The 144179-nt window shown below is 42.2% G+C and overlaps 2 protein-coding genes and 1 long non-coding RNA gene across 7 annotated transcripts; 1 reads left to right on the plus strand and 2 right to left on the minus strand.

The window, feature by feature from the left end:
- Window positions 1-4708: 4708 nt before the first annotated feature.
- On the minus strand, window positions 4709-14150 carry TRIM45 (tripartite motif containing 45). The gene is made up of 6 exons (XM_068540585.1): window positions 13353-14150; window positions 10975-11699; window positions 9608-9737; window positions 8644-8758; window positions 6436-6562; window positions 4709-5545 (listed from the first exon to the last, which is right to left on the minus strand). Exons 1-6 carry the CDS (start codon window positions 13838-13840, stop codon window positions 5397-5399), a joined length of 1734 nt encoding a protein of 577 aa, XP_068396686.1. The 5' UTR covers window positions 13841-14150; the 3' UTR covers window positions 4709-5396.
- Window positions 14151-14613: 463 nt separating this feature from the next.
- Window positions 14614-69820, plus strand: LOC137762539 (uncharacterized). 5 transcript variants are annotated; one of them, XR_011073581.1, is made up of 9 exons: window positions 14616-15258; window positions 23847-23980; window positions 25163-25228; window positions 26781-26870; window positions 30437-30534; window positions 30661-30768; window positions 68463-68513; window positions 69159-69221; window positions 69566-69820. It is a non-coding gene; the product is annotated as an uncharacterized lncRNA (long non-coding RNA). The 5 variants fall into 5 exon arrangements; XR_011073579.1 differs by lacking the exons at window positions 68463-68513; window positions 69159-69221; window positions 69566-69820 and adding exons at window positions 35153-35391; window positions 35897-37292 and having other exon boundaries at window positions 14614-15258; XR_011073578.1 differs by lacking the exons at window positions 68463-68513; window positions 69159-69221; window positions 69566-69820 and adding an exon at window positions 35897-37292 and having other exon boundaries at window positions 14786-15258.
- On the minus strand, window positions 47214-62099 carry VTCN1 (V-set domain containing T cell activation inhibitor 1). The gene is given in 5 exon segments (XM_068538601.1): window positions 47214-47335; window positions 52392-52670; window positions 55558-55735; window positions 55737-55904; window positions 62058-62099. Coding segments are annotated over 5 exon segments (789 nt in total).
- Window positions 69821-144179: the final 74359 nt, after the last annotated feature.

The following is a 144179-nucleotide window of genomic DNA, read 5'->3' on the forward strand; positions in this document are numbered from 1 at the left end:
ACTATGTGCCAGGAACTGTCTTCCATGGGGATAGTATAGTGGTCAATAAATGTCAAATCCCTGCCTTCATAGACCTTACGGTCTAGGGTAAGAGGACAGACAATAAAGAAATAGAATATATATGTTAGATGGTGATGAAGCGGAGTAAGGATGCTACAGAGTCTTGGGCTGGGGAGTTGCTATTTTATACAGGGTAGTTAGGGACCTCTCCAATAAGATGGTGTTTGACAAAGGAGCAGAAACCTGAGGAAAATGAGAGAGTGAATCATGTAGGTATCCGTGAGAAGGGCATTCCAGGTGGAGGGGCAGTGATTGTAAAGGCTTCAAGACAGAGTTTGAGGGGCCCCAGGCAGGCCAGTTTGGCTGGAATAGAGTGATGGGGGTGGGGGGGGATGGGTAGGAAAGAGAGAAGAGCGAGGATCCAGGTCCTGCAGGGTCTTACATGCTGATGTAAAGGCTGTTCTGAGTAAGATGGGAGGCCTTTGCAGGTTGTCGAGCAAGACGAGTGACACGATCTGATGTATTTTAAAAGGACTGTTGGGTGGAGAACAGACTGTAGACAGTTGAGAGTGAAAGCAGAGAGACTACTTAGAAGGCCATTGCAAAAGTCCAGGTGAGAAATCATGGCATCTCAGACCAGTGTGGTTAGCAGTGTAGGCAGAGAGCAGTGCTCAGCAGATGTATTTTGAAGGGATGGCAGATAGGATTTGCCAGTGGATTGGACGTAATGCCTGAGAGGGGAGGCAAGGATGTTTCCAAGGTGACTGGCTCCACGCCCTGTAGGAGTGGATTTGGACTTTCCTTTCAAAGAGCTGGAGAAGACTGCAGGAAAAACACTTTGGTGCTGGTGGTCAGTTGGGCAGTGAGAATTGGAAATTGAGAGTTCTGTTTTGGACATCTTAAAGATGCGGTGCGTATGATACATCCAAGTGGAGGTGTTAAGTAAGCTCTTGGATATAATCATATGGAGTTTGGAGCTGGAGATAAATTTAGGAGTCATCAGTGTATAAAAGGTACTTAAACTCATGAGAGGATGAAATCACCTAGGAAGTGGGGGGAAGATAAAAATGCAGGAACTAATCCTTGGAGCTCTTAAATGTGTAGAGATTGGAGAGATGAGGAACTAGAGAAAGGAAGTCAATGAGATAAGTGATTAAGAAGAGTGATGCAGGACTTCCCTGGTGGCTCAGTGGATAAGAATCCGCCTGCCAGTGCAGGGGACACGGGTTCAATCCCTGGTCTGGGAAGATCCCACGTGTCGCGGAGCAACTAAGCCCGTGCACCACAACTACTGAGCCTGTGCTCTAGAGCCCATGAGCCACAACTACTGAGCCCTCGTGCCACAACTACTGAAGCCCACGCACCTAGAACCTGTGCTCCACAACCACAACAAGAGAAGCCACCGCAATGAGAAGCCCGCGCACTGCAACAAAGAGTAGCCCCCGCTTGCCGCAACTAGAGAAAGCCCGTGCACAGCAACGAAGACCCAACACAGCCAAAAATAAATAAATGAATGAATGAATAAATAAATAAAGAAGAAGAGTGATGCCAGATAAACCAAGTGAAGAAGATCTTTCTTGGAGGGGAAAGTGATCAGCTGTGTTAAATGCTGTTGATAGGTCAAAGAGGATAAAGATCAAGAACTGACCACTGGATTCCATAACATGGATATTACAGGTGACCTTAACAAGAGCTGTTTCAGTGGAGTGGTGAGGATTAAAGACTGGATTAGATCCAAGAGAGAATTCAAGGAGGGGAAGTAGAGATAGCAAACAATTTTTTTGTGAGGTCTTTTTAAAGGGAAGCAGAAAAACGGAGCAGCTGTCAGAGGGGGATGAAAATATTGTTATGGACTGATCTGTGTTCCCCGCAAATTCATAGGTTAAAGTCCTAGCCCCCAATGTGACTGTATTTGGAGACAGGGCCTTTAAGGAGATAATTAAGGTTAAATGAGATCATATGGGTGTACCCTAATTCAGTAGGACTGGTGTCTTAATAAGAAGAGAGAGACATCAGGGATGCATGTGCAGAAAAAGGCCACGTGATGACACAGGAGAAGGTGGCCATCTGCAAGCCAGGGAGAGGCCTCAGGAGAAACCAACCCCGCTGGCACCTTGGACTTCCAGCCTCCAGAACTGTGAGAAAAGAAATTTCTGTTGTTTAAACCACCCAGTCTGTGGTATTCTATATGGCAGCCCCAGAAGTCTCATACAAAAATCAAGGGAAATTTGTTTTTTAAGATAGGGAATATTGTAGCATGTTTATTTTCTGAACTTAGCCATCCAGTAGAGGGGGAAATTACTGGAGCAACGTTCCTGGGTTGTAGAGATGGAATGAGAGCTCATATAAAAGTTTGCTTTTGATAGGCATATAGGTAGATTTGTAGACATGGTGGGAAGGTCAGGAAATTCTCTTCTGAATTCTTTTGTTTTCTTGGTGAAATAGGAAGCAAGATCATAAGTGGAGAGGGGAAGTGGAGTACAAATTGCAATTTGAGGAGAAGAAAGTAGGAAATATAATTGTCTAGGAGAGTGGAGAATAAATGGACTAGAGAGATGTCAGACTACTACTGGGCAATGCTAAGAGCCCATCAAGATCGGTGGTCATAGATTTAAAGGGAGACTACTCATCATACCTTCGTGTTTTTCTCCAGGATCATTCAGCTGGGTTAGATGGAGATCTGGATCTAATCTGGGGTTTTGCCAGGCAAAGAGGACAGAGGGAGACTACATGCAGGAGCGTGATGATGCTCTGTAGAGTCCAAACTGAGTGAGGATGAAGGAAAGGACACGAGGCGGGGGAAGGGAATAGTGGGAAGGTGGTCACTGCACTGGGGATTCCAGGGAGGCAGAAGAATTAGTAGAGTCAGGTGGGTGAGCTGGAAAGATGGGAGGTCGTGGTTGCAGGATGCTTGAAATTGAGATTATGCAGAGGGAGCAGCTGGGATCAAGGTCTAGGGTATGACTGACTGCTGGGTGAGGGAAACAAGAACATTAGAGTCATGGAGTTAAGATGTCTTCGTGGATATTGAATTATTCTGACTGATGAGGAGTAGTACTGGAGTAGCAGCAAGTTTGGTGCTAAAATCTTCAAGGAAAAGGGGGGAATGAGGAGGGCTGAACCACGTAGGGGGAACAGCTTGCATAAAGGCCTCAAGGCTGGCCGTTTTTAAAGGAGGAGGAATAATGGTCTAGAACGGGATTTCTCGACAGCAGCGCTATTAACACTTTGGACGGAATAATTCTTCATTGTGGGAAGCTGGCGCGAACTGGGCATAAGCAGCATTTCTGACTTCTACCCAAGAGATGCTAGTGGCACCCTGCCCCCAGCTGTGGCAAGGAAAAATGTCTGAGACTTTCCTGAACATCCTTGGGGGACAAATTCACATCAGTTGATAACCACTGATCTCAAAGCAGCAGTGCTGAGCTAAAGGACTCCTACCTGACCTCTGGGCCCAGTGATTATAAGGAGTGAGGAAGAGCAAATAATAATTTCAGAGGGTTACAGGGCCATCAGGGAGTTCTGGGAATATCAGATTTTGGTCAGAGAGGAGGCTGAAGGGAATCTTTCCAGAAAAGGGAGAAAATATAGTAAATATCTTCGTATTTACAGCTACAATGTAGCTCACGTCTATCAGCCTTAAGGAGGAAATTTTTCCAGGATGACCTGACAGTGTGTTTTGTCTAATTATTTCACTTCCTTTGCCTGACCCAATTCACCATTCCAATGAGTCACTTCTTAATGGATCTTACATTGCAGATTTCAATAATTATATTTAATACATGCTGAGTTTTTGCTATATAAGAAATCAAGTGTCCCAGAAGAACACACAAACTATATACAGTGAAGACCACGGCAGGGCTGGGGCACCAGTGCTGTGTACCTCCTCTCCCAAGAATTCTCTTCAGTTAAGCAGGCATGCTCTAGGAGTCAAAGCTTCTAGTTAACTTCCTAGGTATACAGACAAAACTGAAGACGGTTCTTTAAAAGACAAAGAGGGTGAGAGATGTGCGGAGGATGAAGGTATCTGGATCACCTGGCATGAGTACATCTGCAAGGAATTTATGAGGTTCTATTTCAACAGCATTCCCCTTTATTTACTGACTACGTGTCTGCCCCTGACCAAACAGTAATCTTCTAGGCTCTAGGGTTATGAGATGAACGTGGTGTAGAGGGGAAGTGGCGGACCTCCACCTAAACAGCAATGTCACATTATAATCCACTTAAAGTGTGCTAGCAACAAGTGGATATGAGGAAATGAGGTTTTTATTCTCTGAGGGAAATATCTAAATAACACATAGCTCAGGGAGAAATAAGAAAGTTATACATCAAAAAGTGAGGAACTAGGGGCTTCCCTGGTGGCGCAGTGGTTGAGAATCTGCCTGCCAATGCAGGGGACACGGGTTCGAGCCCTGGTCTGGGAAGATCCCACATGCCGCGGAGCAACTAGGCCTGTGAGCCACAGCTACTGAGCCTGCGCGTCTGGAGCCTGTGCTCCGCAACAAGAGAGGCCGCGATAGTGAGAGGCCCGCGCACCGCGATGAAGAGCGGCGCTCGCTCGCCGCAACTAGAGAAAACCCTCGCACAGAAACGAAGACCCAACACAGCAAAAATAAATAAATAAATTTTTTTTTTAAAAAGCGAGGAACTAAATTACCCCCGCGAGTGCTAAATTCCAATGGCATGGGTACCTCCATGTCTGTACAAAACAAAAGGGAGCCTCCTTGGTACAGAAAGGACATTTTTTTTTTTGAGGGGGTGATACAGAGTTTATTCAATTAGATTTTTTTGTTTACAACTGAGATCACATCTACATACTATATTGCTAGTCTACACGAGTACATTATTTCTAACGAGTTTATTTATTAGACTTAGGATGAATGGGCTCAGTCATACAAAAACATGCACACACTGACACTGTTTTAAAACAGGAGTGCATACATTGTACTCCTCCTATAAAGCCAGCTTTGATTAACAACCGCTAGTTTCAAAGATCTGTCTGCTTTTGAAGATGAACTAAGATACACACTGTATGATTCTAAAATCTACTTTAGCCATTTTGTACAGTTGCTCTCCTACTGGACTACAGTATATATGTTTTAAAAGGACACTAATGAGGGGCACCATCTGGTATTAACTTTAACCAGACAGCTGACTGCCTCCCCTCCCCCCAAAGACCTTTGGCCAAGAAGAAGAGAAACGTAGTGTGGTCTCTGGTGCTCGACCACCTGCATGTACAATCAGTGAGTAACTCACAAAAAGGGACTTGGACTCCAGGGTATAACATAAGGCACTTTGTTTTTAATTCTGTCAGTTTCTTCAGAATTAAGGTCAGGGGTCCTCTGGTGATCTGAAGCCGTGCTGGCCGCAGCTGTGACCACAGACCCAGGAAGCTGTCAGAGGGCCACCGTCCTCAGTAGACTCCGTGCTGCGCTCTGCCCACCTGCCCACGTGCATTCCGACTTTTCGGTAAACTTCCCACAGCACGACCAGTGGGGGCGCCCTGGGTGGCCTTTGTGTCCGTGGCCACAGCCTAGGTACCCACCTGCATGGTTCAAAGAGGAGAGGGGAGAACCACCATTAGAGGAAAGTCCAGCGGTTACCACAGAAATTAATGCTCCTGGCGACATTCAGACTCATGGACGTGAAAATGTCTAATAAAAACCCGGCGAGAGGAACAAGCTATTCGACGCCTCTGTAGTCGGGAGAACTCTCAAGACTGATGACAGCAAATCAATTCAGGTTAGCTGAAGTTCTAAGAAGAGTGTTATTTTAACACTCTGCTAACTCAAGGAGAAGAACTGGTTTGGATTTTAACTGTAACATAATCTAGATAAAAGAGAAGGGCAGAGTGGTGGAAATAAACAAAATAGATCCTGAAGTGTTTATATGAAAGTTTACAAGAGCCTATCTTAAGGCCCACCATTAGAGTAAGGACACCACAGAATACTGAAAATAATTAGATCTCTTGCCTGAGCTGACCCTCTTGCCCAGCCTCCCTTCCCCCAAGAAAAGAGCCAGACCTGGTTCAGTTAATTTATTCATCTGTTCTCCCATCCCTGCCTTGTTTGGAATTTCTGTAAGGTTTTAAAAGGAACGGAGCGGTTTTACATCTTTGATACTGCTCAGGCTGTTGGAAAGGGTACAGGCTGAAATCGAGCATTCTAGGAGAAGCACAGGGCTCCTAGGATTGGTGAAGTGTATCAAAACTAAAAAACTCAGAACTTTGCAGCTTGCTATTTCAGTTTCCAGAACGAAGAAGCTTTAAATGAAACTTTCAGAACTGTGATATATTTATATGCACAGACTACCTTCCTGGAAACAAAGCCTAAGTCTGAACACCCCGAAGCTGGTCGCTGTGGTAGTTGATCCCGCCGCCGGGAGACAGCAGCAGAGGGAGAGCGAGGGCTTTCAGGAGCGACTGGTTCCCCTTACCCGGCATGGTGCCTCCACACGCGCAGCGAGCAGTCTTCTGGCCTCCGCTGGAGCAGAACGTGCAGCAGTGAAACACGCCTGGGTGTGAGCGGTGCCGTTTCCTCACGGTCACAGTGAATGGTGAGCCCTTCAGTGTTCAGACCAAGAGCAAAGAACAGCACCTTGTGAGTCAACAGGGGTGTGCTGAGCGTCACACATACTAAACGGAGTGCAAGCCGCAGGGCCTGTCCCCGGAGGGACGAGGACAGCAGGAGGGAGACAGCGACTGGGGGACAGCAACCAGCTGGGCGCTGAGCTGCACGGGGCCAGATACAAATGCAGTGAGCGGGGAGTCAAGGAATCCGTGCTGCTCTCCCAGCATGCAGACCACCTGACACACTAGGAAACCCAACTGTGCTTTCACGTCACTGACCTTGGTCTCTATCTCCTCCATTCCTGAGCAAGCTTGGGTAACTATAGAGCACACAACCACAAGGTGAGGACATCTGTGGTCCTTTCTCCAATTTCTCAGCCACACCCCCCCTCCCCTCACATACTGAGCCAGCTCCTCTCCTTCCATGCCTCCATCCTGGACACAACTGTTTACCCATCCCCTCACTCTGGGTTGGTGAAGATAGATGGAAGGGAGGAAGGTTAAGAGCCTGTGGTTAATAATTCTCAGATTAGAAACTCTCCTGCCTCTTTTTCTTCAAGGATAACTTCCATTCTCCAATTTCTACCCTATGTTAAACAGTAAATATTTAATAAGTGTTGCTATGTGCCTATCCCTGCATGAGAACCACACGTTCTGAAAAAGCACAAAGCAGAGAGGCTGGCACCTTAGAAGCCTTTCAAATGTTAAATCTCTCTGCCTTTAAAGAGTTTACAATCTATTTTAAAAACAACCTGGAGTTCAAAGCTATGGGTTCAAATTATGATTTTGCCACACAGGTACTGTGTATTGTGGCAAGTTTGTTTTCTCGGTCCAGTTGGATGATGATCCTTATGCCTCAGTGATTTGGAGGAAAAGTGAAATAATGTTTGTAAAAACACCTAACCCGGACTTCCCTGGTGTCGCAGTGGTTGGGAGTCCGCCTGCCAATGCGGGGGACACGGGTTCGAGCCCTGGTCCGGGAGGATCCCACATGCCGCGGAGCGGCTGGGCCCGTGTGCCGCAACTACTGAGTCCGTGCGCCACAACTACTGAGCCTGCGTGCCACGGCTACCAAAGCCCGCGTGCCTAGAGCCCGCGCTCTGCAATGGGAGAAGCCACTGCGATGAGAGGCCCGCGTACCACAATGAGGAGTAGCCCCCACTCGCCACAACTAGAGAAAGACCGTGCGCAGCAACGAGGACCCAATGCAGCCAAAATAAATAAAATAAATAAATTTATAAATAAATAATAAATAAATTTTTAAAATTAAAAAAAAAAAACAACACCTAACCCGTCTGACATCCTGTAATTAGGCAAGCAGCGAGTGGCTATTGAATATGAGTCTTCCTAGGGCACAGACCACAAGCCTAACACATCATGATGCTCTATGGTGCTTTATTGTCCCTGTCAGTGTTGATTTCTGGTTGGGGGAAACCTCTGACAGCTCGAATGTCAGCAGAGATTCTGCTGGACATGTTGAGTATTACCCAATTTTTAAAAATTCATAATCTCTAAACCAGAAAGCGTTACATGTATCTGTGGAGGTAACAGACAAGCATATACATATAAACAGAGTAGAGAGTTATCTGGGCAGATGGTTAGGCAGACAGATGACTGGTCAGTCAAGAAGAGAGGGTATAACTTTCCCAATGGTGTTCCAGTAAGTCCACGTCTGGTCATAGTCTTGAAAAAGCTGGAAAATCCTGAGCTAGATTATACTGCTCGAACGTGTGTATGCTTGTCCGCTGGTAGATTGGCCCCTCTGTGATCAAGGCATCTTTCCCAAATTAAGAATTCCAACAAACTAACTGGGAGAATGATAAAATACAAGCACAACTTCCAGGAGGTAAAGTAGGGATAGAGAGTTCTTATGGTCACCAGCATCCTCTCGTAAGAAAAAGAGCTGCAAAATCTGGGCCATTTCTAAAGTGAGGCAAAGTAAGAAAGAAGAGAATCCTGTTCAAGCCTTCTATACAGCTGATCCTGTGAGAAATGTCTCCACGTCCTAAGATGACAAAACCCAGGGGGGGCAGGGTGAAAGGAGGTCAGGGAAGCACAGGTAAGGTCTCACTCACCTGCACGTGTTGTTCCTTGACACAGACGAACACAGTGTAGATGCCAGGTTCCTTGGGGGTATAGGAAACGTAGTATGTCCCATCCTTGTTATCGTGGACCATCGTTTTGACTGGACTGGATGGAGGGGAGAGTTCAAAGATACCACTCATTCTCACAAGCCTGCTTCAGTTACCCACTATTTTAGGATGTAAACTCTACACCAGCGGTCCCCAACCTTTTTGGCACCAGGGACTAGTTTCGTGGAAGACAATTTTTCCACGGATGGGGTGGCGAGGGGAAGGGTTCAGGCGGTAATGCGAGCGATGGGGAGTGATGGGGAGCGGCAGATGAAGTTTCGCTCGCTTGCCTGCCGCTCACCTCCTGCTGTGCGGTCCGGTTCCTAACGGGGCTGGGGACCCCCGCTCTACACCATAAATCCACTATTAATTTTAAATGTCCCCCAAGCAGGATGTATCTTCTACTTGTCTCGGAAATTAATTTTACAACAGAAGGTAAGCAACATAAATGCTGATTTAATCGGATGTTCTGGTGAATTCCTTGAAAGCGTCACTGTGTTCTCTCCCGTCAGCTTCTGTTGTACCCTCCTGCTCTTCGTCCTCCCTCCTCCCTCCTCTAATTCCAGAGATGTATAACTTTGCTCCCAGCACAATTCAGTAGCAAAGTGAGGCTGAATTTTGAGAAGGGCGCCATTCAGTCTAACACGGAATATTTTTCAGTCTATTCGAAGCTTGGGATGAAGACAGTCTGAGGGGCAGATCAGACCTTTGGGAGAGAACTGAATACAGGCCTAAAACCCACACAAGGAAACACATCTGGTCCACTTGGTCCTATTGCACTTTTCAATGGCATCATGGGGAGGTAGGCTGGAACTACTGCCGTTACAGCCCCACTACTGCAAAGGACCTTGGGTTTCCAGTTGCATCACCGCTCATTATCTGTGACGCCTGAGTGTATAATACAAACCTGTCTTTCTTATCTTTAGGGACTACTGCGACTTGAATGTTCTCTCCTCCCCTGCCCATGCTCTCTCCTGCTGCGTCCTTACAAATGACGGTGAAAGAGGCTGTCTGTTTCTCGCGGGCTCTGTGGAGATCTGCGGAAAATAAACACTCCATCCTCACCTCAAAGGCCAACTTCGGTGACTGTATCCCCAGATCAGACACCATCTTGCTTTTTCTCTTTAGAACAAAAAGTTGTGTTTCCAGTTTCCTCCCTTTCTTTTCTCTCCCGGCATACCTCTTGGGAGTTGCTCCCGGTGAGCCTGCTTCTGTCTCAGCCAGCAGCTGCTCTTGGATCATATAGGATCCTGGACCTTAATTTCAGCCTTAAGGAAGCTTTGAAAATACTCAGGCTTGATGTATGTATTCAGAGAAAAAACCTCTGGACACTGTGAGAGAGGCTGGTAACCCCAAACTACCCTGAGCTGCAGATCCTGCTGGAAGAGGCAGGGGGTACAGGGTGACCACCTGGGACTCTTCATGCTGTGAAGTCCTCCACAGCGTGGTAGCTGTGCCATGGTGTTGGGGGCATATTCAATAGCTACAGCCTCTGGTCCAGAAGTCAGATGAAACAGGCTTCATAACCTGGGGTTCGTGAACTACTATGAGGCCTTATGAAGGGTCTAAGAATCTCCTGAAATTGTTGCCCAAATTAATGGGTGTTTCTTGGGGAGAGATCATTCTCAAAGGGATCTGTGACCTCCAAACAGGTAAGAATTCCTGTGCCAGTTAGGATGACTCTAGAATAGAGTCTTCCTGTGAGGACTGATCTGTGAAATATATGTTTGATCAATGTGCTTCCTTCAGGAAGAGAACAATGTGGTCAAAAGAAATTGTTTTTCCCCTCTACTGACTGAAATGCCTACCATATTCCTTCAAATGCCAACATGTGGCTTACATGAACCAAAGAGGGCATGGAAGAAAGCAAACCATAATCCTGTCATCCTCACTCCTCAGAAACTCTCTTCAGAACTAGGTCCAAGCCATCCTCTCTGAACAGGCAGGATTCTGCCCTGCCCTGAGGTCTATGCTGTTATCTCCTATGGGCACTGCCTCTGTCCTGTCATCTGAGAAACAGCATGATCCTTGAGTTCCTTGGTAGTTACTACTTTTCTCCACTGGAAAAGGGTCAGGCCTCACCCCTGTAGGGATCTTAACTGTACCCTGACCAGAACAAATCAGAAAGAAAAGGACAAGGGAGGGGTCACCATCCATTGGATCCATATGTCTCTCTCCCTAGCTAAATGAAGGCCATGGCTGAAAAAGCCACATGTCTTTAACACCATTTCCTGTCCACTGTCCTCTCAATGCCAGTGGGAAATGCCTTCCTACCTTCCCCTTGAAGGACACATTTGGCTGGATCGACCTCTTTGGTACTGATGGCCCCATAAACTTCATAGCCACGGCACAGGCCTGCTTTCTCCTTAGGAGAGAAGGTGATCTTCTCGTTCACTCCAGGACGGGCACTATATGCCACTTTGTTCAACTTCGTGAGCCGTTCCATGACCACCCCTTTGGTGATGAGGATCTCCAGGTCGGAGCCACTGGTCAGCAAGCACTCGGTGAATTCCACTCCGGTCCGCATGTCTGCCAGCAGCTGCTGCAGCTGTGCCTTCTGCAGCTGCAGGGAGTTTTCCTTCTGGATCCGGATGTCTTCCAGCTGCTTCAGCAGCTTGTCCCGATGCTCCTCGATGGCCCTGATATAGCCCTCGGAGAAGGTGCGGATGTCGGTGGCCACGGCCTCCACCCGTTCCTGCAGGGCGCCGTTGGTCCCTTCGATCTGTGCCAGGGCCTTCTCCAGGGCCTCCACGTGGGGCTGGGTGCCTTTGAGGAGCTCCCGCACGGAGTCCCCGTGCTTGTGGACAGCGCTGCTGGTGAGCTCGCAGGGGTGCTCCTGATGCTCCCCCACCACGCAGTCCCGGCACACGGGCTGGTCGCAGAGCTCGCAGAAGCCTCTCAGCTCCTCCGCGGGGTGGGCAGGACACGGAATGGGTTTCCCCATCTGGCTGTAGCCTTTCAGGTCCACCATGGTATGGTAAGTCGTCTTCTTCTGCCGCCTGGGGGCAAACAGAGTCGGGAACGGGAAGTGAGGGGACAACTCTACTTGGGAAACAGTCCGGCAGTTTTAAGAGCACGGGCTCTGAAGTCCAACAAATCTGGGTTCGGTTCCTCATTCTAACCTCTTACTAACCGCATGACCCTCTCGGATCCCAGTTCCTCTTCTGTACCGTGGGGATAATACCTACCTGAAAGGGCTGCTGTATAGGATTAAATGACAGTAGGCTAGGGCTCTCTGGCTCGGCACCTGACTTTGCCAGAGGTTGCAATGCTAAGGCTACATCCTGGAACTTTCCCCAAAGAATTAATTTGTCAAGTTTAGGCAAGAGCCACAGCCTACTCCTGCAGCAAGCTAGAGGGGAGAGCACAGTGGAGACCCAGCAGCAAGAGACCACACCTGTGCCAGATGGCACAGCAATAAACCTCAGGCAATTAAAAAGCAGCTAGCTGGCCACGACAGTCTCCCTCAGCTTCCACCTAACACTCTGGTAAAGCATTTCCTTTGACTAGTGCCTACGTCACCCAAAGCAGCAAGCTAGAATTTTCCTCAACAAGCGTCATCAACATTATTAGAGAGAGCAAAATCAGTGGTCAGTAAAATCAAACCTCTCTTTTAATTCCCCTTTTCTGTAGCCCTCTAGAGATTCAGGGAAATCCCTAGGAAACCATGGTAACTGTTCAGATTTTCCCCGTTAGCATTATAGCAACATCAAGCTTACATGCCTATTCCGGCACCAGAAGAGTGGCTGTAGACAAAATAGGGTCAGCTGTTTAGCTGGCAGTAAAGTAGTCCTAATTACAAGTTAAAAATAGACCGAAGACTACTAACTTATTCTGTTGGTAAGGCCAGAAAACACATGGAAGGCAGAACTTAAAACTACCGTAGGCTAATCCTAAAACCTTGGTCATCTTACATTGTGATGTTCTGGAATGGGGGAAGGGGGTGTGAAAGGGACAAAGTGATTTATGTGACAAACTGTTCACCAAACACCCTAAAAGACATAATCTGCACCCCAATACGCACCTACCAGCCCACCTCACCAAGTTCCAGAGTAACACTAGGGTACAAGGCAAAGGCTGAGGTTGGGCCCCACCAATCAGCACCTTATGCTGGGAAGGCAGCAGAGATTAGTAGCAAGAGCATAGAAGGCAGTCAGAAGATCTGGATTTTAAATTCAGTCTGTTGTACACTACTTACCAGCTATGGGACCTTGGCAAATCACATATTGCTGAGCTTCAGTTTCCTCAAGTAATAAATAGGGATGAAAACATTGCCTGCTTTTCTATGAGTTGCAAGGGTCAAATGAGATCGAGGGCACGGGCTTTGTTATTATACTCATTCACTTTCTCTAGCACCCAATACAATTATTCACAATACAAATGATTGATGATCCAAGGAAAGTGTAAAAGTGCTTTGTAAACTGAAAAGGACTCCGCAAACCTTTGATGCTATAATTATCATGGGTATTATATAAAGGCTGCAGGAGTTAACTACTGTTCTGGAATATCTGTAATCACATTGTATATTGCTCTCTGACCTTCCATGGAATTCAAGCTTTCCTTTCCATCTGCTCACCAAGGTTATTTCTCTGTCTTGACACCTCTTTGTACTCCGTTCTTAAGCCACACCAGGTGGGGTATCCCATCTTTACCTATGAGCCTGGCAGCAGAAGTGGCAGAGATTGGCTTTGCAGGTCTGACACCTCTTCTCCACTTCCCTGTCGCTGCACAGGTCACACACCAGGCCCTGGCCTTCCCCACGCAGACTCTCCAGCATCACATCATTCATGGCCAGGTGGTCTATGGTTAAAGCCTTCACTCCACCCATGGGCAGGTCCACCTGAGCATCACATACCGGACAGAGGATGCCAATCTGCGGCTGCAGAGTGCGTGGCTTGAGTTCCTGGAATACTGACCCCTCAGAGGTTGTGTCAGAGTCTCCCCCTCGGATGTCCACTACTGAGAAGGGTTCCAGCTGCTCCAGACAGGTGGTGCAAACTGTGTGCAAACAAGGCAAGAGCCTGGAGGCTTTGAAAAGCCCCATGCACAAAGGGCAGCGAGTCTTGCCTGAGTTTCCAGGTGTGGTCCCACTGGGGAGTTTGCCCACGAAGCCCAGCAGCGGCTTCCTCTTTTCTGCCATATTCCCTACGTTTGTGCTCAGTATGAGAAAAGGCCCTGGGCAGTTCTATAATGAAGTAGTATGTGATTAGGCCCACCCAAACAGAAAGTTTCCAAAACTTGAACAGAGACCATGGGAACTCTCCCTTTGGCAAATCAAAGGGCAAAAAGGAAGAAAAGGATTCCTCAAAGGAACCACCCACAGATCTCAGCCAGGCCCCCTCCTTTGCAAGGCATCCCATACCAGACACGCCCACGCCCTCCTCTGTCTCCCCCAAGTCCTCCTCCCCGGAAGCGCTTCCAGATTTAGGTCTCCAGCTAGTCCTGCTGTCGACTCCAGAACCCCTGCACCTCCATCACCCTCCACTACCAGCCCCCTCCCACCGCCCGCCCCACTGATCCCGCGGCCGACACACGACAAGTGCCACCCCCGCCCCCGCGTGATGAGGTAGGGGGCGCCTCCCACTCCTTCCCTTCACTGGGCCCTCCGCAGAAGGCACGCGGCGGACGAGGGACCTGTGAGACCCCGCCGGCTCCTCGGTTGCCACCGCCTCCCCACCCTTAGGTCCAAGGTGCCCGACGGCCCTGGCCCCTCCTCGCACCAATCCCAGCCCGGGGCTACTCAGGCGAGCCCAATCACCGTCCGAGAGGGGCGGCCCTCGCCGCTGCGGGCCCCGCCACCCTCCAGAGTGACACCATCTGCATCCAATAAGCTTTGGAAATTCCACATCTTTGCCTGTCCTCTCCGGGGAGGGGCGGGATCAAACTAAGGGCCTGAGGCGGGGCGGCCTGAGGGCTTGGGCCTCGGAGGAGAAAAAGAGTAAAGCTGGGAGTGAGCGGCATAGTATAGCCAGCGTCACCATTTCACGGCGACTGTCCCCCTCTCTACGGCTGTGGCGACCAGAGAGGCCAGAGTACCACTTAAAAAGCCGCGCTGATGTGCCACGGGGACGGCCTCCTTTGCGCCCTCGGATTGGTCCCACCAACCCAGCCTGCGCCCTCTCATTGGTGGGTGGCGCTGTCAGGTGGTCCCGAGCTCTGCCCAGGGCTTGCTGGGAGTTGAAGCAGGAGGAGTTTTCCTGGTTCCCGAGCTCTCGGACCTCGCGGCTGGCGTTTTTTCCTCGGCGCGGCCGAGAGCCTGCGAGTTCCTCTCTGGGCCTCCCAGCTTATTTTAGTTAAGGAGTCACCGAGGCCTAGCGTGCTGGTTACCAGAGCTTCTAGAAGCGGCTTGCCGGCTCCTGGCATTTTCCGGGCCAGACTGGTTATGAGGACGCGGCAGGGAGACCGTTGAACCCAGGTCTAGCGTTGCCTTCGTTCGGCCAGCGCCCGGGAGCTCGACTCCAGATTCCCTGGGGCTGGAGAAGCCGTTGTTTCGTCCGTCGGGGCCAGAGGTGCAGATGACTAAGGAGTTGTTTGTCATCCAGAATTCTACAGTTTTGTGTAAGAGAAGCAGGGCAAGTTTGTCCGCTGTTTTTATCAATCAGGGGCAGCCCGTGACCGGTCGCAATGGGATAGTGGAAGATATCAAAGAGGGATAAGTCCTTTGTGGGCTCACAAACTAATGGGAAGATGAACACATCAGGCACTCTTTCCTTCACAGTTTCTTTGTCTTCTTATAGTGTCCTTACGAGGAGTCTCCTGATTTGGCCTTATAGGGGATTTGCTACACCTGGGATCTAGGACCTGTATCTCTAGAATTACAGAAATGGTTACACTCTGGCTCCTTACCTTCCACTTGTTCTCCTTATCTTAAGCCGGTGTAGGATGTCTGATTATCTGTCTCACTGCTTGCTTTGTTAATGACTTTCCCTGGTTGATTTGGACCCAATGGGCAACTGTCTCATTGATGTCTTCATTATCCATTTCGTGCTGTAGGCACAGAGCCTGGAGCCTAAGCTTTACGAAATATGGAATCTGAAACGAACAAAAACTTGACTCTGAAATATGAAAAGAAACTATAAAATAAAAATTGAAATGTTTGGCCATATCCAAAATATAACATGTCAGTGAGTCAAATGCCACTTTTATATGTAAATTACATGTAATTTCCAAAAGTAAGCATGCCTACAAAGGTCTTAAAATAGTCCTTACCTGGGGCTTCCCTGGTGGCGCAGTGGTTGAGAATCTGCCTGCCAATGCAGGGGACACGGGTTCGAGCCCTGGTCTGGGAAGATCCCACATGCCGCGGAGCAACTGGGCCCGTGAGCCACAATTACTGAGCCTGCGCGTCTGGAGCCTGTGCTCCGCAACAAGAGAGGCCGCGACAGCGAGAGGCCCGCGCACTGCGATGAAGAGTGGCCCCCACTCGCCACAACTAGAGAAAGCACTCACACAGAAACGAAGACCCAATGCAGCCATAAATAAATTAAAAAAAAAAAAAAAAATAGTCCTTACCTAGATTTCTTCAGCTTCTTGCCCTTCTCCATACCTACTGGCTCGGAATCTGCTTTCTCCTCTCCAGTATGCTGGGGTGAGTCACAAAAACTCTGCAGACTTGGGTTTGCTATATATTCTTGCTCTGAACTTCACCTCAACCCTCCCTGATGCCCGGTCATGCTTTACTTCATCTCTTATTTATGCTCTATCATATTTCCCATGGTAGATGTTCCAAGCTTCTCTTGTTTAAGAAGTGCTTTATAATTTACATGTTTATTATCTTACTTAATCTTTTAACAACTCTCTGAGAAAAGTCTCAAGTTTGGTGGCCAGCCCAAGGTAACACATCTGAGACTTGAACTCTGTCTTACGACGCCATGTTTAAGATTCTAGCCCAACCACCTCTCTACCCTTTTCTTTCCCAGCTTCTTAAGCATTGAATCCTTCATATACTCAGCAGGTAACTGCCTTTAATTGAGTAAGAAAAGCAACTCCCTCACTTTTTACTAAAAATATCTATGATTCATCACACCTCCTTTCAGACCTCTCCTGACTGCTTTTCTTCTATTCCAAGTTTAACCCCACAGGACTTTTGCTCTTGATTCCAACCTTTCCTGCCTTCTCAAAACCTTGCTATTCCTACATTTTTAGTCAGTCCTTTACTAGCATGTTCTTCTACCAAATCCTCCCTTGACCAGGCTGCCTGCCAACTTACTGACCTTTGTGACTCACCACTACATTTCAGAAGAGTAATCTCACTTTCTGCTTTCATCATGGTCTTCTCATTATCACCATCGCCACCCATTTTTTTCCTCCCCCAAATAAACTAACTCCTCTTTCCTGTTGAGATTTCTCTTGTTGATCACAAGTGACCATGTCACTGGCCTTTTCTCACTACAGTCTCTTTAGTATTCACCACTGTTATGTACTTCTTCATCCTTAAAACTTGCTTTCCCCCTTGCCTTCTGAAATACCCTCCTGGCCTTCTGGTCTCCTGGACTGCTTCTCACGTTCTCCTTCCTCACTAGTTCCCCTTCCTCCACTTTACCTTTTCTTCTTATGCAGATGATCCTCAGATTCACACTTTCAGTACTGACCTCTCTCCTGAGCTTTGGTCACAGCCATCTGTTATAAACCTGTGCTCAAATGTGGCCCCATCACCTTAAGCCCTGCATATCCTAAACTTCATTGAGCTTCTTTATTCACCAAACTATGCTCTTCGAATTTTCCTATTTTATTCTCTCAAGGATATTCATCCTTCTCCCTTCTCTCCAGCTTGAAACCTTATAGTGCTCTTGGCCTCCTTTCTCTTTTTCCATATCCAGGCAGATACCAGTTTTTTTCCATGCCCACTGCCAATACCTTACTGTGTAGAATTTTCTGATAATAAGGATATTATCACCCTTAATTCAAGTATTAGACTAGCCTCTGAATTATTCCTGCCCTCCATTTTTTCTCAGTTGAATTTATACAGTTTTTCCAAATTAATTGTAAAAATATGATACAAATCAGTCTTCATTCTAAAAGCTTCAGTAGCTCCCAATCCCCATAGGATAAAATCTGGATTCCTTAATAGATCCATAAAACTTGCCTTTTAGTTTACCTAAACATTGCCAAGAACACTTCTTGGCCTTATCCAATTTTGTCTTCAGAATTCTTCCACCTTTATTATTTAAATGTACCTTCTCTTTTTCTTTTTTTTTTAATTAATTTTTATTGGAGTATAGTTGCTTTACAATGTTGTGTTAGTTTCTACTGTACAGCAAAGTGAATCAGCTATACGTATACGTATATCCCCTCTTTTTCGGCTTTCCCATTTAGGTCACCACAGAGCATCGAGTAGAGTTCCCTGTGCTATACAGTAGGTTCTCATTAGTTATCTATTTTATACATAGTATCATTAGTGTATATATGTCAATCCCAATCTCCCAATTCCTCCCACTTTTTTTTTAATTGACTTTTTCTTTTTTTTTTTTTTTTAATTGACGTATAGTTGTTTTACAACGTTGTGTTAAATTCTGCTGTAGAGCAAAGTGATTCAGTTATACATGTATATACATTCTTTTCCATTATGGTTTATCACAGGATATTGAATATAGTTCCCTGTGTTATACAGTAGGAACTGGTTGTTTATCCATTCTATATATAATAGCTTACATCTGCTAACTTCAACCTCCCACTCCATCCCTCCCCATCCCTCCCCAACCTATCCTCCCTCTTGGCAACCACAAGTCTGTTCTTTATGTCTGTGAGTCTGTTTGTGTTTCGTAGATAGGTTCATTTGTGTCATATTTTAGATTCCACATATAAGTGATATCATATGGTATTTGTCTTTCTCTGTCTGACTTACTTCACTTAGTATGATCATCTCTAGTTCCATCCATGTTGCTGCAAATGGCATTATTTCGTTCTTTTTTATGGCTGGGTAGTATTCCATTGCATTATATATATGTACTGCATCTTCTTTATCCATTCATCTGTCAGTGGACATTTAGGTTGTTTCCATGTCTTGGTTATTGTGAATAGTGCTGCTGTGAACATAGGGGTGCATGTATCTTTTTGCATTATAGTTTTGTCTGGATATATGCCCAGGAGTAGGATTACTGGATCATATGGTAATTCTATTTTTAGTTTTTTGAGGAACTTTCATTCTGTTTTTCCATAGTGGCTGCACCAACTTACATTTCCACCAACAGTATAAGAGCATTCTCTTTTCTCCACACCCTCTTCAGCATTTGTTATTTGTAGACTTTTTAACGATGGCCATTCTGACCAGTGTGAGGTGGTACCTCATTGTAGTTTTGATTTGCATTTATCTAATAATTAGCAGTGTTGAATATCTTTTCATGTGCCTATTGGCCATTTTCTTCTTTGGAGAAATGTTTATTTAGGTCTTCTGCCCATCTTTTGATTGGGTTGTTTGTTTTTTGTTGTTGTTGAGTTGTATGAGCTGTTTGTATACTTTGGAAATTACAGAGATTTGGAAATCTCTTGTCTGTTGCATCATTTGCAAATATTTTCTCCCATTCCGTAGGTTGTCTTTTCATTTTGTTGATGGTTTCCTTTGCTGTGCGAAAACTTGTAAGTTTGATTAGGTCCCATTTGTTTATTTTTGTTTTTATTTCTGTTGCCTTGGGAGACTGATCTAAGAAAACGTTGGTATGATTTATGTCAGAGAATGTTTTGCCTATGATCTCTTCTAGGAGTTTTAAGGTGTCATGTCTTATGTTTAAGTCTTTAAGCCATTTTGAGTTTATTTTGTATATGGTGTGAGGGTATGTTCTAACTTCATTGATTTTCATGTGTCTGTCCAACTTTCCCAACACCACTTGCTGAAGAGACTTTTTCCCATTGTGTATTCTTGCCTCCTTTGTTGAAGATTAATTGACTGTAGGTGTGTGGGTTTATTTCTGAGCTCTCTATTCTGTTCCATTGATCCATATGTCTGTTTTTGTGCCAATACCATGCTGGGGTTTTTCTTTTAACCATGCTGTTTTGATTATTGTAGCTTTGTAGTATGGTCTGAAGTCTGGGAGGGTTATGCCTCCAGCTTTGTTCTTTTTCCCTAGGATTGCTCTGGCAATTCTGGGTCTTTTATGGTTCCATATAAATTTTAGGATTATTTGTTCTAGTTCTGTGAAAAATGTCATGGGTAATTTGATAGGGATTGCATTATATCTGTAGATTGCTTTGGCTAGTATGGCCGTTTTAACAATATTAATTCTTCCCACCCAAGAGCATGGGATATCTTTCCATTTCTTTGAATCATTTTCAGTATCCTGTATTAATGTTTTATGGTTCTCAGCATATAAGTCTTTCACTTCCTTGGTCAGGTTTATTCCTAAGTATTTAATTTTTTTTTTTTTGGTGCCATTTTAAAAGATATTGTTTTTTTTACATTCCCTTTCTGATATTTCATTGTTAGTGTAAAGAAATGCAACCAATTTCTGAAACATACCCTTCCTTCTATGTTACGCTGCTTCACACTACTTCCGTGAAACTTTCCCTGTTATTTCAGAGCTCCAGATTTGACTCCAATAGCTCTTCTGCCTCTACTTTTCACTTTTCAGTTTGTGCTACATTCTGGTATTAAACGTTTTTATTTATTATGCATGTATTGATATATGTATATATGTATACATATATATACACATACACACATACGTTCTTTGTCTATTGAGATGAAAAACCCTTGGCAACCAATCCTGTGCCTACACAGTAGACATCTAAAAAAGACTTCTTAGTGATGAGGCAAATAAATGATCTCAAAGTAGAACAAATGGGATGACCTGCAACCAAGAGTTTTGTGGATAATGCAGACCATAAGTGAAATGGGGTGAGATTAAGGGAGAGGATTGTTTAAGGATTCTACTTTCCCAGAATTAGTTAGTGTTTTGTTCCATGCTCACATACTGCTTCATCTTTCTGGGGACCCCAGGCAGAAAATAGTTACAGGGAAGTGCAGAGTTATGGGATCAGAGGAACAGGACTGATGTAAGTGACCAGGTCCATTAAGGTGTCTAAGGAGTTTCAGCCCACTCCTGTAGCCCAAGACAGGGAATGTACCAAAGACAAGAAGACTAGGAAGGGAAGATGACCCATCAGGAAACCAGGCAGGTCTGGATTAGACAGTATGCCTGATCATCACCACCAGCCATGGAGTGAATGTATAGAAAGTGAACCAGAGAGCCATGTCAGACTTACCTTTCAACATTATAGCTGTTTCTGTCACTCACCATCCTTCCTCCTGCCTTATTTCAGAGCAAGGACAGTCCTTTCTCCTAAGATCTGTGCTCTGAAGCCCAGTCTCAACTGCCTCCTCCTCCTCTCTCTTCATACTTTTTTTTTTTAAATTAAATTTAATTTTCTAGCTTCATTGAGATATATTTGACATATAATATTGTATAAGTTTAAGGTGTACAACTTGTTGATTTGATACATTTATGTATTACAAAATGATTACCAACATAGCTTAGCTAACACCTGCATCATAACACATAATTACCATTTCTTTTTTGTGGTGAGAACATTTGAGATCCACTCTCTTAGCAACTTTCAAGTATACAACACACTACTGTTAACTGTAGTCACCATGCTGTACATTAGATCCCCAGAACTTATTCCTCTTATAACTGGAAGTTTGTACATTTGCTCACCATCTCCTATTTTCCCCTGCCACCTACCCCTAGTAACTACCATTCTAGTCTGTTTCTATGAGTTTGGCTTTTTCAGATTCCACATGTAAGTGATATCATACTTTCTGGTGGATTTTTCTTTCAGCTCATACCCATGCTTCACTCTGTTCTTCTACCCTACAACCTGTCTTGAGCTCCTGATTTTGCTCTGCCTCTTAAAAAGAATAGTCTACACTTGTTTCTCTAATTCTTCTCCTCACATTTTACTCCTAAACAGAGTACAGTCTGGCTTTTCCTCTCACCATTCCCTGAAATTGCTGTTGCCAAAGTCTCTCATAACTTCCCATTTGCTGTATCCAGTGGATACTTTTCAGTTATTATCTATAGAATTTGCTATAGCTTTTGACATTGACAATTTCTTCTTGAAACTTTCCCCTGTTTGGTTGCTATAACACTCTTCTTGATCTTCTCTCCTCTTCCTGCCCCTCTAATCACTCCTTTTCTTTCTCCCTGCGGTGTACTACTTCCTCTATGTGGCTTTTAAATGTTGTTATTTCCCAGGGCCCTTTAGCCCCCCTCCACCCTTTAAAAACAAAAACAAAAAAAACTTTTCATCCTCCCTTGGTTGTTGTGGGATTTGGAGGTGAAAGCACCACCCCACTGCAGGGAGCAGCTCCCTCCCTGCTCTTCCTGCTTTACTTTTACCATACTTTGTTTGGATTACGAATTAGTGTCCCTATTTCCAATCCATTCGCTATAATCCTGTTAGAGATCTTTCTGAAACTACATTTTGATCATGATCTTCAGTGGCTATTCAGTACCTTCATTTATTCATCAAATATCATTTAAGCACCTGGAATATGTTTTCCCCAAATGTCTTCGTGGCTTGCTTTCCACTAGGATAATCAATTCTGTGAAGGGAGGGACTTTTGACTCTGTGCCAGGATTTATCATTGTGTAGAACAAGCAAAAATCCCTGCTCTCATGCAGATTATCTTCTAGTAGGGGCTTGACTCTACGTCTGCCAGCCCAGCCAAGTTCATTTCTTGCACTGCCCAACCCTGACCCCAGCATGCACCCTGAGCTTCTGCCTCTTTTATGATTGTACAAGCTACTTGCTCTGCTTAGGACACCGTGATCATCCTCCTTGCCTAGTTAATTCCTACCCATTGGTCAAAGCTCAGTTTTCAGACATCAGCTTCTCTAGGAATCCTTCATTGATCAAGTCTTTATTACGTGCTGCTCTATGTGCTACCCGTGGTACTCTGTGATGACCTCTAATAAGTCTTTAACATTATGCATTTCAATTTTATACTTGCTTGTCTGTTTCTGCCCTCTGCCCTCACTACACCCCACCCCTCCCACACTAAGAGCAAGGAACAGTGTTTTATTTCTGCATTCCCAACATTGGGCACATGTCTCAAACATAGTTATGGTTTAATAAATGTTCCATACGTGAATAAATGGCCTAGATTCATGTTTATTTTCTAAGAAACTGATCATAATGATAGGATAGATCACTGGAGAAATTTATTGTTTATTTCAGTAGGTCATTTTTGCTTTCTGATTTTTTTTTTCCCAAGAGCCTGAGTCTTTAGTGCCATCTAGTGGAAGTAGCTGCAATAAAGAGCTATGCTATTGGTAAAGCTTGGACAGTGCACGCTGTTCTATCTTGTTTATTTTGAACAGAGACATAGAAGGTAGAACTTGGTCGCATTGCATTATTGGTGCTTTGATTTACATCTAGAAATTCACTGTACCCTGAGATGATTCTAATTGTGAGATCTAGCAAGTATAAATACTCCCTTATAATGGATATTTTCTGATAAATGGGAAACTCCTCGACTTTGAGGTGTACGATGCAATGGCTAGAATGATCTGAGCTTTGAGGCTCTCCTTGTGTAACTGCTTTTAGGTCAGACTGGAAGTAAACAAGAACTAAGTTCCATTATTACTTTACCTACCTTTTCAGAAAAAAAAATTTTCGCTGTCTTATCCAAGATCTTCTGGCTCTTCTCACTTGACTCCTAATCATTGACCAAATTCTCTGCCATGACCCCAGACATTCTATAGTTGTTGTAGTCAGGAAGCTGCACTCAGTCTTAATTGGTTTGGCATAAATATTAACTATTCTTAGACTATTTATACATTATTGCACACTCTATTTGTATCTTTGTGTAAATTCCTTTGCTATATTTATCATGTAATAAAACTCATTAACCTTTTAAAAAGCATCTGATACATTATATTAAACAAATTAATGTGGATAAATGCTTTGTGATCATATCTCATATAAATTTATCGTCTATATAAAATATACATGATTAAATTAAATCAGTAATAATATAAAGAAAATGGCACATTTGGAGATCGGTGATGATTCTCGTGATTCAAATTAGAGCAGCAGTTGTGGAGTGCTCAGTCTGTTATATTAGAGAATGGATCATAAAAGTCATGCTTTGCACTCTTTATAATGTTGCATTATAATTTAACATATGCTATTTTTTTTCCTCTTAGGATTCTTTTGTGATTTATATTTAATGAGCATGTCAACTTCCAAGATTAATCATGAAAATTTTGATTTGGAAGAGGCCCTTTGTTTGGAATATGTTTGCCCTAGATATCTTCATGGCTTATTCTCTACCAAAATGGTAAGTCTTTGAGGGCAAGGACTATTGTCTATTAAATTCTATGTCTATCCACAGTATCTAGATGCATGCCTGTCCCATAGTTGGACCCCAATAATTATTTATTGAATGGATGTATGAGAAAATTGAGGCATGGCTAGGTAAAGACATTGGCTTAAGGTCACACAAGAAGTTAGTGGTAGAACTGGGCAAGAATCCATGTTTTCTGACTCCTACTCTGTTGAGTGATTCAATACAACACCTCGTCTCTAATCGGTGCTGCATTTAAACCAGGCCCCTGGGTCCCCTGCCCTGGGTCCTTTGCTTTGAAAGGACCCCCTGTGGCCCTTCTCCAGTTACATCCCTTCCCAGGAGCCAAGATATTCTAAGAGTACGTCTCCCCACTACTCTCCACCCCACCCCACCCCCCATTGACACACACACATTCCAGAGGATACTCTAGCTACCAGGGATTCTTGAAATTCCCTGACAGATAGCTGGAAGCCCACTTCCAGGGCCTGTGCTGGCTCTTCTTCGGTTATAGACAGGATAAGTGTGCCTACACCTAGGCCTCAGGAGTGGTAAAGGCCAGCTGTTGTGGGTGGTGGAGCTTGATCAAGTTTGTTGGGATAGCCACACAAATGTGTGTGAGGCCCCTCTGTTGGGTGGAAGGAGAAGAACAGATCATGGGCTGTTTGCGCCTGTTTCTCCTCTTGCTCATGGTCCCTCAAATGTTAGGGGCAGGCCTACCTCCATAATAAATTTGGTTCTCCCCACATATTAAATGTCATTTAAACCAGCACGAAGTGAATACCTGTATTGTGCCAGACGCTGCGCTAGGCACTTTCAAATGTATTTTCTCATTTATGTGTTACCCTTAGGAAGACTCAGAAGTGACTTGCCTAAGGACCCACAGCTGACTAGGTGCAGAGCTAAATGCATAGCAGTATCTTCAGGAAGAGTTAAATGCTCTATACTTAACAAGACACACACATGCACAAAAAGTTGTATCAGTTCTCAGCAAGATTTTCAAGTAACGTATTTCATTAGTTGATCTAGCATGGTTACAAAAGCCATTTTCCTATTACTCTGTTTCTTGTCTTTCCCATTCTAACATCTTTCTCAGTTACATTGTCTGCATGTGTGTCATTTCTAGCCTTCAGAGAAACAAACAAAATCTAAAATGTATGTGATTTTTTTCCCCAGTATTTTGAAAGCAGAGCTCAGTAAACAGCTATATTAATCAGATTCTGTTAAAATGTTACCGAGTTGGTGAGTACCAAAATTGGTTTTTATCACAATTCCGTTAAGTAAAAATACTCATCAAGATTCTGGGCTTTAAAGTATTTCAAACAATTGGTTAATATTTTTAAAACTAGAAGGAGATTCTTTGATATGCAACAAAAATTTTACTGTTTATATATATTACTGTTAAATTTCCATTAAATTTGATATGTTTCCATGTCATTTTTTATACCCATATTTTGTGGAGAATACCTAATTTTTGTTATCTTTAGTTAATCATGGTTTTATATTAACCCATCTTTAAAATAACAATTTTTTATGTCAAATGCAATGTATGACTATTATATTTGGATAGAACATTAAAAAGTAGTTAACCTAACTCCTAAAAAAAAAAAAAAAAAGACACACACATGCATGTGTATATAATGTAATTATATACATAATTATATATTTTACATATAAATTATATAAAAATGTATATATATCATATATATGCACGTGTATGTACATGTCTGGGTGTGTGTGTGTGTTATATACATATATACGTTGTGTGTATATAGATTGTTTTTTCATTGATAAAATAATGTTTGATAAAGACACGTGAACAATTAAGAAAGTGTAAGTAAATAGTAAATCTCCCATGCCACACCTTGAGTCAGAGACAACCAATTAACTTTTCTGTTGTTGTTGTTAAAGATACTCATATATTTTAAAACTTACCACCAACAATTTTTGAACTTTTTTTATTTGGGCATCTTTAGATATAAGCTGTGTACAAGAGGAGAGAAAAGTATAACACAGCCCCAAGTACCCATCATTCAGCTTCACCAGTTAATGGCATTCTGTCATTCTTATACATTTCTCCAACTTTTATTATCATTTTTCTTTGTCGGAGTATTTTAAATCAAATCCCAGGTAATCGTGTCATTTTATTAAATTATATTAAGGTACTTATTTGAAAAGGTTTAGATATAAAGATGGAAAAATTTTGACTTTTCATGTAGACTTTTTAGTTTTAAAAATGCCACATAGGGCTTCCCTGGTGGCGCAGTGGTTAAGAATCTGCCTGCCAATGCAGGGGACACGGGTTCGAGCCCTGGTCCAGGAAGATTCCACGTGCCGCGGAGCAACTAAGCCCGTGCGCCACAACTACTGAGCCTGCGCTCTAGGGCCCGCGAGCCACAGCTACTGAGCCCACGTGCCACAACTACTGAAGCCCTCGCGCCTAGAGCCCGTGCTCCACAACAAGAGAAGCCACCGCAATGAGAAGCCTGCGCACTGTAACAAAGAGTAGCCCCCGCTCGCCACAACTAGAGAAAAGCCGCATACAGCAACGAAGACCCAACACAGCCAAAAATAAAATAAATAAATTTATTTAAAATAAAAAATAAAAATAAAAAAAATAAAAATGCCATATACAGTTAAATACCAGTTTTATATATTTATTTTTAAATTTCTTCCTTTATTTGAAAGAGGACTCAGATGGGAGTTAGACATTTAATAATGATTTTTGTAACTATAAATAAAGCTTACATGATATGTGTGCATTCTGCTTTATGTCATGCTCTTTTCTTTGCAGGATTCTGTGCGACTGCCCTTTTATTTTGTTATAATTGGTCCACTTTCTGGTTTTTTCCTTTCCCTTCATTTGGAAGAGCTGTTAGAAATGGTAAGCAAATAAATGCTTTTTTTCCTCATTCCTGTGAGTGATAGAACTTGAAAGTGATGAATATGAAAAGGCAGACTGATTTAACATAGTGCCTTTTCTAATTCGAATGACAGCTAACTTTTCTGAGCTAAAGTGCACCCACATCTTGGCAATAGCATTTAGAGCATGAGTAGATTATAATGTTTCATGGCATACAGAGAGGTCTGTACATTAGTTCCAGGAATGTTGCTAGGAAATATAAATAAATAATGTTTCTAGTCGCAAGGAAATATAAATAATCCCAACCAACTGAGGCAAAGCCTAGTTATTTATTTCCATAATGACAAACACTACTTTTATTTTAAGTACCTATTTTCTAGGTAGCATTTAAATCTGCTGTGCATTTTAATAAATTCTTCATTTTCTTGCACAGTGTACAGGACTTGAAAGCTTTTTCTCCTGTTATTAATGAGGAGTACACCTAATATTAATGAGGTATTTTCAGGAAACTCTGGTGTGATAAATTCCTTCTGTTCTTCAGTGTTCCATGCCTCTCTTTTAGACAGAGTCCCATAAAAAATAATCTTTGGAGTGATACTGTCTGGAGGGCTGGACTGGGGAGGGGACTCTCTGGCAAGATGCTCCTGAATATCTATGTGAGAGGAGCTGAGAGCCAGCAGTCTGGGTGGAAAGAAGATTCAAAGGGTTGTTTGGAAGCTGCAGTTGCAGAGCAAAACACTTTTTCCTTGTATATGTATCCAGTGTGGCTTGGTGCTGCCACTGCTTTAGACTTACGCTATCCAGTGTGGGAGCCACTAGCTATAAGTGGCTTTTGAGCACTTGAAATGTTATTAATATAAATTAGAAATGGTGTAAGTGTAAAGTACATGCTGGTTTTCAAAGATTTATTATGAAAAAAATGTAAAATATCTCATTTAATAATATTTTATCTTGATTGCACATTAAAATGTTATATAATATGTATTTTAAATATAGACTATTTTTTAGAGTAGTTTTAGATTCACAGCAAAATTGAGCAAAAACTGTGGAGAGTTCTGTATGTCCCCCCCACCGCCAGCCTCCCTCACCATCAACACCCTGCACTAGGGAGTTACACTTGTTATAACTGATTAGTCATAATTGATACAACTTATCACCCAAAGTCCATATTTACATTAGGGTTTACTCTTGGTGTTGTACATTCTATAGGTTTTGACAAATGTATAATGACATGTATCCACTATTACAGTATCATACAGAATAGTTTCACTGTGCCCTACTTGTTTATCTCTTCTCCCCAAACCGCTAACAACCCCTGATCTTTTTGTCTATAGTCTTGCCCTTTCCAGAAAGTCATACAGTGAGTAGCCTTTTCAGATTGGCTTCTTTCACTTAATAATATTCATTTAAGATTCTTCCATGTCTTCATGGCTTGATAGCTCGTTTCTTTTTAGCGCCGAATAACATTCCAATGTATGAAGGTACTACAGTTCATTTATCTAAAAGTGATAATATTTTAATTAAACTCTATTAAATAAAATCTATTATTAAATTTATTTTCACTTGTTTCTTTTTTACTTTTTAAGTGTGGCTTCTAAAATAAAATTACATAGACTGCTGACATTAAATTTCTACTGAACAGCACTGCTCTAGACTGTGGTAAAACAGTGTTACTGGTAGAGTTTTTCTTCAATACAACATTCTCATTCAAACACCTGTCTAAGTTTCTCTGCCTCCTACGAAGAGCATTCTCCTTCTCCAGCACTTGCCTTGATTAGGTCCCTCTGTTGTCCCCAAACTACTTGGGATTGCAATGCTCCTCCCCTAACCCCTCCCAACAGGGACTTATGTTATTTAATTCATTTTGTCAGGACCAGATGATAATTGACTTTTTAGGTCTTTTACCACCATACTAGGTTCTCTGGAGCATATAAATACGGGGTCTATGGCCAAGTGGCTTACAATAAAAAAACATTTTCTTAGAAGAACTGAAATAAAACATTAGGAGTTAACAACTTTTTTGTTAGAAATCTTAGAGTTTATCTTCATTTATATAAGTGATTCATATAATAATACTGTTTCTAAAAACTAATTGAAATAGGAGTTTATAATCTGATTTATTCCTCTCTTGTGTTCTCAGTGGTAGTGACATTGCCTGTAAGTGGGCAGTTTTTTCATTCTTGGGGTATAAAAAAATCTTACTCTTTAATGTATAAAGAGAGAGAGAGAGAGAGAGAGAGAGAGAGAGAGGGACCAGATATATAGTATATCTGTATATTAAAATTTCCTCAGGGAGGCAACTAGAAAATAAATGTCTGAAAATGTTCCTTAGGGGGTTGGTCACGAAAAACAGTTTGAGACACACTGGTTTACTGGACTAGGTATTCTTAGAGTATGCATACTCTAGAGTATGCATAAGAATGTTTTTATAACCAGTTAATCTCCAAAGTTTCCAAAGAGTGGAGAGGAGGAAAAAATAGAGGAAAGATAATTGAAAGATATACATTTATAGGTTGGGGGAAAAGGAGCATCTCAAGAATGTTAGAATTCTCTACCACTAACTGATTATTAACATTTTGCCAAATTAATTAGTTCATTCATTCATTCTCTCTTCCCCCACCCCAACCCATATCATCTAGGTGAACAGAATATAGACACTCATTGCACTATTTTCTCAAGTGTTTTCTAGGTGTGAACATTTTTGAAATAAAAGTTGGGGTTAAATGCTATCATCTCCACATCCTATCTCTATCACTCCTGTACCCTAATTCTACATTGGGGCCCTATTGAACCACAGTTTCTTGGTAACATGTTTTCTTTCACCTTTGGTCTTTTGCATGCATTGCTCCCTCTGCCTGGAGATATCATCTGGCCTCCCCATCTTCCTTCACACACAGCCTTTCCCTGGATAACTCCCAGAAGTCTTCTAAGGTTTAACTTCCTCCAGGAAGCCCTCCCTGACTACTCAAAACCACTCAAGCCTAGGTTAAGAGTCCTGCATTTATTCCCTTTGTTGTGATTGTCCTTATTATTGCCCTTGCCATGTAGTATTATACCTGTGCATTAAACTTAATCTGTCTTCATTGCACTGTGAGTTCCTTAAAAGCAAGAATTATGGCTTATTTTATTCATCTTTTTGTCCTCTGTGGTTATTATGGGGCCTCACACAATATTTATTAAATAAAGCAACAATTAATTTTTCTATGAGGTGCATACTTGTTTTATATAATTCCATTTAAAAGGAAAAAAAAACCAAGAAATAAAGTCTTGATGTTTCATTTATCTTATAAAGCTTTACTGCTGATAACAGTATAATTTCAGGTTAGATTTTTATAAGTATTAAACATAGCTCCCAGAGCCCCATTATTACCCCTGTAAAACTCTTGGTGAAATGTCCCTGACAATCCCAGGAGAAATTGGTTTGTTATTTCTCTCAGCTTCAACAGAACTGTCTTTCTGCCTCTGTATTATAACATTCCGGGGGTGGGGTGGGGTGGGGAGATACCAAGATAGGAAGTTTGGAGTTTGGTGAGAGACTTATGAGTGATACTAAGCATTTTTCCTTACATTTGTATCATTTTTTATAGTTTACAGTGCACTTATTCCTCACAAAAGCCCTGTGAAGTAGACATTATTAACTCCTTTTTAAGGATGCTGCTAATAAAAGCCAGAATGTGTTATGAAGGTAAGAGAGTCTCTTTTTTTATTTTCTAGACTTTAGGCATTTCCCCCAAATCTGGGGTCCACTAATTTTAAATCTACAGCACCTTACCAAATTCTGCCAACTTCTCTTTTGTATAATATTGTGTAGGTACAACCCAAGCTGCAACTTCACTCTTCAGCAGCAGGAACTACTCTCTAACGAATGATGTACTCCAGATTGAAAATTCCTCAAGTGAAATGCTTGAGATTAAGTAAGGTCAGTTGTTTTTCTAACTTATCAAATCTTTTGGTATATAATTCTATATATTTACCCAGGATGAAGGCTATGATTGCAGCTGTGTGTGTAGCGGACAGAGACTGGAAAGGGCATGCACAGACACAGTGATCATTATTAGGGTGGTGGATTTAGGAGTAATTTTTTCTCTATAAGTTAAAAATTGTATATAATTTTTAGAGTAGGTACATACCCAAGTTTTTTTGCACATTAATTAAGGGAAGCTAATAGCCACCCATTTTGAGTCTTATTAGATTCTTAGCTAATTTAACTCACTCGTTGAGCAGCCATTTTCCCTCTGTCTTTCCATCTCCCATCAAGAAATCTCCCTCCCTCTCCTCTCAGTAACACGCGTAGTACTCTGCCAGAATCATTGGATCAAACCACAGCATCATGCCACGTTGACCAGGAAAGACTTGTTCCTCTATTTCTTATTCTTAACTCTGTCGTTCCTCTGTTGTGAATTAGGCCTAATGAATTCTTGCTTTTCTCCTCCTGCAGCAAATTACTTTGTTCAGAAGAAGTCAGTCTTAAATTCTACCATGCCTCAAGGGGGTGGTTCTTGGATCAAAAATCAAAAATTAAAATGAAACTGGAGGCAAGAGGATTCGTTTAGAGGCTGGGCAATTGTTCACTTAAGAGAAGGTGCTGAATTAGGCAGGAACAATAAGGATGAAGAGGAGTAGATGGATTATAGAGGCATTTTGGGAGTGTAATTGACAAGAATTGATGACCAATTAATAAGGATGTGTTAGGGATCAAAGATGACTCTGAGACCTCTAGCTTGGATGACTTAAGTAGATACTGCAACTCACAAAAATGAGTTTGTTTTGGATATGTTTAGAATGAAATAACTTCAGATGGAGGTACTCAGTCAATAGTTGGGAACATGTCTGTATCAAGAGAAGGTGATGAAAACTGGAGATAAAAATTTGAGAATTACCAGATTTTTTTTGTAACTACCAAAAATATATGTGATCTTTCAGTTAAAATGACCCTCTTCCTTTGGTGTAAATTACATCTGCTCCATAATATATGTTTGAGACATCTTTACTATTTTCATACTGTTAATGATAGGATTCTGGACCATCGTTTGCCCAGAGAGCAATTGCGTATCTGAAGCAGAGAGGAAAGTCAAAGGGAAGGAATTGATCATTTAGTGAACTCAGAAGCTATCTATGTTCTGGGAATAAGAGACTGTGGGTGGTCTTCAAATGACAAGAGAACTTAGAGATCCGCTTTCATGGCCCTTTCTGGCAGTCTAACTCCAGAGGGGTTTTTTTGTTTTTGTTTTTAAATCACAGCTTGGGTCCTAATACAAATCTGAGCAGAGTCCTGTAGGCCTCTTCTTTCCACACCTGGCAGGGAGCTGGCTCAGTGTGGCCACACCGTGTGAAAGCTCTTAAACAAAGTTGGTCACTCTTTGTGCTGCCATTTCAGCTGACCAGTAGTCCAATGACATTTATACATACTGAGGATTGCCTGACCCTCCCTACAATGGCTGATAGATAGGTAATGTGATTATTCTTTTTCCTTGACTGAGCAGGCTGTACCTCTGGAGGGCCCTGGAAGCCCTTGACAGGAGAATGACCTAGTACAAGCTTCTGAGCTTTGGAGGATACCCTTTCTAACAAGGCCATTTCCTCAGGGGTCTTCCATAGCATCATAGTTGCCTGCTCTTTCTTTTCCTACAAATATATAGAGCATTAGTGTGCAGAAGGGTCACTCTGTACTGTAATGGGAGTTGGGTGACTACTCTGTACTTGAACGCTTGGCCCTGATGAGTCCAGTGCAGCTATGCCCAGCCTAAGCATTCCACTCTAACAACAGCTCAGAGGATTGCTCTGCTCCTTCAAATCTGCTTGGAAGTTTTTTCCCCAAATAAGCCCTCTTTTTTTTTTAATTCAAAAAATTTAAAAAAAATTTTAATACAATTTTTAAAGGTTACTTTGCATTTACAGTTATTGCAAAATATTGGCTACATTCCTCATGTACAATACATCCTTGAGCTTATCTTATACCCAGTTGTTTGTACCTCCCACTTCCCCACCCCTATATTGCCCCTCCCCCCTCCCCACTGGTACCCACTAGTTTGTTCTCTATATCTGTAAGTCTGCTTCTTTTTTTGATATATTCACTAGTTTGCTGTATTTTTTAGATTCCATATATAAGTGATAGTATTTGCCTTTCTCCAACTTATTTCACTTAGCATAATGTCCTCTAAGTCCATCCATGTTGCTGCAAATGGCAAAATTTTATTCTTTTTTATGACTGAGTAGCATTCTGTTGTATATATATACATCACATCTTCTTTATCCAGTCATCCATTGATGGACACTTAGGTTACTTCCATATCTTGGCAATTATAAATAATGCTGCTGTGAACATTGGGTTGCATGTATCTTTTCAAATTAGTGTTTTTGTTTTTTTTGGGTACATACCCAGGAGTGGAATAGCTGGATCATACGGTAGTTCTATTTTTAGTTTTTTGAGACGCCTCCATACTGTTTTCCACAGTGGCTGCACCAATTTACATTCCCACCAACAGTGTACACGGGTTCCCTTTTCTCCACATCTTCTCCAACGTTTGTTATTTGTGTTCTTTTTGTTGATAGCCATTCTGACAGGTGTGAGGTGGTATCTCATTGTGGTTTTGACTTGCATTTCCCTGATGATTAGCGATGTTGAGCATCTTTTCATGTGCTTGTTGGTCGTCTGCATTTCCTTTTTGGAAGAATGTCTATTTAGTTCTTCTGACCATTTTTTTAATTGAAATATAGTTGATTTACAATGTTTTGTTAGTTTCTGCTGTACAGAAAAGTGATTCAGTTATACATATATATACGTATTCTTTTTCATATTCTTTTCCCTTATGGTTTATTACAGGATATTGAATATAGTACCTTGTGCTATACAGTAAGACCTTGTTGTTTATCTATTTTATATATAGCAGTTTGTATCTGCTAATCCCAAACTCCTAATTTATCCCTCTCCCCCATCTCCCTTTCCCCTTTGGTAACCATAAGTTTGTCTTCTACGTCTGTGAGTCTGCTTTTGTTTCGTAAATAAGTTCATTTGTGTCACGTTTTAGATTCCATGTGTGAATGATATCATATGGTATTTGTCTTTCTCTTTCTGACTTACTTCACTAATCTCTAGGTCCATCCATGTTGCTGCAAACTCTTCTGCGCGTTTTTTAATTGGGTTTGTTTTTTTGATGTTGAGTCGTATGAGCTGTTTATATATGTTTGATATTAATCCCTTATTGGTCATATCATTTGCAAATATTTTCTCCCATTCAGTAGGTTGTCTTCATTTTGTTGATGGTTTCCTTTGATGTGCAAAAACTTTTTAGTTTAATTAGGTTCCATTTGTTTATTTTTGCTTTTGTTTCCTTTACATTAGGAGATGGATCCAAAAAAGATATTGCTGTGATTTATGTCAAAGAGTGTTCTGCCTCTGTTTTCCTCTAGAAGCTTTATAATATTTGGTAGTACATTTAGGTCTTTAATCCATTTTGAGTTTATTTTTATATGTGGTGTCAAATAAGCCCTCTTATATTTACATTCTGTAGCACTAGAGTTAGTGTCCCTTTTGCATGACTTTGACCAACACACAGATGTTTCACTCTACAAGGACTGCAAAAAGGATTTTAGTGAGAAGGATAGAAAAAAGAAAAAAGCTGTTTTCTATCCTGAGAGCCCCAGGACAGAAAAGATTGTAGTCTACCTCTAGCCCAAAGACAGCCTTAGTTCTCAGCAATTTAGTTTAGTCACATGGAGCCAAACTGCCCTGTCACTCAGTTCTACTTGTTTGAAGATTGGACCCACACTGGTTTTATTTTTCATCTTTTCATGCTCTGTGGTCTTTTGTGACATTTAAAATAGTAACCTGTGGTTTGCGGAGGCCTTTAGCCAATTCAGTTCCCTTAACAGCATCCACCTGCTGAGCCATTGTGCTCTAGTCTTCAAGTGTCCTCTGACCTGGTTTGAAGCAGTAGCTCTTTGGACAAGGCTTTCTCTTGTGTCGCAACTGTTCAAACATTAAACATCTATTCTTGGTCAAATAGGGGGGAAAAAGCTAAGTTGGTCACATCTTTCCTATTATGGTTGCCTTGATATTCAGTTGCCCTGCCCAACACATATTTAATACTTAACAATAGCTCATTTTATTAGTTCCTTCTTCTATGCCAGTGTTACGGACTGAACTGTGTTCCCCCACATTCATATGTTGAAGTCCTACCCCCCAGTACCTCAGAATGTGACTGTATTTGGAGATAGGGCCTTTAAAGAGGTGATTAAGGTTAAATGGAGTAATATTAAGGTTAAATGGAGTAATATGGGTGGACCTTAATCTAATAATACAGGTGTCCTTGTAAGAAGAGGAACAGACGCCAGGGATGCATGTACACAGAGAAGAGACCATGTAAGGACACATTGAAAAGGTGGCCATCTGCAGGCCAAGAAAAGAGGCCTTAGGAGGAACCAAACCTGCTGACACTTTGATCTTGGATTTCTAGCACCTAGAACTATGAGAAAATAAATTTCTGTTGTCTGAGCCACCCACTGCCATCTCCAGGGAATAGCTGGGTGAATATATTTGCAAGTAACTATTCTTTTTCCTTTCCTATATATACTGGTTAAAATTGTAGGTCTCACAGGTTATCAAAAGTTCAGAAACAGATATAAGTATACTTATAAGAACATGCAATATAGTAAAATATTTAAAAAGTCAGTAGGGGTAAGGATGAATTAATTAAGAAGTAGTATTGGAGAATCACTTGAAAAAACAACATTTAACTCGCTTACCTCACAGATTATACAAAAAATTAACTTCAGATGGAATAAAGATTTAAATGTTGAAAAAGAAACATGGAAATACTAAAATATAAAGATTAATATTTTAATGTAATCCAGGGTACAGAAGGCATGTTTAAACATATGTAAACATAAGTACTAAAAGAAGAAACAAAAATGGAAAAAATTGATAGATTTGATTGCATAAAAGGTGTGGTTCGTCCTGGCAGAGTAGACAGGACCATTTGTGGTCCAGTGCTCAACATTTGTGAATTCAAGGAAGAACTTATAATAATTAAACATGTTCTTTCCAGGTATATTTGAGGCCAAACAACATGGAACATATAAACTGGTCTCAAGAGACATTTTGGATCATCTGGTAAAGACGATTATAGCAGTTTACAACCATCTTCTGCAGTCTTGGAGACAGTCCCCAAGGAACTTTTGGGAACACATGAAGGTGACGTTAGAGTGAGTTAGGAGGAGGCTTGCAGTTTCACTGCCAGCCCCTTTGTGAGTTAGGGAAGGGCTTTGGTGGAAATGCCCAAGTGTAATTTAGGAATCATTGCAGTCTCCTCCAGGAAGAAGGACCGTCTTCCTTACAGATGGCTTCAGATCTTCATGAGCAATGAAGCTGAAAGCTCCCAATGAGTCCTCATAGTTTAATATATATAATAACACAGTAGCCAATGTTTATATAATGTTACAAATATTATAGCACTTTTACACATGACCATACTTTTTCAGAAATAGTATGGCTTGTGATGAGAGATTTGAGTTTGAATGCTTTTTCAACCTGTTGGCTTATATGATCTTTGGTAAGTTACTTAACCTCTCAGGACCTGTTTTCCCCTCTGTAAAATGGTGATGGTGATGGTGATGGTGCTAGGGTCAAGGTGATACCACCTTATAAGATAAGGACTGAATGAGACAAATACCTAGTATGATGTTTGAGACCTAGGAAGCACTTGATTTCCTTTCCTTCTCTAAAGATGGTTATTTGTGTCAGTAGACCTCACATTCCCACAATAGTTATATGTTTATGAAGGTGACATATTCAAATATGTCTCACGTTACGCAGTGATTCTTAACTGCAGCAATGGGGGTGGAAGTGGTGACGCCTGTATTGTTCAAGAGCACCCCCGCACCCTCAGTGAGAGTCCTCGGTCTACACTTGATACCCCAAGGATCTCTCACTAGTTGGATATTTTTACTCCTGCTTTACTTCAGTGAAGTGAGGATTATTTACCTCCGTGGGAAGACAGTACATTAAGCTAATGAAAAAGGTAGTCGAGAAATTACCTTCTCATGTGTGGCTAGATGCCAGGGAGCATTGTTTTCTTGGGGTGAGGGGGTGCCTGTGGGGAAGTTGTGATGAAAGAATGGTGGAAAGACAGAATACTCAGGGTCTAGAGGACAGTTGATTGGACTGTATGGGAGAAAATGGATAAAAGGGAAGGTGAGAGGAACTGAAGACAATTGTCATTTTTCTCGTAGATCCTCATTTAGCAGTCTGTGACTTGGCTTCTTCTGGGGTACCTACTGCCTCTCAATAGGAACTGCTGTCTTTATGCTGTAAACTTGTCGCATTTCCAGTCTCACCTACCCTAGGTATGAGACCTGGACCTACCACTTGAGTTGTATACGGTTATCTCCTTCATCAAAGTATTTAATAAAGTACCATAAGGTCCTGGAATTTTATCTGTCAAAGCCTAGTAGTTCTCCTTATAATGAAACATAATGGTTACAAATAAATTTTGGGAAGTGCAAATATGGAAGGCAAAGAGAGAAAGGAAATGGTTTCAGTTTGCTGTGAACTGCTTACAGGCTAGATTAACTGAGCATCACTTTTGGCTTATTCTAAAGAAGGGATATAAGACCAAGGTATTCATAAAGTTCTTATTCGAAGTATCCTTTAGAGTTTTGGGTAATCACCTTATAATTGAAAATGCTAAGGATACTTCTTAGGCCAGGCAATTAGATTTGAGCTGAAGAGATAAGATAATGCTGCAGGTGAAATTATGACTTTGAGAAGAGAGAGGCATATCATTATCTGGGGGAGCCATGCCATTCAGTAGACACAGAGGCTCCTGTAGTGGTAACTACAGACCCCCCCCCCTTCTAAGTTGTGACTTAACTGCTTTGGCCCAGCAGATGCTATCAGTAAACAAAGCTTCCTGGGAGTGTCTGCTTGATCCCCTTTTAAGAGCAAGTTTCCAAAGACTGCCTAGGCCCCCATCCTTATTTTGTCATCATCTTCAAACTGTCCGAGTACTCAGCAATGAGGAGCAATAGACAAAAACAACGTGTGATTTTGTGTTAAATTGCATGTATAGACTAGAGAAGAGTAAAATCATAGTGCACAGGACCACTCAAAGACAGCTTCATGGGAAAGAAGAATTTATGCTCGAGAGAGATAGAATTTAAAGAAAGACAAGAGAGCATCTCTAAGATTCTGTTTTTGTGACTGTTAATTTTTACTCATGGCTCCCATACTGAAACTCCTGGAGACGATTGATGTGAAAGAGGAAATAAGACAGTGTTAGAAGGAGCAAGGTGCTCAGGCGTATAGTAAGACAGTCTGAATTAGAGCAGCTGGTTGGATGTATGGAGACTTTAACAGCTGGAGGGAGATTAGGAATTACAAATTTCATTAATAGAACCAAAGCACATCACAGATGCCATCAGGCAGAAGCCTTATTATGCAGCAATGACCCCCCGCACGCCCCATCCCCCAATTAACAATGCACAGATTGAGGTCACTGTGCACTTCCAACAAATCTGGGTATAGCTGGTAGCCAGTACTTCTCCTTGAAGTTTGACTTGTTCCCTCAAATTGTTAATACTTCTGAAATGTTCTAGCATTTGGCATCCGGATTTGAGCTTCCCTAGATGTTTGTGGGGTACATCATATTCTCGTCTTTGTACTTCAGTTAATATGGTGCATCTGGTGTCTAATGCCTCTGCACATATCACTGTGTGGTCATGGACAAGGCCAAAGAATTAACCTGGGTTGGGAGTCGTTATGCTTTCACAGTTTACTTTCTCAGTTTGGTTCAGCATTATTCTCTTCTTGCAAAAGGCCGATTGGGAACAAGCTGGGAATGCAGCAGAGTTATTTCAGAAGTCCCCTGGGAATTTGCTCTTTAGCAATTAAATTTTCTTTAGACTTTATTCCTCCACCAACTACGAGTGTGATTTTGAGCAAGTTATATAGCCTGAGGATAGCCAGTTACCCACACTTCACCCTGGGCCTCTGGGTCTTCATCTGAAAAGTGAAAGGACTAGGAAAGAGGATTTTGAGGTCCTTCCACCTCTAAGATTTTGAGAATTTGATAGTTCCTGACTAGTAAGAATCAGATTTTTTTGATACTAGAGCAATGGGTTTGTCCACCCCTGTGTATTCTCCCACATTCATCTGCCTCAAGTCTACTGTCACCACTTATTTTTCCAGATGGAGACTTGGCAGGCTGGTAAAGCCTAATGTCGTTTCCTTAAGAAACTAGACCCAGCCACCTTGCCCATACTCACAGGCTCCTATCAATCATTCCCTCCCATTCATTTATCCATTCATTCATCCATTCATTCAACAAACATTTATTGAAGGCCCATTATGTGCTATGTACTAATCTTTAGAACCTGATGTATGGCTTTTTATCCATTTTCCCTTATACTTGTGTTCTTTGACAAACCAGGCAGACAACAGCATAGGAAATGTATATTTAATCATTCTCTTGAATGGTCAGAACTCTAAAATCAAGTTTTCTATAACAAAATGTAATACAGGCACAGTAGGTCCAAAGTGCCAGGGAGGCAGTGGTCAACATGTAAAAAGTGTGGGAATGGGCCTGGAAAGAAAACATTCTTTTCCATCAAAGTTTCATTCCTCAGGGCCTCATTTCAAAGGTTCATTGCCCCTGCTTTCAGAAATCTCTGTTTCAAGGAAGTTACATGTTTTTGCTGCCTTAATTTGAATTTTGACTAGGCAGAGTCCTGAGATCTAAATTCAGAGTGAAAGAACTTGTGATGGAACTCAGGCAGCTCTCTCACAGGACTTAATTTGTAGAGTAGAAAGAAAGGAAAGGAACGTAGAAGCTCAACCAGCTGAAGATAATCCATCAGGAATTCCTGGTTGCCTGAAACTGAGTTCTGGCTCTCTGTGCTGAGGCAGCAGCCAAAGAGAGAGAAACTAATGCCTAATTTTCGGAAGCAAACAGTTTGTTTGCTCCCCTGTTTTCTAGATCCTTTTCTACTCTACATCAGGGTTTCTTAGTCTCAGCACAATTGACATTTTGGGCTGGATAATTCTTTGTTGTGGCTGGATGGCCTGTATGTTGTAGGATGTCGAGCAGCATCCCTGGGTTCTATCCACTAGATGCCAGTAGCACCTCCAAGTTGTGACAACAAAATCGTCTCCAGAATTTCCAGGTGTCCCCTGAGGTGGTGCAAAATCACCTGGCTGTGCCCCACCGCTCTAGGTGCTGGTGAAAGCTGGGGCGATCACTGTCCACGCAGGGTATAGAGTAGAAGCCTCAGACCTTGTGATGGCAGGGTATCACACACAGTCAAGGTGAGAGGTCTTTTCCTGCACCATTCCGGGATGAACATCATCTGAGAAGTAAAATAGCATTCGTTTGTTTTAAAAATCAGGTGTTCACGTAGTTTAGAAAATCAGTGTTGCCCAACTACATTTTTTAATGTTAAAATTATGATTTTCCACATATCTTAAGCATGTGTCAGGTGGGAGGAGATGCCAGGGCACTTTTGCATTGTAAATGAAAAGTGAATCATTTGACCCATCACTAAAATACAGCTACCTCTGAATTGTGAAGTGGCAGCTGATTGGCAGCTTCTTACTGAATCCACCACAGTTTAATTTGTGGATTATAAAATGTAGATATATTGCAATCAAAACTTTCTAGAAACTTCCTCAGAGCAACATTACAGCAGTATAGCTAAAGATTCTGAGACAAATGAGATGCAATATCCCATTCTCTCACTCCCTGGATGGGGATGGGGAGGTCCCTGAGATATGGGGATATACTTGTCTCCACATTCACTTTACTTCAGAGTCTAATACACTTCTCTAGTTCAGATGAATTATTTCCCAACTTTTAATATATGTCTTTGAAGATAAATTTATCTTGTTCATATTGAAGTCTTCTGTGGGTTGCTTTTGGCTTCTTCTTCTTGATGTTATTTGTTCACTCCCGAGTTCTAAACATAAATTCATTTCTCCCCAGAACTATAAAACTAGGTCATATCTTGTGGTGAAATAGTTCTGCAGATTCCTGGAATTCTGAAAATAACAGCAATAGGATACCATTACAGCCATTCAACAAACATTTATCAAGAACTGAAAGTCTCCCTTCCACTGTATGAGTGTATTTCTTGTTCAGAAATGGGCTTGTTTTTCTGTATTTTGATGATATTCTATTGAGGCCACATGGTATCATGGGTTGCTAGGGGAAAGGCGATGGCTTGAATCTTCCCTTAAGGAAAGGGATCATCCTCAGAGCAAACAGGAACTGAGAGAGGAACTATGGGCAGGCTCCTAGATAAAAGTGGAAAGGTGGCTTCTATCTGAGTTCTCAACCAGGCAATGTGTGTGACCTAAAGTGTCATGATCAGTTATAATATGTATCTCAAGTAATGATCTCTTCATTTATTTTTTAAAAATTGATTTAAGGTTATCCCTCTATAATTATAGAGAGAAAGAGATGGAGCTGCAGCTAACCAGGTAACAGTATATAACCCTTTGTGTATTGCATGTGAACATGTATGTCTTGGTTTATTTAAAAAAAAAATACTGCAGATTTTACTGCGCTAAGGGAATACAAGATAAAAATGAATAAGCTATAATTTATAGGTCAGATTATCTAGTCACAGTATATTAAAAACTCATTTCCTTGTGGGAATCAAGGAAAGAAGAAAGGGCTCCTTCTACTAATGAGATACTCAAAGGAGAGTTTCCTAGGGAAATCTCCCTCCAGTGACAACCGTGGAGGTCGGAAATGATGGAAACTGGCAGACTTCCTTACAAAGAATCTGTTTTGTGCACTGCACCATAGTGTTTGGAGAACAGGAGAAAGAATGAAAAGCAGATCAAGAGATCCCCAGCCAAGATGGTGGAGTAGAAAGACCCTGAGCTCACCTCCTTTCACAGGCACACCAAAATCACAACCATTTGCAGAAAAACCATCGATGATAAAGACCAGAGCCTACCAGAAAAGATCTTCTACAACTAAAGACATAAAGAAGGAACTACAATGAGACAGGTAGGAGAGGCAGACTCAACAATATAGTCAAGTCCCATACTCCCAGGTGGGTGACCCACAAACTGGAGGATAATTACATTGCAGAGGTTCTCCCAAAGGAGTGAGAGATCTGAGCCCCACATCAGGCTCCCCAGCTCAGGAGTCCTGCACCAGGAAGACAAGCCCCCAGAACATTTGGCTTTGAAGGCCAGTGGGGCTTACTTTTAGGAGAGCCAAAGGACGGGAGGAAGAGAGACTTCACTCTTAAAGGGTGCACACAAAATCTCACATGCTCTGGAACCCAGGGCAGAAGCAGTAATCTGGTAGGAGCCTGGGTCACACATACCTACTAATCCTGGAATGTCTCCCAGAGAGGCAGGAGGCAACTGCATATCACCCTAGGAACACAAGCACATGGCAGCCATTTTGGGGAGCTCCTACCATGTGGACACTGGTACTGGCAAACACCATTGTGAAACTCTCCCTCTAGCTCATCAGCACCAAGACCTGGCCCCACCCAACAGCCTATAGTCACCAGTGCTGGGATGCCTCAGGCCAAGCAGCTAACTGGGCAGGGACACAGCCCCACCCATCAGCAGACTGGCTGTCTTAAGAGCCCATAGCTGCCTCTGGACATGGCCTCACCCACCAAAGGGCCCAGGACCCAGCTCCACCCACCAGTGGGCAGGTACCAGCCCCAGAATCCCCTGGACCCTGATGCTGCCCTCCAGGAAGCCTGTTCTAGCCTCTGGGCCAGCTTCAGCCACAAGGGGGCAGACACTAGATGCAAGAAAACCACAATCCCAGAGCCTGCAGACCTAGCCTGCCACCAGCAGGCCAGACCCTGCCCTGGGGAGCAGCTGGGCCCCAGCCCTAACCACTAGCAGGCCAATGCAAACTTGAGACACCCCAGACCCAACTGTGTCAGGAACTGTGCCCACTCCCCCCCACCCCCCGCAGCAATCCAAGACCAGCCCTGGGACCCCTGGGCCCTGCAGCTGGACTCCAGGACATGGCTTTGCCTGCCAGTAGACCGGCACTAACACCCTTGCTTAACCCATCAGTCGGTGGACAATATTACCAGAGTTTTCTGGACACTGACTCCATCCACCCATGACCCAGCACTATCCCTGGGTCCCCGTGGGGTTCCGCAGTCAGCTGCCTCTGCAGCCAGCAGCCTCCACATGAGACAGGGCCTGGCCACATTGGACCAATGGCTAACCAAGCTTACTAGACCTCCCACATAGCCTGTGACAACAGGAGGACCCATGCCACCCTCATATGAAGGACCCTAGGGCGTACAGCTTGAGTGATGAGAGAGGAGTGTGCTGTTGGGACGCATAGGAGGTCTCCCACAGCATATCACTTCTCCATGGTCATAAGATGTACCCAACCTACCAGATACATAAAAATACAAACAGCAGCGTAGCAAAATGAGGTGACAGAGGAACGTGTTCCAGACGAAGGAACAAGATAAAACCCCAGAAGAACAACTAAGTGGAGATAGGCAATCTACCTGAGAAGGAGTTCAGGGTAGTGATTGTAAAGATGATCAAAGAACTAGGGAGAAGAATGGACACACAGCGTGAGAAGTTAAGTTTTTAACAAAGAGTTAGAAAATATATATTGATAGAACAACCAAACAGAGATGAAGAATACAATAACTGAAATGAAAAATACACTAGAAGGAATCAACAGTAGACTAAATGATGGATCAGTGAACTGGAAGACAGTAGTGGAAATCACTGATGCTGAACAGAAAAAGGAATGAAAAGAAATGAGGACAGTTTGAGACCTCTGGGACAACATCAAGTGTACTAATATTCACATTATAGGGGTCCCAGGAGGCGAAGAGAGAGAGAAAGGAACTGAGAACATATTTGAAGATATAATAGCTGAAAACTTCACTACCCTGGGAAAGGAAATAGACATCCCAAGTCCAGAAAGTGCCGAGAGTCCCATCCAGGATTAACCCAAAGAGGAATACACCAAGACACATTGTAATTAAAATGGCAAAAACTAAAGATAAAGAGAGAATATTAAAGGCAGCAAGGGAAAAGAAACAAATAACATACAAGGGAACTCCCATAAGGTTATCAGCTGACTTTTCAGTAGAAACTCTGCAGTTTGGAAGGGAGTGGCACAATATATTTAAAGTGATGAAAGGTAAAAACATACAACTAAGAATACTCTAGCCAGCAAGACTCTCTTGTTCAGATTTGATGGAGAGATCAAAAGTTTTACAGGCAAGCAAAAGTTAAGAGTTCAGCACCACCAAACCAGCTTTACAAGAAATGTTAAAGGAACTTCTTTAAGTTAAAAAGAAAAGGCCAAAGCTGGAAACATGAAAATTATGAAAGGAAAAAGCTCATAGGTAAAGGCAAACATAATTGTAGGAAATCATATCATGCACAAAGCTAGTAAGAAGGCTAAAAAGACAAAAGTAGTAAAAATCATCTATATCCTCAGTAAGCAGTTAAGGGATACACAAAACATATGTAAAATATGATATCAAAAACAGTAATCTTGAGGGAAGGAGAGTACAAATGCAGGGTTGTTAAAATGCATTTGAAATTAAGAGATCAGCAACTTAATACAATCATGTATATATATATATATAGATAGATAGATAGATATAGATTGCTGTATAAAAACCTCATGGTAACCACAAATCAAAAACCTATGCTAGATACACAAAAAAGTAAAAGGAATCCAAGCATAACACTAAAGATGGTCATCAAATCACAAGAAAAGAGAACAAAAGAAGAAGAAAGGAACAAGAAAGACAGAAACAAACCCCAAACAATTAACAAAATGGCAACAAGAACACATACATATCAATAATTACTTTAAATTAAAAGGACTAAATGCTCCAGTCAATAGACATAGAGTGGCTGAATGGATAAAAGAACAAGACCTGTATACATGCTGCCTACAAGAGACTCACTTCAGATCTAAAGACACACAGACTGAAAGTGAGGGGATGGAAAAAGTTATTCCATGCAAATTGAAATCAAAAGAAAGCTGGGGTGGCAAAACCTATATCAGACAAAATAAGCTTTAAAATAAAGACTGCTATAAGAGACAAAGAAGGACACCGCATAATGGTCAAGGGATCAATCCAAGATGAAGATATAACAATTGTGAATATATATGCATCCACCATAGGAGCACCTAAATATATAAAGCAAATGTTATTGGACGTAAAGGGAGAAATCAACAGTAACACAATAACAGTAGGGGACTTTAACACCTCACTTACATCAATGGACAGATCCTCCAGACAAAAATTCAGTAAGGAAACACTGGCCTTGAATGACACATTAGACGAGATGGACTTAATGTCTATATCTATATCTATCTATATCTATCTATCCATATATATTTATGGATATCTATCCATATCACATTTCATTCAAAAGCAGAATACACATTCTTTTCAAGTGCACATAGAACATTCTCCAGGATAGATCACATGCTAGGCAACAAAACAAGCCTTGGTAAATTTTTAAAAATTGAAATCATATAAAGCATCTTTTCCAGTCACAATGCTATGAAACAAGAGGTCAACTACAAGAAAAAAAGACTGCAAAAAAAAAAGAAAAAACACACCCAAACATGTGGAGGCTAAACAATATGCTACTAAACAATCAATGGGTCAATGAAGAAATAAGAGGAAACTTTTTTAAAAATACCTAGAGACAGATGAAAATGAAAACACAATCCAAAAATCTACGGGACACAGCAAAAGCAGTTCTAAGAGGGAAGTTTATAGCGACACAAACTTACCTCGGGAAACATGATCTGACCTGATCCCACAACAGCCCCATAAGAAAGGGTTTCCTCTGATTTCGTTGTTTGCATACCACCTTTGCAATTTTTATAATATCCATGTACTACCTTATATCTAAGTATACAACTTTATATTTGTATTTCAACCACTTTTTTTAATACATCTTTATTGGAGTATAATTTCTTCACAATATCATGTTAGTTTCTGTTGCACAACAAAGCGAATCAGCCATATACATACACATATCCCCTCCCTCTTGAGCCTCCCTCCCATCCTCCCTGTCCCACCCCTCTAGGTCATCTCAATCACTGTTTTTTAAAATAAATGTAAAATTTTTTTTACCACACTCAAAAAAGCAAAGCAGATCAACAGATTTTTGCCTGCCCTTGAGGACTTAACAATCTAGGCAAGGAATATATGTGCCTTAGAGAGTGTAAGATATTATAAATTATACATGCTCACCAAGGGGATGTGAGATGAAAGGACCAGCAGGAAATGGGTGAAGGAAGTGTGGATCTGAGTTACCATAGAGTAGAGGAGATTTCCAGGAAGGGGCAGAGAGAGAGGGAGCAAGGCCAGAGAGCAGTAGTAGGTAGCTGAGAGAAGGAGGAACCTTAGGGAGAGAAACTTAGAGAGCTGTGACTGCATAGCTGAGGACTTTAACTTTGATATAATAGTGCCCAGTGAGTCACTTTAGGTTGCAGAGTAAAGGACTGCTGTGATGAAAATAGCATTTGAAAAATTTTATTCTGGCACCTTGTTTCCTATCACCTGAAACAGAGGAAGGAGCAAGTACAAGGTTTTAGAACTAGTCGGGGCATGAGATGATTAGGGTCAATCTGAAAGACAACATGGGCAAATACTGTAGAGCTTGGTAACAAATAGACCTGAAGGACAGAGGGGGACAAAAATAGCTCTAAGGTTGTGAGCCCGGTGCATGGTGGCAGTGCCACTGAGTAATGTGGTGGTGTTGACTGTAACTTCACAAGCTCAGTTGTATACAAATTCCACATGCAGAAGAATATTCAGAAAGAGATGTCCTACCAGTAATTAGAGCCAGAGGACTGAAGTGAGAGTGGGAAGTCTTAGCAAGAGGGCTAGTTGGTGAGTGCTTTGTCAAGTCTCCAGTCAACAGGGGCTTTGGTGAGGGGGGCTGGGAGGAGGCCACTTACTTGAGCGATTATGCTCACGTCATGATGTTTCATTGTGAAATCCAGAGTAATGGATCAGGGCCAAATATCTCTTTCTCTTCAATAAGATATGTTTGCCTTCAAGGATGACTCAATAAATGAAAAGATGTTTGAATTTACACAAATATTTGAATTGCATAGAGTTGTTTTTCCTGGAAGCCTGTCAATGAGGTCTCTACTCTTTGTTAACAAATGCTTACCTTTCACAATAGCAGTGGAAATAGTGCCTACTGCCCTGACGTTATTAAATGTTTCTCTCTGAGGCTGGTGCTGGGAGCTGCTTGATTCCTGTTAGGGACACAAACACACACAGTGGCTCCCCCACACCAATCGTGATTCATCTCACCTGTCGTACCAGTGACTCTGCATGTTTCTGTGTAGCCAAGGTGCATTATTTTAGCATCAGGTAAGGGCAGAGAGGCAGGAGTACCCAGCTGATGGCAACAGAAGAGACACACAGGGAAGCCTTTGAGTTCAGCAGCTGGAGGTGACTTCGCCTTTTAATCTCAGAGTCTGTAAAGGGAGAGAAAAAAGTTCAGGGCCATAGAGGAAAAGCTGGATGTCTTCTTCACATGGCTGGTTAGCAAAGAAAAATACCCCCAAAAAACAGAACAGGTTGTTCCTAATATAACTTGTGCCCTAATTTGAGGGCAATTTTGTACCCCATTCTCTACCTTTCTGTAACTAGCTTAAAAGCAGAGCTTTCCCTTTCTGCAAAGAAGTTCCATTCTCTTGTCCACTCCAGTGAGCACTCAGCCAAATGAAAAACAATTCCAATAAACACATTGCTATTGGTTACCAAGTAAAGAATAGGCTAAACCAACAGCCATGGCCAGTCCTTGGTGTCAGACACATTTTTTTTCCCTCTAGGCAGTGACCTTTACAGGTTCTATGTCATTTGCTTTCATCACACCACTACAGAGTAATGAGAAAGTATTGTTCTCATTTTGAAGTAGAGAAAGGCAGAAGTGAAGAAATTAAATTACTCTTTATTTTCTCCCTAGACAGTCCAATGTCATTTAGCTCATTTCAGCTCTGACACTTACTAGCTGTGTGACTTCAGGCAAGTTTAGGCAAGTTACTCTATATGTGCTACAGTTTCTTTATCTATAAAATAGGGCCAAAATAATAATAGTCAACTTCATAGGATTCTTGTGAGGATTAATGAGTTAATACATGTAAAGCACTTAGAACAGAACCTGGCACCATAGTAAGCGTTCAGTAGGTATTAGCTGTCAAGACAGTAACAGTAACCCCACTCAAGCCTAATAAACATTACTTCCATTAAGCTGATCATTTTCCAAATCCACCTCCTTAGCCCGAATTCTGTCCTAAATTCCACATCTGTATTTACAGTTGCTACTATATGTCAGTTAAAAATATAATTATTCAGCAAATATTTTTGAGCACCTGTTGTTTGAGTTCAAAGGAGTCCAATGAACACCCTCTCCCCAGCTGAGTTCTGAACCAGTTAAAGAGCGAGACAAAGTGAGGCAACTGGAGGACTAAAATCACCTTTACTCCTGATAAATCTGATACTAAAGGATTAAGCTTTGTCTGCAGGGAAGTGGGCTGCAGCCCAGACTTCCCCAGTGACAGGCAGCACAAGACTGGGGCAGGCTTCCTCCCACAAGGGCAGATTCTACCCCTGAAAACTGTCGGCTTAGAGGAGAAGAGTAGAATGTATACTTCTGGTTAGCTAGAGAGAAAAGGAAAAATGAGGAGCTGAGCTATTTATACCCAGCTTCTCCTAATAAACTCACTAATCGGGTAAGTTAATTTCTCTTCCTCTGGGGAAGAGTGAAAGAGGGGAGAAGAGAGACTAGAAGGGTTACATTGGTGGGAATCTCTTCCCATGGAAGGAAATATGTGGAGTAGGGATGAAGCAGTCTCCCCCAGACTTGGTGTATGCTGGGTAATGTGCTAAGCATTGGACATCTCTACCTTTGTACATAGTGGGCACTTTCAACTCAACAGCTCTAAAATCTTCATCTTTTTACCAGACATGTTGCTTTTCCTACATTTCCATTTTTGTTGTTGGTAGCATTACTAACCTCCTAAGCAACCTGGATAGCAATATCAGACCCCTTTTGACTTGTTCCTTCTCTTGTCCTTCACGTTTGTGTCACCAAGGCCTGTAGATTATTTTCTTCATTAACTTTTGATTCTCCCACCTTTCCTTCCCATTGTCGCTGCCCCAGTTAAGGCCCTCATAATTTCTCCCCTGGACATTGACATAGGCTTCTGACTTCATGCCTTCCTAGTCTATCAAAATCATTCTTTTTCTTCAAAACCCAGCTTGAACTCTTCCTCATCTGTTGAGCCACTACAGTCATAATTAACTACTCTTTCCTGTGGGTACCGTATCCACACTGATTAACTTCTCTTAAGACAACTGTGCTATTCATCTCAGTATTTCATGGGACTTACAAATTACTTTGTATATATTTGGCACTAAATAGGTATTTGTTGAATGGATGACCCAAATTAGCAGTATAGTTAGAGAACACAGGATATAAACCCCATGGCCTCATACAGTTGTTTAAAAACTTACTTTGTGCGTGGTAAGGAGGAATTATGTTATTTTATCTTAATTTTGAGCTATGTCATGCTTCTAAAAGTTGGATATAGTCCTAGTACTGGTACATGGAACACTTGTTCTGATGTATCCAATAAGCATGTATGGAAAAAGAACCTGCTCACTGAATAAAAGCTGTGCCCAATTTCTGTGGTTTGTTCGGTTATTGCCATTTCTATTAGAAGACATTAGTTATATAGTTTGGAGCTTTTAATTGAGATCTTTAATTGAGATCTAAACTGAAATACTGTTGTTAACACTCATTGTTTTAAATGCCCCCTTCTCTTCTGGGAAGGCCTTCCATCCAGGTACTGCCTCATTGGTCTAAGTATGGGCAGCTGACCCAAGTTGAGCTGTTCTGGGAATGTATTCAATAGAATCAGACTGAGGGATTGAGCTTCAGTCTAGTTACTCTCTTGAGTGAGAGAGACTTTTAAAGGTAGGAGCTCTTGGCAACCATATTCTGCCCTATAGACTAAAACAAGAGAGAGTAAATTAGAGAGCAAAGAGAATAAAGTAGAAATGAGAGACAAAGAATGGAATTTAAGTTCTTGGATCCAGCTGTTCCTGAAGCCACACTGCACTTTCTGTCCTTGGTTTCATGAGACATCCTAATACCCTTCTAATAAATTCCCTCTTTTAGCTTAGGCTTCAGTTGGTTTTGTTTTCTATTATAGGCAACTAAAAGTGTTCTGATTGGTACAGTCACCAGTTTGTTTCACAGGATAGTGGAAGAGCTCTCTCCTTCTCATATATATGATTTTTTATTAGATACTTTTTTTTATTGTGGTAAAAAACGTAATATAAAACTTACTATCTTAACCATTTTAAGTGTACAGTTCAGTAATGTTAAGTATATTCACATTCTTGTGAAAAAAATCTCCAAAACTTTTTCATTTTGCAAATCTGAAACTCTATACCCATTAAACAACAACTCCGTATCCTTTCCCCTTGGCCCCAGCTCCTGGTAACCATTATTGTACTTTCTGTTTCTATGAATTTGATTACTTCAGATACTTTATAAGTAGAATCAAATGGTAGAATCAAACAATATTTATCTTTCTGTGACTGGCTTATTTCACTTATAGCATAATATCCTGAAAATTCATCCATGTTGTAGCATGCGAAAGGATTTCCTTCCTTTTTAAGGCTGAATAATATTCCATTGTATGTATACCACATTTTGTTTATCCATTCATCTGTTGAGTGGACATTGGGGCTGCTTCCTCCTCTTGGTTATTGTGAATAATGCTGCTGTAAACATGGGTGTACAAATATATCTTTGAGACACTGCTTTCAGTTCTTTTGGACATAATACACAGAAACGGGACTGCTAGATCATTTGGAAGTTCTGTTTTAAGTTTTTTGAGGAACCTCCCGTACTGTTTTCTATAGTGGTTGCACCATTTTATAGTCTCACCATCATACACAAGCATTCCAGTTTCTTCTCATCCTCACCAACACTTGTTGTTTTCTGTTCTGTTGTTGTTGTTGTTAGTAGCCATTCTAATCGTATGAGGTGATATTGTGGTTTCCGTTTACATTTCTCTGATGATTAGGGATGTTGAACATCTTTTCATATACTTGTTGGCCATTTTGTATATCTTCTTTGGAGAAATGTCTATTCGAGTCCTTTGCCCATTTTTTAATCAAGTTATTTGACTTTTTCGTTGTTGAATTATAGAAGTTCTTTATGTATTCTGGATACTAATCACTTATCAAATATATGATTTACAAATATTTTCTCCCATTCCATAGGTTGCCTTTTTGTATATATAAATTTGAATTAAAAAATAGCTGATGAGGTACTTCCCTGGTGGTGCAGTGGTTAAGAATCCACCTGCCAGTGCAGGGGACACAGGTTTGATCCCTGGTCCAGGAAGATCCCACATGCTGCGAAGCAACTAAGCCTGTGCGCCACAACTACTGAGCCTGCGCTCTAGAGCCTGCGCACCACAAGTACTGAGCCCACGTGCCACAACTACTGAAGCCCGTGTGCCTAGAGCCCGTGCTCCGCAACAAGAGAAACCACGACAGTGAGAAGCCTGTGCACCACGATGAAGAATAGCCCCTGCTCACCACAACTAGAGAGAAAAGCCCGCGCCCAGCAATGAAGACCCAATGCGGCCAAATCAATCAATCAATCAATCAAATTATAAAAAAAAATAGCTGATGAAAATATGGTTTATTCAGTTAAATTCAGCAAACATTTAAAGGGCACTTAAAACGTGCAAGGTATTCTGTTTGGTACTAGGCTTGATATAAGACAGTGGTTCTCCTGATATACTCCTTCCCCTATAGCTTGAATTCAGTTTAACCCCAGCAGGGATGGTTTTAAAATTCATAATTCAGTCTATGCATTTCCTTGACACTAGCTCAACCCTAGGTTTTGTAATATACTGAAGCACTGCAGGGAGACTAGGGTGTTGAGCCTCCCTGGCTCCTGGTCTTCTCAGCCTGGGAGGCCAGCTCAATCTGGAGCTTTCAGATTAATCTTGTGCCAGTATTAGTGGGATCTTGAGCAAGTCCTGGAAGGACTGAATAAGAAGGACTAAGGCAGACTCTAAGACCTTTAGTCTTCAAATCAAAAGTCTTCTCAAAGGCAGGATAGACCCAAACCAGTTTCGGGGAACTCGGGATGTAGATCACCAGCTGAATATATCAAAGATTTCAAATAATCATCACTTCTCCACTGCTTTACCAAACCAATCCTTCTGAGTTAGGGCCTCAGAATCCTAAATATTGCTCTCCAGGCAGTAAGAAGGTATACAAGATGAGAACTAATTGCCACCTTTGACCTATATATGCCATAAATATTGTTTTGTATTAGTTTTCTTCTTACATAATGCAATCCCAACTGGAATTGTGATTGAGATCTCTGTGAAACTTTCTGTGCCCTGGTACATAATATATCTGTTAAAGAAGTTAGATTTTAGTTTACACTAGATTATAACCCCAATAAACCCATACCAAATGTGTAAAGGAACCCACCTGTCACTTTGATATCCCCTGTGGCTTTGGCAATGTTGTTTTCAATCATACAGGAGTATGTGTTGTTGATCGTGACATTGTAGAGTACAGATACAACCTTCATGGTCACATTCTCAGAGTTCAGCTCAAAGCTGGTGTTGGAGACTTCTGAGAAGTTGGCTCCCTGGTCAACTTGGGATGCCCAGACCACTGTTGGCTGGGGAAACCATCGGGGAGCCTCACATCGTAAGCTCTCTGAGGTGGCGTTACACTCCACGTTCACTTCTGGGATGCTGAAGGCTGCAGGGTTGAAGGTCAAAAAAGGGCAGGGGTCAAGGTCAGACAGATAAGACAATATAGACTTTGAAGTGCTAGGTCTTAAAAACACATTGAAGTGACTCAGTACTTTCCCAGTGGGCTGTCTATGTATGACCCATTGTATTGTAGATGCAAAAAATGATTCGCTCATAGTATTGCTATACATCACAACACTTTGGACAATATCACAAACTCCAAGGACCTAAGTTCTAGGTATAATTGTTACAACAAATAAATTTCTCCAAGTAAGAGGAGTTCCAGTGATCACACAAAAAAATTATCAGTTAAGGAAACCGGGTATTTATTTTCCTAGGTACCTATGAAGCCTCCTGAATTTTATGTAATTTTTCTGCCTGGAGGGTAAAAGGGTGGGGAGGGAGAAGGAAGAAACAAACAGCATTCACCTACACACAGAAATTCCATACAGAGGCCTTGTCGTCATGGGGATCTGAAGTTTGCTTGGGTAGAGACTGCCCAGCCCTGGTATCCATTAATAAAGACAGGCATTTGTTTTCTTTTAAGATAATTCTCCTCACTGGAGAGGCAAGTACATTTTGAATTTAAGACTAACTTCCTCCTCTATCTAGGCAGAGAGACACTTACAGAAAATGTCAAGGCCTAGACTTTGGCCTGTAAAATGTTTATGATGCCTAAAGGGCAAGATACAAATTATTAATTTATTTAGCATCTTCCTTTGCCCAGGACTGTGCTAGTGTGGAGTGAGAGGTGGAAGGAAAGCCTTTGCCATGCCCTTCAAGAGCCTGCTGCCTAGCAGGAGAGACGAGACTCACATACTTGGAGCAGGCAGGGCACAAGCTCCTGGGAGATGATGTGGGAACCTGAGTGCACATGACAATGAACCACCATTTATTGAGGGTGTGCTCTGTGCTAGGGACCAAATTCCAGACATTATTTTTTTTTGTTCCTCACAACAGTCCTAGGGATATCTATTATTGTGCCCATTTAACAAAATAAGCTTTTAATTTTAGAATAACTTTAGATTTACAGAAAGGTTGCAAAGATAGTACAGAGAGTTCTTGTATACGTCTCACCCAGTTTCCCCTAATATTAACAACATCTTAAATAACCATGATGCGTTTGTCAAAACTGAGACACTATCATTCGTATATTACTATTAACTAAACTCCAGCCTTTATTTGGATTTTACCAGTTTTTCCACTAATGTCCATTTTATATCACAGGATCCCATCCAGAATACCACATTGCATTTATTTGTCATGTCTTTTTAGATTCCTCTGGTCTGTGACAGTTTTTCAGTCTTTCCATGTTTTGCATGATCTTGACAGTTTTGAGGAGTAGTGGCCAGGTATTTTGTAGAATGCCCCTCTATTGTAATTTGTCTGATGTTTTTCTCAAGATTAGACTGAGGTTATGGGTTTTGGAGAGGAAAACTATAGAAGTAAAAGTGCCCTTCTCATCATGTCACATCAGAGAGTGCATGCTATTAACATGATTTATCATGACGATGTTAACTTAGACCACCTGGCTGAGTCTATGTTTGCCAGGTTTCTTTGGAAGCTGGACTTCACTAAGTCTAACACACCCTAAGTGCAGTGGTCGGGGAGGGGGAAGTTCTAAGCTCCACCTCCTTGGGGGGCAGAGATCTAAATACATTATTTGGAATTCATCTATAAAGAAGATTTGTTTCATCTCCCTCATATAAGTATGTACTCGTGTATTTATTTTATGCTTAGTTATAATTTAATACTATATTGTTTATTCTGTTGCTCAAATGGTTCCAGCTTTGCCATTGGAAGCCCTTTCAGTTGGCCCCAGTGTCCCTTTGACCTGACTTTATTAATCCCTATTTTAAGATAAAGAAGCTGAGGCTCAGTGAGGTTGCCTTGCCCAGGCCACTGTATGTGCCTAGGTCTGACTAGATCTATGCTTCAAACCACTACATACACATATTATGAGGGGTCCAAGAAAGACCTGTGCAGGCTAGCTTAGCCTGGGACGCCTCAGGATACTTTCTGCCTATCCTTCAAGGCTCCTCCCAAATGTCAAATTCTCTCCATGGGGGCCTTCCTGCCCCTTTCCTCCCTATGCATTTGGATATGATCTCTTTCTTCCTCTGAATCCCCAAATCACTCTATTTGTATTTTCTCTTAAAGCATTTAATACACTTTACCAATTATTGTAGATATGTTTCTTATCTACATATGTTTCTTATTTACATATGTTTCTTATCTCTGCCCTGACCCTCAACTCTATAAGCTCTACACTCTCAGCTCTACAGAAGGAAGGACAATTATCTCTGTTTTCTTAATCATCTTTTTACTCCTTCCAATATCTGAGTCCCTTGTACATAAATTCAGAAAATATGTTAAATTTAGTTGGTAAGAAAGCATGGATTTCATTGGAGGAGGATTAGTGAGTTTATAGGCCAATATTGTTTTGGTCAGTTACCTTTGAACTTCTCCTATAATGGGTTCCACTGTCGTGAGTCCCTGGAGATACTGATTTCAGACTTGGGCTAGGGCCTACTTAGCACAGAAAAGTCTCAGACCAGATTATAGTCTTCTCTCACTAGCAAGACCAAAGGGAAAGAACAGAGAGCTACTGATGGAGAAAACATATTCTGGCAAAATATTTCAGGGAATATATGAGAAAATTCAGAAGAGGCTAGAGTCCTGAACAAAAGATTTTAAGACCTAATATTATAGTGGGTGACTTCCAGAGTTGGTGTGGGTCTTGGACAGCAAGGATGGCTGCTAGCAGAATTTGGATGGTCTTTGTCTGATATTAGTCACTCATGAGCATAATATGACATTTCATCAGCAATTCACACTCTTTAGTCTCAAATATCTTCTGGCACCTTCTTTCCCTCTCTTCCAAAGTAACTTACCTCCAGTTTTGTACTCGAGGTTAGCATTCCCCTTGCCTTTAGAAGTGATGGTGTAACATTTATAGGTGCCAGCATCTGCGAGTTGCACATTTTTCAGCCTCAGAGAGGCATTGCCAACTATTACTTGATCAGCAAACACTGCTGTCCGACCTCTGAACATTTCATCCTGGTCCAACAGGTTCATCTTTGCCTTCTTTGAACTCATGGACCAAACCCATAACACCTTCCTTCAGCCACTGTATCATGATATCAGAAAGTTTGATGTCAGGTTCAAAAGTGCAGCTCAGGATTCCATCCTCCCCAATGTTCCCAGCTGAGGTGAGAGTAGTGACTGATGGAGTGTCTCCCTACAATTCAGGAAACAGGGGTCAATGCCAAGGGAAGCTTTGGAACATCTACAACCAAATCCTTCATTACTAAAAAGCCAAACAGGGACTTCTGTAATAAATTAGAAATATACAAAACAGGAGAGGCATGAAAAAATAAGACATAAGAATAGAAAGAGTATTAAGACAATTGTTTTGATACCTACAGCAGATCTACCAATAGCAGATAAAAAAGCTACACTTTTTTTTAAAATTAATTAATTAATTAATTAATTTATTTTTAAACCTCTTTATTGTAGTATAATTGCTTTACAATGGTGTGTTAGCTTCCGCTCCATAACAAAGCGAATCAGCCACACATATACATATGTTCCCATATCTCCTCCCTCCCGCATCTCCCTCCCTCCCACCCTCCCCATCCCACCCCTCCAGGTGGTCACAAAGCACCGAGCTGATCTCCCTGTGCTATGAAAAGCTACACTTTTTGAGACCAAGCAACTGAAACCTTGAGACCAAATAAGAGGAGAACGTATTGGACTTGGGTTTTGAAGATAGGAATTCAGATCCTGGTTTTGTCACTTAAGAGCTATATGACCTTGACTACATCTCTGGATCTCAGAAAAATGGAGGTAATGATATCTGTATTACCTACCGTAAAGACCTCTTGTGAGGATCAAATCAAATGGATGTGAACTTGATTTGCAAACTGTAATTACACATATAAGGTATTGTTATTCTTAGTTAACCAGAAATGGCACAGACGTGAAACCTCACATTAACTAAATATGGCTAATAATTCTGAAGAATGCTAAATTCTAAAGTGCTGTTACTTTTATCTCCACTTGAATGATGAAGAAACGAAGGCATAGAGAATAGAAGTGATTTGGTCAAGGTCAGAGTGCTAGCTATGGCATAATGAAGAATGATACTTAATTAAATTGATTTTTGGCCTAAGATAGAAGTCACACCCTTCTCTCCGAACATATAACAAGTACAAGTATTAATTATGGTGACAGCCACATCCACTGCCTCTTCCCCACTTGCCCAGCTGACAGCCCACTCAGTCTGTAAAGGATTGACCAGCTCTTCTCTCTGTACTGGAGGCTGCTGACGGGGGATGCCTACAGGGGTGCTTTAATTAACTGAATATTCTTGAGAGCCTCCTTCTGTGGTTTGGATGTGAAGGTAAGGAGAGGATGGGTCTTTGAGCCCAAGAAGAGAGTGGAACAGACCCAAGGAAGTGTAGGGGAGAGACCATGAGAGGAAAAGGTGAAGAGAGTCCCCCATCCCCAGAGCTGCCTTAGATCCTGAGGGTTTTCCGGTCTAGTTCCTGTCCCACTGTCTGGGTATCCTTTAAACAAACACCTTATATTATAATGGTCTGCACAAACCTCTCTTTCTTATAGCCAGGAAAGTCCAACATGATGGATGCTGAGCACTCCTCAACTGGACTTCTCAGCTTCCTTATTGGTATTCCTGCCTCTCATCTTTGCCTCCATCTAACCCGTTTTACATGCATTAATCTTACAGGTAGACCTTAAAGTACAATCCGAACATGCCAGTTTCCTAATCACTAATCTTCCACTGCTCCCAAGGGCTGTGGAATAAACTTCAGACTGACAGCATGGCCTTCAAAGTTAAATATTGCATGGCACATAGGAAATGCCCACAGGTATTAGCCCTTTCCAGCCAGACTTCCCACTACATCCTTTCAAAGTCTATATTGTAGTCTTTGCATATCAAGTGATTTATTGATTTGCTGCTTTCAATGAAAAAATACATAAGCAAAGCACACTTGCTATTTTTCAAATGTAAGAGGTAAATATTATGAACATAGGGGATATCCTTGGCATCTTGTGTCTTCCAGCCCATAAGGGGTTGGAATTGTCTTATTAGCTCCTAGGCTTTTATAAAGTCGATGAAGGTAATGGATGAGGGACAGAACTGGAGAAGCAAGCTAGATGAATTTATATTATAAAGAACAGAGAGTTACTGATGGAAGAAAAAGTACCAGTAAAAACGAGGCAGAGGAAACAAAAACCTGTGCATAGGCTGCGCTGGGAGGATGTTTTGAAGGTTTTGGAGTAGAGGAGGAGAGGCTTTGGAGTAGCTGCCATGCTTGGCCATTCACGTGGGAGATTTGGGAGAAAAGTTATGAAAGAAGGTAGTAGGAAGTTTAGCTGTGTAGTATGAATGCAACACACCCCACCCCCTGCCTTGGCATTTTATTGAACACTGCTTTCAAGATTTAATTTGCTTTTTAATTGTTTTTACTTGACAGATTGATATCCAAGACATTGCAGGCTAGTACTGGTTATAATTATACTATGCATCTTCACACACTGTGCATTGTGCACCTACAATTTATAGTTCCCTCCTCTCCTTTATCACCAGTTATCCAAATTCTACTTATATTCAAGGCTATTCAGATGGCAGGACTCGCATGAAACCCCCTTTTGATATGCCAAACCGAAATTAAAAGATTGTCTCTTTCCTCTTCCTGAACACGTTTCTTTGCCTTTATTATAGCATCTGTCTCCCTCTACCTTGTCTGTAGTCTGTCTCTGGCACTAATTTGTAAGCCTTTCAAGGGAAAAAAATGTCTTAATCATATTTGTAAGTCCTATAACACATTTTTTTAAAATTTATTTATTTATTTATTTATTTTTGGCTGTGTTGGGTCTTTGTTTCTGTGCGAGGGCTTTCTCTAGTTGCGGCAAGCGGGGGCCACTCTTCATCGCGGTGCGCGGGCCTCTCACTATCGTGGCCTCTCTTGTTGGCGGAGCACAGGCTCCAGACGCGCAGGCTTGGTAGTTGTGGCTCACAGGCCTAGTCGCTCCACGGCATGTGGGATCCTCCCAGACCAGGGCTCGAACCCGTGTTCCCTGCATCAGCAGGCAGACTCTCAACCACTGCGCCACCAGGGAAGCCCCCCCTATAACGCTTTGATGGTTAATTTTATGTGTCAGCTTGACTGGGCCACAGAGTGCCCAGACATATTTGGTCAGACGTTCTGGGTGTGTCTCTGAAGGAGATTAATATTTGAATCAGTAAAGCAGATCACCCTTCTTAATGTGGGTGGGCCTCATCCAATCAATTAAAGACCTAAATAGAACAAAAAGGCTGAGCAAGAGGGAACTTGTGCTGCCTTTGAGCTGGGACACAAGTCTTTCCCTGCCTTCAGACTTGAACTGAAACATTGTCTCTCTTTGGATCTTGAGCCTGCCAGCTTTTGGGCCAGAACTACGCCATTGGCTCTCCTGGTTCTCAAGCCTTTGGGCTCAGACTGGAATTAAACTGTCTGGGTCTCCAGCTTGCTGCCTGCAGATCTTAGGACTTCTCAGAGTCCATAATCATGTGAGTCAATTCTTTCTAAATCTCCCTCTCTCTCTGCCTCTCACTCCCTTTCTCCCTATACCTCCACCCTATTGGTTCTGTTTCTCTGGAGAATCTGACATATAAATTCTGGTACCAAGAAGTGGGGTACTGCTGTAATAAGTACCTAAGCATGTGGAGGAAGTTTTGGAACTGGGTAATGGGTAGAGGCTGGAAGAGTTTTGAGGTGCATGCTAGAAATGTGCATGTTAAGGGCGATTCTGGTGAGATCTCAGATGGGAAATAAGGAATATGTTATCGGAAACTGGAGGGAAACAATTCTTGTTAGAAAATGGCATAAGAACTTGGCTGAATTGTGTTCTAGTGTTTTGTGGAAGGTAAAACTTGTGAGTGATAAAGTTGGATATTTAGCTGAGGAGATTTCTAAGCAAAGTGTTGAAAGAGAGGCTTGGTTACTCCTGACTGCTTATGCTAAAATATGAGAAAGGAGAGAGATGAATTGGAGAAGGAATTGTTAAGCAAAAAGGAACCACAACTTGCAGATTTGGCAAGTTCTCAGCCTATCCATATTGCAAAACATGAGAAGACAGTTCTGAAGACAGCACTCAGGGTGGACAACCATTTAATAAGGAGATCGTAGGTATGACTCGTGAGGATCTTAACAGCCACCTCAACAGAAGCCAGGAATAGAGATAGGATTATATACTGCCAGCTTGGTACAGAAAAACCAAAGGGAATAGAAAAATGAGACAAAATGAAGGAAAGCTGTCAGACTTCGTAGATCTTACAGAACCAGACCATGGAGCTATTCAGCTCTGTGCTTCAGCAGGCCAAGGGCCTCTATCTCAACAGGTGGAGGGCCTCTAATGGAAGCCTTAGAGATGGGGCCATCTGGAGCCTGGGGTGGGGGGTGGCAGTGGGACTTCTCAACTGCTAGAATTGTGAAAAAATAAATTTCTATTGTTTAAGCTACCCAGTGTATGGTATTTTGTTATGGCAGCCTGAGCAAACTAAGACAAGTGCCTAGTGCTGTGTTTCTACAGAGAAAAATAATATTTGTTGAGTGAATGAATAAATGAATGAATGAAAGAATGAAAATCAGTAGAAATCAAAGCACTGTTTGAGATAATGATTCTATCCAAAATGATTGTAGGAGTAAGGAACATTTGGCTAGATTATCCCATCTAAATTTTGGGGAAATGTGAGTCAGTGAAAAAGAAAGCAATGAAAATACACCATGATTCTCAATAAAATCATAGAGCAAGCGTAACTCTGTTAGAGCAAGGGTAAATTTGATTGTAGTTTATAAAGTTCCATTAAAGTTGAACTGAAAAATTACTTTTTAGAAAAAATACATGATTAGCAGTTTATGGAGAGAATGAAATGGTAATGACATATCTTAGTTGAGTAATTATGTTACTGAATTAATTTTAATGTGTTGGCCTTGAGCCCACAGGTGGAGAATTTGTTGAAATATCTTAGAAAACTTAATGATTAAAAGTAGGCTGCTGTGGAGTGCCCCAGGGACCCACCGCAGGCTCTAGCTCATTTAAGGTTGCATTAAAGATGTGGCAGATGGAATGAGTGTAATGTTGATTAAATCCCCCCTCCTTGTAGCAAATCAGGAGGAGGAATAAAAGCCAGTGAGAATTTAAGAAACCATGAGGACCTGGCCATTGCTTTGCACCCAGAAAGCAATCAATAAATACTTATTTGTTAGGTGAATAAATGATGGTTACAAGTGATAAAATGGGATTTAATTTGCAAGCAACAGTATATAAATATTGCTTCTCTCAAAAAGAAATCTGTTTTCAATTTTGCAAACAAGTATTGGCTCAAGGAGCTACGTTCTAGGAACCACAGTCTGGCCTAATATGACTCTCCAGACCTCTTAACCACCAGGGGCTCTTGTGTGGTTTGTTGAGGGTAAAAGGGCTTTAAGAGATGGTTAGAGGCAGCTATCTACTGATATAGAATTTTGTTAAACAGGCACGGGTTTCAAGAATTCCATTGGTCTCTAAGATTCCATCAAACCTCTTTAAAGTTAGAAGCCCCAGCCACTTACTGAAAATGAATTCTCTAGCTCATGAGGGCTAATTACTATCACAGCTCTGGTGTGCGTGGGAAAAGAGGAGCTGCCGAAGGGCGGGAGCAAGGTGAAATTGGAGCCATTTTGTTCTCACACGAGTGGGCACTATTCAACTGCCCTCTGCAGTAGGAGCAGGAATCTCTTGGGAAGTGGGGTTATAGGTAACACAAGGCAAGGATTCTTTATGGAAGTTACGATGCTGGGTTGCCCAACACCACTGGATGAAACCTGGGAAATGAACTTTCCTCTGAAATGACTCAGGAAGACAAGTTCTGTAGATTTCAGTAGCATAGAGAGCATCCTCAGCTTCTGCTGCAACCCAGCTGTCCAGATGGGCACCATAGCACATGGGTTAAAGGTGGAAGCACATAGGCTTAAGCCTGCACCTGTGGAACCTGTGGTGGCACCTGTGGGTGCCACTCTTGCCAGAGAAGAGGGCAGGGTTGGGGATAACAGTTGCTCTTGTGAGAAGACAGCAGAAAGGATGCTGGGCCAGGCTAGATAAAGGAATGATGTAGGAAAGCAGCAGCAGAGCATTGGCGTTTGAGAACAGGTATCAGGCTGTCTGTGTTCAAGACCCAGCTCTGCCACTCACTGGATATGGGACCTTGGGCAAGTTTGCTAACTTCTCTATTCCATAATTTTTTTCATCTGTAAAATGGGGATGCTAATAATAGTAGCTTCCTCAGAGGGCCCCCGAAAGGACTAAGTGATACAATACAGGTAAAGAGTTTAACATAGTACCTGACTTGCCACACGTTAAACCTTAAATCAATGATCTTGATAACCATTATGAATTAGAATCATTTGGAAAGATTGCAGATCAGAGCAATCGGGAGGAAATAAACACTTGAGATTTAATTTGCAAGCGACAGTATATAAATATTGCTTCTCTCAAAAAGAAATCTGTTCTCAATTTTGCAAACAAATATTGGCTCAAGGAGCTATGTTCTAGGAACCACAGTTTGGCCTAATATGACTCTCCAGACCTCTTAACCACCAGGGGCTCTTGTGTGGTTTGTTGAGGGTAAAAGGGCTTTAAGAGCCGGGAGGAAATAAACACTTTACTAAATGCTTATAGTGACTCATTTTAAGTCAGATAACAACCTTGAGAGGTAGGAATTACCGTTCTACCCATTTTATGAATAGGATAAAGAGGCTCTGAGGGATTAAATGGCTTGCCTAAAGCCCCGTATCTAGCAAGTAGTGGAGCCAGTATCAAACTCAGCCTTGTCTGAGTTTGTCCTAAGCCTGTACTCTTTCCACCACATTTTGCTGATATCCAGCGCCAGATTGAGATATATAGAGAGCCTATCCACTAAAACAGTATCCCCACCTCATGTAAAAATAAAAAACAATTAAAAACCATAAAACAAGTGTAAGAAAGGCCAACATCTGTCTATTTTCTCAGATGACTACAATGACAAAATATGTATCAATTTCTTTCCAAACAACTTCAGTGCTCCTGTTATGGTGCCATAAGCCCATGCCTGATTATTTTATCCAGTGACCAAAGATGGAGCATAATTAGGAGGCAGTGTCCTGTGGCTTCCTGCCCTGGCTTCCCTAACTTCAGAGGAGCTTCCGGGTGTGGCCAGGAAATAGTACAAGTTTTAGGAGGTGCTATGTGAATGCATTAATAATAGCAAATTATTATTAATGGCACTGATGATATCAATGAAAACAATAATAGCAGCCATTTATTACACACATATGTGTCTGGCACTTTATAAACACTTTCTCATGTAATTCCCACAACGACTTTATTTTACCAGTGAAGTTCTGGAAAGTTAAGTTATATCCCAAGGAACACACAGTTAATGTTAGACCTGAGATTAGAACAACTCTGATCCCTAAATGTTTCTACTATACAGAGCTGTTTAAAGTCACCCAGTGGGTGAGTGATAGCACAGGGACTGGCAAAGTGTAGTCAGGGACCTTTCCACTGCATTTCCCTCCTTCTCAAAGGGTCATCCACGAAGGCTGCCCTAAAACCAGCCTAATGGGAGCTGCTCAGCCTCTCTTCCAAACAACCCACCTCAAATGCATTTTATGTTTTATTGGGTCCATATTTAGAGCTTGTAAGGAGTGGAATGGCTATGAGAAGGTGACATACACAGCCTCAGGAGAGTTACAAAGAAATAGATTCTTTTCTGTATTTAGGAATATCTTTACATCTTTAAAATCTCTGGTCTCAGGAATATTGCCTGCAAGGCATACCAGAAAACACCCTTCTCTGCCACAGCTCAGCATGAATGTTATCACTGGTATGGAGTGATGGGTAGGAGTGTGGGTTCTGGAAGCAAATTTCCAGGGCTTGAAACACAACTGCGCCTCCTTGCTTGCTGTGTGCAACTTTAGGCAATTTTCTAATCAGGACATAGTAATATTTATCTCCTATTTGTTGTGAGTGGTAAATCAGATAATATATGCAAACTTATTTAGCACAGTGAGGTGAACACAAAAAGGATTCAAAAGATATCACCATCACCATCATCATCATCTACCTCATGCTATTTGCTTAATTTCACTGTCTTGTGTATTCATCCAGCTAACATTTTATCTAATTTACTTAAAGTGTGATAATTTAATGCTCTCAGGTAAGGGTTATGGTCCTTTTAATAGAGGCAGTTTAGAAAAATCCAACTAAACAGTGTTAAAGTAATAAACAGCCCACTTAATCCAAAATAACCAGCTTTTACCTTATGAAACAGAAAGAAGGCAGAAAACCTTTCATTGGTGGTAGGGTTTTAATATTATTGGTGGTACACTGATGAACTGAGTGAACTGTAACTTTTATCTGTGTATTCACCCCTCCATGCCTCCGTCCACTGGTCTATTCAAAAAGCACTTAAGGAGTACCCTCTGTATTCAAGGAACTGAGCTCAGTACCTGAGGTCGCTGTAGCTATGCCACAGGAAAAGGTATAAGTAGCAAAATGTTGACTGTCACAGGGAAGCTGTGACAGTGTGAAAATTCTTGCTAGGATGGTCAAAGAGACTAGCAGGCAAAAGATAACTCGGTAAGGGCTCTGATGCCAAGCCACTTAGCTGTAGGCCTCCAAACTAAAGGGTTAGGCCCCAAGGTTTAGAGTGAAGGACAAACACTAGGGTTTTAATTCAAGGGGGCAAATAAGATCAAGAATAGGGTAAGGTATAACTAAAGAAGAGGAGTTAAGGATTAGTGAGGAAGGTACCAAAATGTATGTACTGAGATCTTTAAAAGTCCAAAATATTTGCTTTACTAGTCAATATTTTATTTCCATATATATAATATATATTATGGAAGATATAGAAGTATAACATACATACATAAAATGTACACGTAATTGTGCAGTTTGAAAAATTATCACAACTTCTCCCCATGTACCCACCACCCACACTGAGAACTAGAACTTTACTATCCCCCAGAAGTCCCCTCACGCCCCCTCCTAATGGCTGCTCTCTCACTCTTCCCAGGATAATAATCATTATTCTGCCTTCTAACAGCAGAGGTTCATTTGCCTGGTTTTTATACAGAATGTGCTGTCTTGTGTCTGGCTCTGTCGCTCAGCATTATGCTTCTCATGTGAAAACGCACCCAGTCTCTCAGTCACCAGGAAATATTTAGAAGGTAAAATCACAACAGTGTCCCACGAGATCCAGTGTCGGGGAGGACATGGAGCCCTGGGTCTCTCATACACTTCCTGTGAAGAGGGACTTGGTAAATCCCTTTGGAAAACTAAATGGCAGTATCTACTAAGGGCTGTTTATTGGCTTTCTGGACATACTGTTTTGTGAAGTGCTTATTTTAAGATATTAGAAAAAGAATTAAAAGACAGCAACAACTAGGTCCTACTGTACAGCACAGGGAACTCTGTCCAGTCTCCTGGTTTAAACCATAATGGAAAAGAATATTAAAAAAAAAGAATGTATATATGTGTATAACGGAGTCACTTTGCTCTACAGCAGAAATTAGTATGACATTGTAAATCAACTATACTTCAATAAAAAATTTTTTTTAAATAAAAAAGAATTTAAATGGGTCATCACTTAAAAAAAAAAAAAGAATTAAGGGACTTCGCTGGTGGTCTAGTGGGTAAGATTCCGTGCTCCCAATGCAGGGGACCCAGGTTCGATCCCTGGTCAGGGAACTAGATCCCATATGCATGCCGCAACTAAGAAGAACGCATACTGCAACTAAAGATCCTGCATGCCACACCTAAACATGCCGCAGCAAGGATCCCGAGTGCCGCAGCTAAGACCCGGCGCAGCCTAAGTAAATAAATAAATAAATATTTTTAAAAAAGAAATAAAAGACAGCAAAACAAAGTGGAAAGAGGGACATTAATAAAGGTAAAAGCCAAAATTAATTAAATAAGAAAATCAGAGAAAGTAAAAAGAAAACCAAAATCTGGTTCCTTCAAAACTACTATAAAGCTAATTAACACCTTGTAAACCTATTTTAAGATATGAGAGAAAAAATAAAAAGATATGAGAGAGAGAGCGCCCAAGATTAGGAATAGGAAGAGATGAAATAAAGAGAAAACAAATTATAAAAGAATATTAGAATGAAACAGGCTAGTGAGCTCAGAAACAGATCCATATGCATTTGGATACTTGATTTATGACAAAAATGGCACTAGTGAGAAGTGGGGGAAGGATAGTATTTTGACCTATCTTGCCACTATCTTTGCCCATGCACAAAATTATTCTAGATAGTTGTAGATATAAATGTGAGAGGTTAAACACGAAAGCTTCTACAAGATAACCTAGAAGAAAATGTTTATGACCTTGGGATAGGCAGACTTCTTAAACAAACTGGTTACAAAAAACTCCTGGTATAAAGGAAGAGATTGATAAATTGGACTATGTTAAAATTAGGAACTTTGCTCATTGAAAGCCATCATTAAGAGAGTGAAAAAGCAAGCCACAGAGTAGAGGAGATTTTGCCATACACATAACCAAATTGCACCCAGAATATATAGAGTTCCCACATATCAAAAAGAAAAAGATAACCCAATAGAAAAATGGATGAAAGACAAAATACACATTTTTGTTGATAAAAGAAAATGGAGAAGGATGCTTATGTCTTTTCTAGGCAAACATATCTACAACGAGTTTTCTTCATTTAGGCCTTGTGATTACTATTTAGTGGCAGCACACACACTGGAGGAGAGTGACACCGAGAAAAGACAGCTGGAACTATACAAACTAAAGTTATGAAGTAACAGCTTTGGCCACAGACTAAGTTAAAATAAATGTGTTGGCCTGAGTCAGGCACTTTAAGGGAAATGAAGCAAACGACTTGCTTCAGAGAGGACAGCTGCTGGTCTAACTCATTCAATGTCTTAATTAATCTGGCATCCATAATAGATGCTTCTGAGACATGGTGTCCACAGAAGAGAAGACTATTCCTGCAGTTGACATCAGTTAGCTGCATTCAGAAACTCACCATCCATGCCGCAATGGCATCTGTTTCCTACATGGAACGGCAGTTATGACCAGGGTAAGGATTCTCCTTAAGAACCCTGTGTACAAAGACTTGATATTCTTTAACACTTCAGCTGAAGCTTCATTGCAAAGGAATCATCTCCTCAGGCCAGCCATTGATAGAATGGCTCAGGCACAGCACTTTACCTATGATCCCAGAGCGATATCTTCAGCACTACCTGGTAGACAGAACACTCTGATAGACATTCCATTTGATTCTCTCACCTGCCTGGTGATGTAGACATTATTTCCTCCACACCATACATGAGGAAACTGAGGTCCAGGGAGTTAAATGAATAAAGTGCAGAGAACACAGTCAATAAGTAGAAGAACCAGTTCTCTACTCTGTAGTTTTCTTGGTCCAAGATCTGTGCTCTTGCCATTCTACCACACTGAATGATTAGGGACTTAGTGACAAGGGGTGAATGGATCAATGATAATGCAATAAATCACATACCTGAAATACCAAAACCGATGATAAGTGCAATTGCTCCAGCCAGAATAACGATGATGCTAATAATGCTGTAGAGAGAGAAAAACAGGAAATTACTTCTTCATTCCATTTTTTTTTAATCAGATTTTTTTTAGTTAATTAATTAATTTATTTATTATTTTTTTTAATATTTATTTTTGGCTGTGTTGGGTCCTCGCCTCCGTGCGAGGGCTTCCCCCAGTTGCGGCAAGCGGGGGCCACTCTTCATCGCGGTGCGCGGGCCTCTCACCGTCGCGGCCTCTCTTGTTGCGGAGCACAGGCTCCAGACGCGCAGGCTCAGTAGTTGTGGCTCACAGGCCTAGTTGCTCCGCGGCATGTGGGATCCTCCCAGACCAGGGCTCGAACCCGTGTGCCCTGCATTGGCAGGCAGATTCTCAACCACTGCGCCACCAGGGAAGCCCTCTTCATTCCATTTGACCTGCTGCTTTGCAACCTGGGCTCATACCTGTCATTTGTAAGAGGTGTTACATAAAGAGTCTCAACTTTTTCTTCAACATAAGCTCTCTCCTAGAAATAGGTACCTTGGAAAGGAATCTCAGCGATCCCATCCCTGTCCCCCTGGGGTGCTGGGATAGATTAAAGGAGTGGCTCTTTTATCTGGCTATGTGTGTCATCTTTCCTATTTCCAGGTCAGTGAAGACCATACACAAAGGCTGCTGGGGAAAACCCGATGGCATTTCTGTAATGCCAGGTGCCACTTGAGGGGGGACTGGTTCCATCCCCAGCCCACCCTGAGCATTACTGCCCATCCCTCTTACATCATTAACCTATCTGTTTTGTCTCCTTCCATAGACTTTAAACTCTTAAGGACAGCGGTCATGTCTTCACTTTGTACCCACTCACCTCTAGTCTACTTCACCCTGTAGATCCTCGACAGGAGTTTGTTTCCTCTTATTAAGACAGAAAGTTTAGAAAATACAAATAAGCAAAAATAAGACAATAAAGTCACCTGTAACTCCACCATCCAGACATAACAACCACTAACTTCTTGATATGTATCTCGCCAGTTTTCAATGAGCAGATTAACAAATGACATTTGGGAAATAAACAAATAAGGAAGTATTGCTTACATTTACTGAGTGCTAGAATTATGTAGCAGACATGTTGTTTTAGGCGCCATTTATGGATTATGTCATTTATCCATGTGATAACCTTCTGAGGTAAACAAATTTCTTATGTCCATTTTACAGATGAGGAATGACACAGGGAGGTCAGGCATCTTCCGTACACTCACACGGTTGGTAAGTGGTAGGGCTGGGATTAGAATCTGTCTCCAGAATCTGCACCTGACTACTTCCTACGCTGCCTCCCAGGGGTGAGGGCTCACAAGTGGTCTGTCCCTCCTCTCTGCCCAGAGGGGCCCATGAGGGGATACCGGCTTTAGCTGGTGCGAGTGACTCAGGCAGAGCAGAAGGTGCAGGTCAGAGCTGGCGTGGAGGCAAAGCAGTTCCTGGGACGCTTGCCCAGTGCTGCCTGCTCTGGTGCATAAGTCACCAGGCAGGTGTCCTCGGCCACACGCTCACCGCTGGCAACTCATACCCTCCCCACACCCACGCTGACGTTACGCAATAGGCACGACAAAAGAAAGGCACAGAGAGGCGAAGAATGATGCTATAGAGAGAAAAGGGAAGCACGGGGCATTTTACTTGCTGCCCCGAATAGGCTCGTTGTACCCAGCTCTCCTCAGCTCAGGGATGGGCCCAGAAACAACAGACTTACAAGAAACAATTTGAGTAAACAGTTACCCTGGAGGATAAACCCTCATGAGGTACAGCCATAGGGGCAGCAATTGAATAAGCAAAATGAAGCTTTTAATAACAGGGTATCTGCAGTTGATTCCAAGAAGAGGCCGCATTTGACCACTTCCCCTCTCTTTACACACCCAGGTGTGGCCTCAGATCTTACTGGTCCAAGTGTGTGAGAACAGGTGGACAAACTCACAGCAAGAGGTATTATACTATCTGACTCTCTTTGACTACAGCAGACTTGCTTTTGTGACCCAGGAATTCACTCACCTTGGGTGAATTACTTCATCTCTCTGAGACTCCGTTTATCCTTAAAATGGGAATAAGAGTAATTCCTGCTCTACCTTCTATAAGTGTTACAGGTTGATGTGTGTCCCCCTCCAAATTTGTATTTTGAAGTCCTAACCCCCAGAACCTCAGAATGTGACTTTATTTGGAAATAGTCATTGTAGATGTGATTAGTTAAGATGAAGTCATACTGGAGTAGGGTGGGACCCTAATTCAGCATGACTGGTGCCCTTATAAAAAGGGGAAATTTGTGGTCGCAGGGAAAGCACCATACGAAGATGAAAGCAGAGATCTATAAGCCAAGGAACACCAAAGATTGCCAGCAAACTACTAGAGGCTAGGGGAGAGGCCTGGAACAGATTCTCCCTCACAGCCCTCAGAAGGAACTAACCCTGCTGACACCTGGACTGCTAGTCTCCAAAATAGTGAGACGATACTTTTTTCTGTTGTTACCCAGTTTGTGGTACTTTGTTACAGCAGCCCTAGCAAACCAATACAAATGAGTTGTTTTAAGAACAAAACTGACAATGATTGTTGCATATTCCATAAAGGGCTATTCATATGTTACTTTTTACTACAAAAAATTTACTTGTGGCTTTTTGCTGCAAGCTTATTATCAAAAGCTAGGACTTAAATCTGGAGAATAACCCAACTGGTGATAATAAAAATATCATAGTAGTTTGATATATCAAAAAAAGCATGTACTAGGCTTGGTGCTAAGCATTCAGTGTGCATTTTCTCATTTGCTTGAATTACCAGATCCTGTTCTCCTTAATTTCTCTCATATTCCTCCATTTCTATTTCCACTGCTCCTGGTCACCATCATGTCTCACCGGCATCATTGCAACACTCTCCTGACAGCCCTGCTTCTAGTCTAGACCTCTCCAACCCATTCTTCACACTGCCAGAATCAGTGGTGACCTCAGAATTTCTGTATGAGTGTGGCTTAGGGGAGATAACCTAGGTGAAAGCGGGGCCGAGGGTGATCGCTGAGGCAGTATAATGCTGTAATCACAAGCATGGCTTCTGGATCCAGCCTGAATAGCTTCAAGTCCCAGCACCACTACTTACTAATTGTGTGACCTCAAATTTCCATTCCTTCTTGTGAAGATTGAGTTAAACACATTTTAAAAGATCACCTAGAACGGTGTCTGGCGCATAGGAAGCTTTAATAATATTAGCTATTATCATTCTTGTTTTTCTGCTATGGTTATATAACAAGCACATGTTTCTAACGAAGTATATATTTTCTTGGTGGTGCTGATGGAAATGGTTGTGAGGACCACCTGTTAGCCGTTGGTTAGCTACTGAGCTATTGGTAAGAATGACTACAAAACTAATCATAATAGTCCTCTGCTTAAAACTTCAAGTGCCTTTCCATTTCCCTCATGATAAAAATCCACTTTTTGATGTAGCCAGCATGGCCTTCCAAAGGGGGCCTTGCCCTCCCTTTCCAGCCTTGCCTGTCCCCACACTGCCCCTGGGGTCCTGCACTCCAGTCACACTGAACCATCACAGATCTCCCTGCTGCAGACCTACCCTCTCTAAGGAGGGGGTTGGACAGCAGAGGCACTGAACAGACACCTGGATACTGACCAACAGGAAGGGGACAGTGGAGGTTCTAGGTTTCAGTCAAAGCAGCTGAGCCCGTCTTCCTTACCCCCAGGCCCACATGCTTCGCTCGCTGTGGAAGCAGAACCCTGCCGTCTGTCAGCAAGTTCCCTATCTAAGCAGAACTCACCTTGAGGTTTGTTCTGAGCTGGTATTCCCTTGGGAAACCACTCAACCTCCAGAGCCTTGGAAAGAGAAGCAGGAACTATCAGAGCAGCCAAATGAAATAATTCTTGTCTGCTGCTTATTAATTTTTCAAAAAGATGAATAAAATATTTCACATAAGGTGTTCTTACATTGCTTTTTGGTTTTTACTTCCCCAGAATAATTTCCAATAACTACGCTCCAGGAAATTTTTAATGCAAAGCTATGTCTTCTAACCACTGCACTGGAATTCACAGTGCACATTTGTTAGACCCTCCTGACAAAAGAGCCCAGATGAAAGTCAATGCCTTTGGAGGATTTGCTCACTTAATAAACATTTGTTAAGTACTTACTATGTGAAAGACATTGTTCTGGGCAGTATGGAGAAAGTATAGAGATGACGTAAACAAAGTGCCTGCCCTCAAGGAACTTATAGTGTAACTGAGGTAAAACACACACACACACACAAATAAAACATACACAAACATACATATGCACACACAGACACACATAACACACCACTGTAATAAGACATACTGTGGTGAGGGCTTCAGTAAAGAGAGGAACAAATTCTCACAGGAATTCTGGGGAGGTAGGAAGTATTTAAATCTGAGAGAAATAGGGAGAATCAAAGTGCAGTTTCGTGACCAAATTTCAGAGAAAATAAAGAGAAAGGCTTTGTTCAGAAATATATTTAGCTAATTCATGCTGCAATACAGTCTCTCTCCAAGGCAGAACCAAAAAGAAAAGTGGTTGTTTCTGCTGCACTGCATGGGGTCAGGACCGAAGCATCACACTTTAGTGATCTGGGCCGGGAGAAGGTGATTTCAGTGGCTGCAGAGCTCTGCCTTTCAGGGGAGGGACCAGCCTTGCAGCCTGGGAGTCTGCAAACACATCCATACTACCCAAGGATGGCCTTGCTCAGTTCCTTCACATGTCTTTGCTTCAGCTGTGGCCTCTCTCTGTGGCACTTGAAAGAAATGAGGCATTTCTGTTAAGACGTGTTCCTGAAAAACCTCACGTTCTACAAAATCACACAATGAAGGTAACAGGGCTTATGGGGAAAAATAGGGTTAAGAGCAGACTATTCAAAATCTATGTGACTTTGTAACTGGTCTCTAAGAGACGCAGTAATCAGTACCTTGGGAGGTAAATTGGACGGCCAAAGCAGGCAGCCCACTAGGCCCAGAAGCTGCTTTGGGGAAAATTTAAAATGCACAGAAACAATTGAGTCGAAACTCTGACTTAAGGTGCTGTGAGCCAGTGAGACTGCTGTGAAGGTGAGTATGACGGTGGGGGGGAAAGTGGAACCTGGGAGGTGCAAGGCCAGGATGTGTGTCTCTGGGGCAGGAGCCCCAAGGGCAGGTGTTCATTTAAAATTAAAAGAAAAAAAGAACAGCAAGCCACACTGAGCCCTTCCCACTGAGGTTGTCATTCTTCTCTGCTATTTCAGCTCCCCTTGCCTTGGAAAAAGTTGCATGTGAACCAATACTATTTCCATGTTAAGCCATTATTGTTCCCCTATTTTCCAACCACATATGAGCTAATTAGTGCTCTAGAAATCTATATAGCAGCAGACAGACTGTATTAACGAATTACCAAGAAATAAACTGGGATAGAGATACCTACCTCTTAAGGACAAATTCTCATTGTATCAGAGGCCCATGAGGGTGATAAAACAATAGCTAATGGTTATTGGTCATGTTCTGTGTGCCAGCGCTATGCATACAGAGTCTCGTTCATTCCTTACAACAATGCTGTGAGGTAAGTACCACTATCTTTACCTTTTTACATGTGCGGAGACTGAGGCTTAGCTTAAGTAAATGACCAAGCTCTCACAGCTAGAAAATGGGAGAGCCGGGTCTTAAACCCAGGGAGTCCAACTTGTGAGCCTGTGCTCCTCAGAGCCATACTTCTAGAAAAAGTGCCATATGGCAGGAGGCTACAAGTTTGGAAGGCTCCCTCGGCCTCACCCCTGCATATCTTCTGTCGCTCCATTTCTGAAAACAAGGCCTTCCTCTATCTGCTACGCCATTGTGTAGAGCACTCATCCCAGAAGACGTCAGCTGCTCTTTGTTTTATTCAAACATTAATGGTTTCTCTGTTGTCCAGTTTCAGCCTCCTTCTCGAATACTTAGAAGCTGAGAGATACCACATTCCTTATAGATCATCAGCTTACCTCCACTTGTGTAACTGGTAAATGATTAACACTCTGAAAATTAGATGAAGTTAGCAAACGTGGGATTAATCTGAATTAATTCTACTCTTAAATATTACAAGCAGAATATTTGAGTAAATCAGGTAAATATTTCAATAAATCAAACATATTACTTTGTTCATAAACTAATAAAGTAACTAGGTTTATAAAGGAATGCTGAAATCGAAGACATTTATTTCAGCCTATCCAAAAAGTTTCTCTTTCTCTCTCTCCCTTTTTTTTCCCCATAAAAGGAGAAAAGGCATTATTTTAAATACTGTATGAAGCACTGGGCTTCAAGGTAAAATTATGTAACTGTTTTCTAGATATTGATGAGTATAGGTTTTAGGTTTCTGAGAAGTTTAGATTGCCATGTACTCAAGTTCTTTTTTTCCCTGAAGAATCCAGGATGTAGAGTATGTTTCCCTAACTCTAAGTGCCTCTCCTGCATCTCTTTATATTGGGAAAAGCAAGGCCAGCGTGGATCCAGGGAACCCAGACCGTGAGCATCACGAGTGGGGAAGAAATTGGCAAAGAGGAGGAGCTATTCCTTGGAGCTTGAGGACTGCATGTGGAAGAGGCTGCCTCCTTTCTGGGCAGGCCTGCTCTGTCCACACTGCGGCAGTCAGCATGGCTTTCTGTTCAGGAAAGGGGTTTTAGGAAACTGCGTGTGAGAGACTTGGGTGCTCTCACGTGTCAGGTTGAGGCATCCTTTCTTCTTTCAAGCTGCCACTAGGGCTCGTGACACAGGATTGTGGGGTCCTCCAAAGCACAGGCCCCAGGATTACATCATACATGGGCCCCAAGGCCACAAAACCAGGGAGACATGACCAGCAAATAGATTTCATCTCGCACACCAACTTCTTTTGAATGATTGATGGTGGTGGCCTAGGATATCGTGTTGGAAAAGATTGCAAGGCTACCTCGGGGCTCAGCAAGAGAGAGGGCCACCCCTGATTAGTGATTTCTAAGTGAGCATTTCCAAGTGACCCCTATCCCTGGGTCAGCAGCAACACATGAAAGGGGGCTTTAACTGACCGATCACTACGAACTACCCGAGTCTCAGGCTAATTTAATGGCAAAGTAGGGCAGTGTTGGCTGACACTCCAATGTCAGCAAACAGTCCAATGGCAGTGTTAGCTGACACTCCTCTGTGTACATTTTGGGCCCTAGGCTTTAAGGAGAACACTGATTAACATGTATGTTTAGGACAGTGTTTCTCAGGCTCAGCCCTATGGACTATTTGGGCCGGATAATTCTTGGCTGTCGGGCTGTCCTGTGCATTGTAGGATGTTTACCACCATCCCTGGCCTCTAGTTAGGATGCCAGTAGCACCCCTGCCCCACTTGTGACAACCTAAAATGTCTCCAGATGTGTCACCCCAGTTGAGAATCATTGATCTAGGAGTAACAGGACCAGGGTGGTGATGTGATTAGAAGACAAGTCTTTTGAGGAATAGTTAGGGAAACCAGGGTAGTTTAATGTAGACAGGACTAACTGTAGTGATGATCATTCCAAAACTTGAAGTTCTAGGAGGTTAGGTTTAGATTCGGCATACAGAGAAACTTTCCAACAGAGCTTTCTGGCGCTGGCCTGAGACTGCAGTTTCCCATCACTGTGTGTGGCGTACGAGCAGGGGCTGAGTAGCCACTTAGGGAGAGAAGTGGGAAGGGAAGAGTTTCTGGTACCAAACAAGGGTTGGAACAATTCTGAAAGTCCCTTTCAAATATAGTTCAATGATTCTGTAATTTGATATTCCCTGGGATTTGCTCTGGCCTTGCCGTTGCCACAGTTACGTATTCTGTATACGCCTCCTAAAACCTTTGTTAACAATGATAGCTGATATTTACTGAGTACATGACCTCATTTATCTCATTTAATCCCCACAACAACCCTGTGAGGTAGGTACTATTATCTTTGTTTTACAGGTGGGGAAACCGAGGCCTAGTATTAAGGAATTCATCCAAGGGCTCATCCCCGGGGAATTAGACTCCACTGTCCATGGCCTTCATTATTATACTCTATTTTATATAAATCCAAAGTTTTGAAAATCCCAGGGTTCAAATCCGTGTCCAGGCGCATGTGTTGTACAGTTGTAACCTGTGGAAGGACAACATGGCCAGGTTTACATAGATTGAAGGAGTCCCTCTCTCTCGGGAGCTATCTTTTGTCTGAAACTCTGAAAGGAAAACAGGAAGGGGGAGTGTCAGGTGGAAAAATACAGAATGTTCATAACTAGACATCTTTCCCTAAACAATGTTGGAGTTTGCAGCGAAGCCATTCTATTTTATTCTTAAGCTGGCTCTATTTATAACCGTCACCCTGATTGCCCACGAAGCCCACATTAGCGTTTCATCAGGCGGGTGCACAAGCAGAGCGAGACAAAAGTCAATACAAGGTTGATTACTAGTCCTTTTCCTAATCTTACCTGTATTTTCCGTTCCTCCTTATTCTCACCGCGGAGAAAAAAACATTTCCAGAAGATTCCTTCAGCAGCATAACCCATCCCATTGCGTTGAATAACAAACACACTTCAGACCTTTTATGAACCTCGATGGCAGCAGGGAGCTTGAATCACTGAGAATGCTGCCATTCAGCCTATACCCGTGTCCAAATTAAACACTTCCACCTCCACAGGATTCTTGTAAGGGCCCAAAGAAACGAACCATGCTTCGTAACGTGTAAATATTAGCTATTATTTTAAAATTATAAAGGTTAATTTTAATTTTTTATCCCTTCTTAGTACCCCCTAATTTAAAGGACTTCTCATTGCTGTAAAGTTCAAACTGAGCCTAGAATTTAAGACCGTCCTAAAAGGCCATGCTGTCTGCCTAACCCTTCTCCCCATCTGGAGCCCTGTGTTCCATCGGGCTGATCTCCCCGTTACCTTCTGCCTAGCGCATCCTTCCACCTCCTCTCTGGTTATCAAGAGCGGGTCCCATTCAAAGCCCAGCTCAGCTCTGTCTGTCCTCTGGCGTCTTTCCTGAAGGCGCAGCCCAGAGCATGCTCTCCTTTCTCTTTCCTTAACAGAGTTAAGAGAGTGGGGCAGGAAGGTGAACCCCAGAACCCGTGAGAGAGGAGGAGGGCCAGGCACTGGCGTCAGGAGGGGAGGCGGAGGCAGGGGCTGGATCTGAGGCGGTCTGATGGTGAAGCACCGCGCAGGCTACCTCCGATAACCATTCCTCCCCCGAGTCACTGCGGTCCGGGCCTCGGGCAGACGAAGGGCCCGCAGAGCGTGAAAGATCTAAGGACTAGGCCCGCTGCGCAGCTCCCTAAAGCCACATTTGACCGTCTGGCTTTTTAATTCCTTGACCTGCCTTCAGGATCATGCGCTGTCACTGAAGAGATTCAGAGCACTGCCTGGGCTGTCCCTTCTCAGAATGCCTAGACCTGCCATCAGTTCACTGTTTATTCATTAATAAAGCTGGAAACAAGTATATCGGGCACCCTCCGAGCATTTCTCTACCCAAGCACATATACCTGTCTTAGGCGGTCTGATGCCTCAGCATCCTGAAATGGGACCCAAGGACATACTTGTACACTCCAAGGCTTCTATCATTCACTCTCTTTATTTCAGTAACACTAAAAAATATCCCCAGAGAAAAGCAGACCACTGTATCCTGGAAATCAGTAGGGATATGGTGTGTAGTCTTCCAAAAGTCCTACCAGGAATTCTACTGCAAATCCTCACCTGCTAGGACTCACATTCTCGTTTTTTAGACATGGGCACAGTTCCGCAGGTGTGGCCATGTAAAGTTTTTGAGGACGGAGGTGTGGCAATCAGGCTGCCGGGCCCATTCTTTGAGGACCTGGCCTGTCTGAGCTGCACTCATCAGCTGCCCTGGGGCTGCCCTGTGTGCCATGACAAGCCTTGGTTTCCCACACCAAGGACAGTTCTGAAACCCAGGGCAAGGGAAACACTCTCTGTCCTAGGATCTCCAGCTGTCCTCAAGTTGAACTCCTTTGTGGACCTATTACAGACGCAAAGTTTCCCTGGCCTTCCTGGAATCTGCACCCTGCCTCTGCCCTGGAGCTGGGCTTGAACCCAGGCTTTCTTGTAATGATTTCAGACTCTGCTCTCTGTCTTTCCCCCTCTGGTCCAGCCTGAATTCTGGGTCCCTGGTCTCAGCTTTCTCCTGTAGATTCATGGTTCCTGCATTCCCCTGATACTATTACATGCAGTAAGGTCCTACTGTTTTCTCCTATACCGACCCCCGACTCCCGTCCCAGACCCTTGTGGGCCACCCTAACCCACCGTGGCCCAGGGCCAGGCACTGACCCAGAGATTGGTTACAGGGCTACAATGAAACACAAGATTTCGTTTTATCTTCTGATTAAGACTTCTACATATTCAGATACCATATTCTAGTAACAGCTTAAGATTTAAATCTCAAGTTTTGATTTGAGCATTAAAAAATGAAGAATGCATATAAATTCTGAAAGGTTAAAAAGTTTGAACACAAATAAAAGCTCAAGGAGAGTCTACATAAATTTGTGGATACTTTATCCCATTTCTTGCCCCACTTCTGGCCCCCTACTTCCATGTTCCATTTGTTCTAAACTATCTTGGGCCCCTAAATAGGCCAGGCTGTTTCTTGTCTCTATGCTTTGTTCATGTTGTTTTTCCAGTTCTTGGAACATGGTAGGAACTTAATGTTTGTTGAATAAATTCTCCACTTTAGAGAATGCTTCCCTCAGAGTGTCTAGCACACAGTACTTAAAACTTGAAGTAATGATTAAATAAATATCAATACTGTGTTACTAAGGGAAACTAACACAGTCTTAACTTTTGAGCAGCCAATTATGGGAGAAATTATCATTTATCTTCTCTAAAGGAAAATATTGGGAGTTTTGTAGTGACATGTACACACTGCTACATTTAAAATAGATAACCAACAAAAACCTACTGTATAGCAAGGGAACTCTGCTCAATATTCTATAATAACCTAAATGGGAAAAGAAATTGAAGAAGAATAGGTCCCAGTATACGTATAACTGAATCACTTTGCTGTACACCTGAAACTAACACAACATTGTTAATCAACTATACTCCAATATAAAATAAAAGTTTTAAAAAAAGAGTAAAAAATAACAAGAAAAGTATAACTATTGACACAAAGATTTTAAAAATTTAAAAAAATAAAATAAAGGAAAATAATCTTTTAAAAATTGTAGTATGTGAAATCTTGCCAGTGCTATGAATTATAACAAAATGCCTTGGAGAGTTGGATATAGGAGAAGACCTGGTTGGCTGGGGTCAAGAAGGGAACCTGGAAAATGAATTAATTGGTAACACCTATGCTTGCTTACTTGTTAAACTTGTGTCCTTTCAGTCATTCCTCTCCACAAAGGACTTACAAAATAGAGGCGTCCCTCTAAAAGAAAATGAAACTTTACAGGGAATGAAAATTTAAATTTCCAGCAATAGTGAATATAAATACCTTTTAAAAAATCTAACTTTATAAATGCTGAATAAAACAAAACAAAGCAAAACCAGACACATATTTTCGAACACTTGGTTTTGCTGGCAAGAAAAAGAAGAGAAATGTGCAGAGGCTAAAAATGAAGGAGACACATGAATCCAGACAAGAGAGTGCTGAACAGTGGCTATCTATGCTTCCCAGTGACCAAAAGCTTCTGTCTTAAGAGCGATGCAGAACACAGAGACAAAGCTAAGGGGCCACATAAGCTGGGGTCTCTAATTGGAGACTCACATAAGCTAGGATCCCTACTCCCCCAGGGACAATAACCTCACTTGGTCTTGGTTCTGAGTGAAGAGAAAAACATACTCCCCTGAGAGTGTGTATGTACCAGCCAGTCATCATGCAGGTTTGAGGCCTGAATTCACAACACATCCAGCCCCAAAGAATCCTAAACCAAGAATTAAGTTTAAAGCATTCCTAGTTGGTAAAGTCCCAATGCTTAATAGAAGCAAAAGGAAATATTCTCTGAAGAAATGTACTGTCCAACAGATGAATGGATAAAGAAGATGTGATATATATACCCAATAAAATAAGAATGAAATAATGACCATAAATAAGAATGAAATAATGACCATAAATAAGAATGAAATAATGCCACTTTCAGCAACATGGATGGACCTAGAGATTATCATACTAAGTGAAGTAAGTCAGAAAGGGAAAGACAAATATCATATGATGTCACTTATATGTGGAATCTAAAAAATAAGAATGAACTTATTTACAAAACAGAAATAGACTCAGACATAGAAAACAAACTTATGATTACCAGAGGGGAAAGCAGGGGGAGGGATAAATTAGGAGTTTGGGATTAAAATATACACACTACCATATATGGAATAGATAACCAACAACGACCTACTATATATATAGCACAGAGAACTCTACACAATATCTTGCAATAACCTATAATGGAAAAGAATCTAAAAAAGAATATCTATATATATCTGTGTGTGTGTATACATAGTTTTATATATATAACTGAATAACTTTGCTGTACACCCGAAACTAACACAACATTGTAAATCAACTATATTTCAATAAAAATTTTAAAACATAGAAAATAAAAATGGTTTTCCCACCTCAAAAAAAAGAAAAAAGAAAAAAAATGTACTCTCAACCCAGGGCTCAATATATTTCAGCAAATGAAATTCCCCAAAATACAAGCTCATAATAATACAAAAAACCCCACTAAGTACACAGAGAAACAACTACCATGAATAAAAGTTGGTAGAAACAAGCAGATTTGGCATGAAAAGACTTTCAATATTGAAACCATTAGATACAGAGTATAAACTAAGATTTTCAAATTTGTTAAAATAAATGAAAGAGGGAATGGAAAGCCTGAGTAAGGAACAAGAGACTAAAAAAACTGATCAGAAAAATTTGAAAAAGAACTAGACAGAATATCTAGAAATGAAAAATAAATAATTGAGTTTTAAAACTCACTGGACAGGTTAAGTAATAGATTGGGTACAACTGGAAGAGAGAATTAGTCAATCAGAAATAAGAGTTGAAAAATTACACGTGGTATAGTATAGAGAAAGAGGTTAAAAATATAAAAGAGGGAGAGGAGGGGGATCAAGATGGCAGAGTAGGAGAAGCTCACCTGCCCCCACAAACATGTCAAAAACACTCTACATGTGGAACAATTCTCACAGAAAACCAACTGGAAACTGGCAGATTTCCTATACAACCAAAGCTGCACATAAGATCTTCATGTAACTAGATAGGACAGGAGGAAAAAAAACGGCAAAATAGACTTTAAAATGAAGTCCATAAAGAAAGACAATGAAGGACATTATATAATGTTAAGAGATCAATACAAGAAGAGGATATTACATTTATTAACATATATGCACCCAAGAGAGGAGCACCTAAACACATAAAACAAATATAACAGACATAAAGGGAGATATTGAGAGGAATACAATAATTGTAGGAGATTTTAACACCTCACTGACATCAATGGACAGATAATCCAGACAGAAAATCAATAAGGCACAGAGTTTCTAAATGACAAACAGACCAGGTTCAACTTAATTGATATCTACAGGACACTACATCCAAAAAAAACCCAGAATACACATTCTTTTCAAGTGCACACAGAACATTCTCTAGAATAGACCACATTCTAGGTCACAAAACAAGACTCAACAAATTTAAGAGGATAGAAATTATTTCAATCAACTTTTCTGACCATGACAGTATGAAATTAGATATTAACCACAGGAAAAAAAAAAAACAGGAAAAGAATGAATACTTGGAGACTGAACAACATGCTACTAAAAAACCAGTGGCTAGGGCTTCCCTGGTGGCACACTGGATAAGAATCTGTCTGCCAGTGCAGGGGACATGGGTTCAATCCCTGGTCGGGGAGGATCCTAGATGCCATGGGGCAACTGGACCCATGCGCCACAACTACTGAGCCTGCGCTCTACAGCCTGCCAGCCACAACTTCTGAAGCCTATGCACCTAGAGCCCATGCTCTGCAACAAGAGAAGCCACTGCAATGAGAAGCCCGTGCACCGCAACAAAGAGTAGCCCCTGCTTGCCGCAACTAGAGAAAGCCCGTGTGCAGCAACGAAGACCCAACACAGCCAAAATTTTTTTTTTAATTAAAAAAAAAAAAAACCAGTGGCTCAATGATGAAATCAAAGAAGAAGTCAGAAAATAACACAAGACAAAGGACAATGAAAACACAATGTAACAAAGCATATGGGATGCAGCAAAAGCAGTTCTAAGAAGGAAATTCATAGTGATATACAAGCCTTCCTCAAGAAACAAGAAAAATCTCAAACAATCTAACATACCACCTAAAAAAATTAGAAAAAGAAGAACAATCAAAATCCAAAGTTAGCAGGAGGAAGGAAATAATGATCAGAGAGGAAATAAATAAAATAGAGATTTAAAAAAACAATATAAAAGATCAATAAAACCAAGAGATTTTTTTTTTAAGATAAACAAAATCAACAAACCTCTAGCCAGGCTCACCAAGAAGAAAAGAGAGAAGACCCAAATAAACAAAATAATAAATGAAAGACAAGAAATAAAAACTGATACTGCAGAAATACAAAAAATTATAAGAGAATATTATGAACAGTTGTTTGCCAACAAATTAGACAACTTAGAAGAAATGGACAAGTTTCTAGAAACATACAGCCTGCTGAAACTGAGGCAAGAAGAAACAGATAATTTGAACAGACTGATCACCAAAAGTGAAATAGAATCTGTATTAAAAAAAAAAAAAAAAGGAAAAAGAAAAACTCCCTACAAAAAAAAGTCCAGGACTGGATGGCTTCACTGGGGAATTCTACCAAACATACAAAGAAGAACTTATACCTATTCTTCTCAAACTCTTCCAAAATACTGAAGAGGAGGGAACACTCCCAAGTTCATTCTATGAAGCCACCATCACCCTAATACCAAAACCAGATAAAGACACTACAAAAAATAAATAAATAAAATAAAATTACAGGCCAATATCTTTGATGAATACAGATGCAAAAATTCTCAACAAAATATTAGCAGACTGAATCCAACAAGACATAAATAGGTTCATACACCATGATCAAGTTGGATTCATCCCAGGGTCACAAGGATGGTTCAACATATGGAAATCAATCAATGTGATATACCACATTAACAAAAGGAAAGACCAAAACCATATGATCATCTGCATAGATGCAGAAAAAGCATCTGACAAAATTTAACATTCATTCAAGATAAAAACTCTCACCAAAGTGGGTACAGAGAGAACATATCTCAACATAATAAAAGCCATTTACATCTGTTTGTGTCATCTTTGATTCTTTCATCAGTGTTTTATACTTTTCTGAGTACAGGTCTTTTACCTCCTTAGGTAGGCTTATTCCTAGGTATTTTATTTATTTTGTTGCAATGGTGAATGAGGTTGTTTCCTTAATTTCTCTTTCTGATTTTTCATTGTCAGTGTATAAGAGTGCAAGAGATTTCTGTGCATTAATTTTATATCTTGCAACTTTACCAAATTCATTGATTAGCTCTAGTAGTTTTCTGGTGGCATCTTTAGGATTTTCTATGCATAATACCATGTCATCTGCAAACAGTGACAGTTTTACTTCTTCTTTTCCAATTTATATTCCTTTTATTTCTTTTTCTTCTCTGATTGCTGTGGCTAGGACTTCCAAAACTAACAGGACAGCTACATGTAAAAGAATGAAATTTTTAGAACACTCCCTAACACCATACACAAAAATAAACTCGAAATGGATTAAAGACCTAAATATAAGACTGGACACTATAAAACTCTTAGAGGAAAACATAGGGAAAACACTCTTTGACATAAATCACAGCAAGATCTTTTTTGACTCACCTTCTAGAGTAATGGAAATAAAAACAAAAATAAACAAATGGGACCTAATGAAACTTAAAAGCTTCTGCACAGCAAAGGAAACTATAAACAAGACGAAAAGACAACCCTAAGAATGGGAGAAAATTATTGCAAACGAATCAACGGACAAAGGATTAACCTCCAAAATATACAAACAGCTCATGCAGCTCAATATCAAGAAAACAAACAACCCAATCAAAAAATGGGCAGAAGACCTAAATAGACATTTCTCCAAAGAAGACATACAGATGGTCAACAAACACATGAAAAAATGCTCAACATCACTAATTATTAGAGAAATGCAAATCAAAACTACAATGAGGTATCACCTCACACTGGTCAGAATGGCCATCATCAAAATATCTACAAACAGTAAATGCTGGAGAGGCTGTGGAGAAAAGGGAACCCTCTTACACTGTTGATGGGAATGTAAATTGATATAGCCACTATGGAGAACAGTATGGAGGTTCCTTAAAAAAATAAAAATAGAATTATCATATGAGCCAGCAATCCCCCTACTGGGCATCTATGCAGAGAAAACCATAACTCAAAAAAACACATGACCCTAATGTTCACTGCAGCACTATTTACCATAGCCAGGTCATGGAAGCAATCCAAATGCCCATGGACAGACGAATGGATAAAGAAGGTGTGGTACATATATACAATGGAATATTACTCAGTCATAAAAAGGAATGAAATTGGGTCATTTGTAGAGATGTGGATGGACCTAGAGACTGTCATACAGAGTGAAGTAAGTTAGTTAGAAAGAGAAAAACAAATATCGTATATTAACGCATATATGTGGAATCTAGAAAAATGGTACAGATGAACCTGTTTGCAAGGCAGAAATAGAGACACAGACATAGAGAACAAACGTATGGACACCAAGGGGGGAGGGGGAGTGGGATGAATTAGGAGATTAGGATTGACATATATACACTAACTTATATGTGTAAAATAGGTAACTAATGAGAAACTTCTGTATAGCACAGGGAACTCCACTTCGCTGTACAGTAGAAACTATCACAACATTGTAAAACAACTATACTCCAATTAAAAAAAAAAGCCATTTACTACAAACCCACAGCCAACATAATACTCAACAGTGAAAAACTGACAGCTTTCCTGCTAAAATCTGGAATAAGACAAGGGTGCCCACTCTCACCACTTCTATTCAACATAGTACTGGAAGTCCTAGCCACAGCAATCAGACAAGAAAAGAAATAAATGTCATCCAAATTGGAAGGGAAGAGGTAAAACTGTCACTATTTGCAGATGCCATGATACTCTATATAGAGAACCTTAAAGTATCCACACAAAAACTATTAGAACTAATAAACAAATTCAGCAAAGTAGCAGGATAGAAAATTAATATACAGAAATCTGTTGCATTTTTTACACTAATAATGAAATATCATAAAGAGAAAGTTAAAAACAACCCTGTTTAAAATCATATCCAAAAAAAAAACAACCTAGGAATAAACTTAGCCAAGGAGGTGAAAGACTTGTATGCTGAAAACTATAAAACATTCATAAAGGAAATTGAAGATGAGTCAAATAAATAGAAAGGTATCCCACGCTCTTGGATTGGAAGAATTAATATTGTTAAAATGGCTATAATATCCAAAGCAATCTACAGACTTAATGCAATCCCTACCAAAATACCCATGAGATTTTTCACAGACCTAGAACAAATAATCCCAAAATTTATATGGAACCATAAAAGATCCAGAATTGCCAAAGCAATCCTGAGGAAAAAGAACAAAGCTGGAGGCATAACCGTCCCAGACTTCAGACAATACTACAAAGCTACAGTAACTGAAACAATGTGGTATTAGCACAAAAAATGGCATATAGATCAACGGAACAGAATAGAGAGCCCAGAAATAAACCCACACACCTATGGATAATTAAACTATGACACAAGAGGCAAGAATATACAATGGAGAAAAGACAGTCTCTTCAACAAGTGGTGTAGGAAAACCCGGACAGCTACATGTAAATCAATGAAATTAGAACACTTCCTCACACCATATACAAAAATAAGCTCAAAATGGCTTAAAGACCTAAATATAAGATACGACACCATAAAACTCCTAGAAGAGAATGTAGGCAAAACATTTTCAGACATAAATCGTAGAAATATTTTCTTAGATCAGTCTCCCAAGACAAAAGAAATAAAAGCAAAAATTAACAAGTGTGACCTAATCAAGAGCTTTTACACAGCAAAGGAAACCATAAACAAAATGAAAAGACAACCTAGGAGAAAATATTTGCAAATGATGCAACCAACAAGGGGTTAATACCAAAATATACAAACAACCCATACAACTCAATATCGAAAAAAAAAACAACCCAATCATAAAATGGGCAGAAGACCTAAATAGATATTTCTCCAAAGAAAGCATAGAGATGGCTAACCGGCACATGAAAAGATGCTCAACATTGCTAATTATTAGAGAAATGTAAATCAAAACCACAATGAGGTATCACCTCAGACCGGTCAAAATGGCTATCATCAAGAAGTCTACAAGTAATAAATGCTAGAGAGCGTGTGGAGAAAAGGGAACCCTCCTACACTGTTAGTGGGAATGTAAATTGGTGGAGCCACTATGGAAAACAGTATGGAGATTCCTTAAAAAACTAAAAATAGAGCTACCATAGGAGCCAGCAATCCCACTCCTGCATATATATCCAGAAAAGATGAAAACTCTAATTGGAAAAGATACATACATCCCAGTGTTCATAGCAGCACTATTTACAATTACCAAGATATGGAAACAACACAACAGAAGTGCTCATCAACAGATGGTCAGCTTAAAAACACGTGGTATACAATGGAATATTATTCAGCCATAAAAAAGAATGAAATAGTGCCATTTGCAGCAAAATCGATGGACCTAGAGAATATTATACTTAGTGAAGTAAATCAGACAAATATTATATGATATCACTTATAGCTGGAATCTAAAAAGTAATACAAATGAACTATATGCAAAACAGAAATAGAGTCACAGACATAGGAAACAAACTTATGGTTACCAAAGGGGAAATGGAGGGGGGAGAGATAAATTAGGAGTTTGGGATTAATAGACAGAAAGTACTATACATAAAATACATAAGCAACAAGGATTTACTGTATAGCACGGGGAACTGTATTCCATATCTTTCACCTATAATGGAAAATAATCTGAAATATATATATATATATATATATAACTGAATCACTTTGCTGTACACCAGGAACTAACACAACATGGTAAATCAACTATACTTTAATGAAAAAAAAAAGAAAAAAGTTTTCACCACAAGAACAATAATTCTATAACTATGTATTGTGATGGATGTTAATTAGACTTGTGGAAATAATTTCTCAATACATACAAATATCAGATCTTTATGTTGTATACCTGAAACTAATATAATATTGTATGTCAATTATACCTCAATAAAAATTTAAAATATATATATAAAAGAGAGGCTAAGACAAACAAAAAACAAAATTTTAATATATATCATACCAGAGGTCCAGAAAGAGAGAAGAGAGAATGAGAGAGAGGCAATACCTGAAGAGAAAAAGTATTTTTTTAGTATTCATGAAAGATCCCAATCTTCAGATTCAGGAAGCTCAATGCATCTCAAGTAGTGTAAATAAAAAGAAAGCTACCAGACATTTCATAGTGAAACTGTAAAAGAACAAAGACCCGAAAGATCTTATAGGCAGTAAGAGAGAAAAGACAGATTACCTAAAAAGGAATGAAAATTAGACAAATAGCTTATATTCCAAAGTAACAAAAGAAGCCAGAAAAATGATGGAATTATATTTTCAAAGTGCGAAGAGAAAAGGAAATTTGAGATATGAAGTATATCTGTAGTACATTATGGATACTGATATGATATGGAGAGCATGTGGTACCCATGATTAAGGCTTCATGCCCAATAGAGAGACTACTAGATTATGCTATAAACACATAAAAGTAAGGTTTATACCTTCACCATAGGGGTAAAATCAGCATTAATGGTCATCCAGAGAATTTGTTTCAAGCATTTTGAACAACTTGGAGAAACGAGTCACAGACAAAGCTTTGCTTTCCAGGGATCAAAGCTATCAAGAACTTCAGGAGATGAACCAAAGAAAGCTGTATTGGGTCAGCATAGGGTAACTAGAAGCCCAGGCAGCAGTGGGCTATTCACAGGGCTGATAAGCTTGTCCTATGGCATCTCTCCCACTCCTGACCAACACACTCACAAATGGGGGCCAGAGATCAGAGTTAAGTTTCAACGAACTCATCTAGAAATTTACAATCAGGAAAACTAGATGCAAGTGTTTTTTAACTTGTGTATGCATTTTCTCGTTTTATAGTTTAGTGTCCTATACACTTTGAATTACATGCTGGTTGGTGAGGGCATAGGTGGGTACCTCTAACAATTTCTTTAATGCTTAGGGCATTATTTCTAAGCTCGAAGTAAGAAATATTTGAAGGCTAAGGAGGGAACTACCTTTTTCGATTGGTGCCTTTCTCCATGATGTATATAATGTCTGTAGGATAGTGCCTGGCATGTAGCAAATGCACTAGAAACGTTAGTTTCCTTTCCTGCTATCAAGAGGTTAAGGCCCACATCAAGAACCAGGGTGACTGCGGTACAAAGTATGTTGTATTTCAAGGCTAGAGGGGTGGAGGGTGGTCTTAGGGAAGGAAGACCAGAGACACTTGGGGCAGATTCTGTTAGGGACTGAGGGTCCTGCTAGGCCTGGGAGGAATGCCTCCCCAGTTCTCCTTTGGTCTAGGAACTAATTAGCTTTGCCTCTTGCTAACCCAGACAGAGATGAGAAAAGTGCCCTCAAAAATGCTGGTGCCCTCAAAGCTGCCACATTATTCAGTCATGTTAAATGTTGACTTAGATTTCAGAAGTTAGGTTAAGAAACTAGCTTTGTTTGTGTCATATTTACAATGTTTCTTAGTTTCCTCCCCCTTTCTAGGCATGTCTTACTCAAAACAAGGACAAAAACAATTTTTCACATTTCAGTCAAATACAACAGTTCCAGTGGCCACGGAGCTGAGAATTCCAGGAAGGAGCGGGGGATGTGGCAGCACAGGCAGGGGCCTGAAGAAGAGACTCAGGAATGACCTGGAATACTGGCCTTTTCCCATTCGTGCAGTTTTCCTCCTACCCAGAGAAAGCAACCACATTCTCCCAGAGGGCTGCCCTGAGAGTCAGAACCTAGCTGGGTTGGGAATACCCTGGTCAGTGCCAAAGGGGCATTTTAAAAAAATTTTTATTTTATATTGGAGTATAGTTGATTAACAAGGTTGTGTTAGTTTCAGGTATACAGCAAATGATTCAGTTCATATATATATATATATATATATATATATATGTATGAATCTATTCTTTTTCAAATTCTTTTCCCATTTATGTTATTACAGAGTATTGAGCAGAGTTCCCTGTGCCATACAGTAGGCTCTTGTTGGTTATCTATTTTAAATATAGCAGTGTGTACATGTCAATCGAAAGGGGCATTTCTTGGATGAAATGCTGCTTCTTGCTCTGAAATGGTGTCTGGTTATGGGAGCAATCTTTCCAAAAATGGGAACTGTGGTTTGACAATGGTTGTGCATGTTACTTCCAGGTGAGAGAGGTCTGAAAGACATAGTTTGGATTCATAATTATTTGAATTTCTGGGATAATTCAATGGCTCGGAGGGACACTAGGCAAAACAACTGAAATTACAACAGTCCTGTTGATCCTGAGACACACAGCCTTGGTAAGATCCTCTCAGTGTGTAAAGTGGTTTGTATCTGTTTGGACAGCCAGATGGGACATCTCTAGGGTTCTGGGGCTCAGTGGCATAAACTCCAGTTGAGGACCTAACAGAATACAGCTCCCTTCTTCCCTGCCTTAACAGCATTAGAGGAGCAGCTCATTGATAGATTTTACTGCTATTTGCCAAGCAATTTTATAATGCTATATTTTACGTTGCAACAGGGGGCTGGGAAAGTGCAATGAACTATTCACTCCAAAGGAAAAGAAAGAATTGGGAGCTTCCCTGGTGGCGCAGTGGTTGAGAATCTGCCTGCCAGCGCAGGGGGCACGGGTTCGAGTCCTGGTCTGGGAGGATCCCACATGCCGCGGAGCAACTAGGCCCGTGAGCCACAACTACTGAGCCTGCGCGTCTGGGGCTTGGGCTCCGCAACAAGAGAGGCCGCAATAGTGAGAGGCCCGCGCACCGCAATGAAGAGTAGCCCCTGCTTGCCGCAACTAGAGAAAGCCCTCGCACAGAAACGAAGACCCAACACAGCCTAAAATAAATAAATAAATTAATTAATTAAAAAAAAAAAAAGAAAAAAGAAAGAATTGGTAGGAGAGAGAATGAAGAGAGAGAAAAGGTAGGTATAGTGGATGGGTCCCTCATGCCCCCTCTCCACTTCTAATGTCTGGGGCAGTGCTTGTCCAGATGTCCTCTATATGGTCACTGATGTGTGGAGCCAAGAGCACAGGAGTGAGACACATGTGAGTGGTCCAGGCCCCAGAACTAGCCCTGTTTCTACAATATCTTAAGGAAGATTCAGAGAGCATGACTATCTTCACATTTGTCTGCCAAGATTTCTGGGCTTCCTTTCCAACCCTTAAAAAAGGGTCCTTTTTCTATCCACTTTAACCAATTATACAGTATTATCCCAAACCCATAATTTAATCATTCCTCCAGGCACTGAGTAACTGGGGATAAAGCAATAGCATTTGTTCTGAAGCATGAAGTTCCCAAGAAGACACCACATTCTTTCAGCTCACTTGCAAGCTACACAGACTCCTTATTCTTTTGTGTGTGGCCTTCCTCCAGGTAACGTTTGAGGGAAAATAGTGGCGATGTGTATCAGAAGCTGTCTCCTTGCCCTCACTGTCCCCTGCACATTTCTCTGTCGGACGCTTGTCACATTGTATTGAAATGATCTGTTTATACATTTGTGTCTTCTTTAATCTCCTCTCAATTTCTCAAGAACAGGAACTGTATCCTTTTGTTTTTGTGTAATAATAGGATGTTAAATTTAAAGTTTCAACCCAGATTCGAGATACAATAGACGCTGCACACAAAAGTGAGACAGCACGTCACTCTGTTGAGTTTAAAAAGGGAATCTTTGACAACCAGTTTCATGATTCTTAGCCACCTCAGTCAGATGAAGGGCTATAAAAAGGAATCAAAGTAGAGAGAGATTTGTGATGCTATTTCTTAGGAGAAAAAAATTTTTTTCTCTGCTATGAGGACATCCTCCTTCCCCTCCTCAACGCACAAATACAAAGCACAAAGCTGGGGTGTGGTGGGTACACCATGGAGTACAGCCAAAGTCATACTTGTGAAATTTAATGTGGTCTAGAACAGGTCAATGAGAGAGAGGGAGAGAGAGAGAGAATGGGAGAATATGCATTTGGAGGTCAGTACTACTTTACAAGGCAAGGAATAGGTGAGTTTGTCCAACAGGCCAGATATCCTAGAGCCATGATGAGTTCCCACCAATAGGAATACCTGGGAGAGGGGACCTGAGCATTGAGAGTCATGTGTGAGGTGGACCTTTGGGGAACCAGGTGCTGAGGGGACATCAGGCAGCTGATGGAGAGGACAAGTTTTCATCAGAGGCTTCAGAAGTTTCAGCATGTATTTCCCTACTGAGTGCACTTTAAAAGGTCAGAGGGAGAGAAAAATTAAACTGTGCTTTGATTATAACCTACTGGTCATGTTGGATCAATATATCAAGTCACATATATTCCCCTAAGTGTCAGACATAGTGCCTGACTCATCCTGGGCATTTGATAAATGCCAAACTGAGCTGACTGGTTTTGGCACATACTCTTCTATGAACCAAAATATGTCCATGAGGCAGCCCAAATGAATGGCAGCCCATATTTTTATTTCAGGGTTATGTCTACTTAAATTACACTTCGGGGAAGATTTTAAGGAAACAATTAAAATTAGCTACTAAATATAAATATACATTTAGAAATCAGCTCTTAATTAGTATACATAAATATTGTCAAGCTCCAGAGACATGCTCCTATTGTAACCTATATAAAGCCCGAACATCTCATGGTTTGGTTTTTGACAATGTTACAGTCAAAGAAATATCAATCCGATAGAAAAGTTTGACTGAAACCAATGGACATCTAGGAAAGCATCCGAAGGTATTACATGGATAATGCACAGAAAAACTAAAAAAAAAAAAAAAAAAAATCCTCTTTCCCAACTTCTGTTCTTATTAGAACAGAAATTTCCCTTCTCAAAAATTTCCCCAAACTCTCTCTGAAATCCACTCCCTGTCTCTTCTGCCTCCTGGCCTCAAATCTATTCTCAGCACTATCCTCTTCCCTTCTCTTATACCCTTTTCAGACTTCTCTGCATGGTTTTTTTAATTTGTTTTTTTTTTTTAATTAATTAGTTTATTTATTTATTTAATTATTTTTGGCTGCATTGGGTCTTCGTTGCTGTGTGCAGGCTTTCTCTAGTTGCAGTGGGTCGGGGCTACTCTTCATTGCGGTGCACAGGCTTCTCATTGCGGTGCCTTCTCTTGTTGTGGAGCACAGGCTCTAGGCGTGCAGGCTTCAGAAGCTGTGGCGTGTGGGCTCAGTAGTTGTGACTCGTGGGCTCTAGAGCACAGGCTCAGTAGTTGTGGCGCACGGGCTTAGTTGCTCCATGGCATGTGGGATCTTCCCCGACCAGGGCTCAAACCCGTGTCCCCTGCATTGACAGGCAGATTCTTAACCACTGCGCCACCAGGAAAGTCCTCTCTGCATGGCTTACTCCATTGAATTCATACTTATGAGTGGGGGGGTGAGGAGACTTAGCAGAAAACACCAAGATTTTCCTGAGGAGTTGGGCAGAGAAAGAAGAGGCTGTGAACTTCATTTTCCTCTCCGTAAAAGGGAGACTTGCCAAAGAACAGCTTTAGGAGTAAGAATACAGTAATAAACTATAATGGAAACGAATCTGAAATATGTATATGACCGAATCACTTTGCTGTATACTAGAAACTAACACATTGTAAATCAACTATACTTCAGTAAACCAAAACAAACAAGAACAAAACCCCAAAACACCTGGCCTCTGTTTTACTACCTCTGGGGCTTTCTCCACCTCACAATAACTCATCTTTAGCTTGATAATGAAGTGAAACCTTATAAGAAATGTATTTCTTTGGTTTTGTTTGTGATTAAGATGTATAGTGTAATATTTTATCTCATTAGTTATTGATACCTGGGTGTAAATGAATGTCTTAGTTACTTTACTGACAGTAGGGTTGGATGGTAAATTAAGAAAGAGGAGGCTAAGACATGAGAAAGAAAATCTCAATAATGGGGGAAAGTGGGAACATTGGATACAAAATTTGCCATTTTCTTTTTCAAAATGTTGGCAGTGTTAGTTCTGGTCCTGGAGAAAGGCTTATGTAGAAATTATTATTTTGGGGATTCTAGCTGGCTGGTAGAAGTGTGAGTTGGAGCAAACTTTAGGGTGGAGATAGGAGGACAGTTTGGCCACATGCATCAGCAGGTTTCAATGTGTATAGTGAGTCTTGATCCAGTGATTCTACTTCTAGGAGTTCATTCTAAAGAACCAACAGGATGCATTTCCAAGGATGTTAACTATAGCATTGATTGAAATTAACATAATAGTTGTGGTCAAATAACTGGGAGCACCTACATGTCCAAGAATCGGGAACTGAGTGAGTAAATTAAGGTTCATCATGAGAGGCAATACTATGCAGTTGTAAAGAATCACATCATAAAAGAATGTTTACTTATATGAGAAATGTTCACAAAATTGGTAAGTAGAAAGTAGTTTCTAAAATAATATGAACTGTATGCTACCATTTATTATATCTAAATACAGAGAAAAAAGACTGGAAGGATACATTGAAGGTGGTTATTTCCGGGTTCAGGATGATATAGATTTAGACATTTTTTCTTTTGTGCTTTTCTGTATTTTCCAAATTCTCCCCACTAATCCCACATTACTTTTGTAAAACAAATAAGGAGAACATATTTTTAAAAAGAAAGCATTGCTCTAGTTTTTCTAGGTTTGACCTAACTCTCTTTGAGACGGTGGGTGAACAGGCATCTTTCAGTTAGATGCTCCCACAAAGTTGTTAACTTGCAACAATTTCCTAGGTCAATGGTTTGTACTTTCTGTAGAACTCCCACAGGAAGAGCCAGGACCCAGTGAATGTGTGCTTGAAGTTACCCATAACTTGTTTTTCTTCCTTTAAGGTAGCAGACATGTTATTCATAACTCCACAGGCTGTTCACAAGGTGCCCGAGGTGATGATTGGAGAACAGCCTCAGTTTTGGGGACCCAGGTGAACAGCACCAGGAGCCCCAGATAAACTGAGCACTTCCTTCACAATTCAACACCTTTTGGGAATGCTGATGAAAGCCACCATCCTGTGCCTCGCTTCTTTACAATTTTGCCTTAAGGGTAGAAAACTGGGAAGCTAGCAGGATCCTCTACACGTATTAAACAGATTCTCTTGTAGGTCCCACACTTTCTGCCTCAGAAAATTAGCATTTACATTCAGATAACACACTTATTAGAATAAACGGAATATTTTGGGGTCATTATTAGTGAAAGTATCATTACTTATTTGCTGAATCTACAAAAGTCGAGCGTTTCATAGTATTTTGCCTATGAGAAATGTCAACCTAGAATATGGGAAAACAGCCAGATTTATCTTTTTTTCAAAGTTTTGGTCATATTCAAAAGCTTTCAAGGTTTTAGTCTTTTCCTACAGTTTAAGCACAGAAGTTTCGGGGGACCTCTTTAAGGGGAAATAAGTTCTTCCAGCGTTTCAAAAGAACCAAGATCTTGATAGTGTTGTAATATCAAAACACTTCTTTCTCATACCAATATTCCTCTCTGCTAACACTTCAGAGTTTTACTTCTAAAGGCTTTCAAAGAAAGACAGCGGAACCTGACATTTGGGGTTTTGTCACTGAGACTCCTGGGAAGCTGGGCTTGTGGGCTCTTGATAAAGTGCAGCTACCAAGACCTTGGCCGTAAGGGGAAGTTGCCTCGTAAGATCCACCTTGCACCAGCCTAGCCACCTGACTTCCCCAGCTGCTCCACATGCTTAATCATAGTATCAAAAATAAAATAATTTTTTTCTAGACTAGGAAAGGGCATAGACTTTGGAGGCAGATAGATCTAGACTCTATTTTTTATTCCCTTTGCTTATATTGTACTAAACAGTTGTGATAATGGATAAGCAGTAAGATTGACGATCCCTGGGAGAAAAGTATCAGTAAGGGGCACCATGGACCCAGCAGAGTCCGACCATTAAGCAGTGGATCCTGACCTCATCATCTTTTCTTGCCATTTGAAAATCATTCTCAAAAATGATTTGAGTGGTGACCTAAATGGGAAGGAAATCCAAAAAAGAGGGGATATATATATATATATCCATAGAGCTGATTCACTTCGCTGTACAGTAGAAACTGACACAACATTGTAAAACAATTATACCCCAATTTAAAAAAAAGGATATGATTTCATCTGCTGGTTTTGCCATCTTCTAATCATTCTCCCAAACATCCCCATTCACTTTCTCATGTCACTCTATGCCTTGATTTACTCAGCTGCAAAGTGGGAAGATAGAACCCACCTTATTCAGTTGTTGAAGAGATTAAATCCAGCTCATGCTCATCTCTGCAGCTACCACTCTGCCTTCCTCTTCCTCTTCCCATTCCCACCCCCTCACCCACCCCGTAGGTCTTGCCCTTTGCCTGGATATTCTCCTCACTTCTCCTTGCTTGGCTAACTCCCACTCAGAAACCACCTCCTCCAGGAAATCTCTGGAATGACCCACCACGAATCACCACCACCATGACTGGGTTAGAAGTTGATTCCAAAGCATTCTACAACTGGCCTGTGATGGTACTTAGCATACAGTATTGTAACTGTGTGTTTATCTATCCGTCTCCCCTTCTAGTCTGTACTCTAAATGATGGTGGGCCCTATACCTTGTACCTGACTATAATCCTAGGATCTATGGTGCCAGGTACAAAGTTGATGATCAGTAAAAATTTGTTTAATTAATCAATAATGTACGCAGAACTTGTAGAAGTGTACTGGCACATGGGAGGAACCCAACGTTGGAGGCCATGATTATGAGGCTGTGGGATTGCGAGGTGATCCCATAAGAAGGCCAACCCCAGAATTGACATCAATTGTTGGCCTAGAGATCCAAAATGTTGGGCTACATCCCTAATACAGACAGACTCTCTGGAAGCTGAACCTGAAGGGAAATGAACGATTGGACATAAAGGACCATTGCTTTTTAATATTTCTGCCTATTTTAATCGGTGTATGGGTCTTGGTTCTTTTTAAAAGTTATATTTCTCCAATGGGCAAGGCAGCGTCTCAATGAAAGACGTAGACATGTCAGGTATCGCAAGAGAGCTATGTGCTGCCGTCAGTGTCACTATCATGACCACCTCTTGTACCTTGTCACTTTTGATCCTCAAGGCGGTTCTGGGAGGTCCATTTATTGCCCTTACTTAACAAGAAAAATTAAGTGACTGGCATAGGATCACACGCAATAATTTTGGAAGGGAAAGTCAAATCAGGACCCTCTGGTTCCAAATTCATCCTTTTCCCATCTACTGCACAGCCAAAGAGAAGTAGCAACGTTCAGGCCCCTTCCCTCTCCCACTGTTCTCAGAGCTCTCAGCAGATATTATAAAGATTATCTGACATTTTCATAGATGACCAATGAGACGTGAGGATCTGAAAGATGACGTGACCTCTTCCAAGCTTCTCCGTGTTTGCTCTTGCAGGGAGCCGAAGTCAAAGTCTTTGTTTTCACTCACATGGTGAGAAATCATATAACCTTGTTCTTTCCTTTCCTGGTAATTATATGTTTGTAGCAAGGTCCCTGAGAGGCCAAGAGTTTCTTCTGTGAGCATGCTCACTCTGGGCAGTGCCTTCCACTGCAGGGCACAGAACTGTCCGGGTCACATTTAATGTCATTTAAATCCCACCACACTACAATTAACAACTTTAAGTAAACTCTGTGCTCTCACAGGCGGGCATCACCCTACCTTTCGACTCTCATCTTCCACTTCCCTGGAATATCAGATAATTCCTACCCACACCTAACACCTGCTAGATGACCAGAGGGGCCAGGTGATGTCAAAATGCCTAGTGGCTCCACTGAGAGTCCGTCACGCTGATGCCCACTAGGTAGCATGTGAATGACAGACAACCCCGTTAAAGGCTCTCTGGTGGGAAGAATTCCAGACAGTGGGACAGTGGCGGGGGGGGTGGTGTGTAGGGAGTAGAAGCACGGAGGATTTAGTCCTAGCCAAGCCTCTGCCTCACTGTCTGCTACTTGAATCTACCCTGTCCGACAATTCCAGTCTCTGTCTTGGACATCTGGCTCTGGTCCCCGGAGAACAACATATTCCAAGCTGGCCATGTGCCCACGTTCTTTATAGAGCACGTGGGAGGTGCTCCCCGGGGCACCACAGCCAGGGCCAGCCTCCTCCCTGCCCCCAGATTAGCTTAACTCACCTCCTAGTTGTAAGCAAATTAGGTGAACACTTATGAACTGGGATAATAACATCCTGAAAAGATGAACTAACTAATAATTATAATGAGAGAGCAGTCAAAATAATACCCATGTTTATTTAGTATCTGTCATTTGAGGAATATGGGGTGAGCCATTGCTGTCAGTTCATGAATCCTCCCTACATGTTTATGAGGGAGAAAAAAAGCAGAGGTCGGTCAGGAAGAATCACTGCAGCAGGGGAAGGGCTGAAAAATATGATGACTTTGGGTATCACATTTGGGCAGGCAGTCCGGGAAGGAAAATATCCGCCTGCCCTCTCCCTCCTGAGCCTTTGCTCAGCCTTCATGCTGCCCTGGGCTCCTACATTCATGTTCGTTTTTCTATTCATGACTTCTGTTCTTTTGTAATTACTCCAGGCCCGAGTTTTCCAAAGTGTGTCCTGATGTATATTAATAAGTATTATTTTTAAAAGGATTACATTGAGTCAATCACAATCAAATAGATTTCTTTAACTATAGGACTTTTCAAAAGCTCTTAATACGCTCATATGCATAGTGAATGTCCCAGCGGAGTAGGTACTAGGTTGAACCATTTGAAATCCCTCTCTTGGAGGTCAAAAACAGCTGAACGTTGGCAATATCATGTAGTCCAACCTAATAGTATTCAGCACTTCCAATCTTGCTTGACTACAGAACTCTTCTGGGAAAAATTTTCCCGTAACATTGTCCTCAGAACTCACTTTGGGAACCACTGTGTTAAGTAAATACTTAAATACAGAGACTGTTAGGTGCTTGAATGGTGCACGTTGCTTGGACCCCAAGAGCCTCACATGTAACAGGATAATGGATTGAGCAGAATGGGCGGCAGGCAGATGGGGGAATCCCACCAGGCCTTGTGTTTCCAGGAAGGGTGGCCCAATATGGCATTTTCCAACCCAGTAAAAGTGCAGAAATGCACATTACTGTATAGAGTTACAACTGCTGCTATATTAAGGTGTAAGGATATTTTTTAACTGTAAAAGTGCTTTAAAATATTTAATTTTGTAAAAATTAATTAATTTTTTTAAATTTTATTTATTTTTGGCTGTGTTGGGTCTTTGTTGCTGTGCGCAGGCTTTCTCTAGTTGTGGCGAGCAGGGGCTACTCTTTGTTGCGGTGCGCGGGCTTCTCATTGCGGTGGCTTCTCTTGCTGTGGAGCACCGGCTCTAGGCTCACAGGCTTCAGTAGTTGTGGCGCGTGGGCTCAGTAGTTGTGGCGCACGGGCTTAGTTGCTCCGCGACATGTGGGATCTTCCCAGACCAGGGCTCAAACCCGTGTACCCTGCATTGGCAGGCGGATTCTTAACCACCGCACCACCAGGGAAGCCCTAAAATATTTAATTTTAATACACAAAGGCTCAACGGAAGAAGCAGAATATGAAAGGGTATACACTCTATTACTGACTATGTAAAAATGATTTACTGGGGCTTCCCTGGTGGCCCAGTGGTTAAGAATCCGCCTGCCAATGCAGGGGACACGGGGTCGTGCCCCGGTCCGGGAAGATCCCACATGCCGCGGAGCGGCTAGGCCCGTGAGCCACAACTGCTGAGCCTGCGCGTCTGGAGCCTGTGCTCCGCAACGGGAGGGGCCGCGACAGTGAGAGGCCAGCGCAACGCGATGAAGAGTGGCCCCCGCTCACCGCAACTGGAGAAAGCCCGCGCACGGAAACGAAGACCCAACACAGCCAAAAATAAATAAATAAATAAATAAATAAATAAATTTATTTAAAAAAAAAAAAAGATTTGCTGTTTGGCTTACAAAGGGGAAAAAAAAAGAAAATATTTCATTTACAATGAAAATATATTCACTTATAATGATAGACTGATGGATGATGGATGACTTTTTGTTTCCTTGTTTCAAAATGTCCTTAAATGTTATTATACTGTTTCACAGTAAAAAAAAAATATATATATATACCAGTAACTCCTTAGGCTTTGAGTCCATACCAGAATGTCCCCTGAGAAAGTCCCACGGCACCCCATCCCCATTCTTTCCAGACGGGAAGGTAGTATCAAGGAGAAGATGGCCTTCCAGACAGAGCTTTAGTACACTGTGTTCCGCCGGCTCCCTCACGGAGCTGGGAGGAGTCAAAGACGACCCCTAACAGTCCCTCTGCCTCCACAGCCACGTGAGGGACCACCCGCCACATAGATCCCAGATCTGCAGGCATTCCTAGCACCCAGTGGCTGCTTCCTAACACCTGCGTTTAAATTGTTTTTGAAGTCTTGAACAGGATCCTATAGCAACGCTCTTCATAAATGATGAGCTTTCTCAGCAAGGCCTCAAAACCCTGTTGAATGCCAGTGTTTCAGAAGTATGGTACATTTATAATGCGAAAGGAAAATGGCAGGAAACATTCCTACCCTAAGCACACAATGACAGCTACAGCATGGAGGGCATGGGTTTTGTGGGCTAACTCGGGAATCTAGCTCTCATTTATACAGCTGAGTCCCTGGGACAATGTCTTCCTAGTCTTCCTAAGGATGCTGTCCCAACAGCCCTCAGCCACCTGTTGGTAGAGGGTGAGGTAGTTGCTGCTGAGGAATCCCTCCGTCCACGCCTTCAGGCAGAGCCCTGCAGGGGAGACACCCGGGGCAGCAGCTTCGGGGGGCAGGATAACTGAGAAGCACCTGCCCTCCTCCCCACGGCTTGGCGGGGAAACCCTCTGTGTAAGGGACATCCTGGAGTCCTGCTTCCTCGCCCCGTCCCACTCCCAAATCGGCCTCATTCCTAGGCTCTGGGCGAGGAGCGAGCGGCAAGCCCATCCCCAGCATTCCCTGCACGCCGTCCTGGAGGAGCTGGAATAAATGCCAGGAGGCAGAGCCCCTCTTGAAACCTGGATGGCTTTGGCTGAATTGCCACAACCCTATATTAAGGTCTCTGGACAAAGACCTCTTGACCTAAGGCCACCAGAATGACATCAGGACTTTCCCATCGGCTGGCTTCTTCTCTCTTAGCTGCAAAGAGAGTCACCAAGACTTGGATCCTCATCAAAAAAGGGAAGACAGAAGGAAAAGGATAGGCAGCTCTTTCCCTGGACAGGTCAGCTTCTTTTTTTTTTAAGATTTTTTTTTTTTTTTTGATGTGGACCATTTTTAAAGCCTTTACTGAATTTGTTACAATATGGCTCCTGTCTTATGGCTACAAGGCATGTGGGATCTTAGCTCCCCCACCAGGGATCGAACCTACACCCCCTGCATTAGAAGGGAAAGTCTTAACCACTGGACCGCCAAGGAAGTCCCAGGTCAGCTTCTTGACTGGAGTAATTCCATGCCCCATCTACCGTGCCTCAGGGCTTCCCACCAGGACCTGTCTGGAAACTTAACCCCAGGCTTCAAGGCTTCCGCCAGGGCTCCTTTGGGGTCTGGAAGAAGCTCCCTCTCACACAGCCCTTTCTAGTACTCGACTCAACGTCCCTCGCCTCGTAAGACTTTATCTCGACCCTGAAGCTTACACCAGCCACTTTTTTTTTTTTTTTTACATCTTTATTAGAGTATAATTGCTTTACAAGGGTGTGTTAGTTTCTGCTGTATAACAAAGTGAATCAGCTATATGTATACATATATCCCCATATCTCCTCCACCAGCCACTTTTAAAGGGCAATTGTCCCCATACTGTTATATTCTGTTCCTGCACCCTGAGGCCTTTTAGCAAAGGGTACAGTCAATCATCGAATATGCGAACTGAGTGAAAGGCTACTTCCTCATACCAGAGGCGGGTTCCCTGGAGCTGGAGCCTGGTGGTTTTGAGCTGCATAGGGCAGCAGAGGAGGGCGGCTACCACCTGACCAGGCGTAGAGTGGCAGAGGACCACCCCAGGAGATGGGACCAGTGTCATGGGGTAGGGGTGAGGGCGGGATTCAGGAGACTGTAGCATCATGGAGACCATAGAAGAAAGTGTTTCAAGGAGGCAGTCGTGGGACATTTTGTGTTGAATGCTGTTGTGGAGACAAATAAGATCAGATCAGAGAAGCTGACATTAGATTTGGCAACATGGAGGTCGCTAGAAACATTGACAGCAGTGATAGATACCTTGGTGCAGTGGGGACAAAACCCCACTGGAGTAAATTAATGAGAGAATAATAATAGAATTTGCGGTTTACAGTAAGTGTCTGCTAAGCGTTTTATATGCATTAATTCACATATTTCTCACAATCTTACGGTGCAGATTCTAATATCATGCCCGTTTTACAGATGAGGAAGCCAGGCCCAGAGAGGTTAAATAACCTGCCCAAGGCCACACGGCTGGAAAGTGGCGGAGCCTGGATTGCAACCCGCTGCCCGGTCCAGTCTGCGCGGGGAGTCGCCCCTCACGCTCCCTCTACAACACCAGCAAGTCAAAGTTCACTAACTCCGGGCAGCTTTCAACAAGTTTGCTAAGAAGGGAAAAAGAGAGGGGGCAGGAGAGGTTGTGGAGCTGAGAGAGGGCTTTTCTTTTAAGCTAGGAAACACTGATATTCAGGTGCATGCTGACAGGGATACCGGAGGAGCAGAGGTGAGGGTGCTGACTCGAGGAGGGGAGAGGAGACGGAGCCAGGGCGCAGAGGGGTTGCCCTTCTCTCGGAGCTGGGCTCGCCCTCTGGTACCAGGAGGGACGCAGACAAGAAGGGTGCAGATGAGTGTGGCAGGCAGCCGTGGAAGAGAAAAGTTGAGGGAGTCAGAATCTGCCGGCTCCTATTTTCTCAGTGAAGGATACAGCAAGATAAGAGGCTTGCAGGAGGCCTGGAGAGAGGAGAGAGGTGTGAAATGGCCTCTTTGGGGTGAGGAGGGAGGAGAACGCCGTGAAGAGCCAAGACAGGGAGCAAAAAGAGACAATTCAATACCCCAACACTTTAAGGATGCTCTATTTCTCAAATCTTTCATGCTTTTTATTCTATGAAATTTTTCATTCTAAATCTGCAGGGAAAGAAAGAGGGGAAACTGTCTTCCCTTCCTCCCATTACTGCTATGCTGGAGCGGTAGGAATATATTTGGAAGAGATGTGATAGTAAATCTGAAACATCCCAGGCAGAGGGTTTGGGACTGTGGAAAGCTTCATGTTTTTTTCCTCGGTTTGTGTCAAGGCCCATCTGCCCCTCTTTAGAACGCTTCTTCAGGAGAAATGCGGAACGATAAATGATCACGGGTGAAATTTATCTCTATCAGGATTCAATCCTCGGGCTCTCCCTGAGGAATCACAGAGCCCAGAGAGAAGGCTAACACAGCATCACCAGAAGGGCTTGTTAAAACACAGATTGCTGGGCCCCGCCCCTAGTTTGGGATTCGGTAGGTCTGGAGGGGGGAGTGCAAATCTGCATTTCTCAGAGGCCCAGACTGTGGAGCCAGTGTTAACTACCCCAGGCAGCGAACACTTTCCTGAATCTCATAGAACAAGGACTAGAGAAGAAGGTATCTCCACTGAAATCCCAGAATTCAGACACAGAGGTCCCTTAAGCCCAGCTGCTACTTTTGGACTGGTCATTCCTCACCTTCCCTTTGAGTCACTTTGTTATTTTGTAAAAACAACGGGAGGGCATGACTGAATAAGAGTATCTAACACATACATTGCTAACTACGTGCAAGGTGCTGCTCTGAGCTCTTTACATGTATTAACTCATTTAGTCTTCACAACAAATGGGAGGCTGGTACAATTATTAACTCCAATTTCCTGAGGAAATGAAGACACAGAGAGGTTAAGCAACTTACTTGGGGTCACCCAGCTAGGAGAGCAGGAATATGAATACAGGTGAGACTAACCCCAGCACCGACATTATTTCCACTTCTTTATATGTCAAAGGTAAATATGGATGAAGCTTTGGTCTCTCAGATTTAGGGATCTTTGATGTTTTGGTAAATCGTGGTCAGCTGGGGTCCAGTACGGTTTTTAGCTAGGGTCACTGGGTAATATGGAATCATTGAAAGAGCATTGTTCTACCCATTTTTAACTGCATGACCCTTTGGCAAGTTGCACAATTTCTTTTTATTATCTCGTAGATAAAATGAGGGGGTGTACTGACTTTCTGAATTTTCAAGCTCTGAAAGGATGCAATTTTCACTGAGTTTCAATCACTTCTCACTCCTGTACTCACTCATCTAGAGCAGCTGCCTGAAACAACACAGACCCAGGGTTAATAAGCCACAGGCTCCGGCTTGTTCTGGGGACAGTGCCCTCCTCGGCTGGCTGAGAACTCTTCCTCCCTGGCCGTCTGGTCCCTGAGGAGTTTTGCCGGTGTTGAGGTGGGTTCTGCTTTAAGTGGCAGGAGATGAGGCAGAGCTGATAAGAAAGATAATTTTCTAATAAAAGTCAGTATAGAGGTCTAGGTAGGAGCTTGTTGGTTTCTGCTGACCCGGGGCACATCGAGCAGGTCATCTTGCCTCAACATTTGCATCTATGAAATGGAGATAATTAGCAGTGTGGTGTCGTTTAGCTAATTAACCATTACCCAGTGCTTGGTCATAGCTCCATAGCTCCATTGGCCCCCTGAAGGCTATGGCTCTTGACAACAGCAGTGCCTCATCGGAAGATTTAGATGCTGAGCTTGTACACTCAAGGACCTCCCAAACTCACCTCACCCACCTTAATGCTTGATACTGGCAGAGCCATACATTTATTCTAAACCCTAGTCATCCCCAGGTTTACAGAAGAATGGTCTCAGACTCATAGACAACAAAAGGTGGGGTGGACTTTTTTTTTTTCAAAACAAGAAGCTGAAAAACTCTGAATATTCTCCAGAGTGTTGTTAGAGTGACCTGTCATTAAGAGCCCCCGGTAGCAATTTATCCAAAGTATACTAGAATGCGTATTTCACAGCCATGTATCAGGCATTGTAGAGAGATGTGCAGATGAAGACTCTAGCAATAACTCTTAGGATGTGCCAGGCACATAATTATCACATGCCATTCACACAACTCTAGGAGTTAAGTTCTATTATCAGCCCATTTCATAGGTAGGTAAATTGAGGCCCACACAGTTCAAGGTGGCTCAAGGATTTGAACTCAGGCAGTGTGATTCCAGAGCCAAGATGGGTAGCCATGGAGCTACACTGCCTCCCTATGACAAGGGACAAGACAAAGGCCAGGCCCTCGATGAGCCAACCCCACTGAGGGAAACAGACGAGCACAGGAACAGGTATTCATCAACATGGCTGACCACGAACATAAAAGGAGCAATTAACTGCAACTAGAAAGATCCAGGAAGACCTCAAAGTGGAAGTGGCATTCGAGCTGAAAGCTGAAAGAAATGAGTAACATTGCAGCAGGTGGAGATGGGGCTAGAGCAACGTGCTCAGGAGGTAACCTGCCCCCAGTGTGGGCAGGAACACAGGTGCCTCCTGTTTAGTCTTTCTTCCAATGTGCAATTTATCTCATTTTCCAACTCTCTGTTCTGCTCATGAGGATGGGCACTCAAGGCCCCGAAGTCTCAGGTTTTATAGGCTCAGAGGGTCTGAAAGTTGGACCCATCTTTTCATACCTCGATGGGGTTTCAAGTGTCAGCAGGGCCTGTGCTGAGATCCTCCCCAGGCCAGGCATTTGGAAAGATTTTCTCACTAGGCAAACTTTTATTATGTTGCCAAGCACCACTTTGGCCATCAAATTCTGGTATGTATGAGCCAGCCACCAGCTCGAAATCTTGGGGGCAACGGGAAACCAAGATTTTGGAACAAAGTTCCCTGTGCCTCCCTCATTCTCTGTTTCATCCACCTTCCTCTGGTAGATTTCTGCTCCTTTTCTATGCAGTGGCTTCCTTCCTTTGACACGTCTTCATAAATCCCATTGTGGCTGGTGATTTCCCCCAGTCTTAAGTGCTCCAAAGAGCTCTCTTCAGATACAAGAGCCAGAATGAGACAGATGAAGAATCCAGGGAGAAGGAAGGAAGGGAGGGAGGAAGGAAAAAGGGAAGGAAAGAAGGAAGAAAGGAAGGAAAGAAGGAAGAAAGGAAAGAAAGAAGGAACAAATGAAAGAAGGAAAGAAGGAGGGAAGGAAGGTGAGAAAGAAGGGATAGGGAGGCCAGGGAGAAAGGAGAGCAGAGTAACTATTTTAAATCCATGCCACTGGGTCTCACTTCTGCTTTAGCTTGTATCTCTGCTTTCTGGAAGGAGAGCTACAAGATGCTACAGCTATCTGGTATTCTCTGTTGCCAGTGCATGCTCAACACACCCATGAACCTAGACTCAGAGGATCCTTGCCTCTTCCTGGCCTCATCTGGGTTCAGGAGCTACTTGGCATCATATCTTCCTCACTTTCTGGGCAAAGCCACATGAGTTCTGCTTAAATGCTGCATAGGCCATATTATTGTCCAGATTGGCTCTCCCGACCAGCACCAGGCCTGATACCCGTACCAGTCCTGGGTGCTCCATGAAACTTCTCCGTTGACATCCATAAGACCCTTCTATCCTGGTCTTATCCTACCTCTCCCACCAATAACTCCCAGTTCTTTCTTTGACTCACCTTCCTCTGCCCACCCTTAAACTTTGGTGTTCGTCAGCTTCCCATCCCCGGTCCCTTGCTCCTCTCCTGCTACGTGCTCTCCTTAGAAGACATCCCAGCTGACTATTCCCTGCCTCCTGCTTCTGACTCTCAAATTGACATCTCCAGCCCTGACCTCTCCCGGTTTCTCTCAGTGGATGCTGTCCACTGAGCGTCTCCACCTAGAGGCCCCAGGAGAACCTCAAATTGAACACATGCCGAAGTTAACTAACTCTCGTCTCTTCTCCCTCTTTCCCAACTCACTGTATCTAATCCAGGAACATGGGGTTCATTCCAGGCTCCACCCTTTGCCTCATCCATTCCTATTCTGTACCACCCTACCTGCCCCTACATTCATTTACCAAATATCACCAATTTTAAGTCATAAACATTTCTTGAATAGTTTTCCCCTCTCTGGACCCCTGCTATCATTCTCAACTTCAGGTCCTCATCATTCCTTATGTAACTGTTTCCCTGCAATTTCTCTGCCCTCATATCCATTCTCTATGCTGCCTCTGGAATAACCTGCCTAAGATGAAAACCACCAAGATTCCCCTGCTTGAGATTTCAATGGCTCCTCATCACCCACACCAAATTCCTAGCTCTGAGTCTGCTTGCTAAAGGCCCAGCATGACCTGGCTCTGCCTCTCCAGCCTTATCTCAGCACCCCCTGCCTCAAACTTCATGCTCTGATAATGATATGGAGTAGCTTGTAACTCTCCAACACACCATGCTGCTTCGTGAGCTTTATTCTATTATCCTATCCCATCCTGTCCTGTCCTGTCCTATCCTCTCTGTCTAGAGGGTCCTTCCCATCCTTCTTCACCTGGATTATGCTAATTCATCCTCAAGACTTAACCCAACCATCACCTGGTTCAGGAAACCTTCCCCAAAGCCTCAGGTTAGGGAAGTGCTCCTGTTGCATTCTGCCCTATTGTCTCACAACTTATGAACAGCAGGTTGGAATTGTCTGTTTGGGAGTCTTTCCTTCCCATTAGCCTAAAATCCTGTCAGTGTTTTAGTTGCCTTCGCCCTAGTGCCTGGTGCAGTGCCCAGCACGTAGTAGGTGCTCTGTTAATGTTGCTGACCAGAATGTAACCCCTTCAGATCAGGGATCATGACTTTTCCACCCATAGACTCCTAGCAGACACTCAAATGTTCCATGGGTCACAGTTATGGTCAATTAATCTACAACAAATGAGGCAAGAATATACAATGGAGAAAAGACAGCCTCTTCAATAAGTGCTGCTGGGAACACTGGACAGCTACATGTAAAAGAATGAAATTAGAACATTCTCTAACACCATACACAAAAATAAACTCAAGATGGATTAAAGACCTAAATGTAAGACCAAATAATATAAAAATCCTAGAGGAAAACACAGGCAGAACACTCTTTGATATAAATTGAGGCAATATTTTTTTGGATCAGTCTCCTAAAGCAAAGGAAATAAAAGCAAGAATAAACAAATGGGACCTAATTAAACTTAAAAGCTTTTGCACAGCAAAGGAAACCATCGACAAAATGAAAAGACAACCTATTGAATGGGAGAAAATAATATTTGCAAATGATAAGACCGATAAGGGGTTAGTATCCAACATATATAAACAGCTCATACAACTCAACATCAAAAAAACAAACAACCCAACTGAAAAATGGGCAGAAGAACCAAACAGACATTTCTCCAAAGAAGACATACAGATGCCAACAAGCACAAGAACAGGTGACCAACATTGCTAATTACTAGAGAAATGCAAATCAAAACTACAATGGGGTACCAATTCACACTGGTCAGAATGGCAATCATTAATAAGTCTACACATAACAAATGATGGAGAGGGTGTGGAGAAAAAGGAACCTTCCTACACTGTTGTTGGGAATGTAAGCTGGTGCAGCCACTATGGAAACCAGTATGGAGTTTCTTCAAAAAACTAAAAATAGAGTTATCATATGATCCAGCAATCCCACTCCTGGCCATATACCTGGACAAAACTATAATTTAAAAAGATACATGCACCCCTATGTTCGTAGCAGCACTATATACAATAGCCAAGACATGGAAACAACCTAAATGTCTATCGGCAGAGGAATGGATAAAGAAGATGTGGTACGTATATACAGTGGAATACTACTCAGCCATAAAAAGAATGAGATAATGCCATTTGCAGCAACATGGATGGAACTAGAGATTATCATACAAAGTGAAGTAAGTCAGACAAAGACAAATACCATATGATATCACTTATATGTGGAATCTAAAATATGACACTGATGAACTTTTATGAAACAGAAACAGACTCACAGACATAGAGAACAGACTTGTGGTTGCCAAGGGGTGGGGGGTGGATGAGGGATGGAGTGGGAGTTTGGGGTTAGCAGATGCGAACTATTATATATAGAATGGATAAACAACAAGGTCCTACTGTATAGCACAGGGAACTATATTCAGTACCCTATGATAAAGCATAATGGAAAAGAATATGAAAAAGAGTGTATGTATATGTATAACTGAATCACTTTGCTGTACACCTGAAACTAATACAACATTGTTAATCAACTGTACTCCAATATAAAATAAAAAGTAAGAAAAATAAAATAAAAACTAGACAGTCTCATGTCAGTTAAGGTCACATTTGGCTGTTTAATGAGTTAATAAAAAACCTGATTTCAAAACAAAACAAAACAAAACAAAAAACACAACATTGTGAATCAACTATACTTCAATAAAACAAAAAAACAAAAAAACTCCACAACCTGATTAAAAAATGAGCAGAAGAACTGAATAAACATTTTTCCAAAGAGGAAATACAGATGGCCAACAGGCACATGAAAAGATGCTCAACATTGCTAATCATCAGGGAAATGCAAGTCAAAATCATAATGAGATATCACCTCACACCTGTCAGAATGGCTATCATCAAAAAGAACACAAATAACAAATGTTGGCGAGGATGTGGAGAAAAGGGAACCCTTGTACACTGTTAGTAGGAATGTAAATTGGTGCAGCCACTGTGGAAAACAGTATGGAGGTTTCTCAAAAAACTAAAAACAGAGTTACCATATGATCCAGGAATTCCAATCCTGGGTATATATCAGAGAAAAACAAAACCACCAAGTCTAAAAGATACATGCACCCCAATGTTCATAGCAGCATTATTTACAATTGCCAAGATATGGAAACAACCTAAGTGTCCATCAACAGATGAATGGGTAAAGAAGCTATGGTATATATATATATATATATATAATGGAATACTACTCAGCCATAAAACAGAATGAAATTTTGCCATTTGCAGCAACATGGATGGACTTGGACGACATTATACTAAGTGAAATAAGTCAGACAGAGAAAGACAAATACTGTATGATATCACTTACATGTGGGATCTAAAAAATACAACAAACTAGTGAATAAAGCTAACAAGAATCAGACTCACAGATCTAGAGAACAAACTAGTAGTTACAAATGGGAAGAGGGTATGGGGGAGAGGCAACAGAGGGGTAGGATATTAAGAGGTACAAATTGTTATGTATAAAGTAAATAAGCTACAAGGATATACTGTACCACACAGGGAATATAGCCAATATTTTATAATAACTATAAATGGAGTATAACCTTTAAAAATTGTGAATCACTATATTGTGCACCTGTAACTTATATTGTACAGCAACTATACTTTAATTTAAAAAAAAAAAAGAAAAAAAATGTTCCATGGGTGAAGGCTGCTTCCATTGATGGCCATGAAGGGAAAAGGGGAAGAGAGTTCTGACCACAAAGCTCCTAAATGTACCATGCAGGCAGGCCTGGTAAAACATACACACCAGTATTCCGTCTCCAAGTGGCATGCATTCTGAGCGTGAGATTTGAAGATAGTAAGCTCTCTGGTAATTATTTAAGAAAATAATCCACTGGGTCCGCAGAGGATGGGCAGATCCTCTTATGAACTCTCCCACATCACCAATGGCCATGATCACCTCATGACCTTAATATACTCATAAAATGTATGAGTATATTAAGGAAAATTATGGCCTTGTTAGGGCAGAGAGTGGACACCAGCTTCCCCCAGATGGGCTCCACCCGCTTCCCTGGAACAGCCCTCCAGCCCCTGCTTCCCACCCAGCCTGCCCATCGGCCCTCTTCCCAGTGGCCTCTTTGCACAAAGGTTCAGCCACGCTGCTGGCTTTTCACTCTTCTTGCAACTGCACAGCGTGAATAGCTACTGAGGCACGCTGGGGTCAACAAGACGAGCCTCTGTTGACTCCAGTGGGTCTCTAAAGGATGGGGATCTGATCTCCTACTAATCCTCCAGCAAAACCAGTCAGACGGGTTGTAGTGTATTATTAGAAAGCCCACACATCCTTCCTGGGAACAACGGACCCACTGGTTGCATGAGGAGTGTTTCATAGCCATGGAACCAAGGAATGGGGAACGAAGGAGCTGGGACAGGCAGGGACGTGGGGCAAGCATGGCACTGGGGACAGAGCTTGGGTTTCGGAGTTAGGTAGAGTGGATTCAAATGCTGCCCTGCCCCTTACAGGCTGTGTGGCCTTGAGCACATGACTGAACTCCTCCGAGGTGATAATGAGCCCTCGTGGGCTGTGGTGGGGATTAAAGGGGGCTACTGTGAGGCACTGAGCCCGGGGCATGGAGGAAGAAGGTGTGGCAAAATGCTAGTTCCTCTGACGTAGGTGCCTCTTGGGACGTCCTCACAGGGCAGAAAAGTCCGGATGGAAGGGAACAGAGTGTCCTTGCGGGACACAGGAAGGGGAATGCTGTTCAACAGCCCTGCAATCACCCGTCCTCCCAGCCCCTGCTGCCGGATTGGTGGCTTCAGATGGACACGAGTGAGGGAGCTGACATTTTAAGGAAGAGAATTTTCTAGGCTGCCTCTGGGAAACAACATCCTCTCAGTCTCTTCAGAAACTTCACTGCTAATCTGAGGTTTCCCTCCCTCCCTCCCTTATTTTCCTTTCACTGGAAAAGACACAAACAACCCCTAGAACCAATACCCACCAGTCATCTTAAACACCGTCATGAGTAGTGACCCACATTGCATCACCGACTGTTTCAGGAAAACCCTTCCTTCACTTTCCATCTCTTCCCTTCCAGAAAGGTAAGCGGCGGCCTGAAGGATGAAGAGGCAACTAGAGGCAGCTATGTGAGAAGAGCCGAAGGTAAGAGGTGGGACTTTCTTCATCTCTGGGGAGCCAGGCTCATCCCATCAATCCTCCCCCTCCGTCCTCTCAGCTCTGCTGATGGACCTGCACGACCGCAGTTTACACGAGCACCTGGCTCCTCTTCTCCTGCTGTTTCTTTATGTCCTTCCCCAGCCCCATCCCAGGCCCCGGGGTGGGCTGACTCTGGTCTTCCACAAAGCTCTGTTTTCTCACCAGCAGCAGGGGTCTCCTCTCCAAGGAGCCCCCAAGAAAACTAGGGACCCCGCCCTGGAGCCATGGTGGAGGAGGGGTGTTGGTATGAATCACCCAGCACTGCTGAGAAGTCACACCCACAGAGAAGAGTCAAAGCATGCTCACCTCCTTCATCCTGGGGGCTACAAAGGGTCCACCTGCATCCCACCCATCATCAGTCATAGATTCCCTTCCACCCCCCCAAATAGCCCCATGCCACGCTGCTCAGTGCCCCCACTAGAGCCGTGACATCCCAGCCTGGCACACACACTGGCATGTGCCAGCCCTCCATGGCAGAAAACCAACCTGACCCTGAACGGGGACCTTGAGGGTCTGGTCTGGCCAGGCTCCCGCCAGCCCAATGCTGGATCAGATAAGGGTACAGGTGGGGACCTATGGGACAGCCCAGTAGTCCTCAAAACCCCCAAAGCCCTCACCCCAGTTTCCTCCACCTGTAAGGATAGAGGAGAGAGCGCTCCCTCCAGAAGATGATCCGCCCCCGGGAAGCCACGGTGGGGGGAACAGGCCCTTCCCGCAGGGCGCTGGATGCTGGGGTGAGTGGAGCTGCCGCTGCCTTCCCGGTGCCATGACTCACAGCTGGCCGGGAAGCGCTGGCCTTAAATAGTGGGCTCAGATGCGAGTGGTCGGTGCAGCTGTGGATGGCTCAGAAGTCCTGCTGCTGAAGTCCCTGCAGGCACAGAGGCTGCCTGTCCCAGCCAGGGAGGCCAGGCACGCAGAACCGCCTTGCCAAGCCTTGACCCGGTGAGAGGACGGGAAGGAAAAGCTTCCCAGGCCCCCTGCTTCAGGGCTCATATTCACACACGTCGATTCTCCTGACTCTGCGGAAGGGAGAGCTAGGGAGGGAGAGTTCATCTCCACCTAAGAAAGGACTGGAACAGCTCAAAGCGGCAGGTCTGTGCCAGGAAGCCGGGAGGCTGGGAGTCCTTCCTGCAGTGGCTGGTGCTCAGACAGAGGCTGGGTCACCCCTGGTGGGATCTCTCGTGGAGGAGACTCGTGCTGAGGGACCTCAGAAGGCTGTGAGCCAAGATGACAAGAGTACTGAGTCTGTCACTCAAGACTGAGCTCGCCTCGGGCCCCTGAGACTGCCCGGCTGGGTGGGCAGATCTCCACTGGTTTCATTTCAGTTAAAGGGTGAGAGGTCCTGCCCTGCCCACCTCACAACTCGTTTGAGACTCCAAAATGACACAGAATGTGCACTACATAGAAGCTATTGCTGTTGGGTGAGTGGGTTAGAAAAACTGGTCTCTGACATTTCATCCAGCACTCAGATTTCCAACAAGACAGGAAGTCTAAGGCATAAAGCCCTCTCTCTCTCTGTATTGTCTCCTCCATCCCCCGAAGGGGCACCCTGGCTGGGAAACATCCACTGACTGGATGATTCACCAGCTACTAGCTGGCTACTGTGTTTATTTCGGCATAAAGATGCCCCAGGGCTTCAGCAGAATGACTCCAGTGTTGGTGCACGAGCTGCTGGAATAAGCACGGAGCACAGCTGGGAAAGGAAGAGAGAACCGGGTGGTGGGGAGAAGACAGCAGAGGAGAGGGTACTTTGACAGTGGGAAGATCTTTATTTGTTTTTATTTCTTTAAATATTTTTTCTCTCTAGGCTTCTTTTTAAATTGAAGTATAGTTGATTTACAGTGCTGTGTTAATTTCTGGTGTACAGCAAAGTGATTCAGTTACACATATATATTCTTTTTCATTATAGGGAATTACAAGATATTGAATGTAGTTCCCTGTGCTATTCAGTGGGTCCTTGCTGATTATCGATTTTATGTATAGTAGTGTGTATCTGTTAATCCCAAACTCCGAATTTATCCCTCCCCCCCTTTCCCTTTGGTAACCATAAGTTTGTTTTCTGTGTCTGTGAGTCTGTTTCTATTTTGTAAATAAGGTCATTTGTATCATTCTTTAAAAAAGATTCCACATATAAGTGATATCATATGCTCTTTGTCTTTCTCTGTCTGACTTACTTCACTCAGTATGACAATCTCTAGGCCCATCCGTGTTGCTGCAAATGGCAATATTTCATTCTCTTTATGTTTGAGTAGTATTCCATTGTATATGTGTACAACATCTTCTTTCTCCATTCCTCTGTCGATGGGCACTTAGGTGGCTTCCATGTCTTGGCTATTGTAAATAGCACTGCTATGAACACTGGGGTACATGTATCTTTTCGAATTAGGGTTTTCTCCGGATATATGCCCAGGAGTGGGATTGCTGGATCATACGGCAACTCTATTTTTAGTTTTTTAAGGAACTTCCATCCTGTTTTCCATAGTGGCTGCACCAATTTACATTCCCGAAAACAGTGTAGGAGGGTTGTTGGAAGATCTTTAGAGTCAACCAGAGTCAGGCCCAAATCCTGGGTTCTTAATCATGTGACTTTGGGGAAATTCCTTTACCTTCCTTCAAGGCATCTCTTACTGGGCTGGGGTGCAGAGTACCTGAGGGGGTCCACATGCTTTCCCTTTCTCCAGAGTAAGTAAAGGGGTGACGCCTGGGACTTATGAGGTGCCTGTGCTAACTGGATCCTTTCCGGGTCTGGGGAGGCTGAAGGAAGTGGGAGCAGTGATTTCAGTAATTCCTATAAAGTGTCCATCGACAGATGAATGGATAAAGAAGGTGTGGCACATATATACAATGGAATATTACTCAGCCATAAAAAGAAACGAAATTGAGTTATTTGTAGTGAGGTGGATGGACCTAGAGTCTGTCATACAGAGTGAAGTAAGTCAGAAGGAGACAAACAAATACCGTATGCTAACACATATATATATGGAATCTAAAAAAAAAAAAATTGGTTCTGAAGAACCTCGGGGCAGGACAGGAATAAAGATGCAGACATAGAGAATGGACTTGAGGACACGGGGAGGGAGATGGGTAAGCTGGGACGAAGTGAGAGAGTGGCATGGACATATAAACACTACCAAATGTAAAATAGACAGCTAGTGGGAAGCAGCCGCATAGCACAGGGAGATCAGCTCGGTGCTTTGTGACCACGTAGAGGGGTGGGATAGGGAGGGTGGGAGGGAGACACAAGAGGGAGGGGATATGGGGATATATGTATATGTATAGCTGGTTCACTTTGTTATACAGCAGAAACTAACACACCATTGTAAAGCAATTATACTCCAATAAAGATGTTAAAACAAAAATTCCTATACATCTGACCCACCCCAAAGGCACAAGGTTTCTGCCCAGTCGTCAACAAGCCTCGAAAAGGACAGCCCCACCTCAAACAGCCCAGAGCAGGGTCACCCAGTCTGTCTCCTCCAGCCATCCATCATCACTACAGGATGGGCTAAGGAAGGCCTGGAGGAAAAAACCAAGACAACCCACTGAGAGATAAAGTGACCAACAAGCAGCTTCTGTCAGGAGGAATGCTTGAGGACCCCACCCGCCACGAGGGCAAGCACCGTCAGGCAGCGTCACAGAGCTAAGAGCCTCTGCAGAAGCAAACAAACATCATCTGGTTCTGACTCCAAAACCTGAAGAGCGATGCACGTAAAATAACAAAAAAATCATTGCAAAGCAACAGACCAATATTGCAGAATGTTAGAATAACATAAGATTGTGTGTGTGTGTGTGTATGTGTGTGTGTGTGTGGAGGGAGAGAGAGAGAAAGAGAGAGAGAGGCTTTGAAACCTTCATCTCTCCAGGATTTGAGAGCCTCTCTAGACACTTTCTTCTCTGAGAAATGCCTAAAGCCTCCTGCTCTGTCCTGTGCCCAGGCCGTTCTCCTTCACCTGTCCCATAAGTGACGGGCTTCTTTGTGATTCTGTCCTCTGCCTTCTTTTCCCACAGGGCCCATGTCCCCTGGGCGACCTTGTCCACGCCTCTGCTCCAACTGCCCCCTTCTGCAGACTGGGACATCTGTATCCCCAGCCCAGGGCTCCTGACAGGCCTCCGGCACCACACGTCCCGCTGCTCCTCTTGCTGTCCTGCAGGAACCACAAAACCACACGTGTCCAAGCTGGAATGCACCCGTGTCCGTCTCTGACCCCATTGCTCCTCCTGGGTTACACCTCTTGGAAACGGCAGCATCCTATGCCAGATTGCTCAAGCCAAAATCCTGGAAGTCACCCTCTACTCTCTCTTCCCCTTGCCCTTTGCACCTCTGTGCTCCCCAAGTCTCATGATGCTTCCTGCTTGTATTAGTTTGCCCCCGTCGACATAACAAAGTACCACAGACTGGATGGCTTAAACAACGGAAATGCATTTCCCCGCAGCTCTGGAGGCCGAAATCCAAGATCATGGTATCAGCCCGGTTGGCTTCTTCTGAGGCCTCTCTCCTTGGCTTGAAGATGGTTGTCTTTTCCCTGTGTCCTCACATGGTCTTCCTTCTGTATGTCTGTGTGTCTCTCCCCAAGATCGACAAGGAGAAAACAGATTTTGTGTTTGTTTTACACGTCTGCTCTACCTTTTGTCCGAATCCTAAATTGTTCTTCTATCTTATAAGTATAGCAGCCATATAGGATTAAGCCCACCCTAATGACTGTTAACTTAATCACCGCTTTAGAGACCCCTATCTCCAAATACAGTCACAGTCTGAGGTACTGGGGGTTAGGACTTCGACATACGAAATTTTTCAGGGGAGGACACATTTCAGCCCATAATACTCCTTTATGCTTCCCAAATCCACCCCCTTCTCTCTATCCTTATTAGTATCTCTTAAATTCGATCCCTCATCATTTCCCGTTTGAAGTGAATTATTAAACAGTCTCCTATTTCTCCTATTTCTGCTAGAGTGATTTTTCTAAAATGCAAATCTGATCAGAGTACTTCCTGGGTTAACATGATCCATGGTTCCCCAGTGCCTGTGGTCTGGCGTCTACCGACCTTTCCAGATTCTGCTCTCACATTCCTTCTCCTCACTCCATGTGCCAGGCATGCTGAGCTGCTTTGGGTTTCCCCCAGATGCCACACTCTCCCAAGCTGCTCCAAGCTGTCTTTGTACGTGCTGCTCTGTCTGCCTGAATCCACCCCGTGCCCTTTCCTTGTTTGTGATCAATTTTATGGGAAACTTTCCCCAACGACTTCCACCTGGCAGGTGCCGTGCTCTGGGCTCCCATGAGAACTTCATGCCTACTTCTGAGTTCCTAAGTTATGACTGCGGACTTCTCTGACTTCTTCACTAGACACTCCTTAAAAATAGAAAAAGGCGTCTTGTTTACTTTTATATTTCACAGCAGCATAAGGCACACACACAGTAAGGGGTGTTACATGTTTGTTGAACAAATAGATGTTTCTCTCTCACAGCACACAATGATAGTACTATTTCCTGTTTATGCATCTATCTCATCGCTAGTCTGTGAGCAACTAGGAGATTAAAACAAGGCCTCATTCATCTTTGTGTCACAAGTTCTAACACCATGGCAGACACATAAAAAGGACTTGGTAACATTTGATGGATGGGTGAGCAGGGATCAAATCCAGGTGTGATCCATCAAACCCATTTTAGAGCAGATGGCTTCTGAGCGGGGTCGATGCTGTTAGAAGTGGGAGAGAACAAGTTGCCTTTGAGCTAGAAGAACAGTTTAGAATTAGGACAAAGGGTAAAGCAGATGTGTGATACCAATAGGAGGTCTGTTTTCTCCTTGTTGATCTTGGAAAGACAAAGATCAAGACTAACAATGTATCTAGAACTGAAAGGTCTTCTTGTGAATTTTTTTTAAGTTAGTGGGAACCTGCTGTATAGCGCAGGGAGCTCAGCTCGTGCTCTGTGGTAACCTAGGTGAGTGGGACGGGGGTCGGGGGGAGGTCCAAGAAGGAGGGGATGTATGTATACATATAGCTGATTCACTTCTTTGTGCGGCAGAAACTAGCACAGCATTGTAAAACAACTATACCCCAGTAAAAAAACCATTCTTTAAGTAGTCCACTCACCTGGGGCTCTATTTTCTCATTGAGTATCTCTACATTTCCCTGTGCACCAGCTTAAAGTTTCCTTCCTAGCCTATCCTGGCTGAAGGAAGAGCACCCACTTACGTGTGGGGCTTTGCACTTTTCACAAAAGGCCGTGAGCTCACGCGATCCTGACCGTAACCCTGTGGGGTGAGTTTTACCAATGGGAAACCGAGTCTCAGAGATTAAGGGATTTGTTCAAGGTCAATAATTTGAGTTTTCCCAGGCCTTCCTGCCTGTGTGTATAGAAGGGATCATAGAGATGTATATAACAAAGCTTTCACTACCTCCTGAACTTTACCATCTAATCTCTGGCAGTCTGCAAGTTTTACCTCTGTGAGTCTCAGGACATGTTACAGAGGTGCTCAGAAAGGCAAACTGTGAAAGAGTCTTACACTGAAGGCCCCAAGGAATCATGCCTTCATGTATCTAAGCCTCTGTGCAGTCCCCTCTCACACTGACGCTGGGCTTGACACTGGGACGTTAGCAAGGGTGATGCAGGCAGAGGCCTGAAAGGTACGTGTGCATTCAGACTTGCCCTCTCTGACTGCTGAAGGCTCTTCCCCCACCTTGTGATAAAGCCTCTGGCACAGAGAGGAGCCATCCCAGCTGAGAGCCCTACATCAATCAGCCTCCAGCCAACCTGCTGACCGCAGCCTGTGAATGACCGCCATTGAATAGAAGAATCGCCCAGCTGAGCCCAGCCCAAATTGCTGACCCACATAATCACCAACAAATAAAACAGTTGCTGTTTTAAGCCATTATTTCTGGGGTGGTTTGTTATACAAGCAATAGATACACTGTTCTTTCATCTTATTCTGCTCCATGTCTCTCTCTGATGGTCACTGCCTCTGAGGTCACTTCCGAAGACATCTCACCACAATCACTACTGCAGGGGCCTGCTAAGTCAACCTTAATATCTATAGCCAAAGTGCTGTCTGGCTCCCAAATTACAGTGGTGTTCCATGGAGCACCGAGCAAGCTACGACATGTTATGAACATACACACACGTGCACACACACACATGTGTGTGCATGTTTAAAATTTTTTAAAAGTTTAAAATTTAAACTTTAAAACTTTAAAAAGTTTAAAATTTAAACTCAGAGTTTAAAATTTTTAAAAAGTTTTTTTTGTTGCTTTTTGTTTTTGGTGTTGAATCTGCCTTCAGGAAGGAAACACCTGCCGAAAGCAACCACTACACCCACACCTCTGGACCTTTTTATCAATATTTCAGGCTTTCTCTTATACACTAGCACACTCTAAAAGCTGCTCTGAGAAATACTTTGTGTTCTGTGGGGCTGTGGAATCTTACGACACTCTGCTAGAGGTGGAGCGATTTCATGATACTCTTTAGACCTGGGAAGAGCAGACCTTGTGGTCTTAATCCAGCAAATTTCAGAAAGGCTAACTGAAAGGAATGCTGACGTCTAGTAAAATATTACAGAGCTTTCATTTCATTTGAGACTCTGACTTTCTCTTGCTGGTTGCTGATCCTCTCTCATCAGAGAAGGGCTGGCTGCTCCATCACCAGGCAGGCTGGGGACCCACATCCAGGCAGATTCCAGGCTTGTTCTCCATGCCCCACCCCCTTCCCTTATCCTCAGCAAAGCCCTCAGGCCGTTCACCAGTTTACAAGTTTGTGTGACCCCTGCTGTCATCACAGAGTCATAATGTGCTGGAGCCTGGGTACATTCCCTGGCCAGTTGACTCCAAACTCAATGCTGCCTTCCACCCAACATCCATGGAAGATATTGCTAGCCTAATGTGGCACCAGAAACCCTTCAAAATAGCATCCAGGCAACCCTTACCAAGCTACTGGAGATGTTCCTTATATTCCTTTGCTAGGACCGCCATAAAAAATTACCGTAAACTGGGTAGCTGGGTAGCTAAGCAGCAGACATTTATTTTCTCACAGTTCTGGAGGCTGGAAGTCTGACATCAAGGTGATGACAGAGTTGGTTCCTTTTGAGGCCCGTGAGGGAAGGCTCTGTTCCAGGTCTCCCTCCTTTGCTTGTGGATGGCTATCTTTTTCCTTTGGATTCATATCGTCTTCCCTCTGCACATGTCTATATCCCAATTTCCCCTTTTTGTAAGATTATCAGTCATTTTGGATTAGGACTCATCCTAATAACCTCGTTTTAACTTGATTACCTCTGTAAAGACCCTATCTCCAAATAAGGTAACATTCTGAGGTACTGGGGTGGGGTTCATAATGCAGTATATCTTTTTAAGGTGACACAATTCAACTTATAACAGTCCCCTAGAGGCGGCCCACTGCTCCTCCCTTTCTATACTCTGCTGCTCTAGATGACACGCACGCCCCCTGCTCTGAGCAGGGTACATGATCTGGGGGAGAAAGGTCGGGTGTGAGGCTTATTTGCCTCTGGCATGCATAACCCCAGGTCAGCGATTATGTTCCTGACAAAGCTGGTAGGATGTGGTCCCCAGCCAGCTTCAGGCTCCGTGTGTGTCCTTTCCAAGAGCTGCACGTTAACAGAAAGGACAATAGTGAAAGACTGAAGTGTCCTTCTTGATTATTTGTTTGTCCCTCCTCAGGGGAGGGTTATACTTCCCTATCCCACTGGGATCAGGATTGGTTGCGTGACTCACTTTAGCCCATGAAAAGCAAGTGTTATTTCTGAGAGGAAGCTATAAGAGGCACTGTGTATGTGGTCTTGGTCTCTCTTCTGTACAAGATGGTCAGTGTCCTAGATGGAGGGTGGGTCATCAGCCTGGGTCCTCAAGTAAAGTTGATGGGGAGCAGAGCTTACTCCAGACCATGATGGACATGCAGCATGAGCATGAAATAAATCTTTCTTGTAAAAAGCCACTAAGATTTAGGAGCTGTTTGTTACTGGGTATAACTGCCTATCCTGACTGATACAACAACCTTCCCCAACAGAGGACGATTATGTTTTAGTTAAGAGTATAAATGTGGAGTGAACACAAGGATAAATTCCAAATGGATCAAAGCTTAAATGTAATCAATGAAGCCATAAAAGTACTAGAAGAAAAGAGGAATTACCTTTATAACCCCAGAGTGGGCGAAGGTCTTTCTACTTACGACTCGAAATCTAGAATCTGTGAAGGAAAAGATGGACAAAGTGCATTACATAAAAATAAAAAACTTTATAGGAAAACAAACTAACAACAGTAACGTGAAGAAAAAGAACCAAAATCCCAAACAAATCCCATAAGTGTGGTAGATTGTTTGCAGATGTGGCCACAAATTTCTTCCCTTTGTTCATGCCCTTAGGTATTCCCTTCCTACCCTGAATTCAGCCTCAGCCCTGTTACTTGCTTTGGCCTCTGGGCAATAACAAATGTGACGCAAGCAGAGGCTTAAAAACACTTGGGCTTTGGTACTTGTTCTCTTGCTGTTTTTTGGAACCTGTGACCATCATGAGAAGAAGACCAGACTAGCCTGCTGGATGGCTAGTGACCATCGTTACCTCTACTGACAGCCAGTCAACCACCAGACCCATGAGTGAGGCCATCAACCACCAGCTGACTTTAAAGCATAAGTGAGCCCAGCTGACACCTTGTGGAACAGAGATGAACTATCAGCTAAACCCAGACTATAGCATCACGGGCAAATCAATGGTTGTTGTGATGAGCTGATAAGTTTGGGGATGGTTTCTTACACACACACACACACACACACACATGCATACACACATACAAATAACTGATGCAATAAGCCAAATCAAAAGGCAAACAACCAAAGAAGAAAGTTATTTTCAACTCATACCACAAAGGGCTTACATTTCTAAGAGTAAATTTTCCTTGTATAAAGTTCCTTATAAAATACAGAAGACCAACAACCCAATGGAAAAATGAGCAAAGGATATAACATACAGTTCACAGTAAGGGAAATATAAATAGCTTTTTAAAAATATGAAACATGCTCAATCTCATTCATAATAAGATAAATTCAAATTAAAACTACATTGAGATGCTATTTTCACCTATCAGATTGGCGACAGTACAAGCGTTGGCAGCACACTGCGCTGGCACTCATACATTGCAAATGGGGGTATAACCTGGTGGAGGGCAAATTAACAATAGCTATGAAGATGGTGTTGCACAATATGTTTGATCCAGTAACGTACTTCTAGGAATTTATTGTACGGATGTACTCACACGCAAAATGGCATATGCACAAGGTTATTTACTGCAGTATTGTTTGTAATAGCAAAGAACTGGCAACAACCTAAATGTCCGTCAGCAGGAGACTAGTTGATGAATTACGGCACATCCATGTAATGGAATACCAACTGCGAAAAAGAATAAGGAAGCTGATATGTACTGATGTGACAAAAATCCAAGATGTGTTGTTAAAAAAATAAAGCAAGTTGCAGAAACACATATAGACGCATTTGGATTTGCTTCTATATGCGTAGAGACTCAGAAAAAGATACACAGCAATCTGCTGAAGGGTGCACAGGTTACTTACGGGATGTGGTGGAACGGGATGGATAGTGGACGGGGGTGAGAAGGAGACTTTTCGTCACATAGCTTTTTGTAGTTTTTAAGTTTTGAAACTTACAATATTTATTTATTATTTAATTTTTATCTATTCAAACATTTAAGTAATCAAATTAAATATTTAGGAAAGGACGTAGCTATGGATGTATAAAGTTGACCACAGAATGTAAAGAAGCTGAAGCTCAGAGAGGTTTTAAGTGTCCAAAGGTGCCCCAGCTGGCAGGTGGCAGAGCCAGCGTCTGAGCACAGGTCTATTCGACTCTGAAGTTAGGAACTTGAGAAAGGCTTCTCTAAACTTCCGTTTTCCCAAATGTAAAATGGGAATCCTAGTAACACCAGCCCTGCCTACACGCAGGACTTTTGGGAGGCTCACTCTGATGAGTCTGTGTTAGTGAGAGTGCTTTGCAGACCACGGGCGGCTCTAACCGCAGATGCTCAATGGATTTCCACATGCTAGATGAGGTACAACCTTTTGTTTCTGGTCTCGCTATTGCCAGCACAAAGGGCTGTGTAGTTTACATATATTATCATTTCACCTAATCTTCATAACAACTCTAGAGGTGAAGTATTTTATTCCCATTTCAGAGATGAGGATATGAGACTCAGATTTATTAATTTAGCTAGCATGTGGCACAGTGGGATTTGAGTCCAAGTCTGTTTGACACTGAAGCGGTTGCCTCTCAATTATTGTGCGTGTGTGTGTGTGTGTGTGTGTGTGTGTGTGTGTGTGTGGTGGGGATCATCCTACCCCATCCTCAGGAATGGGCTCCTCACCATCTGATGGGCACAGCTGGGACTCATTCCCATTTTCCAATAGATGTGCTCGTGAAATTCCCCAAGTGCGCAGCCTTGTTTTCTTCTCTCTCCCTGCCCAAAGGTTGCCCATCCTTCAAGGCCCATATCAAACCCATCCTCCCTTTTGAAGACTTTCATGGCCCCATCTCTTAGCACTGAACTCTGCTTTCTCTAAATTGTCATTGCTCTTAATGTCTTGGTTTTCAGTTTTATACACTAGGAATAGTTATTTTTTCGTGTGTATAAGTCTTGTTTTCCTTTTATGACATTTCATTCTTAAGGTTGGAGACTGTCTTATTCATCTTTGTAAATGAGACAAAGTATGTACAAGGCGTAGCTTAGAGCCTGGTGCATAGCAAATACTCAACAAAAGTGATTCTCTGGGTCTCCCTCACAACATCTGACACAATACTTTTGCCTGGAACCTACTCAATAAATGATTGCTGATTGAAAGCGTAGCTGTCTTGAGGGACTAGGAGACACACGAAAGAGGAAAAACTTACTGTGAGAAGGCAAATGTCCAGGAAAAGGCTGGCATGAGATGGATTCAGAAGTGCTGGCCCAGCGTGAGCAATTTCAGAGCTCGGGACCTGACCAGAAAATCAGGTTCCCCACTCTGCCACATGGCCTTCCATAACAAGCCATGTACCCACCTTCCAAAGGGCACTGTTAGGCACAGATGCCTGAGGCCGCATTGACTCAACCCAAATAACTGATGGCAGGTGTGGCCCAGTGAGTGTGGAAAGACCCCCATGAATTCAGATTCACAAGCATATTGAAGGTAACGTACTGTGTCAAAGATTCTCACACATGGTATCTATTAATTTAATCTTCCCATCGAGCCTTGAGTTCAGAATAATCGTCCCCACTTTACAGATGAGAAAACTTGGCATCAATTAGGTAGTGACTAACCTACAAAGACACACATACTATCACCATCACCACCACCATGACACATCTTCGTTAAGTCTGAATATTAGGAAATGATTGAATTGAGTACATTTACAGCCATAAGGAGAGTGATAGGAATAGATACCTAGGACATGAGAAACTAGTTATTGGCCTGGTTAATCCACCTTTAAACAAACAAAACAAAAGGTTAACCCACCCTTTGAACAAAAGTTGCATATAAAAAAGTGAATAATAGGGGAGGATGGAAATTCGAGGGATGGATGATTGACATCTTAAACTCGAGTTTCCAAAATGTGACCCATAGGGCGTGGCTGATCTAAGATTTTTAGATGAGCAAAAACATTTTGACTAATTAACACTCAAGCCAGTAGGCCACTAGTGTCTAATAAGCTCCACCCCCCAACTACAACAGGTGTGTAACTGTTTCTTCCTGGATTAGCACTAGCTGGCTTTTATCCATTCATAATAATACTTGAAACTGAGTGTAATTCTATAAAGTATCATTCTACCAAAATTTCTTCTTGAAATAGGACATTATGGAGGATCCTGACAAATAGGATAATAAAGATCAACAAAGTATGTGAACTTGGTCCCTGCTGTAACTTGTAGGCCAAGCATGGACCATTTGAATTCCCATAATTATGAATAAAAGATTCACATGGCCCACACCCAGGGATTTGTGGTCACGTGGTTCACTACTGAGAAAAACTAAGCCACTCTGCACTAGTTAAAGCCATGACATGGGAATAAAGAATAATTTAGTTTTAGAGTTTTGGGGCTTCCCTCTCTTATTTCCTCTACTTGCTTCTAAGTTTCTTGAGGCCTGAGATCAGACTTTGTATAATTTCATATATGGGCTTGTTGTATCTTTCAGGCCTAATTTTTAACCATGTCATTTCCTATCAAGTTTCTGATTCCAGGTAGTCAAACACTGCAGTGACCACTGTTGGCATCCAATCATCATCTTGGCCCCTGTTTTGGTCACGAGATATCCCACACATTCCAAGCTAAAGCCAGAGGTTGCCACTGAACAATCAAAAGGATCTAGTTCCTTAAGAAATAGTGGATCCATTTATAGTGGAAGGAGGGGGAGTGGGGGGCTGTTTTAGGAGCAGATCAGCAAGGCGCTATTCAGGGTGATTAGCTTAGGTGAACAGAAATCGGTTCACTGGCAGGAAAACACAAAGCCAAGCTGGAACCTCAAGCTGAAACCATGGTTTCAAGTGACTATTTTTCACTCTCTGAAATCACATCCTTAGAGGATTTTCTTTTTTCCATCAGAGCCAAGGCTAATGACCTCTGCCAGGGCCTTGTAAATCATTCTCTTACCCCAATAATACAGCCCGTAGTTTATTTCTCAGCTTGCCATTCATGAGCAACAGGAAACCAGGCTCCAAGCTGACTCACTGCTGTCATTCCTCTTTGCACCGGTACAATTAGGTGGGAGCTACCATGTGACCCAGCAGCTGGGTTGGCCAGCGGCCTCTGCTGCTATTCATTAAAGGGGAAAGGCAGGCATCCTTTAAGGAGCCCTGGCCAAAGATCTAGGCGGCCCTTTAAGGAGCCTGGGGGCCGTGAGCTTATTGTTGGGTTTCACCTGACACCCATCTGTTGTGTGATCTTGACAAAGCCCCATCACCTTTCTGTGATCAATTTCTTCACCTGTAGGTTTACACTAGTGATGATCTTTACATCTATTTGATTCTAAACCTTTTAAACCAGGTATTCAGTTACCACTGCATTGGTTTCTCTTCAGAAAGACACGGTCTTTTCTGTAGATACTACATTCTATTTCCTAAATACAATGGACAGTTTTATAGTTCAGATGATTGGATTTACCGGCTCATTACAGTTTTAAAAATAGAACAAGTCACATAAAATTCTACAGATTATCTCCCTGAGGCTGATAGAATTGGTAGCAAAGTGGCAGCACTTTCCTCTTTCAGGATTTAACTTGAACGCACATGTTGTGTTGGCATTGGAGGGATTCCTGGGCAATCAAGTCTCCAAGTATCAGAGGAGAGAGAGGAGAGAGGCCTGTTGATGCCATCGCTTGGATTTCCTGCATCTGAGTCCTTGGTCTACTACCTCTTGGCCTGCTGGCTGCCTTCCCTCTTGCTGTGCCCAGCAAACCTTATCCATCTCTCAAGTCTTCAAAAGCCTCCCCCATGTTGCCTTCCTCAATCCTTCCCTTCACTCCCCTAGCTGGAAGGAGGCCCCTCCTCTTTTCTCTCCCTAAGCACGTCTTTGCTATAATACACTGCTTTGAAACATGGATGTTTGTGCCTAGGTTTCATTCTCTTTCTCCAGGGCAGGGTCACATTGTTTGTAACATTGTATCCCATCACAGAGCATGCGCACAGGGCCCTGCCCGCAGCAGGCAAATGGAGGGCTTTGGGCATGAGGATTGACTGTCCTCGTTCCTCTTTCCTTTCTCTTTTGCAAGTCATGAACGCTCACCCCATCTGCTCAGTTCTTGGATCTCAAAAAGTTCATCTGTTCAACCACTTTACTGAGCGCTGTGGTGGGCACTGTGCAGGCCACCTAGATCTCTCTGGAAATGAAGGAATTATTTCCCCAGATCCCGGGAATGCACTTGGCATTAAGTGCTGTTGGCAGTAAGTGCTCACCTGTCAGCCCACTACACAATTGCCTAGCTAAAGAGAGCCCTTCCTCCAAGGTCATGCCCCCTTCCTAGGGCAATGCCCATGAACAACTGACCTTCATGGGTTATAAAAGCCCAGCCCAACTCTGAAGGGCCATCCCAGCTTCAGAGCTTCCTGTAGGATTGGCTGAAGCCTTCATTAAGACTGTATCATCACTCAACTTCTCCCTCTGCCCAATTCTGTTTCCTTCCCTTCCCTTTTATAGCTATTGATCTGAAGAGCCCTCCTTAATGGAAGTCATGCACACTAACCCTGTCTGCTTCCCAGGGAACCTAACCTGCAACAGGTACCTGCCCAGCAGTAGACATTATTCTCATCGGGGGTTAGAGTGGTGAACAAGTCCCTGCCCCATGGAACATTCCTTCTACTGGGAGGAGACAGAAAATAAACAAACATACATGGAATAAGTTCAAGTGGACAGAATAAGGGAGCTGGTAAGTGACTCAGAAATTGGAGGAGGAATGCTATTCTTAAGGAAAAGATTAGCTGAGAAGGCTTCACTGATGAGTAACAACCTGAATAAAATAAGGAAGAGTGACGGGGAGATATTTTGGGAAAGAGTATTGTAGGCAGTTGGAATAGCAACTTCAAAGACATTAGGTCAAAGGAATAGCGAGAAGGATGGTAGCAGATGAGGACCCAGAGAGTCAGATCACGTAGGGCTTTGTAATCCATTATAAGGATTTTGGATTTTATCCTGCATGAGATGGGAAGCCACTGAAAATTATGAATAGAGTCACATAGAATTTACATGAGCTGACCTTAAAGAATCTCTCTGGATGCAATGAAAAGAATAGATTGGCTTGGGGTGGGGACAGGGTGTGGGGGTGGAGAAGGAGGTGGGGGAGGTGATGCAGAAAAAGAAGCAGGGAGACCAGTTAGAAGACTATTGCATCAGTCCAGGAGAGAGCCCAATGGTGGTTTGGGCAGTTATGGTAATGGAGATGGTAAGAGGGTGTTAACTGGGTGGAGAGTGGTACAGGGATGGGGTGGAGGAAGATCATAGAGGATAACTTACATTATTGTAAACATTCTATTTTCTGTATTGGGTGGTATGTTCATAGATATTTATTATAGTGTTTAAAATAATAGAACAATAAATAAATAAATTGAGAAGAAGGCCAAGCATTAACCAAAAAGCAAACAAACAAACAAAAAACGAGTGTAGCGTCAACAAAAGGTTATAATTCATTCATTTCTATGCACCTGAAATTTAACGGAAGAAAGAGAAAGAGAGATGTTTATTCAAAATCCAAGAGGAGATGCTGGATACATGTGTCTTAATATAAATTTGGATATAAATTTGAGAGTCATTAGCATACAGGTTAGGAAGTAAAATATGGGAATAAATGTGATAGAAAAGAGATGTCTAAGGGCAGAAACTGGAACATTCCAACATTAAGATGCTGGAGAGCTGAGTAGGAACCAGCAAATGTGACTGAGAAAGAGAGGCCAGTGAGGAAAAAAGGAGGGGTGATGCTCTAGGTCAAATGATTGCTTGAATGGTCAAGTAAATGAGGTCTAAGAATTGGATTTGGCAAAATGGGGGTCATTGGTGATCTCAAAGTTTCAGTAGAGTCCTAGAGATGAAAGCACAATTGGAGTGAGGTCAAGAGAGACTAAGAAGCTAGAAAGTAAAAACAGCAAGCGTATAAACGATGCTCTTGTGGATTTTTCAATAAAAGGGTGCAGATTTTTCTGTAAAAGGGTACCATGCCAACTACCATGGCATGGTAGTTGGAAGGATGCATAGTCAAGAGAGGGACAATATAAGATGAGGGATATTACTCATTCTTCAGTGAATATTTATTGAGCACCTACTAACTGTCAGACACAAAATTATGCATTGGGAAAACTGTAGTCAACTCCATCAGCAGATGATTTGGGTGCCCAAGGCCACCTAAAGGCAGCTCTGTTTGACAGTTCTATGTAGGTAGCCAGCACCCAAGCACACACCAGAGCACCCCTTTACTTTCTGCCTCAGGGATTTCTCCTAAACCAATCTGTATCCTGATGGGAATTATCCAGTTGAGAGGAAAAACTGATGATGCAGGAGAGAGGAGTCAACTGCAGGAGCAAACTCTTGAGTAGGCAGAAGAGAGTGGGATGCAGTGCACAATTGGGAGAGTCAGACTTAGATAGGAGCTGGGACAAGCTGTCCTTTGTGTTAAGTGGGAAGGAGTAAATATGGGTAAGGTTGCAAGGGAGGTGGTTGACTATGTTGTGGGAGTATGTAGCTATTCTTCTCAGACTAATTCCATTTTCTCAGTGAAGTAAGTAGCCAGGCCAATAGCTGAGTATTGAGATCTGAGAATTTGAGGGTTTGAGGTCTGAGGAAAGAAGAAAAAGTGTAAAACACTTGTCCATAACAGTCACTACACATGCTATGTGCCAGGCCCTATTCTAGGTTCTTGGGATATACCAGTGAACAGAACAGAGATCCCTACCCAAGTAGAGCTCACACTCCAGTGAATTTCCTAGAGAAATGTATTCAGGTTGCCAGGCAGCACTTAGGACCCACCTGAGGTTTAGAATCAAGGCTATAAATGAAAGTGGTCACATGATTTAGTATTGATCAGTTGTTTGAGGGCATTGTTGAATGTTCAGTGTAGAGGCAGAAAAACTTTTCCTCTATCCTCTCAGGTTCAGTACCTGAAGCCTGCAAATTAAACTGACAAAAGACAGAGTAACAGGAGGAAGGTTTCTTTTGCATGTACATGGGGGCTTCACAGAAAAGAAGTGAAAACCCTAGGAGGGAGTTAGACCCAAGGACTTATATACCACTTTAACAAAGGGTGATAAATTGTGGAGAAGTGACTAGACAAAGGAAAGGGGGGTGGTTTGGGCTTTTAGGATGGTAAATTGTGGGAAGGTGACTAGGAAAAGTATGGTAGATAAAGGTTATTTATTAAGGTTTGTTATGCAGACACAAGTCAGTGCTATCTCCAGTGATAAGAGTCATCTCTGGTGATTAAAATTGTTCCCTTTCTGGTGCTAGAGAGGGAGAAAACTTTATAACTGGAAATTTATGCTACCTTTACAAAGGGAAATTTATGCCCTGCACTCAGGCAGTAAGGGGGAGGGCAGAGAGTTTCTCTTCTGTCTGCTATTTCTTAATTGCCTTCAGTTCAAAATAATCCTTAAGCCAAAGTGGCATATTTTGGGGTGGCATATTCTGATCCCCTTCATCAGCTAAGAAGTCCTGATGTCCAACAGAGCAGTGTCTGGAAAATATGAAGTAGAAATAGAAAAATTAAACCCAAAAACTAACACTTTTTAATGTCTGTCTAAAACTATAGAAAACCCAGCTTTATTTACAAGTCCACCTCCTACTTCCACTCTCCTTTATAACCCCATTGCCACTGCTCAAGTTTAAGCTCTCAGTTCTCGGCTGGACTATTTCAGTAGCATCTTAACTTATTTCTCTTTTCCATTATTTTCTCCCTTTAAGCCAGTCTGTAAAACCATGTTAGATTACTTTTCCATAAATATAACTGTCAATGTGTCACTCTGCCTCTCAGAAGCCCAAATGGCTTCTCATTCCCTACAGGATAAAGTCTAAACTTATTTTTATTTTCCACGCTCTTTTCAATCTGGTTCCCAAAATACCCTCGTCATTCGAGTATCCCCATATTCCCTTACCTGAGTATCCTGCTCTGTTTAGACTAATTTACTCGATGGCCCTTAACCATTGCACACTCCTGACATGTCTCATGCTCTTCACTTGAAACATACAACCTCCCCACCTATCATAATGTACTTCTCCACACTCTATGGACTCTCAAGTAGCATCTCTCCCTGCCCCCCAACCCCGACCCCTGCCCCACCTAATGCTACCAATTGTTTATATTACCCCTTTAGCTCTTACATGTCTGAAAGTGATATTTATCATTTATGTGTCTATTCGTCACCTCCCCATCTAGGTTACAAGCTCTTAGTGAGCAGAAGCCATGCCTTATCCTTCTCTGTCTGATCCTCAATGCTTTTGCACTTGGAAAGTCAACACTTTTTCAGCATTTAATTTTGTGTGCTGACTCAGAGACAAAAAAGCATTCCATCAGGGAGCCCTCATGCGACCCACCTCTGATTGGTGGTTCCAATTACAGGAAGCTCACATGAGAAGCCACCTCCCATTTGTTTTCACTCCATTAGGAAATGCTTTGTGTCAGTTCAACATTTTGTCCTATGACCCATTAAGTAAAGCTACTTTGAAAGCAATTTAATTAAAACCCTGGGATTTTGCAAGATTGCCAAAAATTCAGTCTCTCCAGGCAGAACTATGGCTTATAAAATGCAGCGTTTTCAGATATCAGCATAGGAGTGGAGAAGCCCAGCAACTCAGGCTTGTTCGAAGATGAAGTTCTGAAAAGTTTCTCCCACATTGGCTGAGGTCACTTGGCTGGTAGAGAGATTCTGCAAATGTAGCTGACTGTCAAAAAGCTGCAACATAAATAATACAGCCTCCTCTTCCCCACACACATATATATATATGTCCTCTCTCTACATGCCTAAATAAATATAAGAGCAACCTGGGTGTGCCAGCACAGCCCCGGCAATTACAGTTAAAAACAGCAATTACCACTTCATAGCATCTAAAGTTCTTCATTCCCCAGATGAAAAGTCACCCTGTTTGAAACTCTTTTCTGCATTGAGAACTGTCATTTTCTCAGCAAAGATTTACTGAGAGCTTATAATTCACCGAAGGTAAACGGGGTTGCAGTAAACAATACAAAGAAAAATAAGGCTTGGGTTCTTCCCTCAAGGAGTTTACAATCCACTAACAGGAGACGGGTAATATAAGGTAACTAAACTCAAGTTCAGGTGCCAGGAGACATGTGTACATCAGAAACAGTGGTAATACACAGAAGGAGAGATAGCTCAGGTGGAAGGGGAAGGGACAAGTCAAGAAAGACTTCAGAAAGTCTGTCTTAAAAGATGCTCAGTTGATTGACATTTCCTCAATAAGTTAAATATAAAATTACCATATAACTCAGCAATTCCACTCCTGGGCATTTATCCTCCCAAACTGAAAACAGGTACAAACAAAATCTTGTACACAAATATTTATAGCAGCACTGTTCACAATAGCTGAAAGACGGAAACAACCCAAATATCCATCAGTGGCTGAATGGATAAACAAAATATGGTATATCCGTACAATGGAATACTATTCGTCCGCAAAATGAAATGATATGCTGATACATGCTACAACATGGATGAGCCTGGAAAACATTATGCTAAGTGAATGAAGCCAGGCACAAAGGCTACAGACTGCATGATTCAGTGTATATGAAATGTCTAGAATAAGCAAATCCATAGAGACAGAAAGCAGATTAGTGGTTGCCAGAGGATGGGGAGGGGGCAGGTGGAAATGGGAAGGAACTGCTTCATGGGTACAGGGTTTCCTTAGGGATGATGAAAATATTCTGGAAATAGATAGTGATAATGGTTGCACAACACTGTGAATGTACAAAATGTCACTGTATACTTTAAGATGGTTAAAATGGTAAATTTGGGGGGCTTCCCTGGTGGCGCAGTGGTTGAGAATCTGCCTGCCAATGCAGGGGACACGGGTTCGATCCCTGGTCTGGGAGGATCCCACATGCTGCGGAGCAACTAGGCCCGTGAGCCACAACCACTGAGCCTGCGCGTCTGGAGCCTCTGCTCCACAACAAGAGAGGCCGCGATAGTGAGAGGCCCGCGCGCCGCGATGAAGAGTGGCCCCCACTTGCCGCAACTGGAGAAAGCCCTTGCACAGAAGCGAAGACCCAATATAGCCAAAAATAAAAATAATAAATAAATAATAAATAAAAAATTTAAAAACAAAACCAAAAACAAAAAAAAAAGAAAATGGTCAATTTTGTTATATACATGTTGCTGCAATAATAATAATAATTAAAACACACACAATCGACACAGGGATGGGAAGAACATTGCAGGAAGAGGGAACAGCATGCACAAATACAAGTGGCTCCAAAATTGCCTGGTGGTGACTTCAAGACAGGTGCCAATAGCATCTCCCAGCCATCGTGACAACCAAAAGTGCCCCTACACATTTCCAACCCCACCCAGGTTTTATTTTCCCAGTCCTTACCTCTTAGCTATTCTGCGGCATTGAGTCTTTCAATAATTCAGTCAAGAAGTATTTGTTAAGAGCTTACTACGTGCCACCATGGCTCGAGGCATTAGTAATACTGAGACACATAAGACCCTGCAGCCCTCTTTCCTTTAGCTTCCATCGTATTACATCAGCTTCATCTCATGTGTCCAATTGTTCCTTCCACCAAAAGACAAACAAAAAACCCCCCAAACTAGAAATTTCCCTTATACCCCACAGCTAATCCATCAGCAAGTTATGTCATTTCTACCTTCAAAACACAGGTCAGGAGATCTCACCATCTCTACTCCTACCATCCATGTCCCAGCCGCCATAACCTCTACCTGGGACCATCTCAGTACCTCCAGCTGGTCCCTCCACGGCCACACTTGTTCTCCATAGTTTGAAGCAGGCAAGGTGACTCTTCCAAAAAGCAAGTCAGATCACGACACTCTCCTATTCAAAGCCTCCAATGAGTTCTCCACACACCTTAGAATTAACTCTAAAATCCTACAAGGTCTTCTTCTGTTACCTGGCTGTTGCTTGCTCCTTTGCCCTTAGCTTTTACTACTCACCCCCTTCCCACCACTTTTTAGATACTTTTTCTCCACAAAGTACCAGTTTCTCCAGGAAACTTCTCTTGTCTCAGCTGAATGTTTCTCCCCATTCTTTGTTGCCCGAAGAACTCTGTCATTTCTTACGGTACTTACTCATTTTACCTTTAGTAGAGTTAGTTATCTATCTGTTTTATTTCCTATAATTCATAAGTTCCATGAGTGCAGGAAATGTGAATTATTCATCTTTGTTTACTCCAGAGAACTCAGCCCAAGAGTTGCTACTCAATAAATGTTTGTTGAATGAATGATTGAACTCCTGTTTAGTTCAACATACACTTTGTCATTCTATGCTTTTGTTTCTCTTCCAGCTGTTAAAAAAGAAACCCACAAGATAGTAATTAAAAAAATTTGGATCATTCATTTCTGCTACAAGAAAAACACTGATAGCCAGCTACTCACAGCCATTTGTGATAATAATCAATTCAGATATTATAATGAAATTCAAAAACAAATTTATTATAATCAAGGAACATAAAACCATTTACTATTTGTAACAAAGAACAAAAAAACCTTGAGTTCTCAATCATGGTCATAAAACAGAATTCTAAATTAATGCAAAGACAGTCTGTTGTGAATATTCGATTTGTAGAATAATTTAAACATAAGAATGGGGAGAGTCAACATTCAGAACTCCACCCTTCAAGGTAACTTTTCCTTGTTCCCCAGTTTGGAATAATTTTGCCTTCTCTTAGGCAGATGAAAAACTTGGATGAACTGTGGGTAACTGAGACCAACTGCCCACAATAGTCCCCACCACTGCAGGTCTGTTCTACTGCTAGGCTTAGGGAGACGTGTCCACAGCATAGAAGCAGAGAACCCAGAATGGATTTTTTTCCAAGAGAATGATGCCTTATATGAGGCAAAATATCAAAATAAAGCTTTTAATGATCCTGTCATATTTTGGGTTAAATGGCTCTTGGGATCTAGCCTGGCAACCTAACCATGTAACTTTAATATACATGTTGAATTCCTATCAACAGGCCAACTTTTGAAACATCCTCTTTCTGAATTTTTAGCAGCTGGAAAAAGTCCTCTCCTTTCCTCACTTAGTCCTGTTGACCTTGCCAAACGTCCTTAGGTCCTTGACTCTAATGACCTCTGTCCTGGAGGTATGGAAGATATCACAAGCAGACATGCCATTTGCTGAATCACACTTGAAACCCAACGCAAGTGGCATTACTAAGAAAGTAAGAAAAAAATACAAAAATGAAACTGTACGTACAATGAGACACTGAAGATAATTTTTGAAATGTTCTTTCTGTTGAAATATTCTTTCTGAGATTTATTGAGATTATACTCTATTCATTTGTGCAAAGAACAATTTATTTCTCACACAGTTCACCTGAAACCTATGCTGTTGTTCTCGTCTGCCCAGAAATCATAAACTCACAAGGCTGGAGGAGGCCTTGGAGATCATTTCGTCCAATGCCCTCATTTGGCCTACAAACACAATGAAATTGCTTCTGTTTTATCTTTATCATAAATTCTATATGCCACAGTGTTCTGAATGCTTCCTATGGGTTCCAAACATAACCTACCGGGTTTTATAAAACTGCAGGGAAAATTAATACATGGTGATTCTTTGGATAATACAAGACAGAAAATAATACCAGAATCAGTTCTGTAAAGTGGAATTCTGGAAATAAAAGACCACAGACTCAAAATTTTAAATTAAGACTCTGCATGCAGGAAGGATTAATAGGAAGAGAACCCAACAGCAATGGCTTAACTCCCAGATTCCTCGGCACTTTGGAGATATGCTGATTCTTTCATCCAACTTTTTGGAAACTAGCTTAGTAATTTAATCAGATAGCCAGAGACCTCTTTATAAGATCTGTCTTTGTGGTTGGAGATCTCTTGGTCCAAAACCTTCTTTTTTTCCCCCTGACAATTGGGAATTTCTTACGGCACTGCAAAGCTATGAGCAGGGGCACCTGGTAACACAGGGGAGTTGTCTTCTGGGGTCTCTGGTGATACAGGAGAGTCATGGGTGCTCCCAGAGAGGGTGAGTGGAGTCTTCATTAGGTGGTGGAGAAGATGAGGAAATAGAGGAAGGTGGCAGAAAAGCAAATATATTATAAGTGGATGCCGATAGAAAACTATTGCAAACCAGAATGAGAAAATAGCCTCTGGTTCAAACTCACTAATCCCTCCTTCAGCCATGTCAGTTCCACCTTTATCTGAATTCTGTACATGTATTGAGATTCCTTGCAACATTTTGTTTTTAAAAAGAGTGGTATTAAGGGGTGTTCAAAAAGACTTGAAAACCATTGGTCTATTTTGACTCCCTCAATTTACATCAATTAAAAGACATTAAGTAAGCATCTGCTACATTTTGTGAATTATGCTAGTTTCTGGGTTTATAAAGATGAATAAGACACACTTCCTGCTCTTCAGAAGTTTATCATCTTGTGGGAAAGACAGAGTCATCAATCACAACAGAGATGATAAGAGCTATGGGTACACAAATGAAGGAGCAATTAATTCAGCCCGAGAGAGTCAAAAAAGATAACATTTGAATTGGTCTTTGAATATGTTAGAAGTTTGTCAGGTGGGCAAAGAGGATAGGAGCACTCAAGGGCAAGTGTGCAGTTGGAGCTAGATGCCTGCCAGGGTAGTGGAGGATGCTGGGAACGCTCCGGAGACAGATGTTGCGGCTAGATGCAGTGAGAGACGTGTTGTCACGAGGTGTTGACAGTATTGTTTTAAGAAGAGGCATGAAAAGATCAGATCTATGCCTTAAATATGCAACTTTGGAAGCAATATGGAGGGCAGAAGACGGAGGAAACCCAGTTGCTAGGCCTGAAAAGAGTCTAATTGGAGGATGATGAGAGCCTGGGCTCTCAGCAGGTCTGGATGGGAAAGAACAAGCACTTCCAGGCGGCGTTGGTTGTATTTAGTGACAGCTGGGTATGAAAGGTAAGGAAGAAAAGGGAAAAACATGGAATCATAGGGCTACTTCTTGGGAAAGGGGTGGTTATGTTTCTATCATTCTGTCTGCAAAGAATAGACACTCAGCTTGGGCAAAGTGATAAATATATTACCCTGATAATCCAAGTTTGGGTTAAGACACCAAACTGGAGATGCAGCCAGGCATCTAGAATGAGAGAAGTAGATACCATCTAAATCCGTTCTTTCTCTTGTTTTCCCTCCCTCCTATACATACATTCCTCATTTGTACTTACTTCTGGGTTAATTTTTCACCTCATCTCTGCTTTATTTTAAAACAACTTAGTTGAGGTATCATTGACATAAAATGAACTGTACATATCTAAACTGTACAGTTTGAAAAGTTTTGGAATACGTACCCACCTATGGAATCATCACCACATTCAAGATAGGGACCATATCTATCACCTCCAATTTTCCCTACGCCTCTTTGTAATTCCTCTCTCCCACCCCACTCTACCTCTCCTCACCCGCCTCTTCCCGGCAATGACTGATCTGATTTCTGACACTCTAGTTTGCATTTTCAAGAGTTTTGTATAAATGGAATCATATGATAGGTGCTTATTTTTGTCTGGCTTCTTTCACTCTGGCTGATTCATGTTGTTGTGTGTATCTGTAGTTCATTCCTTTGTACTCTTGAGTAGTATTCCATCATCTCTGCCTTTTTCTCTGTGTTGGTTTTATTCCTTCACTGCTGCCTGGCTATCTTATGTAGAAGGAAGTCTGGCCTGTGGAACTCCCAAGGTTTACCTTTTATGGCTGCCTGATTGATTCTCTTCTGGCCCAAGTTCAGAAATTTCAGAGAAGGGCTCTGATTGGTCTATCTTGGGTCAGATGCTCACCTCTGAGCCAAAGGACTGTGGTTGGAGGGGCAGGGACACATGAAGAACATGGCAAAGCTATGAGAATCTTCTGAATGTGTTTGATTCCAGCCTTCAGCCCACATGGGAACATCCTTCTGACCTTCCTCCTTGCCCTACCTTCCAGATTCTCACTGAAATTGTAAAATGCATTACACTAGGATCCATTCCAAATGAATCAAATAAGAAAGGTAAAAAACAAAACCTAAAAAGAAAGCTCCTATATAAATTCAGAGTAGAAAAGACCTTCTAACTGTGATATAAAATCTAGATGGCATAAAGTGAAAGATTTAAAACTTAAATTCCATAAAAATAAAAATCATTGCTTGGCAAAATCTCCTTGAGCAAAGTAAAAAGACAAATGGCAAACTGGGAGCAAGTTGTTTATAATTCATTTCACAGACAAAGTTTAATGTCTTTACTATTTTAAGAGCTCCTATAGGTCAATAAGATAAAACCCAATTGCCCAGAAAAAAACTGGGCAAAAATGTAAAGAAACAGTTCACAGGTAAAGGAAATACAAGCAACTTTTAAATACATGAATAGCAACCTCTCTTATATTACGAGCAACATAAATTCAAAATACAATGAAATACCATTTTCACTATTAAATTAGTAAGAAAAATAATCTCCCTGGCAAGCCTTGCCAGGAAGAAAGCAAAGAAACAGGTGAGATTCTTGAGGTGCCTTTGTCTCCAGCCAAGGCTCCTGGCTCTCTCCCTGGGGACAGTGTCAGCTGTCCTCCCCTCCCCCACTGGCCAAGCCCAGAACCAGGGCACCCTATCCCTTCCCACAAGCCAACATGAAACAAATAGTGAAAACACCAAGCTTTGTTGCTAGGAAAAAGCCACCCTAGGTATTAAAATTATGATGTATTAATGTATGGTGTTGGCAGGGAAGGGGGAAATGGGCATTCTCCTACACTGCTGTTGCAAGTGTCCGTTTGTGCCACCTGTAGGTGGGCAATTTAGTAATAACCATCAGAATTGGTGGGAGGGAGGTCCGAGAGGGAGGGGATATAGGTATACACATAGCTGATTCACTTCATTGTACAGCAGAAACTAACACAACATTGTAAAGCAATTTTACTCCAAAAATAAATAAATAAATAAATAAGCTACATGGTACCTTGAAGTATAAAATGAATAGTGTTTTAAAATGTAAAAAAAAAAAAAAAAATTGGTAATTCATTGGAATACTGTTTGCTATTGCAAGAAATTGGCAACAATTTAAATGTCTACCAGGACTTCCCTGGTGGCACAGTGGTTGGGAATCCACCTGCCAATACAGGGGACACGGGTTCGAGCTGGGACACAGTTGGTCCAGGAAGATCCCACATGCTGTGGAGCAACTAAGCCCGTGCGCCACAACTACTGAGCCTGCGCTCTAGAGCCCGTGAGCCACGACTACTGAAGCCCACGTGCCACAACTACTGAAGCCCACATGCCCTAGAGCCCACGCACTGCAACTACTGAGCCTGCATGCCACAACTACTGAAGCCCACATGCCTAGAGCCCGTGCTCTGCAACAAGAGAAGCCACTGCAATGAGAAGCCCGCGCACCACAACGAAGTGTAGCCCCCTCTCACTGCAAGTAGAGAAAGCCCGCACACAGCAACGAAGACCCAACGCAGCCAAAAAATTAAAAAAAAAAAATCTATGAACTAAAATAAGTAAATAAATAAATAAAAATAAATGTCTACCAATAAGAGGTTGGTTAAGCTCATTATGGTAATATATCCATTCAATAGAATACTCTGTAGTTGTAAAAAGAGAATGAGGGCACTTCTTATGAATTGAAACATTTCCAAGATGGATTATAAAGTGGAAAAAAAAAAGGTAAGATGCAAAGTAAAATGCATAGCATGCACTCATTTGTGTAGAAAGGAAGAGATTGCATTGTAAATTTGTATTTACTTGTATAGTATTTAAAATCTCTGGAGGAATCCACAGGAAATATTAACATGGTTACCAGTTTGGGAAGGTGAAGAGGAATTGGACACATGGAAGACAGGGATAGAAAATACATATTTATGGATATGTATTTATTTAATTTTGAATCTTATAAATGTATTATCTTCTTAAAAGATTAAGTGATTTTTGAAAAATTCTATTGCCTTGTCTTAAGTTGAACCAAGCCATTTTTTTCCAAACTTTTTGGTTCAAGGAAAGTTTAACTTTCAGATTTGCCTTAGTTTAGCAAAGCAGCATGTTTAGGTTTAGTGTCATGATTTTGGTTTAAGTCCCGGTTACCTACTTATCTAAATCACACAAATACACATATTCACACACACACTGAGGTACACACTAAGCATAGACATTCTTGGACACTCCTCTAGATCAGCGTAAGATCTAAGCAGAGGAGGAAGCATACACAGAACTCCAAAACAGAGTTAAGCAAGTAGGCATCTCTACAGAGAGAGAATACCAGGTGGAGGGAGAACGATTTGGGAGGTAACTAGAGGGGGAAAAAGAAAGTGAATGGTGGGCGGGGGGATGGGGTGGTGGGAGATGAAGGATGGGATCAACAGAAATAGAATTCAGCCCCTTCCTGTCTCTTGCTGCAATTGCTACAGGTGCCTGCAAGGAGACAATCGTCTCTGATTCAGCAGATCTCAGAGCTGAGTCACAGCCTTCTGGTGACAACTCAGGGGTTTATCCAAGAGGCCCTGGATGACCCCACCCCTATGAGTCCACATCCTGTACTCTCTTTAATTTAAGGCACACTCAGCAGAGCTCTGAGGATGGCTAACAGCCCTCTGGACACATTTGGAACCTATCCTGATCTCCCCACACTTTATTCCTGATAAGCAGAGAGAAGACTGAAAGGGAAGGTCTACTTTAATGTCCCCAGTTAGGGAGGTGAAAGGATTACTGTGTCACCCTGCCAGATTCAAATGGAGTCCTCCCTCCAGACCTCCCTTGCTGGCTTTAAGGCCTCTGGGGCTAGAATCGTCATTCCTGGCTCAGGTACAGATGTGTCTCCTTAAAGCCTCCAACTCATTTTCTGAAACCCCTCCCTTACATCACCACTGGACAATGTTTTCAGCCAGGTGCTGGGCTTGCACAGAGTGTGATCTCAGTCCTGCTCTGGGTGCTTCCAGCTAACATGAAAAACTCTGACGTACAGGGTCGTAGGTCCCTCATAACAGAGCTATTAGGAGGAGAAATGGGACGATAAATAATTGCTGATATTTATCTAGCACTTAGTATGCACTAAACAACTTACAATAATTATTTAATTTAATCTTCACGACTACCTTATGCATCTGATGTACTGTTATTATCCCATTTTACAGATAGAGAAAGTAAGGCTTAGAGGTTAACCGACTTGCTCACGTTTGCAGGGTTGGTGAGAAGGGAGCCAGAATTTGAACTCAGATCTATATGAGCCCAGAGGTTTAAGGACAGTGCTTCATCCCGGAACGTTTATGTGAAACACTTTGTAAACTAAGGTTCTGCACACATTACTTGTTATTGTTTCTATGGAACATGATAATAGCTAGCAGTTATTGAGGATTCATGGTGTGCCACATATCTTACATATATCATCTCACTTAATCTTAGCAATGCCCTTTGAATATATTACTGTCTACATAAGGTTTCCTGGTCCAGGGTTACACAGCTGATGAATTTTGAACACTGGCAGTCTGACACCAAGGCCTCCCCTACACTATGCTGTCTTCCCAAAGATTAAAAGATTCATGAAAAATAGTCAATCAGGTGTTAATATTCTGACTGGAAACAATCTGAGAATTGTGATGTCCTGTTTTGCGGCAGCTCAGAATTTCAGCGCTTGCGCAGATCCATTCTGAGGAAGACAGGAGTGGGAGGGGCACACATTTCGTCCGAGTACCTAACTCCATCGCAGTTCTGTGTCTCAGTTACATAGTGCTCTATGCCCTTTCTATAAGGCCGTTAAAGATCAATAGTTAGCACAATTGTTAATTTAAGCTCTCCTTTCCTTGCCCCTCCCTCAAATAGGTCATTAGTCCCATCAAACAGGTTGACATGTCTTTCTTTTGGATTTTCTTCTGACTCTCCATGGAAGAGTGCTTATCTGCAAACAAACCTTCAACTCAACTGTGCGCAGATAAACCAACCTCCACTCTGACAGGAAACGACATTCAACTGTCCTGAAGAACTAATTTTAATTGTTCCGCATGTACTACAAAAATTCTGTTTGCACATTTCATATGTCCACAAAATTACTACTGAGTAATCTTTAAGATGAGAGAGAGAGGGGGAGAGAGGGAGAGAGAGACTGCTTTTCCTTGACTGGGACTCTCTTGTATCCACCTATATCTACCAACATGCTTTGCACAGAGTACGTGCTCAGTACCCGTTTGCTGAATGAACGTTATTTTCAGATTTAGAAAACACTATTTCAATCAAAGAGTGTTTATTATTTTTCATTGAACTTCCTCTGCACCATCAAAATTTCTCCTGACCAAACAGTGTCGATAACCTGTCCTACGTAAAGCACGTACTATGTGCCAGGCCCTCAGAGGCTGAGGACACAAATGTGATGAAATCTAGTTCCCCCACTCCAAGAACTCACAATCTATGCTTTAGCCTTTTTCCCTGAGTGGGGGTGGGGGTCCTATTGGTCCCTTAAGGACATAGAGATGCTTCTGGAGTACAGAATTCTTTCCTGAATTTCCAGGTCCCCAGATGTAAGCACAAGCTGCAAAACCAGGTGTCTTAGAAAGGAAAAGCCAGCCCGTCACGCTTGTGCTCACAATGCCCTTGTTATTGTTCTGGGTGGAAGGCTGAAGACTGAGGAGCAGAGAAATGACAGATGAAGCCTTTTAATTTGCTAGCAATTAATTCTTTTACTTACTTTAAATTAAAATGTTCAGCCTTTCCCAGTCACTTATCAACAACTGTTAACATCAGTGTCTTGTCAGCATCTGGAAGGCTCTGAGTATAAACAGCCCATTACCTTGCAATGAAAGATGAATTGTAGAACCTTGATTAAGCATAATGCTCTGGGAATGAACTTTGCCAGTTCATTGATTCTTCTACTTACTGGAGACTTAGCCAAAAAACATTAAAAAAAAATTTAACATTCATGTATTCATTCCATCAACTAATCAACATAACATAGAGTGGTTAAGAGTAATCTCTGGAGCCAGGCTGCCTGGATTCAGTCCCAGCTCCGTCACTTGGTTACCTTGGACAGCTTGCTTACCTCTCTGTGCTTCTGTCTCCTTATCTGTAAAATGGAGATGATAACAGTACTTATAGCATATTTATGAAAATTAGATATATTAAAATATATAGGGCTTCCCTGGTGGCGCAGTGGTTGAGAGCCTGCCTGCTAATGCAGGGGACACGGGTTCGAGCTGTGGTCTGGGAAGATCCCACATGCCGCGGAGTGGCTGGGCCCGTGTGCCACAACTACTGAGCCTGCGCATCTGGAGCCTGTGCTCCGCAACAAGAGGCCGCGATAGTGATAGGCCCGCGCACCGCGATGAAGAGTGGCCCCCGCTTGTCACAACTAGAGAAAGCCCTCGCACAGAAACGAAGACCCAACACAGCCATAAATAAATAAATAAATTTAAAAAAAAAAAATATATATATATATATAAAGTTCAAAGGATGGTGCCTACTATATTGTAAGTGCTACATAACCTACATAATAATAATAATAATAATAATATTGTTGTCATCGTTGATCACTCCCATATTCTGTCCATGAAAGGGCAATAAGCAGGATAAGTATGATCCCTGCCTCACAGTGAATTTCTACTATTATAAAAACATTGAAACACTATAGAATCATACAGAGTAAAATATGAAAATCTACCCCCATCTCCCCTGATTCTACTCCCCAGAGGTAACCATCATTAATAATTTTATGTGTGTCCTTCTAGACTATTTTTCTAGGCATATGAAAATATATACATAAACATCAGTTGTTTGTTTTTATTTTTAAAAAATCATTTTGCTAACAATCTATCATGCACATTTTTGCAGGTCAGCCCATACAGACCTATCTCCTTTGAAGTGGCTGCCTTTGTTTTCTTTATAAGATAAACCATACTTTTAAATTTAAGTTTCTTCCTATTGATGCACATTAGATTGTTTTCAATGTTTCACTAATGAAAACAACACCAAAGTGAACATCCTTATACATGTAGCTTTGTACATTTGTAGACTATTTCTTAAGCATAAGTTCCTTAAAATGGATGTTATAGCCCATTTCCCCATAATATGAAAGTGTCCACTTTGACAAAGCAGGAATAAAGCAGGGTTGAAAGGACAGCCTCAGAGCCATTATGACAAATTCCCATCCCATCTCCCACTGGGCTGTGGTTGCCACTGTGGGAGAATAGCCAATTGGGTTGAAAGTCTAGCAAAAGCCTAGGAAATTGGTTTTTTGAATGAATCTCTCATAACAGCTTATTTGGTTGCAGTTTTCTTCTTTCTGAAGATGTGGTAGAAACATTCTCATTAATGGAGAGCTGTGAATAGCCAAGTTCCAAGTACTTAAGGCTTTCATCTTCATCTCAGAACCTCCTTCACATCCGTTTTCTCTCCTAGTCCATTCTCCCCAAGGCATTGTGACCTGGTACAAAAACCTATGACTGTATGACTTCCATTCTCCTTCAAATATTTAGAGCACCTGAACAATGAAAGAAGGAGCAAGTGAGCAAAGAGGGAGGAAGAGCTAAAAGAAACGACAGCCAGATGGGGATCATGATACGTTTAAAGTGGAAAATCATTGAAGAGAAACCTCATGCTATAACTATTCACAGATAATGACAAATTGGGTAAATGCCTTTGTGGTCCTGAGCTAAGCTAAAGACATCACCCTGGATACGTGAGTTAGGTTACAGGCTTAAGTTCCCTGCAAAGAGATCCAAAATGCAGTGGCTTAATCGAGACAGAAGTTTAATTCTCCCTGTTGGGAAGTCCACAGATAGGCGGGAGTTTTAGAGCAGACACATAGCACTGTTCCCTAAGGTCATCCAGGGATACAGGCATGGGGGCAGCTCTTCCATCCTCAGCGGTGGCTCCCATCTTTGGTTAAAGGTGGCCATTGCAGTGGCTGTCCTTTCCCACACAGTAGGAAATGGAGAGTGGAGTACAAGCCCTTTTCTCTATAAAGAATGTTGTACTGATGTTGTTCACATCACTTCCACTCACATTCCAGTAGCAAGAATGTAGTTATATGTCCCTCCTAGCTGCAAGGGAGGCTGGGAAATGTGGTTGCTTCCTGGATGACAATTTGCTCAGACAAATCTTGGTGTTTTACGAAGAAGAGGAAGAAGGAGGAGGAAGAGAAGAAGAAAGGGGAGGGGAAGGAGGGGGGGATAGACGGAGAAGGGAAAGAAATATGGGGATTTCGTAGAATTTGGAACTAGCGGGTAGCACGAGAGCGTGGCAGCAAGGGGTAAAACCAGTCAGGCAAGAGTTGATGACAAGTGTCTTCCAGCTTAAACATCCTTTGGGGGTGCCTTCCTGGGATCCCAAGACTAGATCAGCACCCTTGTTTTACCCTTTGACACCACTCTGGGCTTCTCCTTTCAAAGCTCTGATCACACTTGTAATTGATTATTTGTCCAATGACCATCTTCCCTGCTAGAATGGGAATTCCATGAGGACAGAAACCATGTCTGTCTTATTCGATACTGTATCTTCAGTGCTATCATAGGGCTTGGCACTAGTAGGGCCCAATAAATGTTTCTTTAATGAAGGGGAAACAAAGTCAAGAGAAACCTAGACTCTTCTCTCAAGACAGTCACAGCCTAATTGGAGAAGTGGGGATACAGACACATATGCAGTTACTACACTGGGCAAGTCCTGTAAGAGTGGAATTCAGAAAGTGACATGAGAGCACAAAGAAAATAACCTCCAACTGAGAAGGTGGCAGCTGACACTGAATGTCACAGAGCTGAGGTCTTGGTTCTACTCCTCAGCCAAGCAATGGAGAAATCAGATTGCATCCAATGGGATTGCCAGCCTTGATGTGTGACTAGAGATTATGCCTCAGATAAATGGCTAACTGCCTCAGGCCCTTAACCACACACTGAGTACCCATTCTTTCAAGACTCAACTTTGAATATCACTTTTATATAACAATTTCTCTGATTCACCCTACCCCACCCTACCCTGTTCAGACAGCACAGATCCCTTCCTCCCTATGTCCCCCATTGTATCCTACACTTCAGTCTGTCACAGCACCTACAGCCCTTCAGAGCACTTATGGTTGAGATGTCTGAGACCCTCCCCAGTGAAAGCTTTCTGAGGGCAGGGGCTGTGCTTCTGTATCCTTGTTTCCTAGCATATCACACAGGGCCTG

Source organism: Eschrichtius robustus, chromosome 3 (assembly GCF_028021215.1).
Source record: "Eschrichtius robustus isolate mEscRob2 chromosome 3, mEscRob2.pri, whole genome shotgun sequence".
NCBI classification, from domain to species: Eukaryota; Metazoa; Chordata; class Mammalia; order Artiodactyla; family Eschrichtiidae; genus Eschrichtius; species Eschrichtius robustus.

Excerpts from the sequence above, each read along its gene's own strand:
- TRIM45 (XM_068540585.1), bottom strand. The coding sequence starts at position 13,840 with ATGGCAGAAAAGAGGAAGCCGCTGCTGGGCTTCGTGGGCAAACTCCCC. Across the intron at positions 11,700-13,352 it reads TTCTGCTGCCAGGCTCATAG|GCGGCAGAAGAAGACGACTT; the intron begins GTAAAGATGGGA and ends GTTTGCCCCCAG. Across the intron at positions 6,563-8,643 it reads TCAAGGAACAACACGTGCAG|GGCTCACCATTCACTGTGAC; the intron begins GTGAGTGAGACC and ends TGAACACTGAAG.